The sequence below is a fragment of the Saimiri boliviensis genome, chromosome X (assembly GCF_048565385.1).
Source record: "Saimiri boliviensis isolate mSaiBol1 chromosome X, mSaiBol1.pri, whole genome shotgun sequence".
Lineage (NCBI taxonomy): Eukaryota > Metazoa > Chordata > Mammalia > Primates > Cebidae > Saimiri > Saimiri boliviensis.
In genome coordinates, this window is record NC_133470.1 from 45,133,112 (window position 1) to 45,272,600 (window position 139,489).

At 49.5% G+C, this 139,489-nt stretch overlaps 5 protein-coding genes and 1 pseudogene across 20 annotated transcripts; 2 read left to right on the forward strand and 4 right to left on the reverse strand.

Annotated features, from left to right (window-relative positions):
* The first annotated feature begins 11,290 nt into the window (after positions 1 to 11,290).
* Positions 11,291 to 12,014, forward strand: LOC101030795 (V-type proton ATPase subunit E 1 pseudogene; annotated as a pseudogene).
* A 7,849-nt stretch (positions 12,015 to 19,863) lies between these two features.
* TFE3 (transcription factor binding to IGHM enhancer 3) lies at positions 19,864 to 35,261 on the reverse strand. 3 transcript variants are annotated; one of them, XM_003939559.3, is made up of 10 exons: positions 34,888 to 35,261; positions 32,210 to 32,323; positions 30,867 to 31,170; positions 29,640 to 29,885; positions 29,453 to 29,557; positions 24,663 to 24,780; positions 23,959 to 24,015; positions 23,700 to 23,775; positions 22,215 to 22,362; positions 19,864 to 21,753 (listed from the first exon to the last, which is right to left on the reverse strand). In XM_003939559.3, the coding sequence occupies exons 1-10, from the start codon at positions 35,001 to 35,003 to the stop codon at positions 21,310 to 21,312; spliced, it is 1,728 nt and encodes a 575-aa protein (XP_003939608.1). In that variant the 5' UTR covers positions 35,004 to 35,261; the 3' UTR covers positions 19,864 to 21,309. The 3 variants fall into 3 exon arrangements, with proteins under 3 accessions (XP_003939608.1, XP_010348511.1, XP_074248390.1); XM_010350209.3 differs by having other exon boundaries at positions 30,867 to 31,105; positions 34,888 to 35,260; XM_074392289.1 differs by lacking the exon at positions 34,888 to 35,261 and adding an exon at positions 33,845 to 34,819.
* Positions 35,262 to 47,426: 12,165 nt separating this feature from the next.
* Positions 47,427 to 63,784, forward strand: CCDC120 (coiled-coil domain containing 120). 10 transcript variants are annotated; one of them, XM_074391420.1, is made up of 11 exons: positions 47,427 to 47,820; positions 55,970 to 56,069; positions 56,246 to 56,336; positions 56,479 to 56,612; positions 57,298 to 57,438; positions 57,840 to 58,137; positions 58,499 to 58,561; positions 58,899 to 59,091; positions 59,223 to 59,321; positions 61,028 to 61,942; positions 62,394 to 63,784. In XM_074391420.1, exons 3-11 carry the CDS (start codon positions 56,288 to 56,290, stop codon positions 62,506 to 62,508), a joined length of 2,007 nt encoding a protein of 668 aa, XP_074247521.1. In that variant the 5' UTR covers positions 47,427 to 47,820; positions 55,970 to 56,069; positions 56,246 to 56,287; the 3' UTR covers positions 62,509 to 63,784. The 10 variants fall into 10 exon arrangements, with proteins under 10 accessions (XP_074247521.1, XP_010348519.1, XP_003939609.1 ...); XM_010350217.3 differs by having other exon boundaries at positions 55,970 to 56,012; XM_003939560.4 differs by lacking the exon at positions 47,427 to 47,820 and adding an exon at positions 51,156 to 53,131 and having other exon boundaries at positions 55,970 to 56,115; positions 58,917 to 59,091.
* A 1,644-nt stretch (positions 63,785 to 65,428) lies between these two features.
* Positions 65,429 to 68,663, reverse strand: PRAF2 (PRA1 domain family member 2). Its single transcript, XM_003939563.3, has 3 exons — positions 68,123 to 68,663; positions 66,702 to 66,919; positions 65,429 to 66,274 (listed from the first exon to the last, which is right to left on the reverse strand). The coding sequence occupies exons 1-3, from the start codon at positions 68,299 to 68,301 to the stop codon at positions 66,135 to 66,137; spliced, it is 537 nt and encodes a 178-aa protein (XP_003939612.1). The 5' UTR covers positions 68,302 to 68,663; the 3' UTR covers positions 65,429 to 66,134.
* A 90-nt stretch (positions 68,664 to 68,753) lies between these two features.
* On the reverse strand, positions 68,754 to 74,454 carry WDR45 (WD repeat domain 45). 5 transcript variants are annotated; one of them, XM_010350222.3, is made up of 11 exons: positions 74,269 to 74,454; positions 72,351 to 72,422; positions 72,147 to 72,221; positions 71,953 to 72,057; positions 70,957 to 71,065; positions 70,742 to 70,836; positions 70,174 to 70,253; positions 69,857 to 70,065; positions 69,673 to 69,774; positions 69,445 to 69,590; positions 68,754 to 69,222 (listed from the first exon to the last, which is right to left on the reverse strand). In XM_010350222.3, exons 2-11 carry the CDS (start codon positions 72,403 to 72,405, stop codon positions 69,113 to 69,115), a joined length of 1,086 nt encoding a protein of 361 aa, XP_010348524.1. In that variant the 5' UTR covers positions 72,406 to 72,422; positions 74,269 to 74,454; the 3' UTR covers positions 68,754 to 69,112. The 5 variants fall into 5 exon arrangements, with proteins under 5 accessions (XP_010348524.1, XP_003939611.1, XP_010348526.1 ...); XM_003939562.3 differs by lacking the exon at positions 74,269 to 74,454 and adding an exon at positions 74,080 to 74,236 and having other exon boundaries at positions 70,957 to 71,062; XM_010350224.2 differs by lacking the exon at positions 74,269 to 74,454 and adding an exon at positions 74,080 to 74,236 and having other exon boundaries at positions 69,857 to 69,975.
* Positions 74,455 to 105,068: 30,614 nt separating this feature from the next.
* Positions 105,069 to 115,944, reverse strand: GPKOW (G-patch domain and KOW motifs). Its single transcript, XM_003939564.4, has 11 exons — positions 115,732 to 115,944; positions 114,813 to 114,967; positions 114,589 to 114,713; positions 111,447 to 111,556; positions 108,966 to 109,176; positions 108,399 to 108,531; positions 107,588 to 107,690; positions 107,276 to 107,399; positions 107,111 to 107,180; positions 105,526 to 105,611; positions 105,069 to 105,428 (listed from the first exon to the last, which is right to left on the reverse strand). The coding sequence occupies exons 1-11, from the start codon at positions 115,905 to 115,907 to the stop codon at positions 105,294 to 105,296; spliced, it is 1,428 nt and encodes a 475-aa protein (XP_003939613.2). The 5' UTR covers positions 115,908 to 115,944; the 3' UTR covers positions 105,069 to 105,293.
* Between the last annotated feature and the right edge of the window lie 23,545 nt (positions 115,945 to 139,489).

Genomic DNA, 139,489 nt, shown 5'->3' on the forward strand with positions numbered 1-139,489 from the left:
TTTGTTGTTGTTGTTGTTGTTGTTGTTGTTGTTTTTTAAGGCAGAGTCTCACTCACCCAGGCTGGAATACAGTGGAACCATCTTGGCTCACTGCAGCCTCCGCCTCCTGCATTCAACGGATTCTCCTGCCTCAGCTTCCTGAGTAGCTGGGACCACAGGCACATGCCCCCACATCCAGCTAATTTTTGTGGGGTTTTATTGTTTTGTTTTGAGACAGAGTTTTGCTCTGTCCCCCAGGCTGGAGTGCAATGGTGTGATCTCAGCTCACTGAAGCCTCTGCCTCCAGGGTTCAAGCAATTCTCCTCCCTCAACCTCCTGAGTAGCTGGGATTACAAGCATGTACCACCACATCTGGCTAATTTTTGTATTTTTAGTAGAGATAGGGTTTCACCATGTTGGCCAGGCTGGTCTTGAACTCCTGAGCTCAGGTGATCTGCCTGCCTGTGCCTCCCAAACTGCTAGGATTACAGGTGTGAGTCACCGCTCCTGGGCTTGTTTTTGTTTTTATAGTGGACACGGGGTTTCACTATGTTGGCCAGACTGGTCTCGAACCCCTGACCTCAAGTGATCCACCCGCTTCAGCCTCCAAAAATACTGGGATTACAGGAGTGAGCCACCATGCCTGGCCCATAAATGTTACTTTAAAGTTTCAATTTCCTATGGGTCATTGCTAGTTTATAGAAATACAATTAGCAGGGCACAGTGGCTCGCACCAGTAATCCCAGCTCATTGGGAGGCCAAGGCAGGTGGATCACTTGAGGCCAGGAGTTAGCAACCAGCCTGGGCAACATTATGAAACCTCATCTCTATGAAATATACAAAAATTAGCAAGGCGTGGTTGCTTGCATGTACCTGTAAGTCCCAGGTACTTGGGAGGCTGAGGTGGAAGGAATGCTTGAGCCCAGAAGACAGAAGTTGCAGTGAGCCAAGAGCCAGAACCTGTCTCCAAAAAGGAAAAAGAAAAAAAAACACTAGAACTTGCAGTACAGTGTCGAAGTGACAACAGTGGACATGTTGACCTGTTTGTAATGTTATGTTAGGAGGAAAGGCATTTAGTCTTTCGACATTGAGTTTGATGTTACTGTAGGTTATTTGTAGCTGCTTTTTATCATATAGAGGAGCTATTACCTTCTTTCATTTCTAGTTTTCTGAGAGGTTTTTTTTTTTTTTTAGATGGAGTTTTGCTCTTGTCGCCCAGGCTGGAGTGCAGTAGCACAGTCTCGGCTCACTGCAACCTCCGGCTCCCAGGTTCAAGCCTCAGCCTCCTGAGTAGCTGGAATTATAGGCACGAGCCACCATACCCAGCTAATTTTTTGTATTTTTAGTAGAGATGGGGTTTCATCATGTTGGCCAGGCTTGTTTCGACCTCCTGATCTTGTGATCCTCCCGCCTCGGCCTCCTGAAGTGCTGGGATTACAGGCATGAACCACCTGGCCGAGAGGTTTTTTTTTTTCTTCTTCTTCTTTTTTTTTTTTTTTGAGACGGAGTGGAATCTGACTGTTACCCAGACTGGAGTTCAGTGGCGCAGTCTTGGTTCACTGCAACCTCGGCCTCCCAAGTTCAAGCAATTCTCCTGCCTAAGTCTCCTGAGTAGCTGGGATTACAAGCGTGTGCCACCACACCCAGCTAATTTTTTGTACTTTTAGTAGAGTTGGGGTTTCACCATATTGGTCAGGCTGATCTTGAACTCCTGATCATGTGATCTGCCCGCCTCGGCCTCCCAAAGTGCTGGGATAACAGGCGTGAGACACTGTACCTCGCCGAGAATTTTTTTTTTTTTTTTTTTTTTAAAGACGGGGTTTCACCATGTTGATCAGGCTGGTCTTGAACTTCCGACCTCAGGTGATCCACCCGCCTTGGCCTCCAAAGTGCTTGGATTACAGGCATGAGCCACCGCACCCGGCCCGAGAATTTCTTTTTTTTTTTTTTTTTGGAGACAGAGTTTCGCTCTTGTTACCCAGGCTGGAGTGCAATGGCACGATCTCGGCTCACCGCAACCTCCGCCTCCTGGGTTCAAGCAATTCTCCTGCCTCAGCCTCCTGAGTAGTTGGGATTACAGGCACGCGCCACCATACCCAGCTAATTTTTTGTATTTTTAGTAGAGACGGGGTTTCACTATGTTGACCAGGATGGTCTTGATCTCTTGACCTCGTGATCCACCCGCCTCGGCCTCCCAAAGTGCTGGGATTACAGGCTTGAGCCACCGCGCCCGGCGAATTTTTTTAAAATCAGGAATGGCCGGGCACGGTGGCTCACGCCTGTAATCCTAGCACTTTGGGAGGCCGAGGTGGGTGGATCACCTGAGGTCAGGAGTTCAAGACCGGCCTGTATAAATTTTTTAAAATTTAAAAAATAATTTTAAAAAATCAGGAATAAATGGTGGATTTTGTTAAATGCTTTTCTTTGCATCTCTCGAGATGGTTTTTCTTGCATTCTTGGAATAAATTCAAATTCATCTTGATGTATTTTCTTTTGTTTTTGTTTTTTTTTGAGACGGAGTTTTGCTCTTGTTACCCAGGCTGGAGTGCAATGGTGAGCCACCGCACCCGGCCTGTGTTTTCTTTTGTATATATTGTTGGATTTTATTTACTAAAATGAGCTGGGCAAGGTGGCTCACACCTGTAATCCCAGCACTTTGGGAGGCCGAGGCAGGCAGATCATGAGGTCAATAGATCGAGACCATCCTAGCCAACAAGGTGAAACCCCATCTCTACTAAAAATACAGAAATAAGCTGGTTGTGTTGGTGCAAGCCTGTAGTCCCAGCTACTCGGGAGGCTGAGGCAGGAGAATGGCTTGAACCTGGGAGGCAGAGGTTGCAGTGAGCCAAGATCAAGCCACTGTACTCCAGCCTGGCGATAGAGTGAGACTCCTTCTCAAAAAAAAAAAAAAAAAAAAAAAAAAAAAAAAAAAAAAAAAAAAGCAACAACAAAATTTTTTTCTTTTTTTTCTTCTTTTCTTTGAATGTCCTTGCAACAACAAGATTTACTAAAATGTTAAGAACTTTTGCACCTGTGTTCATGAAGGATCGTTACATATAGTTTTCTTTTTTAAATGACTTTCTCTGGTTTTGTATCAGAGTAATTGCTAGTTTTATAAAAGAAGTTGGAAAGTATCCTCTCCTCTTTTCTGGAATAGTTTGTGCAGAACTGATACTATTTATTTCATATATATATATATATATATATATATATATATATATGTGGTAGAATTCCCCAAGAAAGCTATCTGGGCCTGGAATTTCCTTCATGGGAATATGTTTTACTACAAATTCAATTTATTTAATATATATATAGGGCTATTTAAGTTATCTATTTCTTCCTGAGTGGGCATTGGTATTTGTGTTTTGCAAGGAATTTGTTGAGAGAATTATTGGCATAAATTTGTTGATATTATTATCCTTTATCTTTTATTAAAATTGTGGTAAAATTTGCATTACATAAAATTTATCATTTTTGCGATCTGTAAATGTACAACTCAGGAGCATTAAGTACATTCACAATATTGTATAACAAGCACCACTGTCTATTTCCAGAACTTTTTCATCATCCTAGGCAGAAACTCTGTACCCATTAAGCAATAACTCCCCATTCTACCCGACCCCCAAGACCTGGTAACCTCTATTCCACTTTCTGTCTCTAGCAATTTGCCTATTCTAAATTCCACATATAAGTGGAATCATTCAATATTTGTCCTGTGTCTGGCATATTTCACTTAGTATATTTTCAGGGTTCATCCTGAGTTGGCCCTCTCCATCTCCAGGCAGTAAACTGGGCAACCATCATGCTTACCTTGTTTGTTTCCCATCTCTCAGGGATCACTGTCCTTCATTGTCTGATGTCCAATATCTTTTTTTTTTTTTGAGACAGGGTCTCATTCTCACCCAGGCTGGAGTGCAGTGGTGCAATCATGGATCACTGCAGTCTTGACCTCCTGGGCTCAAGCAATCTTCCCGTCTCAGCCTTCCGTATAATATGCTGAGGCTTCCAAATTTTTTTTTTTTTTTTTTTTTTTTTGAGATGGAGTTTCGCTCTTGTTACCCAGGCTGGAGTGCAATGGCGCGATCTCGGCTCACCGCAACCTCCGCCTCCTGGGTTCAGGCAATTCTCCTGCCTCAGCCTCCTGAGTAGCTGGGATTACAGGCACGCACCACCATGCCCAGCTATTTTTTTTGTATTTTTAGTAGAGACGGGGTTTCACCATGTTGACCAAGATGGTCTCGATCTCTTGACCTTGTGATCCACCCGCCTCAGCCTCCCAAAGTGCTGGGATTACAGGCTTGAGCCACCGCGCCCGGCCGAGGCTTCCAAATTACCCACCACACCTGGCTAACTTGATGTCTACTATCTTGAGATTTGTTGTTCCATTTTATTCGTCTGGATTTTTATTTGTTTGAGGTGGGAGGTTAAATTCCATCTCCATTGTTCCCTCTTGGTTGAAAGTTAGGCTGGGCATGGTGGCTCACACCTGTAATCCCAGCACTTTGGGAGGCCAAGGTGGGCATATCACGAGGTCAGGAGCTCGAGACCAGCCTCGCCAACATGGTGAAACCCCGTCTCTACTAAAAATACCAAAAAAAAAAAAAAAAAAAAAAAAAATTAGCCAGGCATGGTGGCACACACCTGTAATCCCAGCTACTCGGGAGGCTGAGGCTGGAGAATAGTTTGAAGCCATGAGGCAGAGATTGTGGTGAGCGGAGATTGCGCCATTGCACTCCAGCCTGTGTTGACAGAGCAAGACTCTGTCTCCAGAAAAAAAGAAAAAAGAAAGAAAATAAAGTAGAAATCTCCAGAATGCTTTGTTTATCTAGTAGTTCCATCAACTACTGGGCACAGGATGTTAAAATCTCATCATGATTGTGAACTTGTCTATTTCTCCCTATGTTTCTGTTGGAGTTTGTGTCATGTATTGTGAAATCCTGTTATTAGACGTCTTACACATTTATGATGTTATGCCTTCCTGATGAATTCATCTTTTTATTGTTATGACACGTCCCTTTATGTTTGGTAACATCACCATTTTTAAAGTCTATTTTGTCTGAGTATAGCCATTCCAGCTTTTTCTTTTTGAGATAGTATCTTGCTTTGTTGCTCCATTGCCCAGGCTGGAGTGCAGTGGCACAAACGTGGCTCACTAAAGCTTCAACCTCCTGGATTCAGGTGATCCTCCTGCCTCAGCCTCCCGAGTGCTGGGACTACATGTGCACGTGTCATATGTCATACTTTGTCTAAAGTTTTTTTTTTTTTTTTTTTTTTTTTGAGGTGGAGTCTTGCCCTGTCACCCAGGCGGGAGTGCAATGGTGTGATCTCGGCTGATTGCAACCTCTGCCTCCAGATTCAAGCAATTCTTCTGCCTCAGCCTCCCAAGTAGCTAGGATTACAGGCATCCACCACCACGCCCAGCTAATTTTTTGTATCTTTAGTACAGATGGGGTTTCGCCATGTTGGCCAGGCTGGTCTCAAACTCCTGACCTCATGATCCACCAGCCTCAGCCTCCCAAAGTGCTAAGATTACAGGCGTGAGCCACCGCGCCCAGCCCTAAACAGTTTTTTAGTATAAATTTTAAATATTTATTTTTCATTAATACGATATTTAATTACAATAAATAGAAGAGTAGATTCATATGGATTTTGACATGTAACAAGAAAATAGGTGTGCATAACAATTTACACAATAAAAATTTAAAAATCAATAATTACAGGCCAGGGGCAGTGGCTCACACCTGTAATCCCAGCACTTTGGGAGGCAGAGGTGAGTGGATTGCTTGAAGTCAGGAGTTTCAGACCAGGCTGACCAACATGGAGAAATCCCATCTCTGCTAAAAATACAAAAACTAGGCCAGGCAAGGTGGCTCATGCCTGTAATCCCAGCACTTTGGGAGACTGAGACAGGTGGATCATCTGGGGTCAGGAGTTCGAGACCAGCCTGACCAACATGGTAAAACCCATCTCTACAGAAACACAAAAAATTAGCCAGACATGATGGTGAGTGCTTGTAATCCCAGCTATTCGGGAGGCTGAGGCAGAAGAATTGCTTGAACCCAGGAGGTAGAGGTTTCAGTAAGCCAAGATTGCACCATTGCACTCCAGCCTGGGCAAGAGAGTGAGACTCTGTCTCAAAAAAAAAAAAAAAAAAAAAAAAAATCAATAATTATAAACAGTAGACAATTATGTGCCAGGTTTCCAGACAAAGTTAGGGAAAGATAAGTAGTACAAAATAGGGGTTTTTATTGAGACGAAGTTTTGATCTAGTCACCCAGGCTTGAGTGTAATGGCTGGATCTCTGCTCACTGCAACCTCTGGCTCCCAGGTTCAAGCGATTCTCCTGCCTCAGCCTCCCGAGTAGCTGGGATTACAGGCATATGCCACCACTCCCGGCTAATTTTGTATTTTTAGTAGAGACAGGGTTTCTCCATATCGGTCAGGTAAGTCTCCTGACTTCCTGACCCCAGGTGTTCCGCCCTCCTTGGCCTCCCAAAGTGCTGGGATTACAGGTGTGAGCCATGGCTCCTGGCCACAAAATAGTTTTTTTAATAAAAAGAAAGTAGGCCGGGCGTGGTGGCTCACACCTGTAATCCAAGCACTTTGGAGGCCAAGGCAGGTGGATCACCTGAGGTCGGGAGTTCAAGACCAGCCTGACCAACATGGTGAAACACCATCTTAATTTTTTTTTTTAAATTAGAAAATAAAAATAGCCGGGCGCGGTGGCTCAAGCCTGTAATCCCAGTACTTTGAGAGGCCGAGGCGGGTGGATCACGAGGTCGAGAGATCGAGACCATCCTGGTCAACATGGTGAAACCCCGTCTCTACTAAAAATACAAAAAATTAGCTGGGCATGGTGGCACATGCCTGTAATCCCAGTTACTCAGGAGGCTGAGGCAGGAGAATTGCCTGAACCCGGGAGGCGGAGGTTGCAGTGAGCCGAGACCGCGCCATTGCACTCCAGCCTGGGTAACAAGAGCGAAACTCTGTCTCAAAAAACAAAACAAAACAAAACAAAAAAAAAACGAAAAACTAGCTGGGCATGGTGGCGTGTGCCTGTAATCCCAGCTACTCAGGAGGCTGAGGCAGGAGAATTGCCTGAACCTAAGAGGCGGAGGTTGCGGTGAGCCGAGATTGCACCATTGCACTCCAGCCTGGGTAACAAGAGCGAAATTCCGTCTCAAAAAAGAAAAAAAAAGAAAAGAAAAGAAAAAGAAAAATAAAGTAATAACAGTGAACTGTTTATCAGGTATTTTTGTTGTTGTTTGTTTGTTTAGAGACAGAGTTTCACTCTGTCACCCAGGCTGGAATGGAGTGGCACAATCTTGGCTCACCACAACCTCCGCCTCCTGGGTTCAAGTGATTTTCCTGCCTCAGCCTCCCTAGTAGCTGGGACTAACAGCCTGTGCCACCATGGCTGGATAATTTTTGTATTTTTAGTAGAGACAGGGTTTCACTACGTTGGCCAGGCTGGTCTTGAACTTCCGACCTCAGGTAATCTGTCCACCTCGGCTTCCCAAAGTGCTGGGATTACAGGCATAAACTGCTGTGCCCAGCCCATGTTTTTTTAGATCACATAAACACGTATTTGAAATAAAATAAAAATGGCTTGGCCCGTGGCTCATGCCTGTAATCTCAGCACTTTGGGAGGCTGAGGTGGGCAGATTACCTTAAGTTTGGAGTTCGAGACCAGCCTGACCAACATGGAGAAACTGCGTCTCTACTAAAAATACAGAATTAGCCGAGCATGGTGGCCCATGCCTGTAATCCCAGCTACTGTGGAGGCTGAGGCAGGAGAGTCGCTTGAACCTGGGAGGCGTGAGCAAAGATCATGCCATTGTACTCCAGCCTGGGCAACAAGATTAAAACTCTGTCTCAAAAAAAAAAAAAAAAAAAAAAAGAAAAAAAGAAAAAGAAAGAAAGAAAATGAAACTTTCCCTTTTATCCTGCAATACTGTAGGCTGCAGCTATAAACAACTAAACAAGTTTGTCAACTTCCCTCAGTTTGGAATGACAACCATCAGAAGAAATTACAACTGATTTTTTCCACATCACCGAGCTTTCCACTCCCCTCCACTTTTTTTCTTTCTTTTCTTTTCTTTCTTTCTTTTTCTTTTTTCTTTTTTTTTTTTTTTTTTGAGACAGAGTCTCTCTTTGCCGCCAGGCTGGAGGGCAGTGATGTGATCTCGCCTCACTGTAACCTCTACCTCCCGGGTTCAAGCAATTCTCCTGCCTCAGCCTCCGGAGTAGCTGGGACTACAGGCACGTGCCACCTTGCTTGGCTACTCCCCTCCACTTTATTTCTTTCCTTCTTCTTTTTTTTTTTTTAACTTTTTTTTTTAATTGCATTTTAGATTTTGGGGTACATGTGAAGAACGTGCAAGATTGTTGCATAGCTACACACGTGGCAGTGTGATTTGCTGCCTTCCTCCCCCTCACCTGTATCTGGCATTTCTCCCCATGCCATCCCCCCCCAGCTCCCCACCCCCCGCTGTCCCTCCCCTATTTCCCTCCAACAGACCCCAGTGTGTAGTGCTCCCCTCCCTGTGTCCATGTGTTCTCATTGTTCAACACCCGCTTATGAGTGAGAACATGCGGTGTTTGATTTTCTGCTCCTGTGTCAGTTTGCTGAGAATGATGGCTTTTTTTTTTTTTTAAGTGAAAGCAAATTTATTAGGAAAGCAAAGGAATAAAAGAATAATGGCTACTCCATAGACAGAGCAGCCCCTAGGGCTGCTGGTTGCTCATTTTTACGGTTATTTCTTGATGATATGCTAAATAATGGGTGGATTGGTCATGCCTCCGCTTGTTAGACCATATAGCGTAACTTCCTGACGTTGCCATGGCATTTGTAAATTGTCAAGGTGCTGGTGGGAGTGTAGCAGTGTGGACTACCAGAGGTTACTCTCGTGGCCATCTTGGTTTTGGTGGGTTTTAGTCGGCTTCCTTACTGCAACCTGTTTCATCAGCAAGGTTTTTATGACCTGTATCTTGTGCTGGATTCTATCTCATCCTGTGACTTGAATGCCTTAACTGTCTGGAAATGCAGCCCAGTAGGTCTCAGCCTCATTTTACCCAGCCCCTATTTAAGATGGAGTTGCTCTGGTTTACATGCCTCTGACATTTTCCCCCTCCCTTTTTTTTTTTTTTTCAAATTTTATGTATTTATTTATTCTGAGATGGAGTCTCGCTCTGTCGTACAGGCTGGAGTGCAGTGGCAAGATCTCTGCTCACTGCAACCTCCACTTCCTGGGTTAAAACGATTCTCCTGCCTCAGCCTCCCGAACAGGTCAGATTACAGGTGCACACCATCATGCCTGGCTAGTTTTTGTATTTTTAGTAGAGATAAGGTTTCACCATGTTGGCTAGACTGGTCTCAAACTCCTGACCTCAGGTGATCCACCTGCCTTAGCCTCCCAAAGTGCTGGGATTACAGGTCTCAGTCACTATGCCTGGCCTCCCTCTACCTTTTAAAAGAGAACCCTTGGCTGGGCGTGGTGGCTCACGCCTACAATCCCAGCACTTTTGGGGACCAAGGCAGGCAGATCACCTGAGATTAGTTCAAGACCAGCCTGGCCAAAATGGCAAAATGCCTTCTCTACTAAAAATACAAAAATTACGCAGCTGTGGTAGTGGGCTCCTATAATCCCAGCTACTTGGGAGGCTGAGGCATGAGAATCGCTTGAACCCAGGAGGCAGAGGTTGCAGTGAGCCAAGATCATGCCACTGTATTCCAACCAGGCCAACAGATCAAGACTCCATCTCAAAAATGAATAAAATAAAATAAAAGAGATCCCTTAATCCTAAGGATTGCAGAGGGATGACGATCCATCTTCTGTAACTTCTGCAGGCTGAACAGGGGCAATGATATCCCTGCCTAGGTATGGGGGCCTCTCCTATTTGGGATAGGGAGGAGCTCAGTCAGACAGCCCCAGTATCGCAAAGGCCATTCATAATTCTTGAGTTCTGACAAAAGGTGATATCTGCTTATCCTCATTCTTATACAGGAGTAAAACAGCGATGTATTCCACAAGAGTAAAGCAAAATTATCCCAAGTAAAATAAACAGGAAGGCTTTCCACGAACTGGGCAACTGTTGGAACCAAGCTGATATGGAGTCGCTAGCTGATTGCAATGTGCCCAGAATTAGAATACTGATTCAGATTTTTACATTACCCAACACTCTTGTTTCTTCTGAGCAGCAGTCAGAGATCACTGGTTGGTTCACAGCAATAAGCAGGGTTAGCCCAAAGTTGTCCAATTAGTGCTGCAGTCCATTTCCTTTGGGTCCTTTGGGTCACGGAAGTATCCTCCCTCCGTTCACCAGAAATACGTTACAGGACCCCACCACTTACTCAAAAGCAGCCTTTGGGTCAGGGGTTTCCTCATTATAGTCCCTTCTGTGGTCACCAGAAAGATGTTACAGGAACGAGCTTGGGATCCAGACCCCAAGAGAGGGTTCCTGGATCTCACGCAAGAAAGAATTCAGGGTTCAGGCACCATGGCTCACACTTGTAATCCCAACATTTTGGGAGGCCAAGGTAGGTGGATTGCCTGAGATCAGGAGTTCAAGACCAGCCTGGCCAATGTGGTGAAACTCCGTCTTTACTAAAAATTAAAAAAATTAGCTGGGCATGGTTGCACATGCCTGTAATCCCAGCTACTTGTGAGGCTGAGGCAGGAGAATTGCTTGAGCCTGGGAGATGGAGCTTGCAGTGAGCTGAGGTCATGCCACTGCTCTCCAGCCTGGCCCTGGTGGACAGAGTGAGACTATGTCTCAAAAAAAAAAAAAAAAAAAAAAAAATCAGGCCAGGCGAGGTGGCTCATGCCTGTAATCCCAGCGCTTTGGGAGGCCGAGGTGGGCAGATCACGAGGTCAAGAGATCAAGACCATCCTGGCCAACATGGTGAAACCCCGTCTCTACTAAAATACAACAATTAGCTGGGTGTGGTGGCGCATGCCTGTAGTCCCAGTTACTCGGGAGTCTGAGGCAAAAGAATTGCTTGAACCTGCGAGGCGGAGGTTGTAGTGAGCCGAGATTATGCCACTGCACTTTAGCCTGGCGCCTGGTGACAGAGTGAGACTCTGTCTCAAAAAACAAACAAACAAACAAAAAAAAACTTTGCCTTTCGCCTGGGTGTGGTGGCTCATGCCTGTAATCTCAGCACTTTGGGAGGCTGACGTGTGCGGATCACTTGAGCCCAGAAGTTTATGACCAGCCTGGGCAACATAGCAAGAACTCATCTGTCTGTATATAAAGAAAAATTCGAGGGCTGTCTCTGCCATTCCACCCACCTCGCCCTTCAAATCTAAACTCGAGCCTGCTGCTCACCGGCCTAGCATTGCTCTCACCATGGCTCTCAGCGATGCTGACGTGCAAAAGCAGGTTAAGCATGTGATGGCTTTCATTGAACAAGAAGCCAATGAGAAAGCAGAAGGAATAGATGCAAAGGCAGAGGAAGAGTTCAACATAGAGAAAGATCGGCTTGTGCAAACCCAAAGACTAAAGATTATGGAGTATTATGAGAAGAAAGAGAAACAGATTGAGCAGAAGAAAATTTGGATGTCCAATTTGATGAATCAAACAAGGCTCAAAGTCCTCAGAGCAAGAGATGACCTTATCACAGACCTACTAAATGAAGCGAAACAGAGGCTGAGCAAGGTGGTAAATGACACAACCAGGTACCAAGTGCTGCTGGATGGACTGGTTCTCCAGGGTTTGTACCAGTTGCTGGAGCCCTGAATGACTGTTCGATGCAGGAAACAAGATTTCCCTCTGGTAAAGGCTGCAGCGCAAAAGGCAATCCCAATGCACAAAATTGCCACCAAAAACGACGTTGATGTCCAAATTGACCAGGAGTCCTACCTGCCTGAGGACATAGCTCATGGAGTTGAGATCTATAATGGGGATCATAAAATAAAGGTTTCCAACACCCTGGAAAGCTGGCTGGACCTCATAGCCCAGCAGATGATGCCAGAAGTCCGAGGAGCCTTGTTTGGTTCGAATGCCAACAGGAAGTTTTTGGACTAAGCCTCCGGGAGGTAGAGCTCATCCTCGGCTCTCCTGCGGTGACATGGAAGCTTCTGATATTTGAAGAAACACCATGTCTCTGTAGCTTCCTCTTTACTGTCCCAGCGTTGCTCTGTATTGATCAGTGAGGCCCCCCCGTCACTAATGCCTTGCCTAATTGTTCACAATGGCGGAAAGCGTCATGTAATATGAAAAAAAAAAAAAAAGAAAGAAAAAATTTTGCCTGTTAATTGCATCTTTTAACCCATTTAAATTTTATGGAATTATTGATACAGTCAGATTAAGCTCTATCATACTCTTACATGTTTTCTATTTGTTCTTCCTAGTTTTTGAGTCTATATCTCCCTTCCCCACCTTCTTTTCAGTTAACAAAATATATTTTAATATTCAACTTTTATTCTTTTATTGTCTTTTCAGCTGTACCTTTTGTTATTATTTATTATTCTTTAGAGCAGGCGTCCCGAAACTATGGCCCGCAGGCCGAATGCAGCCCCCTGAGGCCATTTATCCGGCCCCCCGCCGCAGTTCAGGAAGGGGCACCTTCTTCATTGGTGGTCAGTGAGAGGAGCACAGTATGTGGTGGCCCTCCAACGGTCTGAGGGACAGTGAACTGGCCCCCTGTGTAAAAAGTTTGGGGGCGCCTGCTTTAGAGATTGCCCTGGTGATTATAAAATGCATTCTTAATTTACTATGGTCAATTTAAAGTTGATATCATGTCATTTCACGAGGTAACGAAACCTTGTAACAGTATGTTTTCATTCACCAAACTCTGTCCTTGTTTGTTTGTTTCGAGATGGAGTTTTGCTCTTGTTGCCCAGGCTGGAGGGCAATGGTGTGATATCGATTCACTGAAACCTCTGCCTCCTGGGTTCAAGCAATTCTCCTGCCTCAGTCTCCCAAGTAGCTGGGACTACAGGGTGCGCCACCATGCCCAGCTAATTTTTCTATTTTTAGTAGAGCTGGGGTTTAGCCATGTTGGCCAGGCTGATCTCGAACTCTTGACTTCAAGTGATCTGCCTTCCATAGCCTCCCAGGTTGGGATTATAGGTGTGAGCCACCATGCTTGGCTTATACTCTTTTTTATTATAAGTCAGTCCCTAAGTCCAGCTCACATTTAAAAGCAGGAGGGGAATTAAGCTCCACCTCCTGAAGGGATGAGAATAAGATATCTAATACATATTTTGGAGGTGATACTTTTTAAAAATAATATATTTTACTGGGCATGGTGGCTCATGCCTGTAATCCCCAGCACTTTGAGAGACTGAGGCAGGCAGATCACCTGAGGTCAGGAGTTCGAGACCAGCCTGACCAATATGGTGAAACCCTGTCTTAAAAAAAAAAAAAAATACGGCCCGGCGAGGTGGCTCAAGCCTGTAATCCCAGCACTTTGGGAGGCTGAGGCGGATGGATCACGAGGTCAAGAGATCGAGACCATCCTGGTCAACATAGTGAAACCCCGTCTCTACTAAAAATACAAAAAATTAGCTGGGCATGGTGGCGCGTGCCTGTAATCCCAGCTACTCAGGAGGCTGAGGCAGGAGAATTGCCTGAACCCAGGAGGCGGAGGTTGCGGTGAGCCGAGATCGCGCCATTGCACTCCAGCCTGGGTAACAAGAGTGAAACTCCATCTCAAAAAAAAAAAAAAAAAAAAAAAATATATATATATATATATATATACACACACACATATATATACACATATATATATACACACATATATGTATATATACACACACATACACACACACACACACATATATATATATATATATATATATATATATATAAAATGACTAGGCATGGTGGCTCATGCATGTAATCCCAGCACTTAAGACTTTTACACTGTTGATGGGAGTGTAAATTAGTTCAACCATTGTGGAAGACAGTGTGGCAATTCCTCAAGGACCTAGAAATAGAAATTCCATTTGACTCAGTAATCCCATGACTGGGTATATATCCAAAGGATTATAAATTGTTCTATTATAAAGACACATGCACACATATGTTCATTCTGGGACTGTTTACAATAGCAAAGACCTGGAACCAACCCAAATGCCCATCCATGATAGACTGGACAAGGAAAATGTGGCACATATACACCATGGAATATTATGCAGCCATAAAACACAATGAGTTTGTGTCCTTTGCAGGGACATAGACAAATCTGGAAACCATAATTGTCAGCAAACTAACACAAGAACAGAAAATCAAACACCACATGTTTTCACTCATAGACAGGTATTGAACAATGAGAACACATAGACATGGGGCGTCGGGGGAGCATCATACACTGGGGTCTGTTGGGGGTGAATGGGGAGGGACAGCGGGGGATAGGGAGGTTAGGGAGGGATAACATGGGGAGAAATGCCAGATGTAGGTGACGGGGAGAGGAAGGCAGCAAACCACATTGCCATGTATGTACCTATGCAATAATCCTGCATGTTTTGCACATGCTGTACCCCAGAACCTGAAGTGCAATAAAAAAATATATATTAAAAAATCAGATACAGTTATTTCTTAAAAAATAAAAATAAAAAATAAGCTATTGGCCGGGCGCGGTGGCTCAAGCCTGTAATCCCAGCACTTTGGGAGGCCGAGGCGGGTGGATCACGAGGTCAAGAGATCGAGACCATCCTGGTCAGCATGGTGAAACCCCGTCTCTACTAAAAATACGAAAAATTAGCTGGGCGTGGTGGCGCGTGCCTGTAATCCCAGCTACTCAAGAGGCTGAGGCAGGAGAATTGCCTGAACCCAGGAGGCGGAGGTTGCAGTGAGCCGAGATCGCGCCATTGCACTCCAGCCTGGGTAACAAGAGTGAAACTCCGTCTCAAAAAAAAAAAAAAAAGAAAAATAAGCTATTTTATGGCTGGGCATGGTGGCTCACGCATGTAATCCTCGCACTTTGGGAGGCTGAAGTGGGTGGATCTCTTGAGGTCAGGAGTTCAAGATAAGCCTGGCCAATATGATGAAACTCCATCTCTACTAAAAATACACAAATTAGCTGGGCATGTTGGCGTGTGTTTGTAATCCTACCTATTCGAGAGGGATTATATAAATTAAAAAAATTATAATAACTTTTTTTTTTTGAGATGGAGTCTTGCTCTTTTCACCCTGGCTGGAGTGCAGTTGGTGCAATATCGGCTCACTGCAACCTCCGACTCCTGGGTTCAAGCGATTCTCCTGCCTCAGCTTCCCGAGTAGCTGGGACTACAGGTGAGCACCACCATGCCCAGCTAATTCTTGTGTTTTCTTTTTTTGGTAGAGACGAGGTTTCACTATGTTGGTTAGGATGGTCTTGATCTCTTGAACTAGTAATCCGCCCGCCTCGGCCTCCCAAAGTGCTGGGATTACAGGCGTGAGCCACCACACCTGGCCTAATAATATTTTTTGAGATGGGGTTTTACTATGTTGCTTAGGGTGGTCCTGAACTCCAGAGCTCAAGCAATCCTCCCACCTCAGCCATTCCTTCTTTATTTTTATTTTTATTTTTATTTAAAATACGGGGTTTCACCATATTGGTCAGACTGGTCTTGAACTCCCGACCTCAGGTGATCCACCCGCCTTGACCTCCAAAGTGCTTGGATTACAGGCGTGAGCCACCGCGCCCAGCCTCTTTTTTTTCTTTTTCTTTTTTTTTTTTAGATGTAATTTTGCTCTTGTTGCTCAGGCTGGAGTACAATGGCTCGATTGCCTCAGGCTCCCGAGTAGCTTGGATTACAGGCATGCGACACCACACCCAGCTAAATTTATGTTTTTAGTAGAGACTGGGTTTCACCACGTTGGTGAGGCTGGGCTCTAACTCCTGACCTCAGGTGATCCGCCCACCTCGACCTCCCAAAGTGCTGGGATTATAGGCAAGCCACCGCACCCGGCTACATTCATGTATTTATTAGAGACAGTGTCTCACTGTGTCATTCAGGCTAGAGTGCAGGGGCTATTCATAGGAGTAATCATGGTGCATTACAGCCTCAAATTGTTGGACTCAAGTCAACCTCCCGCCTCAGCCTCCCAAGTAGCTGGGACTTTAGGCGCACATCACCTCACCTGGCTCTCAGCATTTATGCATTCAATCATATCACTTATATAAATAAATATGGAATCATGGATGTTCATTGTTTGGACTATAACATCCTTTCTGTTATTCTTGCTCAAGTTGTTCCAGCTTTGGCCACTGGGAGGAGCTCTTTCTTTTTTTTTTTTTTTTTTTTTGAGACGGAGTTTAGCTCTTGTTACCCAGGCTGGAGTGCAATGGAGCGATCTCGGTTCACCGCAACCTCCGCCTCCTGGGTTCAGGCAATTCTCCTGCCTCAGCCTCCTGAGTAGCTGGGATTACAGGCACGCGCCACCATGCCCAGCTGATTTTTTGTATTTTTAGAAGAGACGGGGTTTCACCATGTTGGCCAGGATGGTCTTGATCTCTTGACCTCGTGATCTGCCCCTCAGCCTCCCAAAGTGCTGGCATTACAGGCATGAGCCACCGCACCTGGCTGGGAGCTCTTTCAGGTTGGCTTCTGTATTTTATGGCATGCTGCCTTCTCTCTCTCTCTCTTTTTTTTTTTTTTTTTTTTTTGAGACAGAGTTTCGCTCTTGTTACCCAGGCTGGAGTGCAATGGCGCGATCTCGGCTCACTGCAACCTCTGCCTCCTGGGTTCAGGCAATTCTCCTGCCTCAGCCTCCTGAGTAGCTGGGATTACAGGCACGTGCCACCATGCCCAGCTAATTTTTTGTATTTTTAGTAGAGACGGGGTTTCACTATGTTGACCGGGATGGTCTCGATTTCTTGACCTCGTGATCCACCTGCCTCGGCCTCCCAAAGTGCTGGGATTACAGGCTTGAGCCACCGCGCCCGGCCTCTTTTTTTTTTTTTTTTTTTTTTTTAAACGGAGTTTTGCTCTTGTTGCCCAGGCTGGAGTGCAATGGTGCGGTCTCGGCTCACTGCAACCTCCACCTCCAGGGTTCAAGCGATTCTCCTGGCTCAGCCTCCTGAGTAGCTGAGATACAGGCACCCGCCACCATGCCTGGGTAATTTTTGTATTTTTAATAAAGATGGGGTTTCATCATGTTGGCTAGGCTGGTCTCAAACGCCTGATCTCATGATCCACCTGCCTCGGCTTCCCAAAGTGTTAGGATTACAGGCGTGAGCCACTATGCTTGGCCCTAATTTTTTGTATTTTTAATAGAGATAGGGTTTCACCATGTCAGTCAGGCTGGTCTCAAACTCCTGACCCCAGGTGATCCACCCGCCTCGGCTTCCCAAAGTGCTGGGATTACAGGCATGAGCCACTGCGACCACCATCATTGTTTTTAGGCACTTCCTTACTTTCTGTCACTACAGGATGCTCCAGGCTCATCTTGTATTTCTCTCTGCCACAAGCTGAAAATCAGCCATTTTCCCAGGAGCCGTGGTTCCTTTCATTGGAGAATGGCATTTAGAAAGATCTGGCTGCTAGATGTGCTCATTGTTTCTGGAATAGCATGATTTATAGGACTTCTCAGTGGAGAGACTGAGAAACTGTCAGCAAAAAACAAGAAGACAGGACCACTTAGTGCAACATAGTATCTGTGGTTGGTGCCTTCTGAGATGCCCCCAACCAGTGCTCCCTGGCTGCTGTGTTCTTGGTCTTCTCTAATCCCCTCCCCTTCAGTAACTTGTTTCCAGGAGACAGAATGCCTCAACCTTGAGGGGATATCACTTCCATAATTAGATTACAAGAGATGTAACCTTTATTTTGCTAGCCAACTCTTTCTCTCGCTGGCTTGGATGAAACAAACTACCATGCTGTGAGCCACCACATGGGAAGGCACACATGGTGTGGATGGTGGGCACCTCTGGCTGACAGCCAGCAAGGAACTGGGGCCCTGTGTCCAACAGGCTGCAGAGAACCAAATGCTGCTAACAACTATGGGAGCACATAGTAGATCCTTTCCCGGTCGCACGTTCAGAGAAGTTCTCAATCCTGACCAATTCCTTCCTTGATTGTGCCTTAGTGAGAAACGCTGACGCTGAGGACCCAGCTGAACCCAGCCTGGATTCCTGACTCACAAAACCCAAGAGATAATTTATGTGTGTTGTTGGAGCAGCTAAGATTGTGGTCATTTGTTTCACAGGAACAACTATGATGGCATCCTTACTTGGATCCTAGAACAGAAAAGACAATAGCAGAAAAGCCAGTGAAATCCAAATAAAGTCTGAAGATTAGTCAATAGTACTCTACCAATGTTTTCTTAGCACTGATAAACATGCCGTGGTTATGTAGGATGTTAACGTTAGGCGAAGGTGGGTGACAGGTATGGAAGCTCACTAATGGTGATGCAACTCTTCTGTAAATCTAAAATTACTTCAGAAAAACCTTTAAAAAAAACTTCTGGGAGGCCAGGCACAGTGGCCCACGCCTGTAATCCCAGCACTTTTTGGAGGCCGAGGCAGTTGGATCACCTGAGAGTTCGAGATTAGCCTGAACAACATGGAGAAACCCCGTCTCTATCAAAAGTATAAAACTAGCCGGGCATGGTGGCACATGCCTATAGTCCCAGCTAGCTACTCAGGAGGCTATGCCAAGAGAATCGCTTGAACCCAGGAGGTGGAGGTTGTGGTAAGCTGAGATCGTGCCATTGCACTCCAGCCTGGGCAACAAGAGCAAAAACAAACAAACAAACAAAACAAACAAAAAACCCAAAAACCTGTGAAAGACTGGGGCTGGGTGCTGTGGCTCACATCTACTATCCCAGCACTTCGGGAGGCCAACGTGGGTGGATCATTTGAGGTCAGGAGTTCAAGACCATCCTGGCTAACATAGTGAAACCCCATCTCTACTAAAAATACAAAAATTAGTTGGGTGGCGTGGCATGTGCCTGTAATCCCAGCTACTTGGGAGGCTGAGACAGGATAATTACCTGAACCCAGGAGGTGGAGGTTGCAGTGAGTCAAGATAGCACCACTGCACTCCAGCCTGGGCGACAGAAAAAAAAAAAAAAGAAGAAGAAGAGATAGCAAGTATGGTGGTCACAGTCTGGGGGAGTCACAGTGACCAATCCTGGGTCCAGCCCTCAGAGGTCTGGTCGGGGAAATGCAGGGACCAGGCCTGAAGCTTGTCCTGGTTGACAAATTGTGGGAAAAATCCTTTTCCCCAACCTTCAAAAAGATACTTGTGCTCATTTAAATTCTCCCAAAATCTCAACCTCTGTTCTAAAATTCAGTTGGCTGCCTGTTCCTCTGCCTTTCCGATATTTGTCTTTGTCCTCTCCACCATCTTGAATACCTCTGTTGTCTGCCAGGAAATAATCCTCATAGACGTCCTTATCAGTTTCAAAAGTGGATTTGCAAGAAATTCTTCTTTCCCCCTCTGCCCTCAGCCGCATTTTTCAACCCAGAGCCGTCACCCATTTACAGGCTTGCGTATCTTCAGAACAGTTAAATGGTATTCATCAGCTTCTTCAAAGACCAAATGGGAGTAAGAAGCAGCATTTTCTGCCGGGCGCGGTGGCTCATGCCTATAATCCTAGCACTTTGGGGGGCCGAGGTGGGTGGATCACCTGAGGTCAGGAGTTCAAGACCAGCCTGGCCATCATGGTGAAACCCCATCTTTTAATAAAAAAAAAAAAAAAAGCAGCAGCATTTTCTAACATCCCTTTAGAGAAATAAATTAAACACTTGTGTCAGTTAAAATGATGTCTCGTGATTGGTCTTTAAAAGGACTAATGTCTTTTGTTTGCATATTGTCTTCCTCCATGCCCTCTTCCTTTCTAAATTATTTCACCCATTCTTCTGGAATCCGTTTCTCCCAAGGACTTTTATCCCTCTTGGCCTGCATGAGCCATGTTCACTGCACAGTGAAAATCAAGGATAGGAGACACTTTGCCAAAGTTAAAAGCGCATCAAACACGCCTAGCTTTTATTATTTTAATCACAAATCTATAGACCCCTCAGTATACCCTCCCTGGGGCTATGCCCCAGCAATCCAAAGCTGACAACCTTGGGTATAGGTATGAGGGGTGGGAATTGGGGGGGAGTGTCTCTTGATAACTTTGAAATGGGGTGATTCCTCCAAATGAAGAACTGGGTGGGGGACAGAGGTTGAGGTGACCTAGATTCGCAGTATGGGAAACAATAAAAAAATCAGATAAACAAATGAAGAGGTGCAATATGCTTTTAAAACCCTCCTTCAAGCCTCTGCCTTGCTGGGGGAAGGCTTCCAGTTTTTCCTGGGCTGGGGAGCTCCCAGGATAGCCCCTTCCTTCATCCTGTTGTTCTACATGTTGATAAAGAATACCGGGGTACTGGTTCTGGTAACCTGGACTCAGTCCCTCACTAATCCCCATCACCTTCCCAAACTGCTCCTCAAGTAAGAAGGCAGAACTCTGCCCAAGGGTGGGGGCCTAACTCTCACTCCAGATCTAGGTCTGGAAAATTCATCCATGCAATTTCATCATCTGGCCCCTTCCCCAAGAGCAAGGTTAGCTCAGAGCCCTCCTAGGTTAGGTCAGATTGGTCCCCGGTTAAGGCGGGGAAGCTTAAGTGCCACTCCTCCCTGCAGTGTGGAATGCTTAGATGGGATGTTGCTGAGGGACAAGGGTAGGGCTGTGATCTCCAGGAGCAGGAGCAGTGGCCTGGTCCTACTGATAATTCCACACCTGAAGTGCCTGCGCTGGGCTGTTCCTATAGGGAAGGGGTTGGGCCTGGCTCCTCCATTCCTCGAAGGCCAGGAGAGTTCCCAGGGGAAGGGGCCGGGTCTCATCCTCGCTTCTGTTCCTTGCGTGGGCAGGGCAGGGCAGGGTTCATGGGGAAGGGGCAGAACTTAAACCCCCAGGGCTGGGACCTCCATTACTTGACTCCTCCTCTTCTGTGCCAGGATGGACTAGTCTGGTGGTTCCAAGACAAAGGATGGAGCTTCATCCTGACATATCCCTTTCCCAGGAGACCTGGCTAGGACAGTCCCTAGGGGACAGGGGTGAGACCTCATTGTGTCTCCTTCCCTCACCTGGGCAAGGATGAGTCCCACAGGGGCAGGGGTGAGGCTGTGATCCCTGGGGAGGTGGGGGGCAGGCCCTGATCTCATGTCCTTCTCCAGCCTTCTCCTTTTGAAATACCTGCACTGGGCAGTTCCTTTGGGGAAGGTGCAGGGTCTCATCTGACTCCTCCTCCTTGCCTGATTACAGGGATGGGGCCTGATCACATCTCCTCTTCCCCCAGAATACCTGGGCAGGGCGGTCTCATGGGAGGGTGGGGGAAAAGGCGGGGCCTTATCCTGACTCATCCTCCTTTCCTGGGTGGGGAAGTCCCAGGGAAGGGGTGAGGCCTGATCAGGACTCCTCCTCCATGCTGAAGCTGCTGCGGCGGCTGCTGGCCTTGGAGACAGCAGGGGACACTGAAGAGAGCAGGGGATCGGAGGCAGCCCGCAGTGGGGACAGGGCACCCCCCGACAGTCCTCCCACCACCCCCTCCTCCTCCTCCATTAGAATGTCCTCCAGCCCCAGGTGGAAGGGGTCTCCCAGGTCCCCTAGGTGGTCACTGGGAAAGTGCAGGTCCAGAAGGGCATCCGAGGGCGGTGCGGGGGGCTGCTGATGGGAAGCATTCTGGGCAGGTCCCCCCGCTACATGGAACGTTGCCGCGCCTGGCCTGCCCTCCTCCTCAATGTCCAGCTGCTCTGGCTTGAGGCTGTCAGAGGCTGAGGTCGTGGCCAGGGAGAGCAGCCCTGGCGTGGGAGGTACCGGCAGGCCATGGATCTGGGCCTGCAGTTCTAGCTCCTGTGAAAAACAGGGGTTGGGTGCAGGATAAGTAGGGTTCACAGTTCCTCAGAGACGAAGGAACGTAAAGGTTGAAAAGGGCAGGTTCCCCAGGTTGGAATTCAGCTTCTGCTACTCACTAGTTGCAAAACTTTAGTTGACATCTCTGAAGCTTCAGAGTTGCAAACTGTAAAGTGGGTATATAATAATGGCTCCTATCTCATAGAGTTGTGAGGATTGAAGAAGTTAATGGATATAAAGCTCTTGTCACAGTACATAGCACAAGATAAATGCTATGTACATTAGCAATATTATTATCCTTGTTAATATTGATTACTTATCATTATCATCACCGTGTGAGTTGGGAAGCCAGGGGATCCCCCAAGTGTGCCAGGAAGGGAAACCCTGGCCTGCTCTCTCTCTGCCTCCACCTGCAGGAAGCTCTCCCCTGCTTCCCCCACCACTATCTCCTCTTTTCAGACCTGAATTCGGAGCTGCAGGCTGCGGTTGGCCTGCTCCAGGGATCGCTGCCGGCTCTCCAAGTCTTTGGAGCGCTGTTGCTCCTTCTGCAGCTTGCGGATATAATCCACAGAGGCCTTCAGGATGGTGCCCTTGTTCCAGCGCATCTCCCTGTGGGGCCCAAGCAGGAGGCAAATGGGAGATGCCACATGAGGGGTTTCTCAGGAGCTGAGGTGGGAATTGCACCAGGTAGGAGCCCCCCACCACATGCCTAGAACATGAGGCCGGGGTCCATCAAAGGTATGGAGTGCCCAGAGGAAAACTTCCTGCCTGGAATCTTCCAACGGTGTCCCATCGTACTCCAAATCCTGGAAGCCCTCTCTGACCTGACCCCTTAGGATTCCTGTCTTCCCTATGTCCCTCCGATTGATCTCACTACAGCCACGTCGGCCTCTCAGTGCTCCTAGAATATGGAAAACCATTCCCAACTCAGGGCCTCAATCCCAGCTGCGCCCTCTGCCTTGAATACTCTTCCCCGCAGGCACCCATGTGGCTCCCTGCCTTGCCTCCTTAGGCACTTTATTCAAACGTTTCCTTGTCAGTTGGGGCCTGCCCTGTCCTCACCTTCCTTACCCCAAACAGTAACCCTCCCCAATATTCTCCCATTTTCCTTCCAGTCTTTATTTTCATAGCACTCATCATAATGAATCTCATGGATGTTTACCTATTTACTATTCGTCTGCCCCCACTAAAACATCAGTTTCATGACGTCTGTTTTGTTCCCTCTGATATCTTTAGGGCCTATTATGGTACCTGGCACAAATCAGAGGCTCCATAAATAAATATTTTGTGTGTGTGTGTGTGTGAGACGGAGTCTTGCTCCGTCACCAGGCTGGAGTGCAGGGGCATGATCTCGGCTCACTGCAACCTCCGCCTCCTGGGTTCAAGTGATTCTTCCGCCTCAGCCTCCCAAGTAGCTGGGATTACAGGTGCCCACCACCACGCCCAGCTAATTTTAGTTTTAGTAGAGACGGGGTTTCACCATGCTGGCCAGGCTACTCTGAAACTCCTGACCTCAGGTGAGTCACCTGCCTTGGCCTCCCAAAGTGCTGGGATTACAGGCTTGAGCCACTGTGCCCAGCCAATAAATAAATCTTGAAAAAATAAGGGAAGTAATATTGCACCACTGCACTCCAGCCTGGGTGACAGAGCAAGACTCCATCTCAAAAAAAAAAAAAAAAAAAAAAAGGAAGTACTAAGTGAACAGAAGAGTAGGGGCATATATCCTATGGGGACTGGACGGTGTACACAGACCATAACATTATGTGCCTAAAATTTTAGGTGCTGACACAGTGAGTGTCTGCAACCCTGCTCAGGCTGAGAAAGAACCAGACAGAGGAGAAATGCCTGGGCCAAGACTGCCTGGTGAGCCCACCAAGGCACAACTTCAGTAGCATGGGACACCTGCCCCACCTCCCGCTGGCCTGAGGGTCCCAGCCCAGACTCACGGGTCACTGGACTTAGGGATGAGAGTGCCCAGTTCCTTGATCCTGTCGTTAATGTTGAATCGCCTGCGACGCTCAACTTTGGAGCAGGGAGGAGAGGAAGAAAGAGTGAGAAAAGAGTTGTCAATGAGCCAAGAAGGGAAGAGACAGAAAATAGGAGTCAGGAGGCTGTTGCAGGGAAGGGGTTCCCCATGGCGGGCCGGGACACAGGGCGAGGCAGGGCTGCACAGCACCGGGGCAATGCACATGCTCTCTGGCTTACTTAGGTTGTGATTGTCTTTCTTCTGCCGTTCCTTCAAAAGGGCCTTTGCCTCGGTCTCTGGAAAAGAGTGGAGTGGTCAGGGCCTCTGGGCATGGGAAGGAAAGAAACATGCAGATGCTAAAGTAGGGTTTGGTAGCCGAAAGCAAGGGAAATGTTTTTTTTTTTTTTTTTTTTTTTTTTTTTTTTAAAGATGGGGTTTCACCATATTGGTCAGGTTGGTCTCGAACTCCTAACCTCAGGTGATCCGCCCACCTCAGCCTCCCAAAGTGCTGGGATTACAGGCATGAGCCACCGTGCCCAGCTTTTTTTTTTTTTTTTTTTTAAAGAGACGAGGTTTCTCCATGTTGGTCAGGCTGGTCTTGAACTCCCGACCTCAGGTGATCCTCCTGCCTTGGCCTCCCAAAGTGCTGGGATTACAGGCGTGAGCTATCGCGCCCAGCCGGAAATGCCTTTTTTAAAAAGCGCCTCTCTTTTTACTATTTTAAGCTGTGATGATAGGCCAGTTGTTAAATCCAAGATGAGAGGAAGTGAGAGGAAGTGGGGTGAAAACAAGATCACAGGTCATATGGGGAAAGGGGATAAAGAGCCCTATTTCTTTATGTCCAAACAATTCTCCCCAGAATCAGGCCCATCTCTAGGCCTGGTAGGCACAGGGCTCACCTGGGTAAACCGTAGGGCCATGGGACCAAGACCCTATCACCTACCAGAGATCTCCCGTTTGATGTTAGGCAGCTCAGCTGGGCAGGAGTTGCTGACAGTGATGGCTGGCGTGGCCACGCCTTGACTACTGTACACATCGATCAGATTCCCTGACACAGGCAGCTGGGGGCAGAGAGGGCAGAGAACCACCAGTTGGGAACAAACCCCAAACTTGGCTCCTCCTCAGAACCAGGTTCCTAAGCCTCCACATATCCCAAAGACGGGGCACCCTCTAATGCAAGGACTGGCTGACTCAGCACCGGAACTCTTGCTTCCTCCAAGGCAATTTCACATGGTGAGCAAATAGGTAGGACAGAGCAAACCGGACATACCGTGTTTCGCTGGGAGACTGGAGCCTGCCTGGCCTGCTTATCACTTCCTCCAGTCCCTCATATCCCTCATGACCTCTAAAGCCCCTTTCCCAAACCCCGGGGGCTAGCTCTGAGAAGAAATGCTGGAAAACCACCCTTCTCAGGTCTTTGTCAGCCCTGATACGACATTCCAGTCCGTTAGCTCCTCCCAGCACAACATTCCAATCCAGCATTCTTGGAACACTCCAACCCAATCTTCTCCGACCTTGGTAAATTGTCATGACAACATTCTATCCAAAATCTGGCCTTCTGGAGAATTTCAACATAATCTTCAGTCTTTCACTCTGATCAAGTTGTACCATCTTCCACATCAGGGTCTCCTGCTGCTATGGACCAAGCTCCTGACTCCAGTATCTTCCTGCAACCTGTTCTCTCAGGAGATTCTTATCCAGCTATTCAATTAGCACTGCTTTATGTCAGGGCCCCCCGCCCTTTTTTTTTCTTCTCTCCTTCACACTTTCCTGGATATACTCTAGGGCAGCACGCTAATCTGAAGTATACCCAGGGCCAGGCGCGGTGCTCATGCCTGTAATCCCAGCACTTTGGGAGCCTGGGGTGGGCGGATCACTTGAGGTCAGGAGTTTGTGACCAGCCTGGCCAACATGGTGAAACTCCATCTCTACTAAAAATACAAAAAAAAAAAAAAAAAAAAAAAAAATCAGCCGGGCATGGTAGCCCACACCTATAGTCCCAGCTACTTGGGAGGCTGAGACAGGAGAGTTGTTTGAACCCAGGAAGTGGAGGTTGCAATAAGCCAAGATCATGCCACTGCATTCCAGCCTGGGCAACAGAGTGAGACTCCATCTCAAAATAAAAACAAAAACAAAAAACAAAATAAAGTATACCCAAATCTCATCTCTTCATGAGTTTTAATCTCTTGAACCCACTTCCAATCTGCTGGATATAAGGTCCTGATCTCTAGCTGTGTCCAAATCAATAAAAAGTTCTGATAAATTAGTACCATTTTTACACATGCTTCCATCCTCTTGATAAGTTGTTAAAAAGCAAAACTATAGCCACTTGGCATGTTCTTGTTTTTTTTTTTTTTTTTTTTTTTTTTTTTTTTTTTTGAGACGGAGTTTCGCTCTTGTTACCCAGGCTGGAGTGCAATGGTGCGGTCTCGGCTCACCGCAATCTCCGCCTCCTGGGTTCAGGTAATTCTCCTGCCTCAGCCTCCCAAGTAGCTGGGACTACAGGCATGTGCCACCATGCCTAGCTAATTTTTGTATTTTTAGTAGAGATGGGGTTTCACCATGTTGACCAGGATGGTCTCGATCTCTTGACCTCGTGATCCACCCGCCTCGGCCTCCCAAAGTGCTGGGATTATAGACATGAGCCACCGCGCCTGGCCCACTTGGCATGTTCTAAAGCAAGTTATGAGACCAAGTATGGTGGCTCATGCCTGTAATCCCAGCACTTTGGTAGGCCAATGTGGGTGGATCACATGCGCTCAGAAGTTCGAGACCAGCCTGGGTAACATAGTGAGACCCTGTCTCTACTGAAAGTACAAAAAATTAGTTGATGGTGGCACATGCCTGTGGTCCCAGCTACTTGGGAGGCTAAAGTGGGAGGATCACTTGAGCCTGTAAGGTGGAGGCTGCAGTGACCCAACATTGCACCACTGTACTCCAGCCTGCGTGACAGAACAAGAACCTGTCTCAAAAATAAACAAATAGGCCTGGTGCAGTGTCTCAAGCCTGTAATTCCAGCACTTTGGGAGGCTGAGGCGGGTGGATCACCTGAGGTCAGGAGTTTGAGACCAGCCTGACCAACATAGTGAAACCCCATCTCTACTAAAATACAAAAATTAGCCGGGCATGCTGGTGGGCACCTGTAATCTCGGCTACTTGGGAGGCTGAGGCAGGAGAATCACTTGAACCTAGGTAGCGGAGGTTGTAACGAGTCAAGATTGTGCCACTGTACTCCAACGTGGGCAACAAGAGGGAAACTCTGCCTCAAAAATCAATCAGTCAATCAATCAATCAATCAATCAATCAAGTTAGGCCAGGTGCAGTGGCTCATGCTTGTAATCCTAGGACTTTGGGAGGCTGAAGCGTGTGGATCATGAGGTCAGGAGATCGAGACCATCCTAGCTAACATAGTGAAACCCCGTCTCTACTAAAAATACAAAAATTAGCCAGGCGTCGTGGCACACGCCTGTAGTCCCAGCTACTCAGGAGGCTGAAGCAGGAGAATCACTTGAACCTGAGAGGCAGAGGGTGCAATAAGCCGAGATCATGCCATTGCACATTCCAGCCTGGGTGACAGAGCAAGATTCCATCTCAAAAATAAATAAATAAAGCAAGTTACGAGAGTCTTGGAGTGTTTCAGAACCAGAATGTTACAATGGTACATCCCTTGCTCTAGAAAGTTTTATATACTCACCAGAAGGACTCTGCCTCCTGGCACAGTTCACTTGCTATACTCCAATCACTACAAGATCCAACTACCTGTTATAACCCACAGCAAGTCTGAAGACTTTTGACATGCTTCAAGGCCGGGCACAGTGGCTCACACCTGTAATCCCAGCACTTTGGGAGGCTGAAGCAGGTGGATCACTTGAAGTCAGGAATTCAAGACCAGCCTGGCCCACAGGGTGAAACCCAGTCTCTACTAAAAATACAAAAATTAGCCAAACACAGTGGCGCACACCTGTAATCCCAGTTACTTAAGAGGCTGAGGCATGAAAATCACTTGAACCCAGGAGGCAGAGGGTGCAGTGAGCTGAGATTGCACCGCTGCACTCCAGCCTGTGTGACAGGGCAAGACTGGGTCTCAAAAAAAAAAAAAAAAACAAAACTGGCCGGGCGCAGTGACTCACGCCTGTAATCCCAACACTTTGAGAGGCCAAGGTGGGCGGCGGATCACCTGAGGTCGGAATTTCAAGACCAGCCTGGCCAACATGGAGAAATACTGTCTCTACTAAAAATACAAAATGAGGCTGGACATGGTGGCTCATGCCTGTAATCCCAGCACTTTGGGAGGCTGAGGCGAGTGGATCACAAGGTTAAGAGATCGAGACCATCCTGGCCAACATGGTGAAACCCCGTCTCTACTAAAAATATGAAAATGAGCCTTATGTGGTAGAGCACACCTGCAATCCCAGCTACTCGGGAGGCTGAGGCAGCAGAATCGCTTGAACCCAGGAAGCAGAGTTTGCAGTGAGCTGAGAACGCACCATTGCACTCTAGCCTGGGCGACAAGAGTGAAACTCCATCTCAAAAATAACTAGACAGGCCGGGTGCAGTGGCTCGTCTGTAATCCCAGCACTTTGGGAGGTTGAGGCAGGTGGATCACGAGGTCAAGAGACCGAGACCACCCTGGTCAACATGTGAAACCCCGTCTCTACTAAAAATACAAAAAATTAGCTGGGCATGGTGGTGCGTGCCTGTAATCCCAGCTACTCAGGATGCTAGGCAGGAGAATTTCCTGAGCCCAGGAGGCGGAGGTTGTGGTGAGCTGAGATCGCGCCATTGCACTCCAGCCTGGGTAACAAGAGTGAAATTCCGTCTCAAAAACAAACAAACAAACAAAACAAAAAACTAGACAAACAAACAAACAAATTAGCCAGGCATGGTGGTGCACGCGTGTAATCCCAGCTACTCTGAAGGCTGAGGCAGGAGAATCGCTTGAACCCAAGAGGCTGAGGTTGTGGTGAGCCAAGATCACACCATTATACTTCAGCCTCAGCAACAAGAACGAAGCTCCATCTCAAAAAAAAAAAAAAAAAAAAAGTAAAAATAAAGTAAAACCAAATGCCCTAATCACTAATCATTACATGATCAGGTGTACATGTCCCAATGACCTAAATCCCTTGGTACATTCAAGTTGCTATAAGATTCTCATCTCAGTTGGGCGTGGTGGGTCATGGATGCAATCCCAGCACTTTGGGAAGCCAAGGCAGGTGGATCACCTGAGGTCAGTAGTTTGAGACCAGCTTACCCAAAATGGCAAAACCCTGTCTCTACTAATAATACAAAAAATTAGCTGGGCATGGTGGTGGGCACCTGTAATCCCAGTTACTCAGGAGGCTGAGGCAGGAGAATCACCTGAACCCAGGAGGCAGAGGTTGCAGTGTGCCGAGATCATGCCACTGCACTCCAGCCTGGGTAACAAGAGTGAAACTCCATCTCACAAAACAACAAAAAACAAAAAACAAAAAAAAAAAACCCAACAACTCATGTCTTGGTACTTCTCACAGCAAAGCCCCACCTGTATCTCTCACAGTCTACACAGCTCACCTCTCAACACAGTCCAATAAGGTCCAAGGGCATTGACATATCCTGTTTTCATCATAAGACCTCCCTCTCCATCTTAGCGCAATCCAGACAAGGATCTCATATACACGCAGCCAGCCTGGGTAGGGTCTTGGTGATACAGAAATGCCCTAATTTTCAGACCAACCTCACATCTCAGGGCCTCACCGTGCTGGGGAGCTGCAGTCCTGTGGTGCCTCCAGGCAGATAGCTGAGCATTTCATCATTGTAACTGGACTCCAGGCTGATGATCTCATCAATGACATCATCAATCTGGGGGAAGAAGTAAATATTGTACAGGGTTAGAAGAATTTGGGAGGGGAGTGTGGGAGGAGGTTTGGCTGTAGCCTCTTACCTCCTTCTCTGAGCTGGACCCGATGGTGAGCAGCGCCATGGGGCTGTTGGGCGCACTGCCTGTGGGGCCGGTAGTGTGGGCAGCCTCAGGAGCAGGCAGTGGCTGGGCACTTGCAGGCCCTGGTGGTGGGGTGAGGGCCTGGGAAGCCAGCTTGGGCCCGAGCGTGGTGGACAGGTACTGTTTCACCTGCTGCCGGCGTGCCTGCTGCAGGTGGTAGCGCGTCGGGTTCTCTAGGTGGGTTTGTACCTGTGAAAGAAGGTAAACAAGGAAAGAGAGGGGACAAGGCAGAACAGGACTCAAAGGGGTGACTCTGAGCCCCAGCCTGATCCTCCTAACTCATCGGTGCCTAGACTTAGGCAGACAAGCTGGGCCCAGAATCTGAGAACACTCCAAAAATATTGGCGAGTCTCCCACCAGACCCAAACTCTCTTTCTCAGAAATCCTTCACAGCTGCCAAGATCCACCCATGACTGACAGGATCCCTCAGTTTCTGGAAAACCCTGTCACAGTCCCCAAGATTCCCCATCTAGTCTCTGATACCACCTAATAGACCTGGGAACCACTCAATGCTTCCCAAGACCCCCTAATGGCCAAAGAACTAAGGTATCACACACACAGGAAGCTCTTACTACAAAGCCAGAGCCCACTTGGGACACTCATGACCCTCCATGGTCCACCAAGACATACTCATGGCCCCCAAGAACCCCTCGCAATTTTACAAGATCACCTCAAAAACCCAAAACACACACGAGACACAAGCACATATCATTTAAACAGTATCAGGGGGCAGGGCGAGGTGGCTCATGCCTGTAATCCCAGCACTTTGGGAGGCCGAGGCAGGTGGATCACCTGAGGTCAGGAGTTCGAATGGAGCCTGACCAACATGGAGAAACCTGTCTCTACTAAAAATACAAAAAATTAGCTGGGCATGGTGGCTTGCGCCTGTAATCCCAGCTACTTGGGAGGCTGAGAGAGGAGAATTGCTTGAACCCAGGAGGTGGAGGTTGCAGTGAGCCGAGATCATGCCATTGTACTCCAGCCTGGGTAACAAGAGCAAAACATCTGAAAAACAAAAAAACAAAAACAAAAAAACAGTACCAGGGACCTTTCTTAGAGCCCCTAAGATCTTGCCGTCAAATCACCAGAACATTGAGGCCATCCCTAGCTCCTAGGACCACTCCTCAGTCACCAGGAGCCCCCTTCCAGGGCCTCTGGATCTCACCTTACCTTGAGCACCTCCCTGGGCACCTGAGCAGGGGGTGGACGGCTCAATGTGTGGCCCCCAGCAGAGACGCCAACCACAGAGATGGCAGGAGAGGCAGGTGCAGGACTGGGGAAGGGAGCTGCGGCGGCCTGTTCCCGACGCTCACGCCTTTCCTGCTCCTGTGCCTGGGCCCGCATTAGCTGCTGCCGCAGCAAGACCCTCGATGAAGAAGATGACGACATGGCAGGGGTCCTGGAGCCCCCTGCAGAAGACGATGCAGAGAGTGTAGCTGGGGTGGCTGGCGTGGCCTGCAGTGATATTGGGAGGCTGTGGAATGGGAAATATGGGGCCATATTTTAGGTAAGCTAAAAGTCTCATCCCAAGCCTAAAGGGTCATAGTGTGATGGAACAGACACAGGAATCGGGTCTGTTCTCTGCCTTCTGAGACCACAATGTAGAAGTAGAGACACAGGAACCAAGCTTGGTGGTGGCTCTCAGAGGTAACAATCTGATGGGGGACACACTGGAGGTCACTCTGGTGGGGGACTTTTAGCCTTTAGTCCTAATGGTGAAGCCTAGATTTGAGTCTGTTCAGATATTAAGTGGAGATGCCATTGTTCAGCTCTGCGAGAGGGGGTTTGTCCTATTTAAAGGAGCAGAAGAAGCAGAATTGAGGCTGGGGCAGCGGAACGTGGATACACAGGGCTCCTAAGCCCAATGTGAGGCTGGAGAAGCTCTCTGAGCTCCTGTGGGTGGGCGCCAAGCAATAGGAGAAGCCCCTGGTTCCTCTTCCTCCCCTGCTTGGGCCTTTGGTCCCAGGAGCTAGTCAGTTTTGAAAATCTCAGAGATTTCACAATCCTCTCTTCCTGCCCCTCTTCCACGTCCCCTCCCCTCTCTCAGAGCCCAGGCCGATGACTCAGCACATTTAGACTTCCAAGCTTGGGGAAAGAGACCAGCAGGGGCTCCTCAAAGGCTGAGGGTGGGTGAGTGGGTAGTGTGGGAAAGGGCTGAGTTGGGGCTAGAGGTATGGCCCCGCCCACCTGTGGGCGTGAGTTTAAGCAGGCCACGCCCTATCTCTGGGCACTCCTGGCCAGCTGGAACACCTGAGGCTGAAACCCTTGCACATCAATGGGTGTGCAGGTGGGTTGTGGGGAGGCAGGGGAGGTCTTGACAGAGACTGGAATCCTAGCTTGGCAACCTACTTTCCTGTGTGATGATGCTCTTTCTGGCCCCTAATTTTACCATCTGGAAAATGCAGGCTAGTGAAAGATTGGATTGGGCTGGTACTGAGGGCCTCTGCCCATCAAGAGGGGAGAGGAGTGCTGAGGAATTTGCGAGGGGACTCAGATAGACAAGTCATACATACCTTGAGCGAAGGGGTAAGGGTTGGCTTTTGAGCTCGTAGAAGCTGTCAGGATCAAGGATGTTTTCTAATTCTATGTCAGCAACAATCCCGGATTCCGGAAGCAAAGAGTTCAGGCTGAGGGGGAGGTGAGGTGGTCAGTGATTGAATGAAGGATCTTATTCCCCTGCCCTCCCCTGAGACAGAGAAAGAGAGAGAGAGAGAGAGAGAGAGACAGACAGACAGACAGACAGACAGACAGAGAGACAGGGAGAAAGAACAGAAGAACACAAGCCCCTCATATTTGGCCACCTTGCTGGGTACCACACTACCATGAATTCCCACCTCCTTCCCCCTCATTCCCCTTTCCCCTTCCCACTGTGTTACTCATAGTCCCTTAAGAGTCAGAATAATAAGAACGCCTGCATCCCAACCCCAACAGTGTAAGAACCTGGGTTTGAGGGAAACAGAATTTAGGAGTAACAATTCACTTTTTGGAAGAATTCCTGACTTCCTATTCAGAGTTCTCCCAGTCCCTGTACTCCCTATTTTTTTTTTCTCTGTCACCAGGCTGGAGTGCAGTGGTGCCATCTCGGCTCACTGCAACCACCACCTCCTGAGTTTAAGCCATTCTTGTGCCTTAGCCTCCTGAGTAGCTGGGATTACAGGTACATGTCACCACACCTAGCTAATTTTTGTATTTTTAGTAGAGACAGGGTTTTACCTTGTTGGCTAGGATGGTCTCGATCTCCTGACCTCATGATCTGCCTGCCTTGGCCTCCCTGGGATTACAGGCGTGAACCACTGCACCTGGCCAACCCCCTATAATTTTCTTTACAGCTGAATGTGAGCCCAGGTATATGTGTAAACGTAAACACACACACACACACACAGAACAGGTGGAGGTATCCCTCAGCCTAAGAGTCCCTTGTAACACAAACTGAATGCATCACAAAGAGAACTGGGAATAGTTCACTTGATGTAAAGATCTACCATTTCACAAATGAGTTTCTCCCAGCCCCAGCCAGAGTTCACGGGATGCCAACACATGCCCAAATATAAAATAGAAATATCAAAGGTTCCCCTCGCTCCAACAGACTGGATTTACAGGAGGGAGAATTTAGGTGGTTGATCCACTTTATACAAGCATTCTTTTCTTAGCCGGAGGAGCCTGCCCAGCCTTCTCCTGTTTTTTTGGGATAGATCAAAACACACACACACCCCTAACACCAACACCCACTGTCACACAAAATAAGCCGAATTCACCCCTCCCTTTTAACTATGTCCACTACTGCGATGATCTAGGTTGTTACAGAGGAATTAGAAGATGGTGAATCGATACACAGAAAGGCTGTGCTCAGCCCTACAGAGCAAGGAACACTTAACACACATGTGGTAGATGAATATGCATCCTTCCATTTAGCCAAAGATTTAGAATCCTGAGAGATTGCTGGTGACTTCACTTGACAAGAATCCTCACCCCTCCCCAAGGATCTCTCTTCCTTCCTCTCCTCACCCTCAGATGGAGCCCTAAAACCACCCAGGAAGTTGGGAAGAGGAAGCTCGGGGAAGCCACTGAGCTCAGCACAATCCCAGGCACAAAGGAAGCAAAGACCCCCCCCCCTGCCCCCCTGCCCAGCCCCTGACAAGCTCACACACCCATTGCATAGAAGTTGGAAGAGATGGGCGCCTTGGGATGAGCAGGGAGGGCTGGGGCTCCAAAGCCCGTTGATGGAAGTGAGGATGAGAAGAGGCCAGAGGAGACCCACCCAGGCAGGGATGGTGCAATCTGTACTCATTCCAGCTCTATGGACAGATTCAAGATTACCCCCAGGAGGTTGGAGATAGAAAAAAAAACATAAAATAAAAAGAAGAGGGGTGTGGGACTAGGAATTGGGAAGGGCTGAGAGGCTAGAGCAAGTAGCAGCATGAACAAGAGCCTCCTCTGGGTTCCCAAACAAGGTCTGAGGCCTTGTCTGAGCTAAGAGGTAACATCATCACCCTCTGTCTGCCTGGCTGTCTCCCATTCAGGCCCTCATCGGGTGTGGGAAGAGGGCTTTTCCACTATCCCTGGGATCTGCCCCAGCTGGGTGGGTGGGCAGGGGAGAAAAGATTATTCTGGTCAAGTCTTGCTGAATGTTGCTTCTCTTGTTCATTCACACGCACTCACAAGGCTGGTCCCAGACAGCATATCTGAGGTACCTGCAAATCCCTCCAGATTCATGTTATCACCAAACACAGCAACCAGCCACTAAGAGGCACCAAGCTCCCAAGACAGCACTTCTGTCCCACACTGATGGAAGAAGATTCCAGGATTTCCTTAAAATCAGTGCCTCACCTGACAGTGTCCCCTCAAATTCATTCCCTTCATGTCTGACTGAAAACCCCCGAATTCAGCCTCTAATCAGAGTCCCAGTCCGCCAAGTTCAGTTTCTGGATACTCCAGAATCGGCCCCTCTAGACGCAGTCAAGGGTTCCCCAAACCTGACCCAGGCCCTGCTTAATGTACTCCCACGATTCCTTTAAACCACAGTCCAAGCAGGCCATTGCCGGATTCCTTAGGTGCCCCCACAAGACTGGCGCCCCGACGTCCTCCAAGCCTAGGCCGAGGGCCTCCAATCCCAGTCCAGGGCCCCCGCTGCCCCCCAGATCAGGTCCCCGGGAGCCCCAGTCGGCACTCCCGGCCCCTGCCGGCCCCGCACCTGAGCAGCTGAGCCGAGTCGGCCGGCCTGCGCTCCTCCAACAGCACGAACACGGCTCGAGGGCCCTCCGCGCTGGCCTCTACGCCATCCCGAGCTGGCTCGGCCGCATGAGACATGACGCCCGGCCGCGGGCGAGCCCTGCCAGGCCGGTCGGGCCTCGGCCCGGTCCCCCTAACAAAATAAGAGTCCCCCCTCCCCCCAGCTCTCCACCGCCTCCTCCTCCGCTAAGCCACGGAGCTAACACTGCGCGGGCGGGCGGCGTCGGGGAGATGGGATGGGCTGTGAGTCATCCCCCGCCCAGAAAGGACCGACGCCCCCCCTCAACCTAACCCCGGACGACCGCCCTCCTCCCCCTCGTCCTCTTCCCCCTCCTCCCTCCTCCCAGGGATGGGGAAACTCCACAGGAAGTGACCGCAGTGGGGATGGACGGCCCGTCTGGCCACGACCCATTAGTGAGGCAGCCAATCGCTGAACGGCGATTCGACGGCCCGCCCTAAGCGACGCCTCCAACGCGGAGGAAAAACGCGATTCCGCCCGCCCTCATTCCGAAAAGAAGCACCCAGTCCACGCCCTCAAGGGCAGCGACAAATAGGCGAGGGGTAATTTGGTTGAACCACGCCTCCATGTTTGCGTCGCTTTTGGAGCCACGCCCTCTCTTCTCAAATTATCCCTCTGCAAGATAATATATTAAGCCGCTCCTTGGGTCCTCTGCGCCTGCGCCTCGATAGCCTGTCGGCGCGCTGAGGGTTTCCTGGCCAAGCTTTTAGCTGCGGAACCGCGCCCTCTCTCGGCCAATATTCGTAATATCTGCGCCCTAGACCGCGCTGCAACCTCGATCTAGCTGCTCTCTCAGCCAAAGCCATAACTATGAGGCAGAGGCAGCTACAATCCCTGAAGGTCCGGCCCAGAAACCCTATCCTTTCGGCATCCGCAGTCCAGCCTCCCAGCTGGTCTTCCGGGAGTACTCCACCTGTTCCATGCCATCGAGAGCGGTTGGTGTACTATGTTCGTTGCGCTGCGCAATATGTGCTTAATAAATTCTTGATGGGTGATGAATCTGGTCCTTTCGGTGAATGACGACTTCTGGAATCACAAAGATCCAGGTTTGAATACGGAACGTGACCTCCCCTCTCCCAGCTTCAACTTTCCTGGCCTCTTAAATGGAGATGAAAATACCTGTCTGGCAGGCTTGTTCTGAGGATTAAAAGATAACGGATGAAAAGTGCTAGCAGGTTGTTTGGCATACAAGAAGCTTTCCAAAATTAGTTGATATTGGTTCATTTATTCAACATTTACTGAGCGCTCCTGTATGCCAGACGCATGCAAGCCGGCTCACACACGGTGGAGGGTCTCACCCATACCTTCAGGTGCACATAGCTCACTCAGACCCACAGCCTTCCCTTCCTCTTTCCCGACATCCCAAGACCCCGCCCTTTGTTACGCCTATAGGAATTTCACTGGGTTCCCATGGACCTCGGACCTTCTGTATTGGCATCCTTATTTCATGGGACTGTCAGCTGCTTTCGTAAACTCACGCATTCATACTCACACAAACCATTTCGTACCAGGGGTGGGGAGGGGACCTCTACATAATAAAGATGACTTCTGGCCGGGCACGGTGGCTCATGCCTGTAATCCCACCAATTTGGGAGGCCGAGGCGGGTGGATCACTTGAGGTCAGGAGTTCGAGACGAGACTGACCAACGTGGTGAAACTCCATCTCTACTAAAAATAAAAATAAAAAAAAATAGCGGCCGGGCGCGGTGGCTTATGCCTGTAGTCCCAGCACTTTGGGAGGCCGAGGCGAGTGTATCACAAGGTCAAGAGATCGACACCATTCTGGCCAACATGGTTAAACCCCGTCTCTACTACACACACACACACACACACACACACACACACACACACAAAGCCGGGCGCGGTGGCTCAAGCCTGTAATCCCAGCACTTTGGGAGTCCGAGTCGGGTGGATCACAAGGTCAAGAGATCGAGACCATCTTGGTCAACATGGTGAAACCCCGTCTCTACTAAAAATACAAAAAATTAGCTGGGCATGGTGGTGCGTGCCTGTAATCCCAGCTACTCAGGAGGCTGAGACAGGAGAATTGCCTGAACCCAGGAGGCAGACGTTGCAGTGAGCCGAGATCGCGCCATTGCACTCCAGCAAAACTCCGTCTCAAAAAAAAAAAAAAAAAAAAAAAAAAAAATTAGTTGGGCGTGGTCGTGGGTGCCTGTAATCCCTACTACTTGGGAGGCTGAGGCATGAGAATATCTTGAACTTGGGAGGCGGAGTTGCAGTGAGCCGAGATGACATCACCGCTCTCCAGCCTGGGTGACAGAGTGAGAGTCTGTCTCACAAACAAAAGAAACTAATATATTACCAATTACACCAATCAAAATTCTGAAATGGAACTTGTAGATCCGATGCTAAAGTTCCTGTGATGCCTTAAACATAGAAAAATGGGCCAGGCACAGTGGCTCACACTTGTAATCCCAGCACTTTGGGAGGTCAAGATAGGTGAATCGCTTGAGTCCAGGAGTTTGATACCAGCCTGGCCAACATAGCAAAAACCTGTCTCTATAAAAATACAAAAAATAGCTGGGTGTAGTGGCATGCAACTGTAGTCCCAGCTATTTGGGAGGCTGAGGCAGGACAATGGCTTGAACCCAGGAGGCGGAGGTTGCAGTGAGCCAAGATAGCGCCATTGCACTCCAGCCCGGATAACAGAGCAAGACTGTCTCAAAAACAAAAACAATGGTCAGGCACAGTGGCTTGTGCCTGTAATGCCAGCACTTTGAGAGGCCAAGGAGGGTGAATCACTTGAGGTCAGGAGTTGAAGACCAGCCTTGCCAACATGACAAAACCCTGTCTCTACTAAAAATACAAAAAAATTAGCCGAGGGTGGTAGCATGTGCCTGTAATCCCAGCTACTAGGGAGGCTGAGGCACAAGAATCATTTGAACCCAGAGGTGGAGGTTGCACTGAACCAAGATCCTGCCACGGCACTCTGGCCTTGGAAGACAGAGTGAGACTGTGTCTCAAAACAACAACAACAACAACAACAACAAAAAGAAATGGCCAGGCGCCGCGCCTGGCTCATGCCTGTAGTCCCAGCACTTTGGGAGGCCGAGGTGGGCGGATCACGAAGTCAGGAGATTGAGACCATCATGGCCAGCATGGTGAAACCCCATCTCTAATAAAAATGCAAAAAAAATTAGCTGGGCATGGTGTCGTGCACCTGTAGTCCCAGCTACTCGGGAGACTAGGGGCAGGAGAATCACTTGAACCTGAGAGGCGGAGGTTGCAGTGAACTGAGATCGCATCACTGTACTCCAGCTTGGGGGACAGAGGGACACTGCATCTCAAAAAAAAAAAAAAACAAAAAACAAAAAACAAAAAAAAAACTGTAAGACTGGCGAATTTTACAAAAGAAGAAAGAGGAGGGTCTGGGGGGCGGTGGCTCCCACCTGTAATCCTAACACTTTGCGTGGCCTAAGTGGGAGAATTACTTGAACCCAGGAATTTGAGACCAGGCTGGGCAGCATAGGTAGACTCCCGTCTCTACAAATATATATATATATATATTTTTTTTTTTGAGACGGAGTTTCGCTCTTGTTACCCAGGCTGGAGTGCAATGGCGCGATCTCGGCTCACCGCAACCTCCGCCTCCGGGGTTCAGGCAATTCTCCTGCCTCAGCCTCCTCAGTAGCTGGGATTATAGGCACGTGCCACCATGCCCAGCTAATTTTTTGTATTTTTTTTGGTAGAGACGAAGTTTCACCATGTTGACCAGGTTGGTCTCCATCTCTCGACCTTGTGATCCACCCGCCTCGGCCTCCCAAAGTGCTGGGATTACAGGCCTGAGCCACCGCGCCCGGCTTTACAAATATATATTTTTAAAAATTAGGCCTGACGCAGTGGCTGACACCTGTAATCCTAGCACTTTGAGAGGCCAAAGGAGGCCAAGGGAGGCGGATCACGAGGTCAAGAGATTGAGACCATCCTGGCCAGCATGGTGAAACCCCGTCTCTACTCAAAATACAAAAATTAGCTGGGTGTGGTGGCACGTTCCTGTAGCCCGACCTACTAGGGAGGCTGAAGCAGGAGAATCGCTTGAACCGGGAGGTGGAGATTGCAGTGAGCCAAGATCTTGCCACTGCACTTCAGCCTGGCAAGAGAGTGAGACTCTGTCTAAAAAAAAAAAAAATTTGTGGGGCATGGCAGGGCGCACCTGTGGTCCCAGCAACTTGGGAGGCTGAGGCAGGAGGATGGCTTGAGCCTGGAAAGTTTGAAGTTGCAGTGAGCCGTGTTTGCACCCCTACCCTCCAGCCTGGGGGACAGGATGAGACTCTGTATCCATCAATCAGTAAATAAAAATACATACTGTCTGATGAAAGATGCTACAAAGCTAAAAGACTTACAACAGACTGGCAACAAATATTTACAGCAGTAGACTGACGGAGTAATGATCCTGTCACACATCCCAATCCTACAAGCACCAGCTTCACACACGCATCTCAAATGTCTCCGTGATAAGTAATATCCCGTGACATCCTGCATGATATACCTACCTGGCATCTTTCTGGGTTTCTCTCTCTCTCTCTCTCTCTCTCTCTCTCTCTCTTTCAGAGACAGAGTCTGGCTCTGTCGCCCAGGGTGGAGTGCAGTGGTACTATGTTGGCTCACTGCAACCTCTGCCTCCTGGGTTCAAGGGATTCTTCTGCCTCAGCCTCCTGAGTAGCTTGGATGTCAGGTGCCTGCACCTGTACCTAGATAAATTTTTTTGTATTTTTAGTAGAGACAGGGTTTCCCTATGTTGGCCTGGCTGGTTTTGAAGGAACTCGTGATATCAAGTGATCTGCCTGCCTTGGCCTCCCAAAGTGCTAGGATTAAAGACGTGAGCCACCGAGCCCGGCCCTAGTTTCTCTCTCTCTCTTTCCCTCTCTTTTTTGAGACAGAGTCTCGCACTGTCACCAGGCTGTAGTGCAGTGGCTCGATCTCGGCTCACTGCAATCTCTGCCTCCTGAGTTCTAGCAATTCTCCTGCCTCAGCCTCCCAAGTAGCTGGGACTACAGGCATGTGCCACCACGCCCAGCTAATTTTTTTGTATTTTTAGTAGAGACAGGGTTCACCATGTTGGCCAGGATGGTCTCGATCTCCTGACCTCATGATCTGCCTGCCTTGGCCTCCCAAAGTGATGGCCTTACAGGCGTGAGCACCACACCTGCTCTCTCTTTTTTTTTGATACGGAGCCCGCTCTGTCACCCAGGCTGGAGTGCAATGGCGTGATCTTGGCTCACTTCAACTTCCATCTCCCAGGTTAAAGCAATTCTCCTGCCTCAGCCTCCTGAGTAGCTGGGACTACAGGTACACACCACCATGCAATAGTTTCTCTCTGTCTTAATATCTCATTACCGACTTTCTCAATACTTGTACCCCTGCCATATAGTTGGAGTTCCTTTCTCTCTCTCTCTCTCTCTCTCTCTCTCTCTCTCTCTCTTTTTGGAAACAGGGTTTCACTCTGTCATCCAGGCTGGAGTGCAGTGCAGTGGTGCGATCTCAGCTCACTGCAACCTTAGCTGGAGTTTCATTGCAAGAAAACTTCAAGGTGGTGTGAAGGGGACATGTGGAGGTAATGGGAGGGCAGCTGGATGGTGAAGTTGGGAGGTATTTAGGGATAGATTTGAGTGGTGAGCCAGGGTGAGTCGGGGGTGAGTTTGGGGTCTACAATAGGACAGTTTGCAGGCAATCAAAGGATCACTTGAAGGTCTTTGGGAAGAATGAGGATCAAGAAGACAGTTTAAGAGTGCATATCCAGGCGCAGTGGCTCATGCCTATAATTCCAGCACTTTGGGAAGCCAAGGTGGGCAGATCACGAGGTCAGGAGTTCAAGACCACCCTGGCCAACATGATGAAACCTCCTTTCTACTAAAAATACAAAAAAATTAGCTGGGCGTGGTGCTGGGTGCCTGTAATCCCAGCTACTCGGGAGGCTGATGCAAGAGAATCACTTGAACCTGGGAGGCGGTGGTTGCAGTGAGCTGAGACCGTACCATTGCACTCCAGCCTGAGCGACAGAGTGAGACTCTGTCTCAAAAAAAAAAAAAAAAAAGAAAAAAAGAAAAAAAGAGTGCAGGTGGTAGCTATTGAGAGGGTGGATTGGGAATATGGTTGATGGGTGGAAGATGGTTTGGGTAGAGTTGGAGGGAATATAGAAAGATGCGTTTTTAGAGATAGAGTTCGGAGGCTGAGTGCGGTGGCTCACGCCTGTAATCCCAATAATTTGGGAGGCCAAGGCAGGCGGATCATGAGGTCAGGAGATCGAGACCATCCTGGACAACATGGTGAAACCCCGTCTCTACTAAAAAACAAAAAAATTAGCTGGGCGTGGTGGCAGGTGCCTGTAGTCCCAGCTTCTTGGGAGGCTGAGGCAGAAGAATTGCTTGAACCTGGGAGATGGAGGTTGTAGTGAGCCAAGATTGTGCCACTGCACTCCAGCCTGGTGACAGAGCAAGACTCCATCTCAAAAAAAAAAAAAAAAAAAAGAGAGAGAGAGATAGAGTTGGGCCTTCTGTAAGGTGGTTTAAGGAACAGACTGTTAACTGTCATAAGATGGTGTGGTAGAGCTGGATGCGGTGGCTCACGCCTGTCCTCCAAGCACTTTGGGAGGCCAAGGCAGGCAGATCACGAGGTCAGGAGTTCAAGACCAGACTGGCCAGCATAGTGAAACTCCGTTTCTACTAAAAAATACAAAATTTGCTGGGCATGGTGGCTCATGCCTGTAATCCCAGTTACTTGGGAGACTGAGATAGGAGAATTGCTTGAACTGGGACCTGGGAGGTGGAGGTTGCAATGAGCTGAGATCACACCAGTCTTGCTCTGTCACCCAGGCTGGAGTGCAGTAGCATGATCTCGGCTCACTGTAACTTCATCTCCCCGTTTCAAGTGATTCTCTTGCCTCAGCCTACCAAGTAGCTGGGATTACAGGCATGCTGCACCATGCCCCGCGAATTTTTGTATTTTTAGCAGAGATAGAGTTTCACCATGTTGGCCAGGCTAGTCTTGAACTCCTGACCTCAAGCAATCCGTCCACCTCTGCCTCCTAAAGTGCTGAGATTACAGGCATGAGCCACCATGCTCACCCTCCCACACACATTTTTATTTTTTTATTTTTTTATTTTTTAGAGATGGGGTCTCACTATGTTGCCCAGGCTGGAGTGCAGTGGCTATTCACAGGCGTGATCCCACTACTGATCAGCACGGGAGTTTTGACCTGCTCCGTTTCGGACCTGGGCCGGTTCACCCCTCCTTAGGCAACTTGGTGGTCCCCTGCTCCCCCAGCATATTGATGCCGAACTTAGTGCCGACACCGGATCAGCATAGTGCACTACAGCCTAGAACTCCTGGGCTTAAGCGATCTTCCCACCTCAGCCTCCTGAGTAGCTGGGTCTACAGGCACGTGCCACCACACCTGGCTTTTTTTTTTTTTTTTTTTTTTTTTGAGACAGAGTCTAGCTCTGTCGCCAGGTTGGAGTGCAGTGGTGTGACCTTGGCTCACTGCAACCTCCGCCTCCCTGGTTCCAGTGATTCTCCTGCCTCAGCCTCCCAAGTAGCTGGGACTACAGGCACACACCACCACACTCAGCTAATTTTTGTATTTTTTTGAGACAGAGTTTTGTTCTTGTTGCCCAGGCTGGAGTGCAATGGCACGATGTTGGCTCACCACAACCCCTGCCTCCTGGGTTCAAGTGATTCTCCTGCCTCAGCCTCCTGAGTAGCTGGGATCACAGGCATGTGCCACCACACCTGGCTAGTTTTGTATTTTTAGTAGGGATGGGGTTTCTCCATGTTGCTCAGGCTGGTCTTGAGCTCCCAACCTCAGATGATTCGCCCGCCTTGGCCTCCCAAAGTACTGGGATTACAGGTGTGAGCCACCGCGCCCAGCCTAATTTTTGTATTTTTTGTAGAGATGGGGTTTTACCATGTTGGCCAGGATGGTCTCGATCTCTTGACCTCATGATCTGCCTGCCTGGGCCTCCCAAAGTGCTAGGATCACAGGCGTGAGCCACCTTGCCCGGCCTAAAGACAATTTTTCCATGGAGTGTGGTGGGGGGTGGTTTTGGGATGAGACTGTTCCACCTCAGATGATCAGGCATTAGTTGGGTTCTCATAAGGGGAATCTTGTAAGCACGTAACCTGGATCCCTTGCATGCACAGTTCACAATAGGGTTTGCTGTCCTATGAGAATCTAATGCCACTGCTGCTGTGACAGAAGGTGGAGCTCAGGTGGTAATGCTCGCTTGCTTGCTGGTTACCTCCTGTTGTGTGGCCCAGTTCCTAACAGACCACTGACTGGTACTTGTTTGTGGCCCAGGGGCTGGGGACCTCTGCCTTACAGCCTTCAGAGGGAGTACAGCTCTGCTGACACCTTAATTTTATCTCAGTGCAACTGATTTTAGACTTCTGGCCCTTAGAACTGTGAAAGAATACATTTCTGTTTTAGAGAGGTAGCTCTTCCTTTTTTTTTATTTATTTATTTATTTATTTATTTATTTATTTATTTATTTATTTATTTTGAGATGGAGTCTCGCTCTGTCACCCAGGCTGGAGTACAGTGGCATGATCTCAGCTCACCGCAACCTCCACCTCCCAGGTTCAAGCGATTCTCCCACCTCAGCCTCCCAAGTAGCTGAGACTACGCAACGTCCAGCTAATTTTTTTTTTTTTTTTTTTTTTTTTAAGTAGAGACAGTATCTCGCTATGTTGCCCAGGCTGGTCTCAAACTCCTGGCCTCAAGTGATCTGCCTGCCTGGAGACTGAAAGTGCTGGGATTACAGGTGTGAGCTACCGCAAATTTCCGTTTTTGTTTGTTTGTTAAGCCACGAAGTTTGCAGCCATTGGTTATAGCAGCCACATGAAAGAACTACAGATGGCTTTGGGGAAGAGTTGGGGGTCACTGGAAGGACTTAGGGCTATGTTGGGGGTTATCAAGGGCAGTTTGAGAGCATAATTAGAGGCTGTTAGAAAGCACTTGGGTGCAGTCGGAGCCATGAAAGGGAAAATTTAGGTGGGCTTTGGAGAGTCATTGGAGGGTGGATGGGAGGTATAGTTGGGAGACTGGGAAGGTAAATGGGAAATGTTTACAGGTAGCATTGGGTGCTATTAGAGGGCAGTTTAGGCTGTAGTTGGGATTTCTTGGAGGGTGGGTTGGGTGATATGGTTGGGAAAAATCAAAAGATGTTTTGTAGGTGTAGTTGCTTGTAATTTAGGACAAGGTTGGGGCCAGGCGCAGTGGCTCACACCTGTAATCCCAGCACTTTGGGACCAGCCTGACCAACATGGAGAAACCCCTCATTTCTACTAAAAATACAAAATTAGCCGGGTGTGGTGGTGTATGCCTGTAATCCCAGCTGTTCAGGAGGCTGAGGCAGGAGAATCACTTGAACCTGGGAGGTGGATGTTTCAGTGAGCTGAGATGGTGCCATTACACTCCACCTGGGTAACAAAAGCGAAAGTCTGTCTCAAAACAAAAGAAAAAAAGAAAGAAAAAGACAAGGTTGGGCATGGCGGTCAGTGAAGAGGGGTTTGGGGTTACAGTCTGGGTCTGCAGTTCTGGGACCAAGGAAGGTAGTTAGCGGGTAGAGGCATGGTTGGGGCTGTTGGAAGGGGAATTTTAGGGGTGGGGTTTGTAATTGTTGTACAGTAGAGTTAGGTTTGGGTATTATTGAAAAGGCACTTTGGGGATATTCTTGGGAGTTGATAAAGGGCAGTTTGAGGAGGTACAGCGAACTCTGTTGGAAGGTGGTGTAGGGGTAAAGGTGAGGTTCGGGAGGGTAGTTTAGTGATGATATTTGGGGATTATAGAGTGGTCTGTGGTAGTTTCTGGGTATTGTCCAGGGTGCAGTTTGGGGGTCTGTTTTGAAGTCTGGATGTCAGAGAGGTGTTTTGAGTTGTGATTGAGGAGCTATTGGTGGGTAATTTGGAGAGAAGTTAAAGATCAATGGATAGATTACTGTTCAGCAATAAAAGGAACAAACCACTGTTACATGCTACCACATGGATGAACCTCAAAAACATCAAGCTAAGTGAAAGAAGCCAGACACAAAAAATCCACATATTGTATTTTAATGAAATGTCCAAGGAAAGCAAATTTATAAAGACAGAAAGTAGATTAGTGATTGCCTATGGTTGGGAAAAAGAATGGGGATTAACTGCATTCAGTCATGAGGGATTTTTGGGGGGTACAAGTAATTGGAAATGCTCTAAAACTGGGCTATAGCAATTGTTACACACTTTGGCAAATTTATTTATTTATTTATTTATTTAAGACGGAGTAGCCGGGCGCGGTGGCTCATGCCTGTAATCCTAGCACTTTGGGAGGCCGAGGTGGGTGGATCACCTGAGGTCAGGAGTTCAAGACCAGCCTGGCTAACATGGTGAAACCCCATCTTAAAAAAAAAAAAAAAAAAAAGCTGGGCGCAGTGGCTCACGCCTGTAATCCCAGCAGTTTGGGAGGCCGAGGCGGGTGGATCACGAGGTCAAGAGATCGAGACCATCCTGATCAACATGGTGAAACCCCGTCTCTACTAAAAATACAAAAAAAATTAGCTGGGCATGGTGGTGCATGCCTGTAATCCCAGCTACTCAAGATGCTGAAGCAGGAGAATTGCCTGAACCCAGGAGGCGGAGGTTGCGGTGAGCCAAGATCACGCCATTGCACTACAGCCTGGGTAACAAGAGCAAAACTCCGTCTCAAAAAAAAAAAAAAAAAAAAAAAAAGACGGAGTCTCACTGTGTCTCTGAGGCTGGAGTGCAGTGGCACAATCTTGGCTGACTGCAACCTCCACCTCCCAGGTTCAAGCGATTCTCCCGACTCAGCCTCCGTGGTAGCTGGGATTACAGGCACTCTCCATCACACCCAGCTAATTTTTGTATTTTGAGTAGAGACAGGGTTTCACCATGTTGGCCAGGCTGGTCCCAAACTCCTGACCTCAGGTGATCTGCCCACCTCGGCCTCCCAAAGTGCTGGGATTATAGGCGTGAGCCACCATACTCTACCTGACTTTGGTAAATTTACTAAAATTGTTGAATTGCACACTTAATTGTGGATGACTTTTATGGTTCATGGTACCATAATTTTTGTTACATAATTTTATGGTACATAATTATCATTATTAATAATTATTATCATTATTATTTTTTGAGATGGAGTCTTGCTCTGTTGCCCGGGCTGGAGTGCAGTGGCACTATCTTGGCTCACTGCAACCTCCACATCCTGAATTCAAGCAATTCTCCTGCCTCAGCCTCCTGAGTAGCTGGGATTACAGGTATGTGCCATCATGCTCAGCTCCTTTTTTGTATTTTTAGTAGAGATGGGGTTTCAGCATGTTGGCCAGGCTGGTCTTGAACTCCTGGCCTCAAGTGATCCACTCCCCTCAGCCTCCCAAAGTGCTGGGATTACAAATGTGAGCCACTGTCCCCAGCCTGGTACATAAATGATACCCCAATTAAGTTGTTTTAAGAAAAAAATCACTGAGAGTGCTTTGTAATTTAGGTCACTTAAGTATGATTTGGGGTGCACATAAGTTTTTAGAGGGCTTGGGGGACACATTTGCGGCCACAGGAGTATGATTTGGGGCCCAATCGGGTAACTACAGCAGGATGGTTGGTGGCTATTTGGAGGTACAGTTGAGGAGTGTTGGAGAGTGGTTTGAGGTGCAGTTTGGGTAGGTGGAGTGTGGTTTAGAGGTGTAGAGGGTTCCGGAGGGTAGCTTGAAATGCAGTTGAAAGACCACAGAAAGTGTAGTTGGATTATACGGCACAGTGATAGGGCTGTTGGAAGGTACTTTAGTGGGGACACAAGGGGAGGTCAACGAAAGGTGGGTGTGTGGGAGGGGCCCATGGAACAGGGTTTGGAGGTAGTGTGGGTGACTGTTGGAATTACTTTGCGGTGCAGGTGAAGCTCACATTAAGGGTGGTTAGGAATGTTTGGGGTGATGTTGGGCGCTCCTGGAGAGCCATTTTGGGTAAATGGAGTATGGTTCAGAGGGTACATGGAGAGGGATTTGGGGTCAATGGAGGGTGTTACGGGTGCACATTGGAAGTAGGTAGCAGGTGATTTGGAGATGGTGTTTGAAGGGTAATGGTTTCAGGGCTGATTGCGGATGATTTGGGGAGACAACTTGGGGGTAGGTAGTGTAAGGTTGTTTACTGCTACAGCTTGGGTGTCCTTAGAGGGTGGACTGGAGGTGCTGCTTGGAATCAACATACGGTAGTTTGGGGATATAATTTGGAGGATGATGGAGGGTGGTTTGGAGTGCATTTGAGGGACAACAGGGAGAGTGGCTGGAGGAGTTTACAGATGTGGGGACAGCTTACAGAGAGCAATTTGGGGTATTGCTTGAGGGTCCCTGGGGGATGACTTGGGGTGAGGGGCGCCCGTAGGCTCCCTGAGGGGGCGTGGCCTCGGCGGGGGAGGGCTCCACCGCCCTCGAGAAAGCGTGTGCGCACGCGCTCCCAGCTTGTTCGCTCCTGGCGCTCCCAGGGCAAGAAAATCGAAGACCCGAGCCGGCGCCTGCGCACTTAGTATCCGCCGCTGCTGTGGTCTCGCGCCCCGCCCCCCGGTACCCCCACCCACTAGGCTCGGCTGAGCGGCGGAGGTGGCCGTGCCGCTGGAAGCGGACAGACCCGAGTTAGAGGTGGGGGCGGAGGTCCACCGCCCGCGGCCGGGCCGGCGCTCCCCTCCCACCCTCCCCGCGACCCCCGTCTAGCCCCAACGGCTAACGGTCGCGCAGCCGAACGCGGCCCACGGGCAGGGGGCGGAAGGGGAGCAGGCGCGATCCCGGGGACGAGAAGGGCGCAGCGAGGGAGGGGCGCGCCCACTACCCCGGCCGGCCGACACCGACCCCGCCTACCGCGGCGCGGGGACCCTCGGTGAGTAACCAGCCCCGCCTGCGGAGTAAGGGAGGGGACAGGGTGGGGTGAGGGCCAGGAGACGCCGACGGGGCGCACCTGCGCGCGCACTCGGGACATCTGACCCCGTGGCCTCAGTCCTGACCCCTTCCGACCTGACTACATCTTTTTTAAACCTCAGCCTCTACTGGCCTTGGCCTCAGGACCTTCCGTCCGAGCCCTGACCTAATCATATTCTGGCCTGGTGAGATCCTCAACCCCTGTTTTGTCACCCTAAATCCAGTCCTGACCCCAAACCCCATCCAGTTCTGTCCTGGGGACTTTGACCTGACCCCGATCCTTGCCTGACCCTGTCTCATCTCTGAAGCATCTTGCCCTATCCTGATGCCCAACACTCACCCCAGTTTCTGTCCTGACGCATGACCTGTCTGTTCTCTAAACTCTTACCCAGTCTCTGAACCTCTTCCAGTCATGTCCTGTCCCCCTAATCCCAATCTGGTCTAGTTCTGTTCAGAACTAGACTTCTGTCTTTCTCTGACTTCTGTCCTTTCTCTGCACCCTATATGATATCCTCTCCTATATACTCCTGATCCACATCCTGGCTCACCACCTTTAAATACCCTCCCTGTCTCCTGCCTTGTCCCTGCCCCTGACTCTGGTCCTGTTTTTCCCTCTTTTCTTGTCCCATCACCATCCTCATTCCTATTCTCATTGTGTCCTGGTCTTTTCCTGTTCTTGACCTCCATCCTGAACCTGCCGTTTTCCCTGTCCCCTCCTTTGACCACTGGCTTAGCCTGTCCTAGTCAGGTCTTCTGCCTGCTGTTCAATGTTAACCCTGGCCCCTGCCCTGCTGTTTTGTCTCATTCTTGTACTTTTTCTCTGACCCTTGTCTTGAACCTCACCTCATCCCATCCCCTGGCCAGCGTCGTGGCTCATTCCCCATCCTGCCCCTTGACCTCCATCCTGCGATAACTCTGGTTCTGTCTTGTCCCCTACGCTCGTTCCTGTTCTGTCCCTTCCCATCCCCCCATCCCAGCCCTAGGCTGTTCTCCCCCTTACCATGCCCTTCCACCCTGTTCAGATCTTCTTCCTTCCTAATATCCTCTTGCCATCCCTTCTGAGCCCAGGACAGGAGTCCCATTATATCATGCCCCAAACTTGAAGGTTCTGCTGTTCCCAGGACCTCAGAAGTACATCCCAAATGCTTCTCTTAGCAAGAGCAAGCAGCCCTATGCGCCATGTGTGGCTGATGGGATTTTTGTGTGTGATCTCCCCTACCCTCACCCTAGTGATCGCACATAAAGCTTACATTTCTCCTTCTGCCCCAGGAGGGCATGCAACTGTTCCTACGCCCCTGTTCTCTGCAAGCGTGAAAGAATACCCTAAATTATTCAGTGATTCTCTGGGAGTCTGAGAGGTCTGGGTCATGTTTCCAGCCTTGCTTGGAGACTGCCTTATGTTGGGGGGAAGGGTTGAGAAAATATGAAGGGATGGGAGACCCAGGGGTATGTATGAATCTTCTAGGCCGTGTTACCTCTATTCCTTGGTCTTGATTCTGGGTGCATGATCCCTGCTTTCCCGGCCTGAAAAAGAAAAGGTCTATTCTAGGCCAAGGCTTCAGGACTTGGTATAGAGGAGGGATGGGGTCAAGGATTCATCCTCCTTCTCTCAGCAGTCAGCAATAAAAATCTTGGTGCTAAGTCCACCCCACCTCTGTGGGGCTTCTCTGTGGGGAAGAAGGCCAGGCAGTCACTAGATGTAAGAATCAGGCCTGTCCAGAAGTTAACAGTGACAACAGTAATGCAGGGTTCCCTCATTGTCCGAATCTCCTTGATTCTGAGGATGATGGGGAGAACTTGAATGGCTAGAGGGCAGAGTGTTACTCAATTAGGTTTAGTTCCTGCATTTCTCATAGAGAGTAGTGAGTTTGAATAACAAGATGCCAGACCGATCTTATTTATCCTGAACATGTATCCAAACCTGTTGATAATGACACAAGTATTTCTCACTGTCCCAATCTATTTGGTACCTGAATTCTGAGAGGGAGAGTTCCCAAAGTTCACACAGTGAAACCTACCAAGTTGTCTGAAGGTATTTTCTTTCACATCTTACATAGTGAGTAGGGAAAATCAAGATAATGAGGAATAATGACTCTAACTCAAAAATATATCCAAATCTATGAACTTTCCTGAGCTCCAGGGACAAGAGTTGGGATAGTGAGGGCAGCCTGTTATATAAATATCTTTGGTTCCTGCATTTTGCCTGGAGAGTAAGGAAAGTACAAGAACGAGGGATACCAATCGTATCTCTAAAATGTTTCCCAGTCCATTCAGTTCTTGCATTTGGATGGTGAGAGTTCAGACAATTTCTCTGAATGCATTTGGTGCCTGCATTTTTGATGTTGAGAAAGGAGAGGTTGGATCATGAGGGAAAACAGCTCTGTTTCAAATATGGCTCATTTGGTGAGCAGGGAGCTTCCCTGTCTGGATAGCAAGTAGAATTTGGAAGCTGAGGGATACCAGTTCTGTCTCAAAAATGTATCTGAATATACTTAGTCTCTGATTTTGGATAGCAAGAGTTCAGACAAGTTGTCTGAGGAAAAACAATGTTTCAAATTTATCAAATGAGACTGGAAGGACACCAGCTCTGTCTGGAAAAAATGTATCTGAATGTATCTACTTGATTTCTGACTTTGTATGGGGAAGAAAGCTTGTAACTGTGATAGCCAACATATACAGAGCTCTTACCAGGCACTGTCCTGCACAAGCTTTAAATGTATTAACTGATTTAATGCTCACAATAGCCCCGTGAGGTACATACTGTTATTATCGGCCCCAATTGACAGAGAGGCACAGAGAGGTTAAGTGTCTTGTTCAAGCAGTCAGTCACACAGACAGTAAGTGGCAGAGCTGGGTTGAATGCCAGACTCACCATTTACTAGTGATGGCAGGGTCACGTGAGCCCCAGGACCCAGCTAGGATGGGGCTTAAATGTTGGGTCATCTTCGAGGCTGTTAAAAGTCATGGACCAGGGCAATGATGTGCGCTGGTGACTCTGCCCCATTTGTCTGCCTGGCCCAGGAAGTCCAGGAAGTCCCGTTACTTGCTCTCCCCCAGTTACCCCTGCAACAGCCCACCTCTGCATGAGTGTATTAATTGTTGTTAGTAACAGTCATTAATGACATGGTGTGTTTCCCTGCACTTTGAAATGCTTTTCAAAGTTACTTGGCCTCCATTGTCTCTGTAACCACCTTTTACCCATCTTACAGGTAAGACCTAAGCTTTAAGACTCAATCCACATTGCCAGCCAGATTCTCATCCCCCTTGGCTCTGATTTTTTTTTTTTTTTTTTTTTTGAGATGGAGTCTTGCTTTGTCGCCCAGGCTGGAGTGCAGTGGTGCAATCTTGGCTCACTGCAACCTCTGCCTCCCAGGGTCAAGTGATTCTCCTGCCTCAGCCTCCCAAGTAGCCAGGATTATAGGCATGCACCACCGTGCCCAGCTAATTTTGTATTTTTAGTAATTTTGTATTTTTAGCGGAGGTTTCTTCATGTTGGTCAGGCTGGTCTTGAAATCCCGACCTCAGGTGATCTGCCCGCCTTGGCCTCCCAAAGTGCTGGCATTACAGGCGTAAGCCACCACACCCAGGTGGCTCTGATTTTATTATTGTCCTTCTTCCCAACATCCTTGGTGGCCCACAAGAGGTGGGAGAGGCTGTGGCCAAGAGGACACTCCCCACTAACACCCAGTGCCCATCTTACTGCTGCCCACCTCTACCAGCCCCAGGCAGCGAAGGGGGGAGGGCGGTGAAAGGGGCCTTTGTGTTCCACGCTGGAAATCTCACACCCAGGAAGAAAGGTGGGCAGGGATGGCAGGAGGCCTTAATAGTGTGAATCTAGGGCACTGCTGATTCCGAGTGAGCTCCTGTCCAGCCTCAGCTCACCTGCAGCTTGGGTCCTGGGCCCTGGGTCCTGAAGTCACAGAGCAGATGGTCCTGAGTGGAGCACAGGATGTGTGCTGTGTGCTGGGACAGGCCCGGAGCCCAGGTGGTGGTGGTGGAGTAGGGGGACTGTACATTGTACGGACTCAAGGCTCTCATTTCCTTCTCTGGCATGAAGCCCGACTCTCCGAAGGGGAGAGACCCAGCATGGATGTGAAGAAGCATGAGCCCCCTTCCCTACTTCTCCCCGATTGCAGGAATAGCCTCTGTCTGCCTCCCAGCCAGGACCCAGCCCCCAGAAATTCTGATTCCACCTGTTCTTCTGCCACTGTGATCTGAATCAGGCGTCTTCACTTCTCTAAGCCTCAGCTTCTACATCTATAAAATGGCTGTGAGTTTGGGTGAGGTCTTCCGAAAAAAAGAAAAGAAAAATAATAAAAATAAAAATAAAATAAAATGCCTGTGAGGAGGCTGGGTCTGTGCTATCCTCCTACATTTGTAGGGACCAAGAGGGGTCAAAACCCATGCGTGTTTTGTAGGGCGTAAGTTGTGCTTGGTTTATTGAAATTATTTCTTCTGGAGCCACAGAAGGTGGTGGGATCTTGAGACCTGGCTTCTCCTTAGACAGGTCGACTTCCTCTGTCCCCAACTTAGGAAACTATTCCCCAGTGAGGGTGGTAATTGCCCCAAGACCTTCTACCACTGCCTTGCCCTGGCAGGAAAGGGTAGGGGCCTCAGAATGTGATGCTTATTGCCAAGAGACAGAAACCCAGTATCCACCCAAAGCCTCCCGTGTACTTTACAGCTCCCCACACCTCTATGGCCCAGATCCAAGGTGTCCCTTGAGTGGGCGGGGTCTAATTCTCTGGGAATTTGGGCAGTAGGAGAGGCAGCTGCTACTGCCACCACTCTCAGCCCTTCTTCCCAGTTTTCTGCTAAGTGTATGGGGTGAGGAGGCACATGCCTCCATGCCTGGCCAATGTTTTAATAATTTTTTTCATAGAGATGGGGGGGTCTCACTGTGTTGCACAGGCTAGCCTTGAATTCTTAGCTTCAAGCGATCCTCCCATCTCGGCCTCTCAAAGTGCTGAGATTACAGGCATGAGCCACCCTGCCTAGCACAGGGTGTTTTCTTAGACATGCTGGGTACCCTGAGCAGACCTGGCCCTGAGACTACCCCCAGGGGTGGCTCTAGTCCTGGTGACAGACAGGCAAGGGTTAAAAGGTATGGGACGGCCCAGTTCCTGGCCAGGTAGGCTGGGCCATTACCTAGTGGGAGGTGGCCAAGGCATCTGCCACTGCTGCTCACTGCCACTACCAGCCGGAGCCAGGGCCTGGTCAAGACAACTATTTTTGAGGTATCTGAGGCTACCCCACAGCACTCTCTGGCATTGGTGAGCACCTGGGAGCAGTGGGCCCAGGGCGTGAGGGGGACGAGGGCACTGGGGAGCTGGGGCAGGGTGTATTGAAGTTCCCTTCATTAAGAGAGCCAGGTCTGTGGGAGAGGCACACCAACAATGCAGGGCAGGGCAGGAGGGGGGCATTGAGAACGGAGGGCCTGAGGAGAGGGGCAAAGCCCAAAAAACTCCAATTTCCTTTCCTGGCACCAAGCCGATTCCCTGCCGGAAATGGACGAGGAGGGATCAGGGAAAAGAGAAGTATGAGTCCCCCCCTTCTCCACCTTATCCCTACTTCCTTTCTTCCCTGCCAGGAGTAGCCTGTGCCCTCCCTCAGCAGCTCCCCCCAAGAAAGACCTGACTGAGTCACTGAGAAACCATTATTCAGGCACCTGTCTGCCTATGCCCGATTTGTTCACTACAGTGGAAGAAGGGGGGGCTCCCAGACACTGAGAGTTTGTATTTGCTCTGATAGTAACAGGATGTGGAAATGCGCCCCCCAAGTGTTGGGGTGCCACCCAGGTGAGGTATCTTGGTTGTAAACAGTCATTACAGCCAGGAATTTCTCGGCTGTGGTGTCAGAATGGCAGACCTGAAAAACCTGCCAGGCCCGCCTCTGGGTGTGGGGGTGCCCTCTGCCGCTCTCCCGCTGCAGCTGGTTCCTGGGACGGGATAGGGGCCATGGGGTCATTGGTCGGGGGAGACCTGGGGTTGGAGTGGGGTTGTGCTTTCTCTCCATCTGGGTGGGGATGAGGCAGCCCCAGGCCCCTTGGCAAGTGTGCAGACGGCAGGTGAGTGGAGGCAGAGGCTTGGGAACTGGGTGTGGGGGTGTGGGGCGTTGACCCTGTGTGTAGCCTGCCAAGTGACCCCATGACTCATGCTCTAGCTATGTCCCCCGAGGTCTGGCTGACAGGGAGGAGTTGGGGTTCCTGTGTGGACCCTGTCTTGACTTCCAGGATGTTCTGAGCTCCTAGAGAAGAAAGGATTGGCTGGGTGCAGTATCTCACACCTGTAATGCCAGCACTTTGGGGAGGCCGAGGCGGTTGGATCACCTGAGGTCAGGGCTTTGAGACCAGCCTGGCCAACATGGTGAAACCCTGTCTCTACTAAAAATGCAAAAATTAGCCAGGCATGGTGGCGCACCCTTGTAATCCCAGCTACTCTGGAGGCTGAAGTAGGAGAATTGCTTGAACCTGGGAAGTGGAGGCTGCAGTGAACTGAGATTGCACCACTGCACTCTAGCCTGAGGGACGGAGCCAGACTCTGTCTCCAAAATAATAATAATAAAAAAAAAGGATTGAAGCAGCCCAGCATGGGATTGGGACCAATGCTGGCAAAGGGGACCATGGATGGAGTTGGGTTCCTATGGGGGTGGAGCAAGGTTCCAGGGAGCCCTGTGAGAGTTCCTCAGGCCTGAAAGGGGCCTGGGAAAGTTGGAGCCCCAGTGAGCAGGGGTGTGGAGAAACTCCTGCCATGCTGGGAAATGTCAGACCTTAGATGAGTGGGGATGTGAATGCCTCTGCTGGGCCCTGGGTTTGTCAAAAGGCTTTAGGGACTGATTCCCACCCCTGCTGTTGAAGGCAGGGCACCACTGCTTCAAGAGAGGGGTACAGGCCCTATGAGGCAGGTAGGAGGACTGCAGAGAAAACTGACACCTTATAGGCAGCTTGGCCTCACCCCATGCTATACAGATGGGGAAGGGGCTTGAACCCATGCCTCCTTGGTTGGCTGGGTCTTCCTCACACCAAGGTAACAGTGTCATGACAAGCTGCCGATTTCAAGGTAGGTGATGATGGGAACTCTGTGGCCCCATAAAACCCTCCCAGTCACCTGCCATTGAGGTTAGGCCAGGTGGTGGGAGGTGATGTCACTTGGCTGCCCAGCTGGGGACTGAGCAGGATGTGGAAGGGAGGGAGCAAACTCCAAAGGAGGGGACAAGGGCAGGGCTGGTGGCCAGCCAAGGCAGCCTCCATGGTCAGCAGAGGCACTGGGGGCGGAGAAGGAGGCAGGAGGCAGGTGGTTTGTTATTTTCAGCTGTGGGCTTTACTTCTTACAAATTCCAGCAGGGGGACTTCCCTAACTAGGCTCAAGACAGGCTGGCATGGGGAGAGGGGCTGGAGGGACCCTGGGTCAAGTGAACACAGTGAACACTCTCCTTGCTGCACTAGAGCTACAGAATGGAGTTGGGACAAGCACAGACCCACAGATCTGGGCTTGAACCCTGGCTCCACTGCCCCCTCATTCGTTTACTCCGTCTTTTATTCATTCATCTGGCACCCATTCATTGAGCACTTGCTTGTATACCGTGTTCAGGGTGCTGGCGATGCTAATGAAAATGGGACAGATAATGTTTTCTGTCCTGGTGGATGTTCCAGGAGGCATAATCTCTTGTTGGACAACCGTTTGTGAGAGGATATAACACAGGGGCCCCCTGTGGAAGTGATATTTAAGCTCTAGAATGATAAGTGACACGAAGGGGCTGGGGTGGTGACAGGTTGAAGAAAGCATTTCAGGCAGCAGCCACAGCCTGGGCAAAGACCCTGAGGCCTGAGGGACCAGGGAGCTTATGAGGAATTTGGTGGAGTCGGAGCGGTTCTTGTGAGCAAAAGTGTAGGTCCAGGGCGTGCGCCTGGGTTATGTCTGTGGCTATGGGCCAGTTATTCCACCTCTGTGCCTTCCTCTCTTCATCTGTAAAATGGGAGTATGAATCTTCCCAGGTGGCTGTGAAGATTCAATGTGGCATTGTAGGTAACTGTTGCAGGCAACCAGGTGCTGACTGCGTGCCTGTTGTTCTTATAGTTGGTTGAATCTGTCCCATTAATTCTCCCTCCCCAGGCAAGACTCCTGGCTGTGACCCATGGGCCTCTGAGGAGGCGTTGTAAGTCCGCCCAGCTCCCCACTTGCTGTGCTCCCACTCAATGCGAAGGGAACCAAGGTACCAGGGCCAAGTGGGTCCAGACATCCACACGGATTCTGAAAGGGCAGGTCAAGCAGGCACGTGGGGCCCAGGTTACCCCTTATTCCCTGCTGTGGCATGGGAAGTTGGGAAGGGCTGGGGGTTGGGGTATCATGGGACGTGCTTCCTTAACGGCTCCTGTGTGTCACTGCCAGACTTTGTCCAGCCATCAGCCACGGCCTCTCAACAGTACCAAGATGGAAGTCAAAGGTCAGCTGATCAGCTCTCCTACCTTCAATGCCCCAGGTCGGTGGCTGCTTCCCCTCCTGCTGCCTCCTCCCCCGCTCTGAATCACCACCTGCTTGCTTGGGAAGAGTTGGTCCCTGGCCCCACAGCTGCTCCAGGATGCCCTGGCTGTCCCACTGATCTTTGCTCCCTCTGTGTCCAGCTGCCCTGTTCGGAGAGGCTGCCCCCCAGGTGAAGTCAGAGCGTCTGCGGGGGCTGCTTGACCGGCAGCGGACCCTGCAGGAGGCCCTGAGCCTGAAACTTCAGGAGCTCCGCAAAGTGTGTCTCCAGGAGGCGGTAAGGGCCTGGCCCTAGGGGTGTCAGGCGGGGAGGTGGTGGGGGAGGTGAGGAGCTGGGGCCCCTAGATAGACAGACTTGGGTGGCAGTTGTTCAACCACTAGTCCTGGCTGTGTCACCCACTTTTCTCTGTCACCCACTTTCTCCTCAAAGCTCAGCTTAGCTGTGTCAGAATGAATGAAATACGGTAATACAGGCACACAATCCCCTGTCGACAATTTCAAATCTAACAAACCTCAGAAAACAGGTTCTGTTCAAAATTTGGCAGCACAGTCGGACCTGAACTGGCACAGGGTGATGTGTAGTTTCAGTTTCCCCCTCTTACTGTGAATGCCCACAGTGTGCCAGAAATAATACTATAGCTCAGACCACGCAGCCCCAGCCCCCGAAGGGAGTTATATAATACTTGGGATCTCGACGGTGTCACCTTTATAAAAATGAAACAATTTTGGATCCCAAAGCAGGTCTCCCTGCCTCTCATGCCCACCACAGGGGTTTGGGCCATTGAGGTTTGGGCACGCCTGCCTGGTGGACATAATGTGGGGAGGAGGAAGGGAAGCATCGTGTGTGGGTGCTGAGCAGGGCCAGGCTCCTGGTAGGACTTCTGTAGCTTCTGGGATCATTAACGTGTTACCCCATCCTTCCAGCTAACCCTTGGTAGTCTCTGACTTCTGCCCCCCACCAGGAGCTGACTGGCCAGCTGCCCCCTGAGTGCCCGTTGGAGCCTGGTGAACGGCCCCAGTTGGTCCGCCGGCGGCCCCCCACAGCCCGCGCCTACCCTCCACCACACCCCAACCCAGCACACCACTCCTTGTGCCCTGCTGAGGTGAGCAGATGGGTGTGGAGAGCAAGAGGGTGGGGAGAGGGGACAGGTACAGAGGAGTAGCCAGGAGGAAGGTATGGGGAGGGGGCTTGTGGCCAGGTGAGGGAGAGGGTAAGATGAGAAGGCAAAGGAGTTCTGGAGGTAGGTTCCTGCGATGAGGGAGGATGCTGGTCCCTAACTGTCAGGACAGGCCTCCCATGCTCTGGAAGATGAACAAACCCAGCCCTTCACCAAGAGAGGTCCTGCCGTGCCATGCCCTGCCCCCTCCCCGGGGGAAATAAGCTCCCCATCTGCAGGTGAAGAGGCCTGAATAGGCCGCTGGAAGTGCAGGACAGCCTCTAGTGGGTTTGGCCCCACCGGGTCCCTGTGCCGGGCCATTTCCAGCATTTGGGTGGGCCCGACAGGAGCTGGCTCTTGAGGCCCTGGAACGCGAGGTGTCAGTGCAGCAGCAGATTGCAGCAGCTGCCCGCCGCCTGGCCCTGGCCCCTGATCTGAGCACCGAGCAGCGACGGCGCCGGCGCCAGGTCCAAGCAGACGCACTGCGGAGGCTGCACGAGCTGGAGGAGCAGCTCGGGGACGTCCGGGCCCGCCTTGGCCTCCCAGCGCTCCCACCACCACCCCAGCCACTGCCGCTGTCTACTGGGCCAGTGATCACCGCCCAGGGAGTCTGCCTGGGTATGCGCCTCACTCAGCTCAGCCAAGGTGAGCATCCCCTGGTGAGGGTGAGAGAGTGGACACTGTTGAATGGACGTGGCAGGGCTGGGATGGGTGAGTGGCCGGGAGGTAGGCACAACTCAAGTAGCCCAACCCGTGTAAGGAGTTGTGACAAACTGGCTCATTGGAAAGGGCAAACTGTGGGGAACTGATGAATATCTGCCAGGACAGTCAGGAACCAAACCAGTGTGGTTTTGGGCTCTGGTAAAAGCAGATTCTTGGGAAGGCAACAGGGTGAGGAAGAAACTGGCCAGAAGGTGGGCCAAGTGGAGGTACTCACCCAGTGGTGTAAGGGGGTGACACCGAGGCCTGGGAGTGAGAGGCCCGCTTCTCCCCCTCTGACCTGTAGAGGACGTAGTTCTGCACTCGGAGAGCAGCTCCCTCTCAGAGTCTGGGGCCAGCCATGACAACGGTGAGGACTCCTATCCCCCAAACCTGCCCAGAGCCCTGCATCCCCTCAGCCTATCCCCTTTTTTCCTTCCAACCACATCCTGCATGATCAGCCCATCCTTTGATGCCCAGCCCCTCCCGTGCTTCTTCAGCTTCTCCTTAGCCATGCCCCATCTTCCTGTGGGTCCCCCATCTTTTAAGCCTCACCCCACCCCAGCCCTGCAGCCCCAGAACCTACTTGTCAGCCTTAGCTCCTCCTTAGCCTGCTTAACCTGTCCCAGCACTTTGCCCCTCCCCATGGCCTTGTCCCCCAGCCTGTCCTGCCCCCACTGAGCCTGGCTCATTGAATTCTACACCAGTTGCTCTCTTCCACCCAGAGGAGCCCCATGGCTGCTTCTCTCTGGCTGAGCGCCCCTCACCACCCAAGGCTTGGGACCAGCTGCGGGCAGTATCTGGGGGGAGCCCTGAGCGGCGAACCCCATGGAAACCACCCCCATCAGATCTTTACGGGGATCTGAAGAGCCGGCGGAACTCTGTGGCCAGCCCCACCAGGTGAGAATGAGCTCCTCTTTCCTTCTGCAGGAGCTGGCAATGGGATAGCAAGCCTGGGCTGGTGGAGGGTCTGCTGGTGGGGTACAGTCTCTAACCTGGGCCCCCACCTGGGCCTGCCCATCTCTGTCTAGCCCCACACGCTCGCTGCCCAGGAGTGCCTCCAGTTTTGAGGGCCGAAGTGTGCCTGCCACCCCTGTCCTCACCCGGGGCGCTGGCCCCCAGCTCTGCAAGTAAGGGGAATCTGAGGGTGGGCTGGAGGATCAGAGGGGAGGGAACCATTAGTTCTCACTGGAGGCTTGAGGACAGCATTATCAAAAGGTGTGGGATGGCTGGGCACCGTGGCTCACGCCTGTAATCCCAGCACTTTGGGAAGCCGAGGCGGGCTGATCACTTGAAGTCAGGGGTTCAAGACCAGCCTGACCAACATGGTGAAACCCCCGTCTCTACTAAAAATACAAAAATTAGCCGGGCATGGTGAGGCATGCCTGTAATCCCAGCTACTTGGGAGACTGAGGCAGGAGAATTGATTTAACCTGGGAGGTGGAGGTTGCAGTGAGCCGAGATTGAGATTGCGTCATTGCACTCCAGCCTGGGCAGTAAGAGTGGAACTCCATCTCAAAACAAACAAACAAAAAAAGGTGTGGGACATGGGAGGCTGGGCGCTAAAGGTGAACAGGCATCATCTTGGTGGAGAATGGGGTGAGGATTTGGGGCAGAAGCACCAAAGTTTGAGTACAGGCTTTTCTGTGCATTTTGGACAGAAGCCATTCCCTTTCTCTGGATCATTGTCTCCTCATTTGTGAAATGGGAATAATAATATCTGCCTTTGAAAGACATGGACATAAGTTCTTGTTAACATATTCCGAATGCCTGCCACCTGCTAGGAATTAGCGTTTTACCTGGTATCAACTCATTTAATCATCATGAGATCCCTATGAAGTGGGTGCTATTGTTATTCCCATTTTATAGATGAGGCCAGTGAGGCACAGAAAGGTTAAGTAACTTGTTAGGAAACTGAAGTCCTGGAGTTTGAACCCAGGCAAGTTTGACTCTAGAGTCCACGCTTTTAACCACTTTCCTCTTCTTAAAGAGTGCCTACTTTCCCCAGGCTCCGAACAAAACCAAGTCCCCATCCTTGTGGGGCTTGCATTCTGTGAATGGTGGCTGCTGGGATAGTAGCTTTGGGTGGTTCATACAGACAGTTGGATATAGAATTCAGGCAGAGTTTTACATGTGGGCCCTAAGGTCTGGGACTCAATCCTAGAGGCCATGTGAGCCATGAGAAGGGCCTTAGCAGCAGGAGGGGTCAGCTGGATTAGGAAGAGCCTCCTGCCTGGCCCCTCCTCTGCTAGCTATGAGTCCCTACCCATATTTATACCTCCCTTGGAACTAACAGCGCCAGGCCTCCCCCATACATTTCTACTCCCAACCCCCTAGCCTGAGACAGAACCTTAGCTGCCCCTTTACATGTCACTACCTGCCACCTTTATACACACAGCTTCCAACCCTGGGCCCATTTGGAGATGTGAAAGTGAAGGCGCAGCTGGGCGTGGTGGCTCACGCCTGTAATCCCAGCACTTTGGGAGGCTGAGGTGGGTGGATCACAAGGTCAGGAGTTTGAGACTACCCTGACCAACATGGTGAAACCCCATCTCTACTAAAATAAATATAAAAATTAGCCAGGCGTGGTGGTGCACACCTGTAGTCCCAGCTACTCGGGAGGCTGAGGCAGGTGAATCACTTGGACCCGGGAGGTGGAGGTTGCAGTGAGCTGAGATCATGCCACTGCACTCCAGCCTGGGTGACAGAGTGAGACTCCGTCTAGGGAAAAAAAGAAAAAAAAGTGAAGGTGCAGAAAGGGGTGGGGTAGGGAGGGCACTGCAGGCCTGCCTGATTTTTCTGAACCTATTCCCATGACCCTTGCCTCTTGCTCCAGACCTGAAGGCCTTCATTCTCGCCAGTGGTCCGGCAGCCAGGACTCCCAGATGGGCTTCCCCCGGGCAGACCCTGCCTCCGATCGCGCCTCCCTCTTCGTAGCTCGCACCCGCCGCAGCAACAGCTCTGAGGCCCTGCTGGTGGACCGGGCAGCTGGTGGGGGAGCCGGCTCCCCGCCAGCCCCTCTGGCTTCCTCTGCCTCTGGCCCCCCAGTCTGCAAGAGCAGTGAGGTGTTGTATGAGCGCCCCCAACCAACCCCTGCCTTCTCCTCCCGCACAGCTGGCCCTCCAGACCCTCCCCGGGCCGCCCGGCCTAGCTCAGCTGCCCCTGCTTCCCGAGGTGCCCCCCGGCTCCCACCTGTGTGTGGGGACTTCCTCTTGGACTATTCCCTGGACCGCGGCCTGCCCCGCAGTGGCGGTGGAGCAGGCTGGGGGGAGCTGTTGCCTGCAGCTGAGGTCCCAGGACCCCTCTCCCGTCGGGACGGGCTCCTCACCATGCTCCCTGGCCCACCACCTGTGTATGCAGCTGACAGCAACAGCCCCCTCCTCCGCACCAAGGACCCCCACACCCGTGCCACGCGTACCAAGCCCTGTGGCCTGACCCCAGAGGCTGCCGAGGGCCCTGAGGTGCATCCAAACCCTCTGCTGTGGATGCCCCCACCCACCCGTATCCCCTCAGCTGGTGAACGCAGTGGCCACAAGAACCTGGCCCTGGAGGGGCTGCGGGACTGGTACATCCGGAACTCGGGACTGGCTGCGGGGCCCCAGCGCCGGCCTGTGCTCCCCTCTGCGGGCCCGTCACACCCAACCTTCCTCCATGCCCGCTGCTATGAGGTGGGCCAGGCGCTGTACGGGGCCCCCAGCCAGGCGCCACTCCCACACTCGAGGAGTTTCACGGCGCCCCCTGTCTCTGGCAGGTATGGGGGGTGCTTTTACTGATGGGTAGGGGTCTCTTAAGGCAGATGGTGAATATATCCAGGCCAGGGAATGGCTAGTTATGATTGCTAATGAATTGGACTATGAGGAAACTAGCTGCCGTGATGGCATAGGGTCACTCTACTGCACATGATCTGCGTTAGTCCATGGGGTCCTGGTGGAGGGGATCTTGGGCACTGGTAGCAGCAGTTCTTTATCAAGTTATAGGCTCAAGATGAGCTTTGACGCAGGGTGCTGGGAGGAAGGGACATCTCCTGCCCCTTGCCGTTCTCCTCCTTTTCTCTCCTTGCCCTGGGGCCTGAAGGTGCTGTCCTATGCCTGCCTCCACCTGTTTAACGAGCCTCTTCCTTTCTCTTTCTTTGTCTTGTCTGCCTTTTCCTCTCTTCTTGTCTTCTCCGCCCTGTCCTCCGGATTCCTGCTACCCTTCTAAAGATACTACGCGGACTTCCTGTATCCCCCGGAGCTGAGCGCTCGTTTAAGTGACCTGACGCTAGAGGGGGAGCAGTCCTCCAGTTCTGACACCCAGACCCCAGGGACGCTGGTCTGACCCCTTCTGATATGCCCCTTGTTGGCCTGGGCATGATTCCAGTCTGGGGAGCACACAGCTGACCTCGCTGGGCCCTGGAGTGTGGTTGCTCTCAGTCCTGAGCAGAGTGTGCCAACCTTATCTTCCAAGGCCTCTGGCTTCCTTTAGGCCCAGGAAGGTGTCTGACACCCTGCTTCTCTCACACTGTGCTGGGGACTGGGGGCCTTCAGCCAGCTTAAAAGAGAGGGGATGATGTCATGGGGACCCCAAGCCCCTTCCTCCATTTCTGTTTACAGTTGTAACTTAGGTATTCACTGTCTTCCTCCAACACTAGGCGTTTTATAAAAGGGAAACTGTGATCTCATCTGGTTGGGTTCATTCCTGTTCCCATGCCCAACCGGGTTCCATTCAGGAACCCCCTCCATAAAATGGACCATATCGGGTCTCAGGGCCATTTAGGGCAGCCAGGAGACTCTGGTGTGAAGAGAAGTCCCTGCCACCCATCGCCAGGGCGTTTGTCGGGGCAGTGAGCTCTCTGCCCACACTTGGAAGGACTGCAGTCTGGGTGGGATGCCTGAAGAAGCCCAGTTCCATCTGTGCCCACAGCCTCTATCCTGACCACCCCTAGTCAGGAGACCCCACAGGAGGGGCAAAGGGCTATGTGTGTGCTGTGTCCTGGGATGCCGTGGGGTTGAACCTGGCATCTACCAGACCCGGAATCCAGTAGATGCCAGTAAAATCCTCAGGTGAGGTCTGGCCACAGGCCACTGGCCACCCATACCTTCCTTGGCTTTCCTTCCATCCACCACTTTCTGTTTTTTTGTGGGGTGGAGTCTTGCTCTGTCACCCAGACTGGAGTTTAGTGGTGCAGTCTTGGCTGACTGCAACCTCGGCCTCCTGGGTTCGAGCAGTTCTCTTGCCTCAGCCGCCTGAGTAGCTGGGATTACAGGCACATGCCACCACTCTCAGCTGATTTTTGTATTCTTAGTAGAGATGGGGTTTCACCATGTTGGCCAGGCTGGTCTTGAACCCTTGACCTCGTGATCTGCCCACCTTAGCCTCCCAAAGTGCTGGGATTACAGGAGTGAGCCACTGTGCCCGGCCCCCATCTACCACTTTTTAAGCAAACCCACACAAGTTGTGTTTTCTGATACCTGTCTGTGACTTTCTGGAGCTGGGGTTTCCCCTGCCCCCTTTTCCTGGTGTTAAACTTTTCTTTTTGTACCAGTGGATCTGGGCCCAAGACATTACCCACACTGGAAGGGTATTTCTATAATAAATGTGTAAACTGAACCCATGTGTTGCTGCTCTGTCTGCCTTGCCTTGAGGGCCCACACCTTTAGTCAAGACCAGATAATATATTTTTACAGGAAAAAACATACCTTGGCAATAGCCTGTGATAGTGTCATCTGTTTTGACTTTACTTGCTTTGTGATGTGGGGCAACTTCTTTGCCTGTCTGCACTCAGATTTCTAGCCAACCTCAAACAATAACTCTTGGTAATATAATATAAATGATAATAAAGATTCTCTGTTCTTAACCTCCCTATACTTTTAAAATTTTTCTTTCTTTCTTTTTCTTTCCTTTCTTTCTTTCTCTCTCTCTCTCTCTCTCTCTCCCCCTCCCTCCCTTCCTTCCTTCCTTTTCTCTCTCTCTTTCTTGACTCTCGCTCTGTTGCCAGGCTGGAGTGCGGTGGCAAAATCTCAGCTCACTGCAACTCTTGACTCCCTGGTTCAAGCAAATTCACCTGCCTCAGCCTCCCAGCTAGCTGGGACTACCGTCACATGCCACCACACTTGGCTAATTTTTGTATTTTTAGTAGGTGGTGTTTCACCACGTTGGCAAGGATGGTGTCGATCTCCTGACCTTGTGATCCACCCACCTTGGCCTCCCAAAGTGCTGGGATTACAGGCGTGAGCCACTGTGCCCAGCCTAATTTTTATTTTTTTGAGACAATGTCTCATTCTGCTGCCCAGGCTGAAATGTAGTGGTGTTGATAACGGCTCACTGCAGCCTTGACCTCCCAGACACAATCTTCCCATCTCAGCCTCCTGAATAGTTGGAACTACAGTTGTGCACCACTATACCCGCTAATTAAAAAGAAAATTGTAAGCTGGGCGTGGTAGCTCACGCCTGTAATCCCAGCACTTTGGGAGGCTGAGGCGAGCAGATCACGAGGTCAGGAGATCAAGATCATCCTGCCTAACATGGTGAAACCCTGTCACTACTAAAAATACGAAAAATTAGGCATGGTGGCATGCACCTGTAGTCCCAGCTACTCAGGAGGCTAAGGATGCAGTGCGCTGAGACTGTCCCACTGCACTCCTGCACTCTAACCTGGGTGACAGAGCGAGACTCCATCTCAAAATAATAATGTAGAGATGAGGTCTCATTATATTGCCCAGGTTAGTCTTGGACTCCTGGGCTTGAGCAGTCGTCCTGCCTCAGCCTCCCAAAATGCTGGGATTACAGGCATTAGTTACCATGCCCAGCTTTTTGAGACAGGTTCTTGCTGTTGCCCAGGTTGGAGTGCAATGGCACAATCACAGCTTACTGCAGCCTCTACCTCTTGGACTCTAGCCATCCTCCTGCCACACCCTCCCAAGTAGCTGGAACTACAAAAGCACACCACCATGTCCAGCTAAGTTTTAATTTTTTTTAAGAGATAGATAGAGCCTTGCTATATTGCCCAGGATGGTCTCAAACTCCTAGCCTCAAGTGATCCTCCCACCTCAGCCTCCCAAAGTGTTGGAATTACAGGCATGAGCCACCGCACCTGCCCTCCCCTGTGCTTTAATGCTGATCCAGAGGTAACAGGTTCAAGGAAGGACCTCAGAGATCACCTCTTCAGCCCACATATTCAGGAAGAGTCTAGCAGAATTGAAAAGTAGAAGGCCACTTCTGTCCTTTGAAATGTGCAAGTTTATCCAGGAGGCTCCAATTGGCTTGAGAATGCAACAGCCTTTATTGTTGCAGCAACACTAACATATATGCCCCATTCCCTGTCGAGGCCTGTCCCCATCCCACCCCTTGGTTGTCAATGGTGTAGAACATTGGGATGAGGGGAAAAATCCCTAAGCAGAGCTGGAGGGAGGCAAATGGGACTGGTGAGGGTTGGGATCACCTGGGACCAGGGGTCCAACAGTCAGGATACCTGACTCCACACAGGGGCCTGGAACACTTGGGTTTTGAGTTCAAGATTTGGCAATGTCTTGACCTGGGTTGGAAGGTAGGATGGGGTCTGGAAAAACTTCGGTCCAGGGTTCAAGATTTGAGAGTGCCTTGCCCTAGGCCCCAGTTTGGGGCTGAGCACGGAGAAGGGTGGATGGGAGTGTCTCTGGGTTCACAATTTGAAATTGATCATGGATGCTCTGGCCTCAAGCCCCAGTTTTGGGGCTGGATATAGGTGGCTCTGGGTCCCAGGTCCAGGGCTGGGGAAGATTCTTGTCCTTAGGTAACGGGGCCTAGGTGGGAGGGATATCCTGCTTTGGGGCTGGCATGGGGGTAGGGCAGTCACATATGTCCTGTTTGGTTTGGGCAGGGTGCTCTAGGCTCCTGTTTTACGTTCTGGGAAAGGGCTCTGGGTCCCAATTATGGGCTGGGGGTGGGGTGGTATTCTCCAGGTCCTGGGTACAGATCACAGGGGCCTAGGATCCAGCCTCCTGCTCTTGTCCCAGCGCCTCTAGTAGCAGGCCCATTGGCGTCCGCTTGAGACCAATGCTCTCGATCTTGTTCTCAATCTTGTTCTTAAGGTTGCGCAGGCGCAACGAGGCGTGCACCAGGATCACTGTGGGCGGCACCAAGAGGAGGGGTCAGTGGAATAGACCTCAGCCTGCAGCCAACTGGGGCCCACCGAAGGGAATTGGCGCGCAGGCAGGCCAATGGAGTGGTGAGCGGCCAGGATGCCTCAGATCCTGAAAGCGTGGCCGACTAATTGGCTTGGCAACGTAGGCATGGCCAGGGAGGGATCCCGGTAACCCGGACGTGGCCAGTGGAAGGCATTTAACACCAGGAGTGAGATCGGAAAGGCGGTAATAAAAGGGGCGTTCCCAGAAGGCGGAATGATGTCCGGGAAGGCGCTTTTAACGGGGGCGTGGCCAGGCCCTCCGGGTTTCCCAGCCCCCTCTCAACCCAGGGACCGGAGCAGGGCTGGCCTGGTGCCTTAAGCGTGCTCTGGCCGCTTTCTCAGCTATCTCAGGGTAGTAGAGACTCACGAAGCACCGGCCCGGCGATGCTGAGCAGGAAGGTGCAAGCGCCGCCCACGACCCAGAGAACCAGGAGGCCGACGGCAAGCACTGCGGCCAGGCAGGCGGCGGGGTGGCTGCGGCGGCAGCGGCGCACAGCTGCGCGGGTCTCAGCTGCCCACACCAGCATGCCGAGGGCCACCGCCACTACCAGCGCGCTCAGAAGCGTGTGCAGCGGACGCACGTACCTGCGGATACAAGGGAACTAAGCTAGCCCGCCGGGCAGAGGGAAGGCCGCCCGGTTTCCCGGACCGAAACCCACCCTGGGCCCCAAGAGCCAGAGTCTCCCGTCTCCGGACACTCGAGCCCGGCACATCCTCCCACCAGCCCTGTCTCCAGCAGGCCCATCCGCCAAGGCTCCCGACTCACAGATCCCTGTGGACCCCTCCTTTCCTCCTTATCAATTCCACTGTCCTGTCTTCCTTAGGTCCCCACTTCAAGCCCTCCCATCCCGCTAGATGCTCCCCCCACCCCGGGCTCCCAACACTCCCCTGGACTTTACTGTTGTTGACTCTACCCCCATAGGGCCCCTCACCAGCGTGCCCTTTGACCCCAGCCCCTGCAGATCCTTCTTCCACGCCTTCTGTCTCCACACACTTCCCTCTCCCCAGGCCTATGGTCCTTATAGGATCCCCCTCCTGGCTTCCTCCCCTCCCAGTGCCCCCTCCAGGCTGCTGTTTCCCTATAGATTCCTCCCTCCATCATTGCTAGAACCTCTTCCAGGTCGTCAGCCCTACTCTGAACTTCCAGCCCTGCTCAAGTCCCTCCTCCAGATTCTCCCTTCCTCTCTGATCTCAGGCTTTCCAACCATGGATCCTCCTCCTGGGCCCAAGTTCCCCAACAGGTACCTGCCCCTGGCACCTTCCAATCATAGCCAGGCTCCCCTGCAAGACCAAATCCTCAATAAGTACATCTTCCACACCCTCCAACTTTACCGTCCATTTCCCTGTCTCTGCCCTAAGTACTCCAGGGTCGGCCTCAATCTGGCCCCATCATTCACATTACAACCCCCCGACACACGCCCATAAAGTACTCTCGTATCCCCCTTTCAGGTCCTCCTTTTCTTCAGGTTCACTTACTAGCCCACTTTCCCCTTCAGTCCCGCACTTTTCTCCATCCTCCCCAGGTCTTCCTTTCAGACCCCCATCCCCAGCAGGCAGGCTCTCCTCATCAGCCAGGCTCCATCTCCCTGAGGCCCTCCTTATAACCATGCTCCACCTCCCTCAAGGCCTCCCTTCCAAGCCCCTCAGGCCGTCCATCTCTATTGAATTCGTCCTTCCCGGCCTTGCATCCCCCTCAGGTTCCCCGTCCTGGTCCTCAAAGATCCGTGGGTTTATCCCCCACGCCTTGCAGACGTCCCCAGCCAACCGGCGCCTCCTTCCCTCCCTCACCCGGCGAGAGCGAGGCCGATGCCGAAGCAGAGAAGGTAGTTGGTTTGGTAGTAGAGGAGGTTGTTGATGACGCGGTGGCACCATCGCTGCGGGTCGCATGGATCCGGAGCCGCCAGGCGCGCCGACCCCAGAACAAAGTCGTCCAGGGCGCGTAACGGTGGCAGCCGCACCTCCGACATCCTGCCGGTTAATGTGGCTGGACCAGCCAGGAGGGGGCCGGACTACAACAACCGTTACGCCCCTCGCCACCGCGGGGCACACCGGGAAATAGAGTCTGAGTCGGGCAGCTACTTTACTAACCTAGGTGGATTGCGCAGGGGCGGCGACGCATGTGACCGGAAAAGCAACTAACACGCCGCTCCGGAAAGCAGCAAAGGCTGCCGGGAAATCAAGCCTCTGCCAAGGAGCGAGACGTTCCCAACCTTTAAAGCTGCTATCCACCCCCGCGCGAGGCGCCGCAGGGGCTGCTCCGGGCGGTGCCTGCAGCTCAAGCACAAAGTAGCCAGCCAGATAAGAAAGGAGGGACTGTCACGAGGATCCGAGTTGGATTCCACCTTCTTCCTGTCAGCGTCCAAGACGGTCACATTTCTCCTGGAAACTCCATGCCCCGCCCCTAAGGTCAAGTCATAAATGCCATTAAGGGCCTTTTATTCGTATTCATCACATCAGAGATCATCTCTTCCTGGGAAGCTTATAAAAAATCCCCAGTTTGGATTAGGCCACTCCCTCTGGGTCCCTGACAGTTTCTTCCAGGTTAGGGATCCCAAGGGGTCTCTGCCTTCCTGGGTGCCTGGCTTGGCCCTTGGGGCACACAGTCATCAGTAAGTGCTGGGGGAAGTGAGCTCTTTATTTAGACATAGCTCTGCTGAGTGGAAAGTGGGCACTGGCCCCATTAATGCTTGCTGGCTGGTAGCGTCCAAGCATGCCCCACTGCCAAGGCTCAGCTCTGCAGTCTGCCACTGTAGGTCCCTAGCACAGCCCCCAGAGTCCTTAAAAGTCATCATCATCACAGATGTCAAGGTACACGTCGAAAGCCTCTCTGTTGCAGTTTCCATCAGGAGTGAAGACATATTTGTGGAAGGTCCCATCTACGCAGATGGCTGGGGGAGGGGGGTGGTAAAAGGTCAGAGGCTGCCACACTCACAGGCTCCAATCCTCTCAGGCATCTCAGGACCTAGGATCTGCCTCCAAGCCTTTGCCTAGTGCTGTCCCCCTTACCGATAATTAATCTGAGCCTCACATGGCCCTAAAATTCTTTCAGGTCCAACCGGCAGACCTTTGCCCCATGCAGTACCCCCAACCAAGGGGCTATTCCCACTCACCAATGACAGAGTTGACGTTCTTGGAAGTATTGCGACCGAAGGCGCAGATGCAGGCTGACTCAGCAGGCACAGTGAAGCTCGCCAGGCTCCACTGAGAGTCCACGTACTGCCCAATCATGGGCCCCACCTTGCCCACGCGAGCCAGCCTGCAGGTAGCACTGACTAAGCCAAGGTACGGTAAACGGGCAGGGGGACAGGGACACAGTAGGGTAGGGAGGGGGTACTCACGCGGAGCGGCGGTTGAGGCGGGTATCCTTGAGAGCAAAGATATGGACGGTGCCCTTATCACTGGAAGCGCAGAGAAAGGAGGAGTCGTGGCTGAAGTTAATGCTAGAAGACAGATCAGCAGTGATGCCCCCATGTCATGTGGTGGTGTGGGTTCACCAGCCCACCATACATACCCTGTGCTCACCAGTAGAGGGTAGCCGGGTCAGTGCCTCGGCGGAGCTCCACCAGTTTCTCCTTGGATTGTGTGTCAAAGAGGCGAATAAGAGTACCCTTCTGGGAGGCTGAGGCCACTACTGTGCCTGGCTGGTTCAGAGATACACAGGCTATGTCACTCTGATGTGCATTGATGGTAAAGGGAGCAGATGAGGTGCCAGGCTTCGTGCTCGACAGGTCCTGGAGTAGGAGGGAGTCTGGGGTTGAGGTGGTATGGAGGGAAGGGGCTGATTCTACTAGGAAAGCCAGTCCACCCACCTACCCACCCTTGTCGACTGGATGGCTCACCACAAGTTGCAGACTCCCGCACTTGTGTCCCGGGAAGACTAACAGTTGCTTCTCCAGGCTGGGGCAGAGGTCACAGAGCCCTAGGGTGTGAAGATAAAGAAGGATGGGTGGCTGGAGAGGAGGCAGCATCTCAGAATGGACAGAGCTGGATGAAGACCAGATTTCAACCCTCCATGATAAGCTGAACCCAAAGAATCCTCAGGGGGCTCAGCTCAGCTGCACACCTCGCCAGCTAGGTAGATTCCCTTCCTTGCTCTGCAGCTGTGGAATCTAGTAGGCTGTTATGACAGCCCCAGGAGGCTCACGGATCCCTGACACACCCACCCATGTCCTCACAAATTGTTTCTGCTCTGCCACTGGGGCACCCAGAGGTGGGGCAGGGCTGGAGGTGGGGAGAAATGGCTGTGAGCTGAAAAGATGGAGATGAGTGTGAGCATCTCCCTGCCTCTTTCCCCGATTCTCTGTGTGTGTGTGTGTGTGTGTGCCCCTTCCTTTCTTTCCTCATCTCTGCCCCTCTGCCCCATCCACTGTTTCATGCCCTTACACCTGTGTATCTGAGCCCTCTCACCCTTGGGGTTGTCCCGAGTATCAAACTCAAACAGCTTTCGGGGATTGTCGGGGAAGGAGTACACATAGATGCGGTTCCTCAGCACGATCACGATCCTGTGGATATCACACAACACAGGATGGCTGTGAGGGGGCGGCGGGATGCCTAGGGAGGACTAACCCTCTCACCTGCTGTGGGGACCTCCTACCTCCCACCCCGGTCCTCCTCAGGCTCACTTGTCATGGCGCATGCGCACAGAAAGCACTGGCTTGGTGAAGGTGAACTCCAGCACCAGCTTCTCCTTGGAGTCCTTGCCCTCCCGGGCATCGTCCCAGATCAGCACTGCTGGGCAGGTGGGTGGGTTGTCGGGGCCAAGGTTTAGGGTAAGGGCAGCCCTGGTGACACGGGATCCACCTCTGCTTCCCAGCGACCTCAACCTACTTGCTTAGCCTTTTACTAAACACCCAGTAAGATACTTGCACACCATGAGCACTTGTGGACATGATCCCTGAGAGAAGCATTCTAGACTGTTACATTCATCTACAGATGAGGAAACTGAGGTTCAAAGTGGTTGAGTGTCTGGCCAAGGACCTCACAGCCCATCAGCAACCAAACAGGGACTCACACTCAGGCCTATAACTTCCCCTCAGTAACTATTTCTGTCTCCAGAGTCCTAGTCCAGGCACCCTGGAGATTTCCATGAGGAATCCTAGGGCTCCATGACTCACCTAGGGCAACTCCTGCCCTGTCCAGGTGGTATCAGCAAGAAAAACCCTTAAAGCAAGGTAGCACATGAGGCTCAAGCCAAGGGGGTATTGGGAAGATGGCTCCAAGATTTGATAACCTATTGCTTGTGTGACCTTGGATGAGTCACTTAACTGCACTGGGCCTCAGTTTCCTCACTGGTAAAAAGGGGGATAATGATCCTTCTTATCCCATAGAGTTACTGTGAGGATTAAATGAGTTAATATATGTAAGTGCTTAGGGCAGTCTCATGCTCACAGTAACAGCTCTAGGTCATGGCACACAGGAGGCACTCAATCAGGGTTCTTAAAATGAAAACAAAGCACCAAGCTTCTCAAGCTATAAGATCCATGACTTCCAAGCTGTAGGCCTCCTCACTGTGTGACTCTGAAGTACTCTGATGTCTTCATCTGCCAGTGCCTTGGGGTGCCTGTGGGAGGCCAGGAATCCGAGAAATCTGGGCCAAAGGGCAGGATGAGGGCACTTACCTGAGATCTCTGAGAACTTGGGGCTACTACCACCGCCCACCAAGGCCAGAAGGTTGGAGCGGTGCAGCATCTCCACCAAGCCCATGCTGCCCACCTGCTCGTGGTCTGGACAGGGACCAGGGTGTCAGTGGAGGTGGGAGCCAATGCCCAGGCCAGCTCTTCTGCCCATTGCCCCTCCCCTGCCAACAGCTCACCCAGATGCCCCTTCTCCATCAAGGGCTCCACGTTGTAGATGCGCACACCTGTCTCCATGGCGCAGCAAAAACAGCCTGGGAGATGGAAGGAATCCGGACTGCCTTAAAGAATGCCCAGGTAGGAAGCTGGGGGCCCATGGCCCACTTCTGACCCCTCTTTCCCTCGCTCCCTCCCGCAAGGGTCCAGGCCCAAGCCTCTCTCACTTTGGTCTTGGTTGAAACGCAGGCTGGTCACTCCTCGAAGTGGCTGTTGAGTCATGGTCCAAGATTGTTCCCCTGGACACAAATGGGATAAAGATGAGAACAGTCCTGGAGTCTCACCTCCAAGTTCTGCCCCAACTGAAATCCTCCTCCTCTCACTCTGCTAACTGCTGACTGGAGGGACGGCAAAAAAGATAAAAATAAAAAACGAACAAACAAACGAACAAAAAAACAGGCTGGGCGTGGTGGCTCCCGCCTATAATCCCAGCACTTTGGAAGGGCGAGGCGGGTGGATCACCTGAGCTCAGGAGTTTGAGACCCGCCTGGCCTACGTGGTCTCTACTAAAAATACAGAAATTAGCTGGGTGTGGTGGTGCATGCCTGTAATCCCAGATACTTGGGAGGCTGAGGCTGGAGAATCGCTTGAACCCAGAAGGCGGAGGTTACAGTGAGCTGAGATCGAGCCATCGCTCATTGCCTGGGTGACAGAGTGAGACTCCCTCTTGGAGGAAAAAAAAAAAAAAAAAAAAGAGAGAGTCCCAGGATTTCTGCTCTAAGCTCCCAAGATCCCAGACAGCAAGGCCAGGAACCCTCCCTCTTTCAGATTTGGCCAGCTCCAGGACTACTACACTGACGTGGACCCCACACCTACTCATTACATGCTGGCCCTCACTGACTGGTCAAGAAGTAATGTGATAGGGGGTAACCCTGAGGTATCTCCTCCCCACCCCCAGCCAATCTTGACCCCAATGCCAGACATGGCCTGGAACCACTCCAAACCCATTTCTCATCTTCACACCTGACCTAGCACCGGACTCTAGCTATCAATAAATAGACGAAAGTGGGCTAGGGCATCCACTTCTTGTACCTCCCTGACCTGGCCCTGAGACTTCTATGCTTGGTTTGCCATCCCCAGGAACTCCTCTCATATCTTTCTAGCTCTACCCCAACCTATTCCACCACCCGCGTCCTCTCACACCTTTTCCCCTTACTGGCTTCCCCAAACCTCTTCAGGATCCCATGCCTACTTGGGATGACCCCTTCTCATGCCTCAGTAACTACCATCAGGGCCAGCCTAGACATTCCCCTAGGTCTGCTTATGCCCTGGGGACTCTACCCTAGGATTCCCCTAGCACTCTCAATTTTCCACCCTGGGACATCTTCCTTGTGTTCTGCTGTCCTTGACTTCATCATAACCTGGCCTGGACCCAACCCCAGCAACCTCACCCATCCCCCTAAGATTCCCCTTCTAGAAATAGACCCCTATCCAAGACCCTGCTCCAGGGCACCCTTACCCTTTCAAGACCCTTGCCCAAAACAAGGCACCCAAAACTCCTGCCTAGGAGAACCTCAACCCCTAAGATGCCTGCCCAGTCCCCACCTTCCCTTCAAACCCTCAACTCCCAAGGCCTCTGCCCAGACACACTCTGTCCCCATCCTCCAATAGCCCAAATCTCCTCCCTTTCTTTTGGTTACACTCTCCACTGGCCTGCCTCATGCACATTCTTTGGACAGCTCTGCCTTGGAGCTATTCTCTGGAGAGCTACACCTTTCAAGACTCCTCTTTTGCATCTCCATTCCAAACCCCCGAGCCACCCCAAACCCTGTCCGGGATGCCTCACCCCTCTCCCAAGACCAGCAGCATGCTCGTCCCAAAGCCAGCACCCACTTAAGACCTCTGCCTTAGACCTCTACTCGAAAGACTCCCAGCCTCCCCCAGACCTCAACCAACCCTGGGATCGTGCTCCAGCTTCCTGCCGTCTTCACCGTCCTGACCTCCGTGTGTCCCTGACCCGGGCCTCAGCTGTCGGTGCCGCCCGCGGCCCGGTTTTCTGACCTCCCGGGCCTTGGCGGCCGACTTGGGTGTTTACATCAGGGCCCCACTTCCGGGGGAGGGAGCCTGCTGCAGGAAATGACTCACCCCAGCTGGAAAAAGGTTGCCACCGCCTTCCTCGCCCAGATCCCGGGTCTTCGGAGCATCGCCGGTGACAGTGGGGTCCTCCCGGGAGGGCGCGGGGAGCGGCGGAAGGTCGGCTGGGGGACCGGAGGCGAAGGGGGCTCCCCGAAGCCGAGACTGTCTGAGGGAACCGGGAAGGGTGGGGAGAGCGAGCGTGCCTTGCCCCCACGCTGAGCGAAACCAGCCGAGCCCTCAGCGCCGCGGTCACTCGCGATAGGGGAGTAAACCTCCCTGGCGAACAGGACGCGGACCTCCGCGGCGGCCGAGAGTAGCCGCCCCCGTTCCCAACACAGAGTCCTTCCAGGCTTCCAGAGGGGCTATGCTGGGGGCTCCAGGCGGGGGCGGACCTGGAGACCTTGGAAGTGGAGAAACCTCCCTGGCTCTGGGAAGCCAAGAAACGGATTTCGTTTTCTTTCTCCCCACCCTGCCCCCAACCCAGCCAGCTCGGGGGTTTTTTGTTTTGTTCTGTTTTGTTTTCTGAGACAGAGCCTTGCCCTGTCGCCCAGGCTGGAGTGCAGTGGTGCGATCTTGGCTCGCTGCAACCTCCGCCTCCCAGGTTCAAGCAATTCTCTGCCTCAGCCTCCCAAGTAGCTGGGATTGGAGGCGCCCGCTACCACGTCCAACTAATTTTTGTGTTTTCAATAGAGGGGTTTCACCATGTTGGTCAGACTGGTCTCGAACTCCTGACCTCAGGTGATTCACCCGCCTCAGCCTCCCAGAGTGCTGGGATTAAAGGCTTGAGCCACCATGCCTGGCCTCTGTTTTTATTTTTACAAAATACAAAATAGCATTTGATGGCAAAAGGTATGAATGCTTTGGGTTTAAGAAAAAAAAAAAAAAAAAGACGTCCTACTATGATAAAGTTTAAAATAATAATAATAAAAAAAGGCTAGGCTCAGTGGCTCACGCCTGTAATCCCAGCATCCAAAGGAGGCTGAGGCGGGTGGATCACTTGAGATAAGGAGTTCGAAACCAGCCTGTCCAACATGGCAAAACCCTGTCTTTAATTAAAAAAAAAAAAAAAAAAGCCCAAAATTATGTGCATACTGGAAGGATTTTTTTTTTTTTTTTGAGCCACGACTCGGATTGGAAGGATTTTTAATTAAACTTTAAGAAATAATACACAGGATTGCTTGAGGCCAGGAGTTTGAGACCAGCCTGAGCAAGACCCTGTCTCTACAAGAAAAAAAAAAAAAAAAAAAAGATGTCATGCACTCTCAGTCAAGGTGGAATAACGGCCCAAATTTGTCCTCTCACAGGAAACAACCAACTTTGCACCCGACAAAAAAAAAGAAAAATGCATGAAACAATGATTTTTTTTTTTTTTTTTTTTTTTTTTTTTTTTTTTGAGATGAGTTCTCACTCTGCGACCCAGGCTGGAGTGCAATGGAATGATCCCGGCTCGATGCAACCTCTGCCCCCCAGGTTCAAGGCGATTCTCCTGCCTCAGCCTCCTGAGTAGCTGGAACTACAGGTGCCCACCACCACACCCAGTTAATTTTTGTACTTTTAGTAGAGACGAGTTTCACCATGTTGCCCAGGCTGGTCTTGAATTCCTGGCCTCAGGTAATCCGCCTGCCTCAGCCTCCCAAAGTGCTGAGATTACGGGCGTGAGCCACTGTGCCTGGTCGAAACAATGATTCTTTTTTTTTTTGAGACGGAGTTTCGCTCTTGTTACCCAGGCTGGAGTGCAATGGCGCGATCTTGGCTCACCGCAACCTCCGCCTCCTGGGTTCAAGCAATTCTCCTGCCTCAGCCTCCTGAGTAGCTGGGATTACAGGCACGCGCCACCATGCCCAGCTAATGTTTTGTATTTTTAGTAGAGACAGGGTTTCACCTTGTTGACCAGGATGGTCTCGATCTCTCGACCTCGTGATCCACCCGCCTCGGCCTCCCAAAGTGCTGGGATTACAGGCTTGAGCCACCGCGCCTGGCCCAAACAATGATTCTTAAGACATTAGACATCAGGCACCAAAGGACATTGATCCCTGAAAGATGGGAAACAAGGTGAGCACTACAACTCTCCCAGCACACTGCCTGAGAGCTTCCATGCTATGGCACTGGAAGGGGAAACTGAGGCAGCACCTGGTGGACTCCCTAAGTTGAGGCAGTCCAGAGAGACAAGGGCACCTAGAGTTTAAAGGACAGAATGTCAGGGGAGAGGAGCACAGAGATCTGCAGAGGGTCCCCTTTCAGTATTTAGCAGAGTCCTTATCAACACATGCATATGAGCCAACTACTAAAGGCCAGGAAAAGAATCATCCAAGTGGATTGGAGGAGCAGGTCCTGACATTCACATGGAGCTTTTGAAAATAGTGCCTGCTCCCACCACCCAGACTGGAAACTCCTAATTCACAAGGCATAGAGTACACAGGAAGGTCTTGTCACGGTTGTGGGAAATAACTAGCCCTAGACTTAGTATTGTTCCAGGCTCACTTTACAAATAATAAAAGAAGACCCTAAAAGATCTGTAGAAATTGCCAGGCACGGTGGCTCATGCCTGTAATCCCAGCACTTTGGGAGGCTGAGGCAGGCGGATCACAAGGTTAGGAGTTCAAGACCAGCCTGGCCAATATTGTGAAACCCTGTCTCTACTAAAAATATGAAAATTAACCGGGCATGGTGGCGACACCTGTAATCCCAGCTACTCAGGAGGCTGAGGCAGGAGAATCACTTGAACCCGGGAGGCGGAGGTTGTGGTGAGCCAAAATGGCACCACTGCACTCCAGCCTGGTGACAGCAAAAGACTATGTCACACACACACACACAAATCTACAAGAATAACAAAGATTGATAGGAATAGAAAAAGACCCAGCTCCGAAAAAGGTAAAATTGACAATCTCTGTTACCCAAACAAAGATTACCAGGCATAAAAAGAACCAGGACGCTGGGTGCAGTGGTTCACGCCTGTAATCCCAGCATTTTGGGAGGCCGAGGACAAGTAGATTGCTGGAGCCCAGGAGTTGGAGAACAGCCTGGGAAACATGGTGAAACCCTGCCTCTACAAATAATTTGAGAAGTTCTACTATTACATTGGATATAAAACAAACAAAAAAGTTGGCTGGGCATGGTAGCACATGCCTGTAGTCCCAGCTACTCAGGAGGCTGAGGTGGGAGGACTGCTTGGGCCCGGGAGGTGGAGGCTGCAGTGAGCCATCATGGGGCCATTGCACTTCAGCCTGGGTAACAGAGTGAGACCCTGTCTCTAACAATAAATAAATAAATAAAATGAAAAGGACAGTATTCCAATGACCTAGTAACCTGTGGAAACTTGGATGAAAGTTTAGGCATTCCAGACTTGTACAAATTAATTGTATCTATGTCTCAGAGAAAATCTTCCTCAAAACATGAATTTTTTTAAACTGGGGAGATAGCTTCTAATTTAAACTGAAAATGCACACCCAAAACACAAATCTCTGAGATAAAAATTACTCTGCTCAGACCCAGTTGAGCCAGCTTTAATATAGTTCCTTTCCTTTGTTACTGGAAAGGGGTCCCAATACAGACCTCAAGAGAGTGTTCTTGGATCTCACGCAAGAAAGAATTTGGGGTAAGTCCATAGAGTAAAGTGAAAGCAAGATTATTATTATTTCAGAAGGAGTTTTGTGCTTGTTGCCCAGGCTGGAGTGCAATGGCATGATCTCGGCTCACTGCAACCTCTGCCTCCCCAGTTCAGGCGATTCTCCTGCCTCAGCCTGCGGAGTAGCTGTGATTACAGTCGGCCACCACCACACCTAGCTGGCTAATATTTTTAGTAGAGATGGGGTTTCACTATGTTGGCCAGACTGGTCTCAAACTCCTGACCTCAGGCAATCCACCCACCTCCTGAAGTGCTGGGATTACAGGCATGAGCCGCCATGCCTGGCCATGGGTATAGAGCAGCCCACAAGGCTGGTGGTTGTGATTTTTATGGTTATTTCTTTTTCTCTCTTTTTTGAGATGGAGTCTTGCTTGTTGCTCAAGCTGGAGTGCAGTGACATGATCTTGTGTCACTCCAACCTCCACCTCCCAGGTTCAAGCAATTATCAGACTTCCACCACCATGTCCGGCTAATTTTTGTATTTTTAGTAGAGATAGGGTTTCACCATGTTAGCCAGGCTGGTCTCGAACTCCTGACCCCAAGAGATCTGCCCGCCTTGGCCTCCTGTAAGTGCTGGGATTACAAGCATGAGCCACCTTACCTGGCCATATTTCTTGATGATATGCTAAACACGGGGTGGTGGATTATTCATGCCTTCTTTTTTTAGACGATATGCAGTAACTTCCTGATGTTGCCATGGCATTTGTGAACTGTCTGGTGCTGCAGGTAGGAGTGTCTTTTACCATGCTAATGCGTTACAATTAGTATATAATGAGCCATGAGGATGACCAGAGGTCACTTTCATCACCATCTTGGTTTTGGTGGGTTTTGGCCGGCTTCTCTACTACAACCTGTTTTATCAGCAAGGTCTTTATGAACTGTATCTTGTGGATGAGATAGGAGGTCTCATCCTCCTATCTGATCCTGTGATTTGGAATGCCTAACCTTCTGGGAATACAACCCAGTAGTTCTCAGCCTTATCTTACCCGGCCTTTACTCAAGATAGATTTGCTCTGGTTCCAATGCCTCTGACACCTTGGAACAATTGGCCTTTTTGGTGTGAGTCACTAAATACATCTTTCTCTAATGCATTCCAGAAAATGGATTCAGTTTGTGGATTTAAGAAGTAAGTTTTACTCTGATGTTTTAAAAAGCGCAGGAGTTGGAGACCTGCCTGGGCAATATATCGAGACCCCGTTCTCCACAAAAAGGAAAAAAAAACCAAAAAGCAGCATCCTGACTTCCGTGTGCTTTCATTTCATAACTAAAAAATGTTTTAGCTCACTGTTGTAAAGTGAAATAATAACTCTTCATTGAACATTCATGTATAGAAAAAGTATTTATTGAGTGCCTACGACATACCAGGCACATCATACTAGAAGATGCTGGGAACAGAACAGGAAGCAGAACAATATTCTTGTCCTTGATAGAAAAAGATGAAAACACACACACACACACACACACACACACACACACACACACACACACACCATGGAGTGGAAAAGAAATAGGAGGTAAGAAGGGCTGGAGTCGAGATTACTATATTTGGGGTAGTCAGAGAAGCTTCTTGAATAAGGTGACATTTGAGCAGAAAAGGGAGTGAGGGAGTGAGCCTTGTGGATATGAGGGGAAGGAGCATTCCCAGTAGAAGGAACAGCAGGCTAGAGCACAGAGGCGGGAGGATCTCTTTAGCTCAGGAGTTCAAGACCAGCCTGAGCAACATAGCAAGACCAGTTCTATATATAAAAAAAGACAAACAAATTAGCCAAGGGTGGTGGTGCACACCTATAGTCCTATCTACTCGGGAGGCTGAGGCTGGGGGATCGCTTGAGCCCTGGAGGTTGAGGTTGCAGTGAGCTATTATTTTGCCACTGCCCACTCCAGCCTGGGTGACAGAGCAAGACCCTGTCTAAAAAAAAAAATTTTAAATAAAATTTTAAAAGGCCAGGAACTGTGTCTCTCACCTGTAATCCCAGCACTTTGGAACCCAAGGCAGGAGGAGCACTTGAGGTCAGGAGTTCAAGACCAGCCTGGCCAAACCCAGTCTCTACTAAAAATACAAAAAAATTAGCTGGGCATGGTATCATACACCTGCAGTCCCAGCTACTCAGGAGGCTGAGGCAGGGGAATCACTTGAACCTGGGGGGTGCAGGTTGCAGTGAGCTGAGATCACGCAGTTGCAATCCAGCCTGGGTGACAGAGTGAGACTCCATCTCAAAATAAATAAATAAAAAGAATATAAGCTACTGATTGTCTATACATTGTTCTTTGTATCACAAATTTCAGAAATTTTGAAGATAATGGGTGAGGCAGCTATTCAGTAACAACGTATCTTTTTTTGTTTTCAGACAGAGTCTCTGTTGCCCAGGCTGGAGTGCAGTGGTGCAATCTCTGCTCACTATAACCTCCACCTCCCAAGTTCAAGCAATTCTCCTGCCTCAGCCTCCTGAGCAGCTGGGACTACAGGCTTGAGCCACCATGCTCAGCTAATTTTGTATTTTTATTTATTTATTTATTTTTCTTTCTTTCTTTTTTTAAAGACGGGGTTTCACCATGTTGGTCAGGCTGGTCTTGAACTCCCGACCTCAGGTTATCCACCCGCCTTGGCCTCCAAAGTGCTTGGATTACAGGTGTGAGCCACCACGCCCGGCCCAATTTTGTATTTTTAGAAAAGGACGGGGTTTCTTTCACCATGTTGGCCAGGCAGGTCTCGAACTCCTGACCTCAAGTGATCCATCCACCTCTTCCAACCAAAATGCTGGGATTACAGGTGTGAGCCACTGCACCCAGCTCCTATGTAACAAGATCTCTTTAAACAATTGCTCCGGGGCTGGGTGGGTGGGTAAAAGATGCGACTGAGCTGAGATGCTCCTTTCTCTCTGGGATTGAGAAATTTTGCAAACTTTACATAGCTCAGACTGCTCTTGGGCTATTTTTTTTTTTTTTTTTTTTTTTTTTTTTTTTTGAGACGGAGTTTCACTCTTGTTGCCCAGGCTGGAGTGCAATGGCGCGATCTCAGCTCACCGCAACCTCCGCCTCCTGGGTTCAAGCAATTCTCCTGCCTCAGCCTCCTGAGTAGCTGGGATTACAGGCACGTGCCACCATGCCCAGCTAATTTTTTGTATTTTTAGTAGAGACGGGGTTTCACCATGTTGACCAGGATGGTCTCGATCTCTTGACCTCGTGATCCACCCGCCTCAGCCTCTCAAAGTGCTGGGATTACAGGCTTGAGCCACCGCGCCCGGCCTGGGCTATTTTTCTTTTTCTCTTTTCCTTCCCCCCGCCCAGGTGGAGTCTCACTCTGTCGCTCAGGCTATAGTGCAGTAGTGCAATCTCTGTTCACTGTAGCCTCCATCTCCTGGGTTCAAGCAATTCTTCTGCCTCAGCCTCCCGAGTAGCAGGGATTACAGGTGTGCACCACCATGCCCGGCTAGTTTTTATATTTTTAGTAGAGATGGGGTTTCACCGTTTTGGCCAGGCTGGTCTCGAACTCTTGATCTCAAATGATCTGGCCGCCTCAGGCTCCCAAAATGCTGGGATTACAGGCATGAGCCACTGTGCCCCACCTCCTTTTTTTCTTTTTTAGAGATAGGGTCTTTATATTCCTGTCTCTGTCTCCCAAAATGCTGGGATTATAGGCATAAACCATGGTGCCCAGCCTAGTTTTATTTTCTCAGTGCAAATTTAGGAGCCATCAGTATACTGCTTTTATTTAAAAGATAAAGAAGGGGCCGGGTGGGATGGCTCACACCTGTAATCCCAGCACTTTTCCAGGCAGTGGTGGGCGGATCACCTGAGGTCAGCAGTTCGAGACCAGCCTGGCCAACATAGTAAAACCCCATCTCTACTAAAAGCACAAAAATTAATTGGGCATGGGGGGTACACCCCTGTAATCTCAGTGACTCGGGAGGCTGATGCAAGAGAATCACTTGAACCTGGGAGGCGGAGGTTGCAGTGAGCTGAGATCGCACCACTGGACTCTGGCCTGGGCAACAGAGTGAAACTCAGCCTCAAAAAAAAAAAAAAAAAAAAAAAAAAAAAGACAAAGAGCGGCCCGGCACAGTGCCTCTCGCTTGTAATCCCAGCACTTAAGGAGGCCGAGACAGGTGGATCACTTGAGGTTAGGCGTTAGAGACCAGCCTGGCTAACATTGTGAAACCCTGTGTCTACTGAAAATACAACAATTAGCTGGGCATGGTGGCACATGCCTATAATCTCAGCTACTTGGGAGGCTGAGGCAGGAAAATCGCTTGAACCCAAGAGGCAGAGGTTGCAGTAAGTCGAGATTGCACCACTGCACTCCAGCTTGGACGACAGAGCGAGACTCTGTGTCAAATAAATAAATAAAAATGAAAATATAAAAGAGATCACCTAGCAAGTGAATGTAAATAAAGAAGAGGTTAGAGGACTAAGCCTTGGGACATTGCTAAGATACAGGGCTCTGGGGAACCAGAAGGAACTAGCAAGACTGAGTAGGAGAAGCCAGCAAGGCAGGAGCAGAACCAAGAGAGGATTTCAGAAAGTCAAAGGAAAAATCCTTTCAAGGACGGGTGTGGTGGCTCATGCCTGTAATCCTAGCACTTCGGGAGGCAAAGGTGGAAAAATTGCTTGAGCGATTGCTGAGATGGCTTTAGCCAGGTGTGGTGGTGCATGCCTGTAGTCCCAGCTACTTCAGAAGCTGAGGTAGGAGGATCGCTTGAGCCTAGGAGGTGGAGGCTTCAGTGAGCCATGATTGTGCCACTGCACTCCAGCGTGGGCAACAGAGCAAGACCCAGTCTCAAAATTAAAAAAAAAAAACAAACAAAAAACAAAAAATCAGTGGCAGTTGTTTAACATCATAGCTGCTTGAGATGGTGATAAGAGCTGGAGTAAACAAGCAGCTGACCAAAAAGCTTGAAAGGAAACGTTGGGGAATAAGATGTCCATGAAAACTTCTGACACATTGCTGGAAATCTGGAAGGCGATATGCACGTGCATGCACAGGGCTGTGAGCATGCCCAAGAAAGAACCAAGAAAAGGCGGGGCATGGTGGCTCACGCCTGTAATCCCAACACTTTGGGAGGCTGAGGTGGGTGGATCACCTGAGGTCAGGAGTTCGAGACCAGTCTGGCCAACATGGTAAAATCCTGTCTCTACTAAAAATACAAAAATATTAGCCGGGTGTGGTGGCAGGCACCTGTAATACCAGCTACTTGGGAGGCTGAGGCAGGAGAATCGCTTTAACCTGGGAATCGGAGGTTGCAGTGAGCTGAGATCATGCCACTGCACTCCCGCCTGGGCAACAGTGCAAAACTCTGACTCAACAACAGCAACAACAACAAGAACCAAGAAGGCATTAAGCTCTTACTTGTAGGGGACCTTCAGGCTTTGGGCAAGGAAAAGTGATTGCAACCTCAGCCTCCTGGATTCAAGCAATTCTCATGCTTCAGCCTCCCAAGTAGCTGTAATTACAGATGAATGAATGCACTCTCAAACCTGGTTCAGTGATACACTTGTATCAGTGGACTAGGGATGGCCATTGGCTGCTTTCAGAGGGCGAAATGCAACCAATGGACCAAGACTTTCTATCCATCCACACATTTATTCTGTCAAGATTTTACAACAGAGGTTCTAAGTTAACACACTTGTGGATAATTAACACGGTTATGAGAATGGTTTTGGCCAGGCAGGGTGGCTCACGCCTATAATCCCAGCACTTTGGGAGGCCGAGGTGGGTGGATCACGAGGTCAAGAGATAGAGACCATCCTGGTCAACATGGTGAAACCCCATCTCTACTAAAAATACAAAAGTTAGCCGGGTTTGGTGGTTCACACCTGTGATCCCAGCTACTCAGGAGGCTGAGGCAGGAGAATCGCTTGAACCCGGGAGGCAGAGGTTGCGGTGAGCCGAGATCGCACCACTGCACTCCAGCCTGGGCTACAGAGCAAGACTCCATCTCAAAAACAAAACAAAACAAAAAAATACCCAGCACAAAATTAACATGAGTAAACAGAGTGGAGACAAAGGGATGTGGGGTAAGGCCTTTGATCGTCTCTATTTCTTTTTTTTTTTTTTTGAGACGGAGTTTCGCTCTTGTTGCCCAGGCTGGATGGAGTGCAATGGCGCGATCTCGGCTCACCGCAACCTCCGCCTCCTGGATTCAGGCAATTCTCCTGCCTCAGCCTCCTGAGTAGCTGGAATTACAGGCACACGCCACCATGCCCAGCTAATTTTCAGTATTTTTAGTAGAGGCGGGGTTTCACCATGTTGACCAGGATGGTCTCGATCTCTTGACCTTGTGATCCACCCGCCTCGGCCTCCCAAAGTGCTGGGATTACAGGCTTGAGCCACCGCGCCCAGCCATGATTGTCTCTATTTCTTTCCTATGCAAATGTTAATGAGGAGGCTGCCTTCAGTATGCCTCGATAAAACCTTTTGGCCTTCGAAAAGGTTTGAGATTACAATCTATAACTTTTCATAATAATTAATATCTTGCCAGTCACCCCAAGTGAACATCAACATTTCCCCCCTTGTTTTCAACAATATCAGGCTTTGTTGTCTGCCGGCCACTGATTTGTTCAGCTATGGGTCTGTCAGGCGAGGCAGTCATTGCTTTTACTCTGGCTTTGCATCCTAGGATTAATAAATAAGACAATTATGAGTACAATTACCAACAGTCTTTTCCAGCAAAAGATCGACTCCCAGGAATGGGGTCTAACCAGAAAAGATGATCTTGTACACCTTTCCATCATTTTTGGCCAGATTATCTATAAAAGCAGCTGTTCGTATTGCCTAAGTAATAGATGCCACTGCAATGCTAGCTGTAGCCAGGATGAATATGGCTGATACTATAAAAGCTAGAAGTGTAACTATGAATCTTTTGTATTTGACCTGTAATGTTACTTGGCATTTCAGTTTAAAAGCTAGAAGTGTAACTATGAATCTTTTGTATTTGACCTGTAATGTTACTTGGCATTTCAGTTTACCTTATGTCATTACTGAGGAACTTCACTGGGAGTAAGTTAATTTCTTTTAGTTAAGCAGTTGCATTGTTAGAAGCTGTGAAGTGGAAGTGGTTGTTAGTGTAAGTTACCAGGGCAGAAACGTGGATTAGAAAATGAGCTTGAGCCGGGCACGGTGGCTCAGGCCTGTAATCCCAGCACTTTGGGAGGCCGAGGTGGGCGGATCATGAGGTCAAGAGATCGAGACCATCCTGGCCAACATGGTTAAACCCCGTCTCTACTAAAAATACAAAAATTAGCTGGGCATGGTGGCGCGCGCCTGTAGTCCTAGCTACTCGAGAGGCTGAGACAGGAGAATTACTTGAACTCGGAGGCAGAGGTTGCAGTGAGCCAAGATTGTGCCACTGTACTCCAGCCTGGAGCCTGGCAACGGAGTGAGACTCTGTGTCAAAAAAAAAGAAGATGAGCTTGATAGAATGTGTCAAGTACACGTTGCAGGCAGAGTAAAAGAATAAAAAATAAATCCTAAGTAAGATTCGCTTAGCCTCCTGTGTTTCCCTTTTCAGCATTCTCCAGGTGACATCTGGAGCTTGTGTGTGGTCTGAGGAAACTGCATCGTCCTGCAGGGGCTCTCTCAGACTAGCTTGAGTTTTTTCTCCTTTCCATCCCTTGATGAGGACACAGTCTTTTAGCTGGTGCTGATGTACTGGAAATTCTAGTGATTGTGTCTGTGCTAAGAGACTTCTAATAATCTTTGCAAAAGAACAGGTTAGTGCTTGAAGAAAAACCTTTGGCAGTTTACAGAAAAACTGGGTATTTTTAACTTTCAACCAATATGTTTACACACAGAATTTCTTTCACAATTAATGTTTTAAAACTTGCTTCAACTTTCAAAACAAAATTTATACAATCTGTTTGCATAAGTTCCCTTCTATAACATATTCCACAACTTTCACTGACAAACTTGGACACGCTTTAACCTTCTTTTGTTTTATAACCTTACTTACTAAGGGTACATTTTTTTTTTTTTTTGAGATGGAGTTTCGCTCTTGTTACCCAGGCTGGAGTGCAATGGCGCGATCTTGGCTCACCGCAACCTCCGCCTCCTGGGTTCACGCAATTCTCCTGCCTCAGCCTCCTGAGTAGCTGGGATTACAGGCACGTGCCACCATGCCCAGCTAATTTTTTGTATCTTTAGTAGAGACGGGGTTTCACCATGTTGACCAGGATGGTCTCGATCTCTCGACCTCGTGATCCACCCGCCTCGGCCTCCCAAAGTGCTGGGATTACAGGCTTGAGCCACCGCGCCCGGCTGGGTACATTCTTATATCTATAACTTTTTAAATATTTCTTTCCTTACTTTCTCTCTCTCTAATCTCTATCTCTCCTAATCTTTCTCTCTCTCTTTGCCTTCCTTACCTCTTTCTCTCTCTTACTGATTCTTTCTTTCTATTTCTCTAATCTTTCTTTTTCTTTTTCTTTTTTTTTTTTTTTTTGAGACGGAATTTCGCTCTTGTTACCCGGGCTGGAGTGCAATGGCTCGATCTCGGCTCACTGCAACCTCCGCCTCCTGGATTCAGGCAATTCTCCTGCCTCAGCCTCCTGAGTAGCTGGGATTACAGGCACGCGCCACCATGCCCAGCTAATTTTTTTGTATTTTTTTTTTTTTTTTTTTTGAGACGGAGTTTCACTCTTGTTTCCCAGGCTGGAGTGTAATGGCTCGATCTCGGCTCATCGCAACCTCCACCTCCTGGGTTCAGGCAATTCTCCTGCCTCAGCCTCCTGAGTAGCTGGGATTACAGGCACGCGCCACCATGCCCAGCTAATGTTTTGTATTTTTAGTAGAGACAGGGTTTCACCTTGTTGACCAGGATGGTCTTGATCTTTTGACCTTGTGATCCACCCGCCTCGGCCTCCCAAAGTGCTGGGATTACAGGCGTGAGCCACCGCGCCTGGCACTTTTTTTCTTTTTTAATCTTTTTTTTCTTTTTTCTTTTTTTTAATCAATCCTTTTGGCTCATGACACAATGGCTGGCTTTTAATTGCTCCTTACGAATTCATGGGCTAACTGTAATTTCTCTCCCTTCAGAGGTTATTGTTTTACTTAGACTGGATTCTAAAAAAGCCATGTTAAGATTAGAGTTGGCGTAACAACAGTGGCTAATATTAGAAAAAGGTTTTACACATACTTAAATTTAACTTAAATCTTAGGAGAGAATTACAATTTGGGATGTTGTTTATATACAAGAACACACGAAATTTCACCATGGGACACCTTCGGAGAGCAGCGCACAGGTCTTTGGATGGCAACAGTGCTGGCCCTGCCCAGGGGCTGCTCACTGCTTTTCACTTGTGCTGCTGGCTTCCCACCACTGCCCTGGGGCGCAGCTGCTGGCCTTAGGTGGAGCTTTTCTGCCAGAGCCTTTTTACTTTCTTATTTCTTCCTTTTGCTCAGCCGAGCTGCTCTGGCCTGCAATGCCTTTTTTCTTATCTTTTTAAATAAACATACACCTGATTGCCTTGCTGATTATTAATTACTGGGCAGGTTAGGAGTTCTTTCTGTAATGCTTCTTGCTTAAAACAAATTCCTAGAGTTGTAGCGTTTCCTCTGTCTTTTTTCCTTTTTTTTTTTTTTTATTTTCATTTTTTTTAAAGACGGGGTTTCACCATGTTGGTCAGGCTGGTCTTGAACTCCAGACCTCAGGTGATCTGCCCGCCTTGGCCTCCAAAGTGCTTGGATTATCGGTGTGAGCCACCACGCCCAGCCTCTTTTTTTCTTATTTATTAGATGTCTTTGTGCATGATTTCTCCCCATTTGTTCCCAAAGCTTTATGTCCAGCGTTCTCTTTGCCTGGAGCCATGGGCCTTTGGAAACAGCAGCTTGAATTATGTTCCGTACTTTTATCTGTTGAGCTGATTATTGCAGTCCCATGATGAATCCCTTGCCTGAAATAACGCCTCCTCGAGCTTGGCAATCCCCAGTGGGTACCAATGACTTACTGACTTCTTGACCTGACCGCATGGTCCTCTTTACTCTATGGCCTCGGGAGGTCTGCCCTTCCTTCCTCACAGCAATGATCACGTCGGTTTCCTCCAAGTTCAAGTGCCTGCTGTGACGGGTATCATGTCGGGGTCACCACCTGAGACATCAACCACCACCTGCGGAAGCCTGTCCTGCAGCCCCTGCCTCAACGACGGATGAGTGAATGTACTCTCACACCTGCTTCAGTGATCCTAGTGGACTAGGGATGGCCATTGGCTGCTTTCAGAGGGCGAAATGAAACCAATGGACCAAGACCCTCTGTCCATCCATACAGTTATTCTGTCAAGATATCACAACAGAGATTCTAAGTTAACACACTTGTGGATAATTAACACAGTTAAGAGAATAGTTATAGGACTGATAAAAGCTTTAGGTAAATACTATTAACAGGTAATTCCCCTTTGATCTTCCAGAGAGCACAAAATTAACAGAGTAAACACAGTGGAGACAAATGGGAGTGGGGTAAGTCCTTTAATCTACTCTATCTCTTTCCTATGCGAATATTAATGAGGAGGCTGCCTTCAGCATGCCTGGATAAAACCTTTTGGCCTTCCAAAAGGTTTGAGATTACAATCTATAACTTTTCCTAATAGTTAATTGCCAGCCACTCTGAGTGAATATCAACAATGTGTGTTAAGAGAGACAGGAGGGGTCAGGTGCAGTGGCTCAGGTCTGTAATCCCAGCACTTTGGGAGGCCAAGGCAGGCAGATCACTTGAGGCCAGAAGTTCAAGACCAGCCTAAAACTGCAAAAATTAACCAAGCATGGTGGTGTACGCCTGTAATCCCAGTGATTTAGGAGGCTGAGGCTTGAGAATTGCTTGAACACGGGAATTTCAGGTTTCAGTGAGCTGAGATCACCTCACTGCACTCCAGCCTGTGTGAAGGAATAAGACTGTCTCAAAATTTTTTTTTTTTTTTTTTTTTTGTAGAGACAGGGTTTCCCCAGGTTGCCAAGGCTGTAAATGTACTTTAAAAGACAATACTGTAGAGATGTCATTAGAGTTAGGTGGATTATTAACTTAATTGACCCTAAATTCACTATTTTGCAGGTAAGCAACCAGTAACGGCCTGGTAATAGATATATCCACCTGCTCCCTGGATGGAGATTCTGCAAAGGCAGTTGCTTGTCCATGTTGTTTACTGCAGGGCTGAACACTGATCTTGGGATACAGTTGGCACTCAAAATTAAATGTTGAATGAGAGAATTTTGATTAGGAGGACCTAATGCATTTGAAATCATTCATAGGGCTGGGTATGGTGGCTCAAGCCTGTAATCCCAACACTTTGGGAGGCTGAGGCTGAAGGATTGCTTAAGCCCAGGAGTTCGAGACCAGCTGGGCAACCTGATGAGAGCCCCAATCTCTACAAAATTCTTAAAAAAATTGCTGGGCATGTTGGCTCACACCTATAATCGTAGCACTTTGGGAGGCTGAGGCAGATGGATACCTGAGGCCAGGAGTTTGAGACCAGCCTGGACAACATGGCAAAACCAAGCCCAGCTAATTTTTTGTATTTTTAGTAGAGACAGGGTTTCACCATGTTGGTCAGGCTGGTCTCTAACTCCTGACCTCAGGTGATCCACCTACCGCGGCCTCCCAAAGTGCTGGGATTACAGGCATGAACCATCATGCTGGCCTAATTTTTGTATTTTTAATAGAGACAGGCTTTCACCATGTTGATCAGACTGGTCTCAATCTCCTGATCTCAGGTGATCTGCACGCCGTCTCAGCCTCCCAAAGTGCTGGGATTACAGGCATGAGCCACTGTGCCCGTCCTATTCATTTATTTTTTGAGATGAGGTTTTACTCTGTTGCCCAGGCTGGAGTGCAGTGGTGCAATCATGGCTCACTGCAGCCTTAAATCCCCAGGCTTAAGTGATCCTTCCACATTAGCCTCCTGAGTAGCAGGCTTGCACCACCAAACTGGGCTAATATATTTTTTAATTTTTGTAGACATGGTCTCATGTTTCCCAGACTGGTCTTGAACTCCTGGTCTCAAGTAATAGTAATTTCTCTTTAGAAAAGATAATACTGCCGGGCACAGAGGCTCATGCCTGTAATCCCAGCACTTTGGAAGGCTGACGTGAGCGGATCACTTGCGGTCAGGAGTTTGAGACTAGCCTGGCCAGCATGGCAAAACCCAGTCTCTACTAAAAATACAAAAATTAGCCAGGAGTGGTGGCCAGTGCCTGTAAATCCTATCTACTTGGGAGGCTAAGGTGGGAGAATTGCTTGAACATGGGAGGCGGAGATGCAGTGAGCCAAGATCATTCCACTATACTCTAGCCTGGGCAACAGAATGATAATCTGTCTAAAAAAAAAAAAAAAAAAAAAAAAAAGGTAATACAGGCTCGGCACAGTGGCACTTTGGGAGTCTGAGGCAGGAGGATTGCCTGAGCACAGAAATTTGATACCAACAGGGCAACATTGTGAGAACTCATCTCTACAAAATGTAAAAAATTAGCCAGGTTTTGTGTGACACACCTGTATTCCAAGCTACTTGGGAAGCTGAGGTGGGAGGATGGCTTAAGCATAGGATGTCCAGACTGCAGTGAGCCATGACTTCACGATTGTACTCCAGCCTGGGTGACAAAGTAATATTTTGGGCACCCAGTTAAAAGATCAGTAGTACCCCTTCCCTTCAGCATGTGACTCACCCCAGGGCAATGAACTTTGACTTTGTATCTGCAGGAGTAGGACAGGCACAGGGGGTGTCTGTCTTCGCACCAAAAATCTCAGACCGAGGACCCCTGTGGTCTCTGGATACAGTGTATCAAAGTTAGATTAATTGTACTCCTTCTCACAAGCAGGTCCAAGGTTCGCAGCAGGTCCCCACTGCTCCATCTACATCCCTATAAATTCTGCATTTATACATATTGGTATATACTTTTATAATGCTCGTAATATATATTTTTTCTTTTTCTTTTTGTTCTTTTTCTGACACGGAATCTCACTCTGTTGCCCAGGCTGAAGTGCAGTGGCCCCATCTTGGCTCACTGCAACCTCCAGCTCCCGGGTTCAAGCGATTCTCCTGCCCCAGCCTCCCGAGCAGCTGCAGCTGAGACTATAGGCACCCACCATCACGCCTGGCTTTTTTTTTTTTTTTTTTTTTTTTTTTTTTTTTTTTTTTTTTTAGTAGAGACGGGGTTTCAACATATTGGCCAGGCTGGTCTCGAACTCCTGACCTTGTGATCTGCCCGCCTCTGCCTCCCAAAGTGCTGGAATTACAGGCATGAGCCACGGCGCCCGGCCTGTAATATATACGTGTATTTCAACTTACATATATATAAAATGTAAACATTTAAACCTTTAAAGAGGTAAGTGATCACTCACCTATGATGTGGATTAAATAAGACGCGTCAACGCAGCCATCCCGCCCCATCCGACCAGACCTTAATGCTCCAAAACCATCAGTTTGCGCCTGGAAAACTGGGGAAAGTGCTTATTCCCTTACGCTTCGCCAAAAGCTCTGGCACTTAGGGCTTTTTCACTGCTGTGAACGTTGGGCCCGTGAGAAGTACAATTCATGTAACTTTGATACACCGTATCCAGAGACCACTGGGGGCTCGCCCTGCAGTTTATGGTGCGAGGAGGACCAGACACCCCTGTGTTCGTCCTACTCCCGCAGATACAAAGTCAAAGCCACACTTTCCGGAGTGAGAAACTGGACAGTAAAGGAACGCAGGAACCACGGTGCGCAGGCAGAGAACCCCGCTGGGTTTGCTACGAAGGTTTCGGTGGAAGCGCACACCGCACCAGGCGCCACGGCCGGGTATGTGATCTAAGTTCCACTAGCGCGCACCCTGTCCTGCCCCTTCACGGGCGAGCAACCCCACACGAGGCAGCTGTGTGGGAACCAGCACCCGGAACCGCCAAAACGCAGCTTTCCGGGAGCCGGGAACCGGACTGGCATCCATTTCGCATGCCCCAGTGCGGCGACTAATGGGAACCCGGCGCTCAGGGCTGGGGGCCAACGTGGTGGGCGGGAGAGAGGCCGAGGGCCGCCAGGGTCGGGGGTGGGGCGCCAGGAGGACCGGACCCACATGAGCAGGTCGGGCCCCGTACGGGGAGGAGGCTCCTTCCTGCCACCACACAAAAAGGTGTGTCCGGGTTGGCCGCCCCTGCCCAGTGGTACGACTCCAGGTGGACGTTTCCGTGCGCTCGTCCCTGCCCCCCGCGTGGCGGGCCATTCCCGGCTGAGGGCTGCGGGCTTCGAGGGTCGGACACGCTGGGGAGTGGCACCCCTAGAGTCACACAGACAGGGCTTTGGACACCCACAGGGGCACACACATTGGGAAATGGGCACTCCTGGGTTCACACAGACCGAGGTGCAGGGAGGTAGGTCGTGCCCGCCCAGGGTGAGTTGGTGGTGGCTGAGGGTGAGGGCAAGGTAGGGACTGGGAGGAGACTTCTGGATCCCTGGCTTGGCTGGGGTTTTCCTGTGCTGGTTCGAGGGAGTAGGGCGGGGCCTCTGGTTGGCGCGGAGGGCTCCAGGAGCCTGTCCTAGCTCTGCAGGGATCTAGCTGAGCGCCACAAAAAGAATCTCTGAGATGGGCTTTGCAGCAGGGGAAAGGAAAGGGAGGCCAGTCGCCTATTCTCAGTTCTTGACCATCCACCAGTGGTGGTGGAACTTGGAAGTCTGAGGGAAGAGGGTGGGGAGGCGCTTGAGGGTCGGGGGGAATCAAGGTATCAGGGATGATAGTTCATTAACCCAAGTTACTCAGTAATGGATACTTTTAACATGTGCCAACTTTAGACGAATCATTTCACTGCATCTTCACAACAACCTTAACTACCGTTATTACCGCCTTCGCGTTCTGGATGAGAGATCTGAGGCCCTGTAGGGGTTGCCAGAAGACACACAGCTGAGAAGTTCCAGGGCCAGGGCCAGGGTCAGGCTGTACAGCTCTGGACTTTGTGTTCCGATCACTGCATCATTGACTCTACAGATGTCTCTGCTTCCTGTGCTCACCCTGTTCTCATTCTGTCCCCCGCAGGACTGAGGGTCCCTGAAGCATCCATTTGCCCACGGCATCAATGAACTGTGTAGAACTCTCTGTGCACCCTGAGTTGTTTTTCTTCCCCGGTTCCCCAGGCGGGGCAGTGAACAAAAGACAGGGAAGCCTTGTTGGAAGAGGGCGGTAAATCACAGCATAGCTATCCAGCCTGTGCAATTATCTATTTACTGCATGCAGGGTCTTGTGCTAGGCGGTGGGGATGCCGCAGGGAACCAGACAGACAAGGGTCCTGTTCCTGTTCCTGCCCTTGTGTTGTGTTTTGGGAATTTCTCCACGAGGGTGCTTTGGCATTGAATGGGCAGAGGTCTGGTGCTGAGGGGGAAGCCCCACACCACCAAGACTTGTAATGTACATGAATGTGAATGCCATTTCAGGATGGTAAAAGGAGGCCTCCCGAAATGTTTCTTATTAAAAGGGAGCATTGGGTCTGAGGGCTGGGAAATGAAATTCCTTAGGTCAGGCCTGTCCCAGGAAGCACCCGAGTCAGGGGTACGGAGGCCCATGAGGATAGTAGGGTGAGGGGAGGAGGAGGATATAGCAACATAAATTTTGCCATCTTGGCCTCAGTTTTTGTTTGTTTTTTGTTTTTTGTTTTTAAGATGGGGTTTCACCATGTTGGTCAGGCTGGTCTTCAACTCCTGACCTCAGGTGATCCGCCCACCTTGGCCTCCAAAGTGCTTGGATTACAGGCGTGAACCATCGCGCCCGGCCCCTCAGTTTGGTTTTAAAGGACAGCAGCTGGACCCTCCTTCTGTGTAGGACTTAATTAGTGAGGCCAGGGTATGGAAGACACCCTTGTGTCTTATTACCTACTCAGGGCCTGAGGTGTGGCAATCAGGATCTTGTAGGGAATACTTTCCCGAAAAGCAGCAAAATACACAAGATATAAGCAGGAAGCCAGGTGTAGTGGCTCACACATGGAATGCAAACACTTCGGGAGGCCGAGTTGGGAGGATCCCTTGCACTCAGGAGTTTGAGACCCACCTAAGCAACATAGTGAGACCCTGTCTGTATACATTTTTTTTTTTTTTTAATTAGAAGGGCATGGTGGTGTGTGCCTGTAGTCCCAGCTACTTGAGGTGCTGAGGAGGAAGGATTGCTTGAGCCTGGGAGTTCAAGACTGCAGTGCTCTGTGATCATGCCACTGCACTCCAGTGTGAATGATATAGCAAGACCCTGTCTCAAAAAAAAAGAAAAAACAGATATAAACAGGAGGTGATTCATCTGGTGCCCCTGGAGGTTGGAGACAAAGGTGATGGGGTCTATCCCAGTTCTTGGGGGTTCCTGGTGTTTGCTGTATTACTGTAGAGTAAATTAACACTTCTGCTTTCCAGCTGTGTGGACAAGCATACAGAAAACCTGGATTAAAGTTCCTGTTTTTGTCTTGAAGTCTATTTGAAGGCCCAGGAGAGCAAATTATCTTTGAGGTATTACCTCACCAAGTACTGGCATCCAGTGCAGAAAAGCAAGAGTTGATGGAGACATATAAAAAACAAACTAACTTGGCCAGGCATGGTGGCTCACATGGGCAGATAACAAGGTCAGGAATTCGAGACCAGCCTGACCAATGTGGTGAAACGCTGTCTCTACTAAAAATTAAAAAAATTAGCTGGGTGTGGTGGTGGGCGCCTGTAATCCCAGCTACTCAGGAGGCTGAGGCAGGAGAATCACTTAAACCTGGAGGCAGAGGCTGCAGTGAACCAAGATCTCGCCACTGCACTAGAGTGGGCAGTGGGCAACAGAGCAACATTCCATCTCAAAATAACAAAACAAACAAAAAAACTCACAAAAAGAAACTAGCTCTGGCTGAACGTGGTGGCTCATGCCTGTAATCCCAGCACTTTGGGAGGTGGGTGGATCATTTGAAACCAGGAGTTTGAGACCAGCCTGGCCAACATGGTGAAACCCTGTCTCTACTAAAAATACAAAAAATTAGCCAGGTGTGGTGGTGTGTGCCCGTGTTCCCAGCTACTGGGGAGGCTGAGGTGAGAGGATCACTTGTGCCTGGGAGGTGGAAGTTGCAGTGAGCTGAGATCATGCCACTGCACTCCAACTTGGGTGACAGAGTAAGACTGTGTCATAATAAAAAAAAAAAAAAAAAAAAAAAAAAAAGACGGCCAGGCGTGGTGGCTCATGCCTGTAATCCAAGCACTTTGGAGGCCAAGGCGGGCGGATCACCTAAGGTCGGGAGTTCAAGACCAGCCTGACCAACATGGTAAAACCCCGTCTTTAAAAAAAAAAAAAAAAGACAAATATGAATACAACTACACAAATTACTTGGGTGTAGTGGCATGGGCCTGTAATCCCAAGCTGTTCGGGAGGCTGAGGCGACAGAACTGCTTGAACCCAGGATGCGGGCTCATGCCTGTAATCCCAGCACTTTGGGAGGTCCAGGCAGGTGGATTACTTGAGATAAGGGGTTCGAGACCAGCCTGGCTAACGTGGTAAAACCCTGTCTCTACTAAGAATACAAAAATTAGCTGGGTGTGGTGGCCCACACCTGCAATCTCAGCTACTTGGGTGGCTAAGGCACAAGAATCATTTGAAACCCAGGAGGCAGAAGTTGCAATGAGCCGAGATTGCACCACTGCACTCCAGTCTGGGCAACAGAGTGAGACTCTGTCTCAAAAAAATAAAAATTGGCCAGGCGTGGTGGCTCACGCCTATAAACCCAGCACTTTGGGAGGCCGAGGTGGGTGGATCACGAGGTCAAGAGATTGAGACCATCCTGGTCAACATGGTGAAACCCCGTCTCTACTAAAAATACAAAAATTAGCTGGGCATGGTGGTGCACACCTGTAGTCTCAGCTACTTGGGAGGCTGAGGCAGGAGAATTGCTTGAACCCAGGAGGTGGAGGTTGTGGTGAGCCAAGATCACGCCATTGCACTCCAGCTTGGGTAACAAGAGTGAAACTCCATCTCAAAAAATAGTAATAATAAAATAAAAAATTAAAATTAAAAAATAAACTACCTCCAAGTTACTGATGCCAATCAAGAGAGTAATAAAAAGTATTAATGAGTCGGGCACAGTGGCTCACATCTGTAATCCCAGCACTTTGGGAGGCCGAGGTGGGCAGATCACCTGAGGTCAGGAATTCGAGACCAGCCGGGCCAGCATGGTGAAACCCTGTTTCTACTAAAAATACAAAAAATTAGCCAGGTATGGTGGCAGGCACCTGTAATCCCAGCTACTCGGGAGGCTGAAGCAGGAGAATCGCTTGAACCCAGGAGGTGGAGGTTGTGGTGAGCCAAGATTGTGCCATTGCACTCCAGCTTGGGTGACAAGAGTGAAACTCCATCTCAAAAAAAAAACTCTTATGTATATATATATATATATATATATGAAACGTGATATTAAAATGATTAGTAAATTACTATAGTCCATAATGGGAAAACTCATTCCATTATGTACTAAAATAACAAAAATCCGGCCTGGCACAGTGGCTCACACCTGTAATCCCAACACTTTGGGAGGCTGAGGTGGGCAGATCCCTTGAACTCAGAGGTTCAAGACCAGCCTGGGCAACAAAGCAAAATTCCACCTCTACAAAAAATATAAAAATTAGCCAGGCATGGTGGAACATGCTTGTGGTCCCAGCTACTCAGAAGGCTGAGGTGGGAGGAAGAGGATGGCTTGAACCTGGGAGCCAGAGGCTGTAGTGGGCTGAGATCGCATGCACTGCACTCCAGCTTGGGCAACAGAGCCAGACCTTGCTTAAAAAAATAAAAAATAAAAAACATCGGCCAGGCACGGTGGCTTACACCTATAATCTCAGCACTTTGGGAGGCTGAGACAGGCAAACAGCCTGAGGTCAGGAGTTCGAAACCAGCCTTGCCAACGTGGTGAAACCCTGTCTCTACTAAAAAATGCAAAAATTAAAGCCGGGCGCGGTGGCTCAAGCCTGTAATCCCAGCACTTTGGGAGGCCGAGGCGGGTGGATCACGAGGTCGAGAGATCGAGACCATCCTGGTCAACATGGTGAAACCCCGTCTCTACTAAAAATACAAAAAATTAGCTGGGCATGGTGGCACGTGCCTGTAATCCCAGCTACTCAGGAGGCTGAGGCAGGAGAATTGCCTGAACCCAGGAGGCGGAGGTTGCGGTGAGCCGAGATCGCGCCATTGCACTCCAGCCTGGGTAACAAGAGCGAAACTCCGCCTCAAAAAAAAAAAAAAAAAAAATGCAAAAATTAGCTGGGCATGGTGGCAGGCGCCTGTAATCCCAACTACTCGGGAGGCTGAGGTAGAAGAATTGTTTGAACCCAGGAGACGAAGGTTACAGTGAGCCGAGATCACGTCACTGCACTCCAGCCTGGGCAACAGAGACTCCGTCTCAAAAAAAAAAAAAAAAAAAAAAAAAAAAATCATTCGCATACCTTGATAAGGAAATATGCAACTTTTAAATGTTAATTTAGAAAATAATCAGCAAATGTAGCAGATGTTTAGTGTCCCCTGAATTAGTGTTCAAGGGGATAGATCTAGAGACAGAGAAGTAGAAAGATGGAGAACATTCTGAAGCCACTTCAAGTAAAAAAAAAGAAAAAAAAAAAAAGAAAGATGGAGAACAGGCCAGGCACAGTGATTTATGCCTGTAATCTCAGGGCTTTGTGAGGTTGAGGCAGCAGGACTGCTTTAGCCCAGGAGTTCAAGACCAGCATGGGCAAGATGGCAAAGCCCAATCTCTACAGAAAATAAAAATTTTTAAAAATTAGCCCACCATAGTGGCAGTGGCCTGTAACCTCAGCTACTCAGGAGGCTGAGATGGGAGGATCCCTTGAGCACAGGAGTTGGAGGTAGCAGTGAGCCATGATTGCGCCACTATACTGCAACCTGAATGATGGTGAGACCCTATCTCTAAAAAGAAAAAGGAGAAGAATTTTATCTTGGCCCCCATGTGGCACCTCACAGCTTGGGAACAACTATTTCTCTCATAATTTTCCTCAGCTCCACCACTCACAAGCTGTGTGACCTCAGGTAAGGGACCCAGGCTCCTCTGGGCCTCAGCTTCCCCGTCAGTACAATGGGGATAACAATAGCCCTTACTTTGTGGGGTCATCTGTGAATGTGAAATGAGTTAATAAATGGAAGGCCCTTAGAAAAACCTCTGAAACCACTGAATCGAATTGGATATCATTATTGATCCCTCATTCAATCCCTCAACACCCATTTAGTGCCGTCTGTCCAGATGCTGGAGATATTCCTGGCACACCATGACTGCTCAGCGAGCAGTGCCACAATGAACACGTGCAATGGCCTTGAAGGCCACATGGGGGCTTGCCCTGATCAGCAGGTTGGAAGTGCTCTAGGCCTGAAGCTTAGCTGTGAGTGGGGACATGGGAGGGAGGTTGGAACTGCCACTGCAGAAGGGACTCTCAGCCTAGGTTCAGGAGAGAGGCTTTGAACCTGCATGTGTGGGGAGCCATGGAAGTTTCCAGGAAGGACTGCAGGTCCCATCTGGAGATGTGCCGTTCCTCCTTCAGGTACCTAGGAATGTCAGTCACACCCCAGACCTGCTCAGCTCCCCCAAACTGCTGTTCCTGTATCTGAGAGCTTGAAGTCTCCAAATGGCCTACCTCATACATAGGGAAACTGAGGCCTAGGGAGGCCTGGGGACTGAGCTAGCATTCACTTGGAGAAATAGTCTGGAATCACCTGGAGAAGTTAGAGACATGCAAACCCTATAACCCTCAGATTCCCCTCTGAGAGTCTGCATGCCTATGTGGACCAGGAGATGTGTGCGGGAGCGAGCACCGCAGCATGGCTCCCAACGACAAAAACCAGAAACAGCCCAAAGGCCTGTTACAGCAGAATATGGACACAGAGACTGCATATGCACACCACAGAATGCTGCATGATAGCAGAAATAAATGAACAGCTACACCCACAGGCAAACAGGAATCATAGGAACAGCTGGGAGCGAAGGCATGAAGCGGAGGGATGGGAACATACACTCAGGCCTGGCCTGCCTGGCTTACAATCCTGGTTCTCTGCTTGCCAGCTAGAACTATTGTGTAAATCATTTAGCCACTCCTGTGCCTCAGTTCCCTCATCTCTAAAGTGGACATGGTAACTGTGTATCCCACAGGCCATTAATGAGAAGTTTATTTAATTTTTAATTTTTTTTTTTTTTTTTTTGAGACAGAGTTTCGCTCTTGTTACCCAGGCTGGAGTGCAATGGCGTGATCTCGGCTCACCGCAACCTCTGCCTCCTGGGTTCAGGCAATTCTCCTGCCTCAGCCTCCCGGAGAAGTTAAATGATTTAAAGGATTGTGAGCTGGGAGCAGTGGGTCACACCTGTAATTCCAGCATTTTGGGAGGCTGAAGTGGGTGGATCACCTGGGGTCAGGAGTTTGAGACCAGCCTGGCCAATATGGTAAAACCCCATCTCTACTAAAAGTATATAAAAAAAAATTAGCTGAGTGTGGTGGCAGGGGCCTGTAATCCCAGCTACATGGGAGGTTAAGGCAGGAGAATCACTTGAATCTGGGAGGCAGAGATTGCAGTGAGCTGAGATTGTGCCACTGCACTCCAGTCTGGGCAACAGAGTGAAACTTGGTCCCTAAATAAATAAATAAATGATTGCGAATGTAAAGGGGACAAAACAGTGCCTGACACACACATCAACCGCTACATGAGTGTAAAGATAAAACTAGCCAGGTGCAGTGAGTCATGTCTGTAATCCCAGCACTTTGGGAGGCTGAAGTGGGTGGATCACCTGAGGTCAGGAGTTCGAGACCAGCCTGGCCAACATGGAGAAACCTCGTCTCTACTAAAAAATCGGAAAATTAGCCAGACATGGTGGTGGGCACCTGTAATCCCAGCTACTCAGGAGGCTGAGGCAGGAGAATCACTTGAACCCAGGAGGCGGAGGTTCCAGTGAGCCAAGATTGTGCCACTGCATTCCAGCCTGGGTGACAGAACAAGACTCTGTCTTTTTAAAAAAAGGCCAGGTTCGATGGCTTACGGTTGTAATCATAGCACTTTGGGAGGCTGAGGCAAGCGGATCATGAGGTCAGGAGCTCTAAAGCAGCCGGTCCAGTATGGTGAAACTCCATTTCTACTAAAAAATACCAAAATTAGCCAGGTGTGGTGGTGCACACCTGTAGTCCCAGCTACTTGGGAGACTGAGGCAGGAGAATCGCTTGAACCTGGTAGGCAGAGGTTGCAGTGAGCCGAGATTGTGCCACTGCCCCCAAGCCTGGGCACAGAATGAGACTTTGTCTCAAAAAAAAAAAAAAAAAAAAAAAAAGAAAAAGAAAAATGGAATCCCAGCACTTTGAGAGGCCAAGGCAGGAGGATTGTTTGAGGCCAAGAGTTCAAGACCAGCCTGGGCAACATAGCAAGACCCCGTCTCAACTAAAAATTAAAAAAATTAGCCAGGTGTGGTGGGGCGTACCTGTAGTCCTAACTACTCAAGAGGCAGAGGGATGAGGAATACCTGAGCCTGGGAGTTTGAGGCGGCAGTGACCTATGATTGGAACACTGCACTCCAGCCTGGGCAACAGAACAAGACCCTGTCTCAAAAAAAAAAAAAAAAAAAAAAAAAAAAAAAAGAGAAATCTAGAATGTCTACTGGGGAAAAAGCCAGTTTCCAAAGATTACATACTGTTATGGTTTGATGACTTGTCTCTCTCAAACCCAGCACTTTGGGAGGCTGGTCTCGAATTCCTGACCTCGTGATCTACCTGCTTCGGCCTCTGAAAGTATTGGGATTGCAGGTGTGAGCCACCACGCTCAGTCATGATTTCAACATATGAGCTTGACGGGTGGCCACATTCAGTCCATTGCAGATATAGTGCTTCTCCCTTCTTTAGCTTCTGGTGTCTGGTGATCTTCAGGCACTGATAACTCTTCCAGAGGCAAGGTAAAACACCAGGGGTGTGTGGAAGTCAAGTGCAGAGGATCCCAAAGGCTTGGAAAGGAAGCTGCCTCTCAAACAGTGGAGTACTGTTTGAGACAAGTACTCCACTGATAGTAATGAAAGGGCACACCCCACAGGAAGAGGCCTTGCTGCTAAGAGAGGTGGATCACACCTGTAATCCCAGCATTTGGGAGGCCGAGGCAGTAGGATTGCTTGAACCCAGGAGTTTGAGACCAGCCTGAGCAACACTGTGAGACCTTGTCCCTATAAAAAAAAATTGTTTTGTTTGTTTGAGATGGAGTCTCTGTTGCCAGGCTGGAGTGCAGTGGCATGATCTTGGCTCACTGCAACCTCTGCCTCCCGGGTTCAAGCAATTCTCTTGCCTCAGCCTCCTAAGTAACTGTGACTACAGGTGCGTGCCACCACGCCCGGCTAATTTTTTGTATCTTTAGTAGAAATTTAGTCTCACCGTGTTAGTCAGGCTGGTCTCAAACTCCTGACCTCAGGTAATCTGCCTGCCTCTGCCTCCCAAAGTGCTGGGATTACAGGCATGAGCCACTGCACCTGGCCTTGTATTTTCAGTAGAGATGGGGTTTCTCTTGACCTAGTGATCCGCCCACCCTCAGCCTCCCAAACTGCTGGGATTACAGGCATGAGCCACCACACTCAGCCATTTTTTTAAAAATTGAGATGGAGTCTTGCTCTGTCACCCAGGCTGGAGTGCAGTGGCGCGATCTCAGCTAACTGCAACCTTGGCCTTCTGGGTTCAAGCAATTTTCCTGCCTCAGCCTCCCAAGTAGCTGGGATTACAGGTGTGTGCCACCATGCCCAGCTAATTTTTCTATTTTTAGTAGACATGGGGTTTCACCACATTGTCCAGGCTGGTTTCAAACTCCTGACCTCAGGTAATCTGCCCACCTTGGCCTCCCAAAGAGCTGGGATTACAGGTGTGAGCCAGTGCTCCTGACCTCTAGTAACAAATTTTTCAAAATTAGCTGGGCGTGGTGGCACACACCGGTAATTTCAGCTACTTGGGAGGTGGGAAGATTGCTTGAGCCCAGGAGATCAAGGCTGCAGTAAGCCATGATAGGGCCCCTGCACAATCAGCCTGGGAAACAGAGTGAGACCCTGACTCAAAAAAAAAAAAAAAAAAAAGGGAAGCATTCATTGCTGGGCAGGAAAATGATGTGTTCCCAACAGTGGAAATCAGCTAGATTGACCAAAGCACTGAGGGACAAATGTATTTAGTTAGTGTAGTTCTGTGTGCACATGGTGGGGAGTGTACGGCAAGCAGGGAGTTATTGACTGGCAGTCTTTGGCAGTGGCTACACGGAGGTTTCTCATGATTTCCACTTCAGTCACAACAAAAGCCACAGTAGTTCCAGTGGACTGACCTTATGCACTACGGGATCTCCCAGACCTGACCTCCTATCTTCTCCCTCTCTTACTCCCCTGCAGCCACACCGGCCTCCTGGCCGTTCCTCACACACAACAGCAACAGCACTACCACAGGGCCTTTGCACTTCGTTTTCCTGCCTAGACCACTTTCCCCAGAGAGCTGCATGACCATCCCTTATTTCCTTATTACCTTTGCTTAATATCACCTCCCTAAGGCTTTCCGTGACCATCCTATTAATACTGCCCCTTTCCCCCATGGTTCTTATCTTCTTGTAACGTCCTCCATCACTTACTTCTGCTTATTACTCACTGTCTCAGCCCCAGTGGAGCATCAGCCCCATAAGGGCAAGGATCTTTGTTTGTTTTGCTCATAGCTCCATACTCAGTACCCATGATGCTGCCTGGCATATAGTAGGGTCTTGTTATTAAGTGATTTACTCCATACTGTTCCCCTAGCATGCAGGATAATACTTGGCATTCAGTTAGGGACTCAAGAGATGTTTGTTGAATGAATTGGGGTGATAGGGGACTTGGTGGGAACCCATCCCCACTTAGATAGCTTTATAAGCTGTTAGATATTTTATCCCTCTTCATGGTGCTGCAGACATGGAGATGAAGAGGTGACCTCAGTGTGGGAGTGGAGGGGAGTATTCCCTTGAATGAGGAAGGAATGTTAAAAAAAGAGAGCTGAGGCCAGGTGCAGTGGCTCACGGCTGTAATCCCAGCACTTTGGGAGGCCGAGGCGGGCGAATCACAAGGTCAGCAGTTTGAGATCAGCCTGACCAACATGGAGAAACCCCGTCTCTACTGAAAATACAAAAATTAGCCAGGTGTGGTGGCGTGGGCCTGTAATCCCAGCTACTCGGAAAGCTGAGGCAGGAGAATCGCTTGAACCTGGGAGGCGGACGTTGAAATGAGCCAAGATTGCGCCATTGTACCAGCCTAGGCAACAAGAGTGAAACTCCATCTCAAAAAAAAAAAAAAAAAAAAAAAAAAAAAAAAAAAAGAGAGAGAGAGAGCTGAGAGGCTCAAAAAAAAAAAGCTGAGAGGCTGGACGTAGTGGCCCATGCCTGTAATCCCAGCACTTTGGAATGCTGAGATGGGAAGATCACCCGAGCCCAGGAGTTTAAGACCAGCCTGAGCAATATAGTGAGACCCTGTCTCTATTACATTCAAAAAAGTTAAGAAAAAAAAAAAAAAGGGCTGACCTGTCCATATCTGCCACCAAGCACAGTCCCAGCAGCAGCCTCCATCACCCCAATAATTGACTTCTGAAAAGCAAAGAAGCTGCTTCCTGAGTCTGCTGCTAAAAATTCAAGGCTAAGTCTGGACAATTTTTAACAGAAGCAGCCTCCTGCTGAGGAAACTTCTGGAGGCTCAGCAGAAGAGGCAGATGCCTTTTAATCTACATCTTGCTCAATCACCGTGATGTGAAAAAAGCCAGTCTGGACAAATTGTACAGGTCACAGTCCCCAGCTTGTGAGGGGCCTGTAGAGAATTCTTGGGCTCACAGAAGCCGTTGCTGCAGTAACCACTGCCACAAGAGCAACTTTGGCAGCAGGCAGATGCCAGGCAGCAAGCTGAGAGAACACTGCACAGATTCAAAGGATCTTCAGATACAAGGCTTTGTTTGTGCACAGTGAACAAGGGGCAGATTGGGAAAGCCTCCTTATATTGTCCACACTTCCCTGAATGTAAGGAACCCTGTCCTCAAAATGGGGATCAGCAGGGCTCCTTTCAAGGCAAAGCACAAAAAGTCCCAGTGGCCTGTCAGGAGAGACCAGGCGCTCTGCCTGGAAGTAGGTGTCCTGGACAAAGGGCCATATTCAAGAACTCAGGGCCCCATTTTCAAGCTTAGGCTTAGGAGAAAGATGAATTCCAGGAAATCTGAAGCTGATTATCTACTTTAGCATTGTGGCAGAGGGAGAAGATGGAGGGTGTGTGAAATGGCTGGGTTATGTCATGTTACAGGGCAGAGACAGAGCCCAGTGCCATTTCCTGGCAAGCTTTAGCTCTTCCTGAAGGTGCTACCCAAGGCTGGTTTATTATGACTGGAGAAAGGAGGAGGCCTTGACAGGGTGAAGCACATAAAGCATAGGAAACTGACTACTGGATGTGAGAAATTGGGAACATCCTCCCTAAGATTAAAAAGATATAAGCCAGAGGCCAGCCATGGTGGCTCATGCCTATAATCCCAGCACTTTGGGAGGCTGAGGCGGGAAGATAGCTTGAGCCCAGGTCAATGCTGCTGTGAGCTATGATTGTACCACTGCACTCTAGTCTGCGTAATAGCGTAATAGAGGAAGACCCCAGGCTCAGCATATTCTCTGGGGTCTTGCTCTAACCTGAGAGTGAAAGCAGACTCTGCTACTAGTTGCTAGAATTCTTGCTCAGGAAGTTGTTCAGAGATGTAGTATTTCAGATTCCACAGCATCTAGTCAAGAGTCAGATTTTTTTTTATTTTTGAGACAGAGTCTAACTCTGTCCCCTGGGCTGGAATGCAGTGGCATGATCTGGACTCACTGCAACTCCTATCTCCCGGGTTCAAGCAATTCTCTTGCCTCAGCTTCCTGAGTAGCTGTGATTATAGGCATATACAACCACACTTGGCTAATTTTTTTTATTTTTTTACTTTTAGTAGAGACAGGGTTTCACCTTGTTGGCCAGGCTGGTCTTGAACCCCTGGCCTCAAGTGATCCACCCACCTCAGCCTCCCAAAGTGCTGGGATTACAGGCATGTGCCCCTGTGCCTAAGCTCATAGTTTTTATATTCCAAGAGTGAGCTCATAATCAAATGAGTCCTTTAACTTGTCCTGTACCCTGAGCAGGAAAGCAAGGCTGAAAAATGAAATGGTTCCCACCTCAGTCAACTCAGTTCCCACCTTAACTCGCAGCTCATCACACCACTTATAATTACATCGTTCTATTAAGTATCTGAAATGGTTTTTATTATACCCTAAATTCTGGTAAATATTGGGTTTGTTTCTAGCTTCCCTACTAGTTCATCCATCCAAGTCCCTTGTCCTTGTCCCAGGACTACACCAGAAGTAGAGGATGGAACAATGATCTTCCCACCTTCTTGAAGGCAACTTCCTTATACTGTACAGAACTGCTAACAGCCTAGGGGATGGGAGGAGTCCTATGGGTCAGTCTTCATCTGTGTCACTAGGGCCCATGTACTGGCAGATGGCATCGTAGTGAAGCTCCACCACCTCATTCTCTCTTGGCAGTTGCACTAAAGCCCGGCTCCGTGCTCTGTCCCGGCTCAGCAAATGTCCCACCTGGAACAGAGGTGAAGTGAAATCAGCAAGGCCAGCCTAGACCCTGGGACAGGCCGTGAATGACCCACAAACCTCCACTGCCAGGTTTGAGACTCACCCTTCCAGCCTGTGGGCCCAGCACCACCATCACACGGTCGCCCTCTGCCTTGGGAACCAGTGTCTCCAGCATGTCTTCCCTCAGGCCTACAGGTATGGGAGAGGGGAGTGAGGCCCACAGCAAGGACCAGCCCAGTCAGGGTCCTGTCAGAAGGGTCCTTCCTGGCCAGGTTGTGGTGGCTCACACCTCTAGACCCAGCACTTTGGGAGGCTGAGGTGGGAGGATCTCTTGAGCCCAGGAGTTTGAGACCAACCTGGGCAAGATGGTCAGACCTTGTCTCTACAAAAAAAAAAAAAAAAAATTTTTTTGAGATGGAGTTTTACTCTTGTTGCCCAGGCTGGAGTACAATGGCGCAATCTCGGCTCACTGCAACCTCCGCCTCCTGGGTTCAAATGATTCTCCTGCCTCAGCCTCCCAAGTAGCTGGGATTACAGGTGCCCACTACCACACCCAGCTAATTTTGCATTTTTAGTAGAGACGGGGTTTTAAGCTGCTAGTCAGGCTGGTCTCAAACTCGTGACTTCAGGTGATCCACCCACTTCGGCCTCCCAGGGTGGTGGGATTACAGGCATGAGCCACTGCACCCAGCCTACAAAAAATTTTAAAATTAGCCAGGCATGGTAGTGTATGCCTGCAGTCCCAAATACTCAGGAGGCTGAGGTGGGAGGATGGCTTGAAACCAGGAATTCGAGGTGGCAGTGATCCATGATCGTGCCGCTGCACTCCAGCCTAGGTGATAAAACAAAACCCCATTTCAAAAAAAAAAAAAAAAAAAAAAAAAAAAAGAAGGGCCTTTCCTGTATTCTCTGGAGCCACTCTATGCCCTGTTGACAGATAGAGTCCTACCATATCCATTTCACAGGTGAGGAAGCCTAAGGAGTAGTTTACAAAAATCACTGTAATAAAGGGAGCATGTCCATATGGTGGTAGTGATAAGAACAGGCACCGTTTATTGTTGGCATGTTTTAAGCCCTGCCCTGCACTGAGAGCTCAATACACATCCCTTCACCAAGGCACCAATCACAAGAGGAATAAAGTAATTTCCATGCTAATTTGACAGACCAGAGGCCAGGCGCGGTGGCTCATGCTTATAATCCCAGCACTTTGGAGGCCAAGGCAGGAGGATCACTTGACGTCAGGAGTTCAAGACCATCCTGGTCAACATGGTGAAACCCCGTCTCTACTAAAAATACAAAAATTAGCCAGGCGTGGTGGCGCTTGCCTGTAGCCCCAGCTACTCGGGAGGCTGAAGCAGGATTATCGCTTGAAACCAGGAGGCAGAGGTTGCAGTGAGTCAAGATTGAGCCACTGCACTCCAGCCTGGGCAACAGAGCAAGACTCTGCTCTGCTTCAAAAAAAAAAAAGAAAGAAACAAAAAGAAAACTTGTCAGACCAGGAGAGTGGGGCTCAAGATAACTACCATCATGGAAGTGTCCAATGTTGTGTAAGAGGATGCTAGGCCTTGCAAAATACCTGAACTCTGCCCAACCTCCCAGCTTTGCCTGGGCCAGACTCTGGGCCTAAGACACTCTTCTTGATCAACCTCCAGGATGATCACGCTCCAGCTGCAATCGCTCAAACTCACCTTCCAGGACTCGGCCTTCATCTGTCTGACATACACAGGTATCTGGGCTTAGGACATCTTCAATTGTCATCTGGGGATACAGGTCAGGGAAATGTGAGATTTTTAGAGAGATAAGGGGGCCCAGTCCCTGGGGGAGGGAGGGGACCCAGGCTGCAGGGTTCCCACCTTGGTGTTATAATACTGGCCGCCTTTGTACATCTTGTCCACAAACCGCACGCGCAGGTCCCTGTGCAACCAGTGCTGACTCCTGGGGGCTGCTTTCTCAGTCTTGGCTGCAGGCCCATTCTGTCTGTGGAGAAGGTGGCAGCACCAGGCTTAGCTCTTCATCAGATGCACTTTCCAGTCGTCCTCCCTTTGCCTATGCTATGAAACCCAGTTCCTTCTATGAGCCTGCCCTGCCTTGAAAGCCTTTCCTGGCTGCTCAAGCCTACCCACAGCCCTGCCCTCTTGCCCCCTCCCACATGCTCAGAGCCCCACCGGTGTGGAAGGCGTTTCCGTTTCCTCTCTGAGTTGTCCTGCTGGATGTGGAGTTCTTGATTTTGGAGGGTCTTCCGTAATGAGGCACTTCCGTTCTGTTGCCCTGGGGAAGGAAATTTTCTTTACCTGGTCTGTTCAAGGGGTTAGGAGGAGAACCAGGACAAAGCCTCAGTGTCTCACTGCCCTTTCCTTCCAAGGCCATGTCTCAGCCTAGGGCCACCTCCCACCTGCCAAAGTGCCCCTCTCTCCCCTCATGCATTTGCTAGTAGAATGCCTCTCCCTGACCTCTCAACCATTTCAGCTTCCTTCAGGAACCCTCCCACAGCCGCCCTAGCCCACGGCAACAATGCCCACCTAACGTGGACTAGAGATTCCTGGAGAGCTCTGTCTGTACCCATCTGCCAAACTGCCCCATCCTACCGAAACGCCTTCACCTGTGCTATTCTGTCTGCCTAGAATTCCTTTCTTCTCGGTCATACACTAATCCTAGCAGTTCTCACTCCCTAGTAAAAGAGAGGTTCATCACCCCAAATGGACAAAGATCCTGAGAGTAGGAACTGATTTCTGTACCTGTTTCTTTCCACTCAGAGACAGGATACAGACCCAGGGATATGACATCCACCTTTCTCCAATCAAATGGAGTAAGTCACTTATGTCCATTCTCACTTCCTGACCTCTGACTGGAAGTCACACCTGTCAGGCAGACTGCTGCCCCTCCCTGCTGCAGATCTAAAACCATTCCATAAGGCAGGCCCTGCCATCCCCAGGAATGCTTTCCCAATTCCCCTAGCTCTACAAGAGGCTCACTCACTGAGATCCAAGGCATTCTTGTCAAATTCCTGCTGGGAGACAGGCCGTAGGCAGTACTCACTAACAGTCACCATCCGGCTCCCCACAGCCAGACGAACCATGGCCCGAACATTGTCAGGATCGAGGCCTTCCACCTAAAGTGTTGAGGGGAAGAAGTTAGGTAGGGGTTGTGGACTCCACCCACATTCCTAGGACCAAGTTGTCCACCTCTCACCTCTAAGAGGCCTGCTTCCTGTATCTCCCCGACCAGACTCTGACCCCTAAGAAGTGGGACCAGGTCTGGTTCCTGTGTCTCCCTCAGCTGACTGTGGGGCTTCCTTGGATCCTTTAAGCATTTAATCCTCAGGGACTTGTGGCATATGACATTCTCTTCCTTTTAGCTGGGAACTAAGGCTCACAAAGGCTAGCAAGTGGTCCTGGGTTACTGCGTGCAGCAGTGGGCCAAGCAGGCCTAAAAGACGAGGACTCCCAGCCTTTCTACCTCAAACCCAAGCCTTCCTCCCTCTGACCCTCAGTTCAACATTCCCTGCTGCCTGTTTTGGGCTCCTGGGCTATCTTGGTTCCTTACCTTCCCATAGAGGCCTCGGTGAGGGCCAGAAAGAACCATTACAGCTCCTCCAGGCACCAGCCCTTGAGGCTGATCTTCCGTATCCTTTCCTTGCTCATCTGGCCTTGGCATGCGGGAGGGGCCGGTAGGGGTCAAGGCCTGGGCCTCGGTCAGGTTGGCACCCAGCCCTAATCCCTTGGGCCTCAGTGAGTTGACACGGGGCTTCACTACTCTGCAGGGAGAAATGTGGGTTTGCTGGAGAGAATGCGACAGTCTTCAACATCGTATTTACTTCCTCTCCCTGCCCAAACTCCACCCCATCGACATTTTCTTTTCTTTTCTTTTTTTTTTTCTTTTGAGACAGAGTTTCACTCCTGTCTCCCAGACTGGAGTGTAATGGCTCGATCTCGGCTCACTGCAACCTCCACCTTCCAGATTCAAGTGATTCTCCTGCCTCAGCCTCCTGAGTAGCTGGAGTTACAAGTACATGCCACCATGCCCAGCTAATGTTTGTATTTTTAGTAGAGACAGGGTTTTTTTTTTTTTTTTTTGAGACGGAGTTTCGCTCTTGTTACCCAGGCTGGAGTGCAATGGCGCGATCTCGGCTCACCCCAACCTCCGCCTCCCGGGCTCAGGCAATTCTCCTGCCTCAGCCTCCTGAGTAGCTGGGATTATAGGCACGCGCCACCATGCCCAGCTAATTTTTTGTATTTTTAGTAGAGACGAGGTTTCACCATGTTGACCAGGTTGGTCTCGATCTCTCGACCTTGTGATCCACCCGCCTCGGCCTCCCAAAGTGCTGGGATTACAGGCTTGAGCCACCGCGCCCAGCCTAGAGACAGGGTTTTACCATGTTGGGCAGGCTGATCTCGAACTCCTGACCTCAAGTATTCCACCCTCCTTGGTCTCCCAAAGTGCTGGGATTACAGGCATGAGCCACCATGTCCGGCCCCCATCAACATTTTCAAGGATGCCCTTTCCAATCTCATATTAGGACTGTTTTTGACCCACAGAAACAGCAATTTCATTTGATTCAACCTAATAACATGCTGCATATGCTATCTATTACATACTATCTACAGTGAGATCAGAGGCAGATCGCTGTAACCAAATATACTATGTCTACAGGGAAATCATATGAATATTCACATCAAGCAGGAGAAACAGACTATAAATACTCAACATGGTTGGGCATGGTGGCTCATGCCTGTAATCCCAGCACTTTGGGAGACCGAGGTGGGCAGATCACCTGAGGTCAGGAGTTCAAGACCAGCCTGGCCAACATAGGGAAACCCCATCTCTACTAAAAATACAAAAATTAGCCAGGCATGGTGGCACATGCCTGTAATCCCAGCCACTCAGGAGGCTGAGGTAGGAGAACCACTTGAACTCAGGAGGTCAAGGTTGTAGTGAGCCAAGATTGTGCCAACTGCATTCCAGCCTGGGCGACAAAGAGACTCCATGTCAGAAAAAAAGAAATACTCAATGCCAATTCAGATCATGTTTGGCTGCCAATGGCTTATGAAAAAATGTTTGTTTTTCAGAATTCTTCAGAGTTTGCAATTGCAAAGAAGGGGTGGTAAGTCTGTATGACAATAGTAAATGTTTAGTCTATGTTTTCTTGGGGACTTACTGCATGTGCTTTATGTATATAATTTCTTTTCTTAAAATTAATTAATCTTTTGTAGAGATGGAGCCTCCCTATGTTGCCCAGGCTTGTCTCAAACTGCCAAGGTTAAGTGATCCTCCTGCCTCAGTCTCCCAACGTGCTGGGATTACAGGCATGAGCCACTACCTGGCCTATATGTATAATTTCATTTAACTCTCACAACAGACCTGTGAAGTCAGTATTATTATCCCCATTTTTCAGATGAGGAAATCGATGTCCCGAGAGGCAAACTTTATATGAACAGGATTCTATTACGGCGTTCCAAAGGCCAAATGGGAGTTTAAAACAGAAGTGGAGGCCGGGCGTGGTGGCTCACGCCTGCAATCCCAGCACTTTGGGAGGCCAAGGCGAGTGGATAACCTGAGGTCAGGAGTTCAAGACCAGCCTGGCCAACATGGCGAAACCCCATCTATACTAAAAACAAAAAATTAGCTGGGTGTGGTAGCACACGCCTGTAGTCCCAGCTACTCGGGAGGCTGAGGGAGGAGAATCACTTGAACCTAGGAGGCAGAGGTTGCAGTGAGGTGAGATCGCGCCACTGCACTTCAGCCTGGGCGACAGTGAGACTCCATCTCAAAAAAGAAAACAAAACAAAACATTCCTCTCCCTTTGTGGCTAAAAGAAAAAAAGAATAAATAAATAAATAAATAAATAAAATTAAAAAGGAAACAAAACAAAACAAACAAAACACAGTAATGGAAGGAGCTGCTGAATTAGTTAGGGCAATAATGTATCCTCCCTCCCTGCCTGGATGGTTCCAGTTTGGCAGTGATCAGGGGGATCTTGATCACAGCCTGATCTGTCTGTCCCCTCACGCCTATCCCAGAACTCACTGATTGAAGGTGCGACCGATGCCCTCGCCAGGTTTCCAGCCCATGCCCCGCAGCATGGCCAGCCCATAGGCCTCCACAGGGACCACCTCATAATTGGCCTCCTCTGGCACCTACAGGTTCAGGCAGAGGAAGGAGGGTCAGTTTTGCTTATACTGGGTCCTCTATTTGAAGTGCACTTGTTGCCACCCACTGTGGGACCTGCTATGTGTCTTTTCCAATCAGCTTAAGGGTGACTTGATTTCCTCTTTCCATCCCTCACTGTACTCCTCCATGTTCAGTCCTTCAACAAATATAAAGCACCTAATCTATGGCAGGTACTGTTCTAGGTACTTGGGATGAAGCAGTGAACCAAACAGACAAAAACCCCTACCCTTGGAGAACTTCTGGTCTAGTACTGGAGACACACTATAAGTAAAACACAGAGAACATAATATGTCAGGTGGTGATGGAAAGAACAAGAAAGCAGGGTGAGAGGATACAGAGGGATGGAGAGGGAGTGCCACTGGGTTGAGATAACAGCAGAAGGAGCCATGAGGATATGAGAAGAAAGTGTCCCAAGCTGAAAGCACTGTAATAGCAAAGGCCCTGAGGCCGGACAAGGCTTGGTAGGTGTGAGGAGTATCACGAAAGTCACCATGATGGTGAGAGTAGAGAGCAGAGAAGGGTGGCGAAGAGACTAAATTAGGAGAGCTGGGCAGAATTCAGAGGACCCTGAGCCAGGTGGGAGCCACAAGAGGGACCAGTGAAGAAATTACTATAGTAGTCAGGATGAGAGATGCTGGTGGCTCAGCCCTTTGTGGTGGTATTGGTGGTGGTGAGAAGTGGTCAGTTCTGGGTGTCATTTTGAAAAAAAGATGATAGAACCGTGCTGGCAGATTGTATGGGGCATGAAATAAAGAGGGGAATTGAGGATGACTCCAAAGATTTTGTTGTTGTTGTTTTTGGTTTTTGAGACGGAGTCTTGCTCTGTTGCCCAGGCTGGAGTGTACTTGTGCAATCTCTGCTCACTGCAACCTCCGCCTTCTGGGTTCAAGGGATTCTCCTGTCTCAGCCTCCTGAGTAGCTGCAATTACAGGCGTGCACCACCATGCCCGGCTAATATGTGTATTTTTTGGTAGAGACGGGGTTTCACCATGTTGGCCAGGCTGGTCTCAAACTCCCGACCTCAGATGATCCGCCTGCCTCAGCCTGCCAAAGTGCTGGAATTACAGTTGTGAGCCACCGTGCCCAGCTGTCTCCAAGGTTTTTAAGCTGAGTGAGAGGAAGGATGGATGGAATTTTTGTCAATTGAGATGTGGAAATCTGCAGGAGGAGGTTTATAGACAGAAAAATTAGAGGAATGAGGCCAAAGCTGGAACAGGATGAAAGGATGAAGAGTGAAGTGGGATCTTTTTTTTTATTTTAAGATAAAGGAGCTGGGCACAGTGGCTCACAGCTGTAGTCCCCGCACTCTGGGAGACCAAGGTGGGTGGATCACTTGAGGTCAGGAGTTCAAGACTAGCCTGACCAACATGGCGAAACCTTGTCTCTACTGAAAATACAAAAATTAGCCAGGTATGATGGCACACACCTGTAACTGCAGCTACTCGGGAGACTGAGGCAGGAGAACTGCTTGAACCTGGGAGGCGTAGGTTGCAGTGAGCCAAGATTGCACCACTTCACTCCAGCCTGGGTGACAGAGCAAGACTGTGTGGAAAAAGAAAAAAAAAAAAAAAAGATGAAGGAAATCAGGGCACATCTGAAGGCTGAAGAGAACAGTTCAGTCGAAAGAGAGAGTGGTCTGCAGGTGTAGGAGAACTAGACTCCAAAGAAGCAGTGCAAGAAATGTATGAAAGAAAAGGTGAAAAGTCAGGTCTGTGGGTATGAAAGACAGACTTGGGGCCGGGCCCGGTGGCTCAAGCCTGTAATCCCAGCACTTTGGGAGGCCGAGGCGGGTGGATCACAAGGTCAAGAGATCGAGACCATCTTGGTCAACATGGTGAAACCCCGTCTCTACTAAAAATACAAAAAAAATAGCTGGGCATGGTGGTGCGTGCCTGTAATCCCAGCTACTCAGGAGGCTGAGGCAGGAGAATTGCCTGAACCCAGGAGGCGGAGGTTGCGGTGAGCCGAGATCGCGCCATTGCACTCCAGCCTGGGTAACAAGAGCGAAACTCCGTCTCAAAAAAAAAAAGAAAGACAGACTTGGTTACTTCTGCAGAAACACCTCTAACCTCTCCTCTTGTCACCTCCCGTCATCATTCCTTCACATTCACTCCAGATACACAAGTTGCCACACCGATTTTCTGCTACTATGTCATTGCTTAGGCCAGGCATCCCCAAACTTTTTACACAGGGGGCCAGTTCACTGTCCCTCAGACCGTTGGAGGGCCGCCACATACTGTGCTCCTCTCACTGACCACCAATGAAGAAGGTGCCCCTTCCTGAACTGCGGCGGGGGGCCGGATAAATGGCCTCAGGGGGCCGCATGCGGCCTGCGGGCCGTAGTTTGGGGACGCCTGGCTTAGGCTGTTGCTACCAACAGGAGTACTCACTCTGTTCTTCCCTCTCTTACTAAATCTTGCTTATCCTTCCAGACCACTCTGGTCTATGTCCACAGCATCTCTAGCCTGGACTAAGCCCCTTGCTTCCACCTTCACTAATGATTCTGTTCACAGCAGCCAGAGGGATGCTGTCAAATTATAAATCATATTTCATCTCTGCTCAGGGCTTGTCCATGCTCGCACCCCACTCAGAGTAAAAGCCAAAGTCCTCACAATAGCCTACAAGGCCCTGCCTGGTCTAGCACCCTGTCTCCTTTCTGACTTCATCTACTACCCCTTCCCCTCACTCATTTCACTTCAGTCACACTGGTCTCTTTGATGTCAGCAAACACTCTAGGCAGTGTCTACCTTGAGGGCCTTTACATTTCCTGTTCCCTTTGCTGCACATTTCATTCAGATAATCCTAGGATTCAAGTACTTTTTTTAGCAATCAGGTATCCAGATTCATTTGGTAATGCTTCCAAAAAGGATGGCAAGAGAAGGGGCAGGTGGCGGGCCTCTAACACACACACAGACTTTCCCTGCTATGTGCAGGGACACAGCCTGGCAGACAGGGCAAAGAAAGGCTGGGGCAGGAGGGGGACAAGGGGCCAGCTCACTGTCTCAGCCCGGGGTTCGCTGTCTGCCCCTTCCCCGCTGGGAGTGCATCCTTTCTGGATCATGGGGATAGCAAGCGTGGGGTCGACACGCGCATTCTCTCTCTCCTCCAGAGACTTCTTGGATTCTAAGGGAAGAATAGGAGGGAGCAATGAGGTCCCACCCTATCCTTCCACCTTCTTCCTCTTCTTCCGTCACTGGGGAAGGATAAAGGGGCATCACTCACCCTCGATGAGCTCCTTCACAGCCTGGGACAGCACCCCATCCACCAAGGCCCCAGAATCTGTGGATGGCCCAGGGGATTGGGCTGGTGGCTGCCTGCGATAGCCATTCTGGATCAAAGGGATGATGAGTTCCTTGGGGGCTTCCTGGGGCTTCACACTGATGTGGACACAGAGGTGTGAGGTTGGGAGAATGGCAGGGTCAGTGGGTTCTGAGTCACACTCCTTCATTCAGAGAAAACATAACAGCCAAACTCACCCCCAGACCCACAGACCATGCCTTCCCTACTCCATGTCTGGATCTCCTGTACCTCTCTGATCGTCCATTCTTTGGATTCTCTCCCCCAGTGTGCCCAACTCATAAATGTCAGTGCCTTCGACAAATAATTACTGGACTCTCTGTTAAATCCAAGACCGGCTTCCACAATGACTCAAAAATCACTATCTTCAGCCCAGACTCTCCCCAGCTCCACGTTCCCAAACAGCTTCCTAGATGCCTGATTCCCTCCCTCAGACCCCTCAGACTCTCCTCTCCTCATTAGGCTGATGGTGGCCTCCATTAACCTGAATATGCTTCTCCATCCCGTTCCCCACATCGGAGAATCCCCACCACTTCAGTTTAGACACTAGAGATCCTGTCATTCTCCCATTCTTTCCTTCTCCCAGAACGCACACACCTCAATGTCTTCAAGTTCTAAAGACACTTCTTCTTAGGAATACATGCTCTCTTCACAATTCCCACGGCTATCAGGTCCAATTTCCCCACCCCTCCTAAAAACTCCCGCCTTCTGGCCTCCACGAATTTACTCAGGCTGTGCTTCAGGCTTAACAGGCCACTGTCACCGAGACAAACAACTGAGATTCCTCCCTCCCGCTTGCGCCCACCGCAGCGATTTCCAAGGTGTGAAAGACCCGGCGCGTCACCTCTGCAGCTCCCTTCCTTCCACGGATTTCAAGAAATCCTTCTCCTCCGGGGATGGCCCCGCGCCGTCTCCCGAGTCGCCCAGCCGCCTTCGGGCAGACGTGCGAGTGAAGCCGAATGAAATTGGTGCAGGGGAAGCAGCAGTCAGCGGCAAAACAACCTCTTCAAAGTCCGCCATCTTGCCCTTTTTCCCAGGCCGGCGCGCTGCTTGCTGGGAAATTTAGTTTGGGTTCAGGTCGCTAGAGGCCAGCCTACGCGCGTAAGAACTACCTTCCCATCAATCACTGTGGCGCCGGCGGTAGGGGGCGGAAAGGGGCCGTGGGAAGTAATTGTCGCTCGTTCTCGTGGGAGCTCGTCGCGCCAAGCTTACAGGGAAATGTAGTTTTTAGCGAGGTAGGCATGGTGGAAGGTCATTCTTACCAGGAATTAATTCCTTCGTGTAGGCTTTTGACAGGTATTTATGGAAAGCCTACTGTGTGCCCTACTCATGTGGGAAGAGTGGATGAAGTAAATCATTTAGAAATAATCAGTCAGATGTGGTGGAGCCCACCTGTAGTTCCACTGACTCCGCAGGCTGAGGCAATAGGATCGCCTGAGGCCCAGGAGTTCGAGGCTGCACTTAGCTCTTAGCACACCCGTGCATTCCAGCCTGAGTGACAGTGAGACCCCGTCTCTAAAAAAGAAAGAAAGAAAAAAAAACAGTGAGTGTCGATGTGTATAATAATGAATAATAGACATGAAAAAGTGCCTACTGGCTGGGCATGGTGGCTCACGCCTGTAATCTCAGCACTACGGGAGGCTGAGGTGGGTAGATCACCTGAGATCAGGAGTTCGAGACCAGCCTGACCCATATAGTGAAACCCCATCTCTACTAAATATACAAAAATTAGCAGGGGATGGTGACAGGTGCCTGTAGTCCCAGCTACTTGGGAGGCCGAGACAGGAGAATTGCTTGAATCCGGGAGGTGGAGGTTGTAATGAGCTGAGATCGCGCCACTGCACTCCATCCTGGGAGACAGAGCAAGACTCGGTCTTAAAAAAAACCAGAAAACAAAAAACTAGTGCCTACTGGCCAAGCAGGATGGTTCACACCTGTAATCCCAGCACTTTCGGAGGCTGGGGCAGGTGGATCACTTGAGATCAGGAATTCGAGACCAGCCTGACCAACATGGTGAAACCCCGTCTCTACCAAAAATACAAAAATTAGCTGGGTATGGTGGCTCGTGCCTGTAATCCCAGCTACTTGGGAGGCTGAGGCATGAGAATCACTTAAATATGGGAGGCGGAGGTTACAGAGAGCCGAGATCTCAACACTACACTCCAGCCTGGGGTACAGAGCGAGACTCTGTCTCAAAAAAAAAAAAAAAAAAAAAAAAAAAAAAAAAAAAAAGCCGGGCGCGGTGGCTCAAGCCTGTAATCCCAGCACTTTGGGAGGCCGAGGCGGGTGGATCACGAGGTCGAGAGATCGAGACCATCCTGGTCAACATGGTGAAACCCCGTCTCTACTAAAAATACAAAAAATTAGCTGGGCATGGTGGCACATGCCTGTAATCCCAGCTACTCAGGAGGCTGAGGCAGGAGAATTGCCTGAACCCAGGAGGCAGAGGTTGCGGTGAGCCGAGATTGCGCCATTGCACTCCAGCCTGGGTAACAAGAGCGAAACTCCGTCTCAAAAAAAAAAAAAAAAAAAGAAAGAAATAATGCCTACAGATGTCAGATTTTAATACTCAACAAGGCACTGGATTCAAATAATAATAAAATATCCAGGCTTGTTGGCTCATACCTGTAATCCCAGCAGTTTGGGAGGCCAAAGCAGGCAGATGACCTGAGGTCAGGGGTTTGAGACCAGCCTGGCCAACATGGCAAAATCCAGTCTCTACTAAAAATACAAAAATTAGCCGGGTGTGGTGGTGCATGCCTGTAATCCCAGCTACTTGGGAGGCTGAGGCAGGAGAATTGCTTGAACCTGGTAGGTGGAGGTTGCAGTGATCCAAGATCTTGCCACTGCACTCCAGCCTGGGCAACAGAGTGAGACTCCATCTCAAAAAGAAGAAAAGGCAAGAAAAAAAAAAAAAAGAAAAGAAACTTGTAGTGTAGGCCAGTCGTGGTGGCTCATGCCTGTAATCCTAGCACTTTGGGAGGCCGAGGTGGGTGGATCACCTGAGGTCAGGAGTTCAAAACCAGCCTGACCATCATGGTGAAACCCCATCTTTATTTTATTTTATTTTATTTTATTTTAAAAGAAACTTGTAGTGTAGTAGGGAATAGACATTTAAATACCTTTTAAAAAAATACAGCAACATGTGCCGAGCTTAGTGGCACACGCCTGTAATTCCAGCACTTTGAGAGGCCTAGGCAGGAGGATCGTTCGAGCCCAAGAGTTTGAGATAAGCCTGGGCAATGTAGTGACATCCTCTCTCTACAAAAAAATTTAAAAATTAGCAGGCTGTTGTGGTGTGAATCTGTGGACCCAGCTACTCAGAAAGTTGAGGGGGGAGGATGGCTTGAGCCCAGAAGGTTGAGGATGCACCTGAGTGGTGATCAGGCCACAGCGCTGCAGCCTGGGCAACAGGGTATTACCTTGTCTCTAAATAAATAAGTAAGTAGGCCAGGTGCGGTGGCTCATGCTTGTAATCCCAGCACTTTGGGTGGCCAAGATGGGTGGATCATGAGATCAGGAGATTGAGACCATCCTGGCTAACACGGTGAAACCCCGTCTCTACTAAAAATACAAAACATTGGCTGGGTGAGGTGGCTCACACCTGTAATCCCAGCGCTTTGGGAGGACAAGGTGGGCAGATCACAAGGTCAGGGGTTCAAGATCAGCCTGGCCAATATGGTGAAACTCTCTACTAAAAATGCAAAAATGAGCTGGGCATGGTGGCTTGCACCTGTAGTCTCAGCTACTCAGGAGGCTAAGGCAGAAGAATTGCTTGAACCAGCCTGGGCGACAGAGCAAAATACTGCACTCTAGCCTGGGCAACAGAGCAAGACTATGTCTGTCTGTCTCTCTCTCTCTCTCTCTCTCTCTCTCTCTCTCTCTCTCTCTCCATATATATATCTCTCTCTCCATATATATATATATATATATATATATATATATGGAGATATATATATATATACACACACAGCAACATTAAACATTAACAGGAATATATATATATATATATATATATATATATATATATATACACACATATACATACAGCAACATTAAACATTGTGAGAACCAGGTCCTAAGGCTTCAAAGATTACTGAAATGAATGAAAAATGAAGCAGGTAGAAATTTTTAAAAACAGAAAAAAATTATGGAGACAGATTTCTCTTGTGTAGGACCTCAAGAGTTTATACAGGCTGGCTGCAGTGGCTCATGCCTATAATCCCAGCACTTTGAGAAGCTGAGGCAGATGGATCACTTGAGGCCAAGAGTTCAAGACCAACCTGGCAAACATGGCAAAACCCTGTCTATACTGAATATACAAAAATTAGCCAGTTGTGGGGGCACACACCTGTGGTTCCAGCTACTCAGGAGGCTGAGACACGAGAATCATTTGAACCTGGGAGGTGGAGGTTGCAGTGAGCCGAGATCACACCATTGCACTCCAGCTTGGTGACAGACGAAACTCTGTCTTAGAAAGTAAAAAAAAAATTAAATTAAAAAAGAGTTTATTCGTAGTGGCTTATACAGAGTTGCTGGGTGTGGTGGCTCACGCCTGTACTTTCAGCACTGTGAGAGGCTGAGGCAAGAGAATTACTTGAGGCCAGGAGTTGGAGGTTGCAGTGAGCTATGATTGTGACACCGCACTACAGCTTGTGTGACAGAGCAAGACCCTGTCTCTAAAAAAGTAAATCAATAAAATAAAAATAAAAGAGTTTGTGCAGTAGATGACAGATAAACAAATATTCTCTTATTTTTTTTTGTCTTTTTTAATGCTACTTTCAAACAAATATTCTCAAGAAAGAGTAATATAATTCTGCTACAAGTTAGGCTCAAGGAAATCATTGAAGAAGTGTAAAATAATTTTATGTGAGATTTATTGTTGTATTATTGTGGCAAAAGCTTCAAGATCACTTAAATGATCAACAGAAGGGGATGCAGTAAATGAATTACAGCACACACCTTGGATGGAAGAAATATGCCTTTAAATTTGAAGCCATAAATAGAATTGTTTTTTTTTGAGACAGGATCTCATTCTGTTGCCCAGGCTGGAGTGGCATGATTTTGGCTCACTGCAACCTCCATCTCCCAGGTTCAAGCGATTCTGGTGCCTCAGCCTCCTGAGTAGCTGGGATTAGAGGTGTCTGCCACTATGCCCAACTAATTTTTGTATTTTTAGTAGAGATGGGTTTTCACCATGTTGGCCAGGCTGGTCTCAAACTATTGACCTCAGGTGATCTGCCCGCCTTGGCTTCCCAAAGTGCTAAGATTATAGGTGTGAGCCATTGCATGGCCAGCTGCTATAAATATTAAATAGGCTGGGCACGATGGCTCACACCTGTAATCCCAGCACTTTGGGAGTCCAAGGCAGGCAGATCACTTGAGGTCGAGAGTTCAAGACCAGCCTGGCCAGCATGGTCTATCTCTACTAAAAATGCAAAAATTAGCAGGGTGTGATAGTGGGTACCTGTAATCCCAGTTACTCAGGAGGCTGAGGCAGGAGAATTGCTTGAACCCGGGAGGCAGGGGTGGTGGTGAGCCAAGATTCAGCCACTGCACTCCAGCCTGGGTGTCAGAGTGAAAACTCCCTCTAAAAAAAAAAAAAAAAAAAGAAGAAGAAAGAAAGAAAAAGAAAAAATATATAAAATTAAACGAAATGGGGACATATTCATGTTTTGTAAGGTAGATTACTGTGGTGGTTTGGAGAATGGTCCTAAAAACAGGCAGCCTATTATTCAATCTCATGGCCATGTTTCCAGGCCTAGAAGCTCTGGGCATCCTGGGATGGGTCCTGGAATCTCAAGGGTAAAACCACTTTGCTTTTCAAGCTACATCAAAATTCTTTAAAATGCATTTAAGGCCGGGCACGGTGGCTCAAGCCTGTAATCCCAGCACTTTGGGAGGCTGAGGTGGGTGGATCACGAGGTCAAGAGATCAAGACCATCCTGGTCAACAAGGCGAAACCCCGTCTCTACTAAAAATACAAAAAATTAGCTGGGCATGGTGGCGCATGCCTGTAATCCCAGCTACTCAGGAGGCTGAGGCAGGAGAATTGCCTGAACCCAGGAGGCGGAGGTTGCGGTGAGCTGAGATTGCGCCATTGCACTCCAGCCTGGGTAGCAAGATGAAACTCTGTCTCAAAAAAAAAAAAAAAAAAAAAAAATGTATTTAAAGGCAAGGCACAGTGGCTCATGCCTGTAGTCCCAGCACTTTGAGAGACCAAGAGGCAGGAGGATCGCTTGAGCCCAGGAGTTAGAGGCTGCAGTGAGCTGTGATTGCACCACCGCACTCCAGCCTGGGCAACAAAGCTAGTGAGACTCTTTTTTTGTTTTGTTTTGTTTTTTTGAGACAGAGTCTCCCTCTGTCGCCCAGGCTGGAATGCAGTGACGTGATCTCAGCTCACTGCAACCTCTGCCTCCCAGGTTCAAGCGAGTCTCCTGCCTCAGCCTCCTGAGTAACTGGTGATTACAGGTGTGTGCCACCACGCCCAGCTTAATTTTTTTTTCTTTTTTGAGATGGAATCTTGCTCTGTCACCAGGCTGGAGTGCAGTAGCGCAGTCTTGGCTCACTGCAACCTCCACCTCCCGGGTTCAAGCCATTCTTTCGCCTCAGCCTCCCAAGTAGCTGGGACTACAGGTTCGTGCCAAACACCTGGCTTTTTTTTTTTTTTTTTTTTTTGTATTTTAAGTAGAAACCAGGTTTCACCATGTTGGCCAGGATGGTCTCAATCTCTTGACCTCGTAATCCACCCGCCTCAGCCTCCCAAAGTGCTGGGATTACAGGTGTGAGCCACCGCGCCTGGCAATTTTTTGTAATTTTAGTAGAGACGGGGTTTCACAGTGTTAGCTAGGATGGTCTCCATCTCCTTATCTCATGATCTGCCCACCTCGGCCTCCCAAAGTGCTGGGATTACAGGCATGAGCCACCACAACCAGTTAACTCTGTTTCTTTTTCATCTTTTTTTTTTTTTTTTTTTTTTTTTTTTTTTGAGACAGAGTCTTGCTCTTGCTCTGACACCCAGGCTGCGTGCAATGGTGCAGTCTCTGCTCACTGCATCACTGCAACCTCTGCCTCCCAGGTTCAAGCGATTCTCCTGCCTCAGCCTCCTGAGTAGCTGGGAATACAGGCGCATGCCACCACTCTGGCTAACTTTGTATTTTTAGTAGAGGTGGGGTTTCACCATGTTGGCTAGGCTGGTCTTGAACTCCTGACCTCACGTGATCTGCCTGATTTACCTCCCAAAGTGCTGGGATTACAGGCATGAGCTACCACACCAGTTCCTTTTTAATTTTTTTGTTTTGTTTTGTTTTTTGAGACAGACATTCACTCTTCTTGTCCAGGTTGGAGTGCAATGGTGCAATCTTGGCTCACTGCAACCTCTGCTCTCAGGTTCAAGCTATTCTCATGCCTCAGCCTCCCGAGTAACTGGGATTAGAGGCATACACCACCATGCCCAGCTAATTTTTTGTTTTAGTAGAGATGGGGTTTCTCCATGTTGGTCAGGCTGGTCTTGAACTCCAGACCTCAGGTGATCTGTCTGCCTCAGCCTCCCAAAGTGTTGGGATTACAGGCATAAACCACCGCGCCCAGCCTAAAATTATTTTAACTTTTTTTTTTTTTTTTTTTTTTTTTAAGACAAGGTCGGGCTCGGTGGCTCACACCTGTAATCCCAGCACTTTGGGAGGCAGAAGCAGGTGGATCGTGAGGTCAGGAGTTTGAGACCAGCCTGACTAATATGGTGAAACCCTGTCTCTACTAAAAATATAAAAGATTAGCCCAGCATGGTTGTGCAAACTGTAATCCCAGCTACTCGGGAGGCTGAGGCAGGAGAATCGCTTGAACCCAGGAGGCAGAGGTTGCAGTGAGCCAAGATTGCGCCATTGCACTCCAGCCTGGGTGACAGATCGAGACTCCATCTCAAAAAAAGAAAAAAATAGACAAGGTAATGCTTGGCCAACTCTGTCTCTTTTTTTTTTTTTTTGAAACGGAGTTTCGCTCTTGTTACCCAGGCTGGAGTGCAATGGCGTGATCTCGGCTCACCGCAACCTCCGCCTCCTGGGTTCAAGCAATTCTCCTGCCTCAGCCTCCCAAGTAGCTGGGACTACAGGTGTGCAACACCGTGCCCAGCTAATTTTTGTATTTTTAGTAGAGACAGGGTTTCACCATGTTGACCAGGATGGTCTCCATCTCTCTTTTAAAAAAAAAAGGACTTCTAGGGAGGCTGAAACAGGAGAATTGCTTCAACCCGGGAGGCGGAGGCCGCAGTGAGCCGAGATTGCACTACTGCACTCCAGGTTGGGCAATAGTGAGACTCCGTCTCAAAAAAAAAAAAAAAAAAAAAAAAAAAGACTTCTGGCTGGGTGTGGTAGCTCATGCCTGTAATTCCAGTATTTTGGGAGGCTGAGGCAGGCAGATCTCCTGAGGTCAGGAGTTTGAGATCAGCCTGGTCAACATGGTGAAAACCTGTCTCTACTAAAAATACAAAAATTAGCCAGGCATGGTGGCACATGCCTGTAATCCCAGCTACTCAGGAGGTTGAAGCAGAAGAGTTGCTTGAACTTGGGAGGTGGAGGTTGTAGTGAGCGGAGATGGAATCACTGCCCTCCAGTAGCCTGGGTGACAGATCAAGACTCCATCTCAGTGGGGGAGGGAGGAATACAAATTGCAACTGAGCACATGTAAAGATTCTCAACCTCACTAATAAAGCAATGCAAAAATGAATAATGAAATGTTGTTCTTCATTTAACACACTGGTAATGACCAAAAGTAAAAACAGCAAACACTTATATGGCAAGTTCTCTTGCCAATTTAAGCATATATTTAGTCTTTGAAAGGATTCTGTGAGGCCAGGAGCGGTGGCTCATGTCTGTAATCCTAGCACTTGGAGGCAGAGGCGGGTGGATCGCTCAAGCTTGGGAGTTCAAGAGCAGCCTGGGCAACATGGGGAAACTCCACCTCTACTAAAAATACAAAATTAGCTGGGCATGGTGGTGGGCGCCTGTGGTCCCCGCTACTGGAGAGTCTGAGGTGGGAGATCACTTGAGCCTGGGAGGTAGAGGTTGCAGTGAGCTGAGATCATGCCACTGCACTCCAGCCTGGGTGACAGAGTGAGACCCCATCTAAAAAAAGACTGTGAGATTGGAACGATTTTAAATCCATTTAACAGATGAGGGAGCCGTGGCCCACAGAGACTGTCAGTTGGTCAAGGTCTCAAATATTACGTACTAAAGATAAAGTTCAGAGTTGCTAATGACGGAAAAATGTGGGCATTTTCATATACTGTTGGTAGGGGCACAAATTGATTCAGCTGTATTTATCAGGGGTGGTATAATAATATGAATACCTTTGAGGCAGGAGAATAGGGTCTGGAGGCAGGGAACCTAAGACCATTTCACGCTGACTTCCTAGAACTAAATTGAAAGGAAAATGCTGGCCGGGAGCGGTGGCTCATGCCTGTAATCCCAGCACTTTGGGAGGCTGAGGCAGGTGGATTATCAGAGGTCGGGAGTTCAAGACCAGCCTGGCCAACATGGTGAAACCCTGTTTCTACTAAAAGTACAAAAATTAGCTGGGTATGGTGGCATGCGCCCAAAATTTTGCTATATCCCACCTACTCTGGAGGCTGGGGCAGGAGAATCGCTTGAACCTGGGAGTGGGAGGTTGCAGTGAGCCGAGATTAGGCCATTGCACTCCAGCCTGGTGAAAAGAGCAAAACTCTGTCTAAAAAAAAAAAAAAAAAGAAAGAAAGAAAGAAAAGAAAGAAAACCGTAACTTTTCATGCCTACGTAACTACTAAAGGACCAGAGGCTATTCCCTTTGCAACCCCCCCACCTTTTCTGCCAGGCAGGTGGGAAATGGAAAGTACCTCTGCATTGGTGTCTTTTTGCAGCCAATCAGACGTTAGCATAATAGTGTAACTTGTAACTTCACTTCAACCTCTCATTGGTTGTTGTCCACAACCAATCAGACTATTTGCGGTCCACCACTTCATTTACATGGGGTGAGCACCAAGTGGCCAATGGGAAACATCTGGGGGTATTTGGATTCTGTATCCCAGCTCTTGAGTGGATGCTTGGCCGGCTCCCACCCTGTAGAGTGTACTTTCCGTTTTCAATAAAGCTCTGCTTTCATTGCTTCATTCTTTCCTTGCTTTGTTTGTGAGTTTTGTCCAATTATTTGTTCAAAACACCAAGAACCTGGACACCCTCCTCCTCCGGTAACACCTTTTCTGACCCAATGATTTCTTTCTTTTCTTTTCTTTTTTTTTTTTTTTTTGAGACGGAGTCCTGCGCTGTTGCCCAGGCTGGAGTACAGTGGCATGCAATCTTGGCTCACTGCAACCTCTGCCTCCTGGGTTTAAGCAATTCTCCTGTCTCAGCCTCCTGAGTTCCTGGGACTACAGGTGCATGCCACCACACCCCGCTAATGTTTTTGTGTATTTAGTAGAGACGGGGTTGCACCGTATTGGTCAAGCTGGTCTCGAACTCCAGACCTCAGGTAATCCATCAGCCTCGGCCTCCCAAAGTGCTGGCACTATGGTTGTGAGCCAACAGTGTTTCATCATTCTGACCTGGCTGGTCTCAAACTTTTGACCTCAAGCAATCTGCCTGCCTCGGCCTCCCAAAGTGCTGGGATTACAGGCATGGGTCACCATGTCTGGCCCCCATTTTTTTTTTTTTTTTTTTTTTTTGAGACAGAGTTTTGCTCTTGTTGCCCGGGCTGGAGAGCATTGGTGTGATTTCAGCTCACTGCAACCTCTGCCTCCTGTGTTCAAGCCATTCTCCTATCTCAGCCTACCAAGTAGCTTGGATTACAGGTGCGTGCCAGGACGCCCAGCTAAATTTGTGTTTTTAGTTGAGATGGGGTTTTACCATGTTGGTCAGGCTGGTCTGGAACTCCTGACCTCAAATTATCCACCTGACTTGGCCTCCCAAAGTGTTGGGATTACAGGCCATTGTGCCCGGTTTTTTTTTTTTTCCCCCAAAAGGAAATGGTCTCACTTTGTTACCCAGGCTAGAGCATAGTGGCTTGATCATATCTCACTGTAACCTCAAGCTCCTGTGCTCAAGGGATTCTCCCCACTCAGACTCACAAATAGCTGGGACTACAGACACATGTCGCTGTGCTTGGGTAATTTTCTAAAATTTTTGTAGCCACAGCATCTCTCCTTGTTGCCCAGCTGGTTTTGAAATCCTGGGCTCAAGCAATCATCTCACCTTGGCCTCCCAAAGTATTGGTATTATAGGTGTGAGCCACCATGCCCAGCCTCAATGATTCCATTTCTAAGAACAAATCTGGAGAAAAAAAATGGAAATCTTGGGCAGGATTTTTTTTTTTTCAGGAATGTTCAGTCTAGGGTTTTTTCAATTTAAGAAATAGTATACTTTGGGAGGCCGAGGCAGGAGGATCACTTGAGGCTGGGAGTTCAGAATCAGCCTGGGCAACTTAGCAAGAACCCCTATCTCTCAAAAAAATTTTAAAAATTAGCCTGCATGGTGGTCCCTGCCTGTAGTCCAAATTACTGGGGAGACTGAGATTGGAGGGTTGCTTGAGCCCAGGAATTGGAGGCTGCAGCGAGCTATGATGCCACTTACTTTATTGATAAAGTAAGTGTCTTAGACTGTTCATGTTGCTATAAAGGAATAACTGAGGCTGAGTTATTTATTTATTTATTTACTTTTGAGACAGAGTCTTGCTTTGTCACCCAGACTGGAGTGCAGTGGCAGGATCTCAGGTCACTGCAACCTCCTCCTCCTGGGTACAAGCAGTTCTCATGCCTCACCCTCCTGAGCTGTTGGCACAGCATGCATGTGCCACCAGACCCAGCTAATTTTTGTACTTTTAGTAGAGAGGGAGGTTTCACCACATTCGTCAGGCTGTTCTTGAACCCCTGACCTCGGTGATCTGCCCACCTTGGCCTCCCAAAGTGCTGGGATTACAGGCCTGAGCCACTGTGCCTGGCAGGTTATTTATTTATTTTGAAATGCAGTTTCACTCTTGTTGCCTAGGCTGGAGTGTAATGGCACAATCTTGGGTCACCAAAACCTCCGCCTCCCAGGTCCAAGCGATTCTCCTGCCTCAGCCTTCCGAGTAGCTGGGATTACAGGCATGCACCACCATGCCCAGCTAATTTTGTATTTTTAGTAGATATGGAGTTTATCCATATTGGTCAGGCTGGTCTTGAATTCCTGACTTCAGGTGATCTGCCCGCCTTGGCCTCTTAAAGTTCTGGGATTACAGGCATGGGACACCAGATACGGTCAGGTAATTTATTTTTATTTATTTATTTTTGAGACAAGGTCTCACAGTGTTTGCCCAGGCTGGAGTGCAGTGGCTCAATCATAACTCACTGCAATCTTGAATTCCTGGGCTCAAGCACTCTTCCCACCTCAGTCTCCCAAGTAACTCCCGACTAATTTTTTCTTTTTTAGTAGAGAGTAAGTCGCACTATGTTGCCCAGCCTCGTCTTGAACTCCTGGGCTCAAGTGATATTCTTGTGGCTGGGTAATTTGTTTATTTTTATTTATGTATGTTTTATATTTATATAATTAGGTCTCACTATATTGCCCAGGCTGGTCTCCAACTCCTGAGCTCAAGCAACCCTCCTGTCTTGGCCTCCTAAAGTGTTAGGACTACAGGTGTGAGCCACTGTGCCTGGCGTTTAAGTTTTTTTTTTTTTTTTTTTTGAGACAGAGTTTCACTCTGTTGCCCAGGCTGGAGTGCAATGGCATGATCTCGGTTCACCGCAACCTCCACCTCCTGAGTCCAAGACATTCTCCTGCCTCAGCCTCCCAAGTAGCTGGGATTACAGGCGTTTGCCACCACACCTGGCTAATTTTTGTTATTTTTGATAGAGATGGGGTTTCACCATGTTGGCCAGGCTGGTCTTGAACTCCTGACCTCAGGTGATGCGCCTGCCTCAGCCTCCCAAAGTGCTGGGATTATAGGCATGAGCTAACATGCCTGACCTAAAAAATGTTTAAACCATTTTTATTTATTAGTTATTTAAGGCTGTGTAATTCATAAAGTGAAGAGGTTTATGTGGCTCTCAGTTCTGCAGACATGACACCAGCATCTGTTTGGCTTCTGCTGAGGGCCTCTTGCTGCTTTCATTCATGGCCTAAGTCCAAAGGGAGCCACCATGCAGAGATCACATGGGGAGAGTCATGCAAGAGAGAGGGGAAGTGCCAGGCTTTTTTCAACAACCAGTTCTCTAGGGAACTAAGAGTGAGAACTCACTCCTGTCCTGAGAGATCCACGTACAAGATCCAAACTCCTCTAATTAGGCCCCTCCTCCAACACTGAGGATAAGATTTTAATATGAGGGTTGGCAGAGCCAAACCATATCTAAACCATAGCAGTAAGCTTTTATGTGTTATTTGTGACAATTCACCAATCTGTATGCTTATAAATGAGTGTGTGCTATACTGTGATTAAAAAGGTTTAAAAATTATTCATAGATTGACAGGGAACAACAGCTAGAATATTTTGCTATGTGGAAAAAGCAATTTCATAAGTGTGCAGGCGACTTCTGGGGAATAGTCACAGTCTCTCTCTCTCTCTCTTTTTTTTTTTTTTTTAAGACTGTGTTTCACCATGTTGGTGAGGCTGGTTTTGAACTCCCGACCTCAGGTGATCTGCCCACCTTGGCCTCCAAAGTGCTTGGATTACAGGCGTGAGCCACCACGCCTGGCCCACAGTCTCTTTTTTAACCTGGCAGGGGTTACACAGATACTAATTTTATAATTCATTAAACTGTTTATGTACATTGTGTGCATGTTCTTCTCTATTAGCTATATATCACCACTTTAAAAACTAGAGAGAGAAGCACTTCCAGAATGGTGGCATGAGGAGCTTGGTGGACCTTCTCTCCCCAACAAAGCAACCATAACTGGTGAAAATCATCAAAAACAAACAAACAAACAAAAAAAACAAAACAAAACCCTAGGAATTGTCAAAGGTCATACAGCAAATGGAGATATGTTTATTCAAGAAAACAGCCTGGCACAGTGGCTTACACTTGTAATCCCAGCACTTTGGGACACCGAGGTGCATGGATCACTTGAGGTCAGGAGTTCGAGATCTGCCTGACCAACATGGTGAAATCCTGTCTCTACTAAAAATACAAAAATTAGCCAGGCATAGTGTTGCATGCCTGTAATCCCAGCTACTTGGGAGGCTGAGGCAGGAGCATTGCTTGAACTTGGGAGATGGAGGCTGCAGTGAGTCGAGATGGTGCCACTGCACTCCAGCTTGGGTGACAGAGCTAGACTCTGTCTCAAATAAACAAAACAAAACAACACACACACACACACACACACCCCCCAAAACAATAACAACAACAACAAAACCTTAAGGGAAGAAGAAGGTATGATGACAATATTTCATTGACTAGAGAAGATTAATCAAGAAGTAAAAATTACAAAATACTCACAAATCTTGAAGTTGAATAGTACTGTATAGTAACCCAAATAAGAAGAGAAAAAAGAGATCACAAGGGATCACCTGAGGTCAGGAGTTCAAGACCAGCCTGACCAACAGGGTGAAACCCCATCTTTAAAAAAAAAATGAAAAATAAAAAATAAAGGCCAGGCACGGTGGCTCAAGCCTGTAATCCCAGCACTTTGGGAGGCTGAGGCGGGTGGATCACGAGGTCAAGAGATCGAGACCATCCTGGTTAACATGGTGAAACCCCATCTCTACTAAAAATACAAAAAAGTAGCTGGGCATGGTGGCGTGTGCCTGTAATCCCAGCTACTCAGGAGGCTGAGGCAAGAGAATTGCCTGAACCCAGGAGGCAGAGGTTGCGGTGAGCCGAGATCGCGCCATTGCACTCCAGCCTGGGTGACAAGAGCGAAACTCCTTCTCAAAAAAAAAAAAAAAAAAAAAAAAAAAAAGTAATAGTAATAATAATAATAATAATAATAAAATAAAAGTGGCCAGGCGTGGTGGCTCACGCCTGTAATCCAAGAGCTTTGGAGGCTAAGGCGGGTGGATCAGCTGAGGTTGGGAGTTCAAGACCAGCCTGACTAACATGATGAAATCCCATCTTAAAAAAAAATTCAGTAGAGTAGATAACAGAGCTGGCAGGTGAAAGAACCAGGGAGCTAGAAGAGAGAGCAATATGGATTATGCAAACTGACGATTAGACAGCAGAAAGAATCAAGAAAAATGCACCAACATAAAAGTAACAGCAATACTAGCAGAAGTGAGACGTGCAAGATGAAAGGGGAACGTTAAACATGAATAAATAAATAGAAGCAGAGACTGGAAGTATCGGGAGTGCAACTAGCTGGAGCCCATGTTAAAACTGGTAAAGGAATTTACCAAGACAGTCATAGGTAAAGAAAAGCAGATTTAGGCTAGGCATGGTGGCTCACACCTATAATCCCAGCACTTTGGGAGGCCGAGGTGGGTGGATCATCTGAGGTTGAGAGTTCGAGACCAGTGTGACCAACACTGAGAAACCCCATCTCTACTAAAAATACAAAATTAGCCAGGCGTGGTGGCGTGTGCCTGTAATCCCATCTACTTGGAGGCTGAGGCAGGAGAATCTCTTGAACCTAGGAGACGAAGGTGGTGGTGAGCCCAGATGACGCCATTACACTCCAGCCTGGGCAACAAGAGCGAAACTTTGTCTCAAACAAAAAACAAAAAACAGGCCGGGCGCGGTGGCTCAAACCTGTAATCCCAGCACTTTGGGAGGCCAAGGCGGATGGATCACAAGGTCAAGAGATCGAGACCATCCTGGTCAACATGGTGAAACCCTGTCTCTACTAAAAATACAAAAACATTAGCTGGGCATGGTGGCACGTGCCTGTAATCCCAGCTACTCAGGAGGCTGAGGCAGGAGAATTGCCTGAACCCAGGAGGCGGAGGTTGCAGTGAGCCGAGATCGCGCCATTGCACTCCAACCTGGGTAATAAGAGCAAAACTCCATCTCAAAAAAAACCAAAAAACAAAAAACAAAAAAACTCCTGATTATTTATTAGGAAAATGCAAATCAGCCACAATGAGATGCAACCTCACGTTCACTAGGATGTTACATTCAAAAACATAGACAAGGGGCCGGGCAAGGTGACTCGCACCTGTAATCCCAGAGCTTTGGGAGGCTGAGGCAGGTGATCACTTGAGGTCAGGAGTTTGAGACCAGCCTGGCCAAAATGGTGAAATCCTGTCTCTACTAAAAATAAAAATTAGCTGGGTATGGTGGCACATACATGTAGTCCCAGCTACTTGGGAGGCTGATGTGGGAGAATCACTTGAACCTGGGAGGCAGAGGTTGCATTGAGGTGAGTTTGCGCCATTACACTCCAGCCTGGGCCAGAGCAAGACTCCAGGCCGAATAAACAAATTTATTAAATACAGATAAGGCAGAGAGTGGTGGCTCTGCCTGTAATTCCAGCACTTTGGGAGGCCAAGGTGGGTAGATCATTTGAGGCCAGGAGATCTAGACCAGCCTGACCTGTAGGGGGAAACCCCGCAAGAGCTACGGCAAGGGTCTGAAGCCTCAGCATATTCTCATATAAATATAGAATTAGAAAAGAATTAGGCTGGTCTGAAGGTAGTGAGTTATCTCAATTGGTTGTTCACAGTCAGTTACAGATCAAATTCCTTGTTCTACTCTTTCCCCGATTCTCACTACTGCACTTGACTAGTCTTTAAGAAATAAAAAAAATAGCCGGGCGCAGTGGCTCAAGCCTGTAATCCCAGCACTTTGGGAGGCCGAGGCGGGTGGATCACGAGGTCAAGAGATCGAGACCATCCTGGTCAACATGGTGAAACCCCGTCTCTACTAAAAATACAAAAAATCAGCTGGGCATGGTGGCGCGTGCCTGTAATCCCAGCTACTCAGGAGGCTGAGGCAGGAGAATTGCCTGAACCCAGGAGGCGGAGGTTGCGGTGAGCCGAAATCGCACCATGGCACTCCAGCCTGGGTAACAAGAGCGAAACTCCGTCTCAAAAAAAATTAAAATAAAAAAAATAAAAAAATAAAATAAAACAGAATTAGAGATATAGTTAGTTATTCCTATATATAATGATAAATAATCACATAATCATAACTATATACATCTGTATAATCATATAATCTTTAATCTCACTAATAAGTCTCAGGTCAAGAAGTATGGGACTGAAGTGGCATTGGAAAAGAGGTGACCCTAAGGCAAGATGCTCTAAGTCCTCTGTCATGCCCGCAGAAGGGCTGCAGGAGGATGCCTTGGCTGTGCGACAGTGTCGCTGTGGAAACGCCCGCTGTTTAGCCAGCTAGGGAAGGAGACACCCAAGGCGGTTGAGATGTCTCCTTCCTCAGGGGGTAGTGAGGAGAAAACTCTGCTCTCCCAAGCTCTTGCGATAAGCCTGACAGCTGTCAGGGAGGCCCACAGACATCCGGGGACTTAATTGTCTCTATGTGGTGCTGTGCTTCAGCGGTCACGTTCCATGGCTGCTTTGAAGTTCTGCTTCTGCACCTGGTTCCTCTTTTTCTTAGAAGATAAGAATTAGTAATAGTAACATAAATCTTAGTGACCTTGTTATTTCTTGACAAGTATGAAAAAAGTGCTGACGCCTTAGGTTTTCTCCTTGCCTCAGCTTCTTCAAAGTCTTGGGCCCTTATCTCCAAGACACGTGATTTCCCTGACCCTATCACTGACCACCATTACCTCATCCTACCTGCCCTGTCCCCTGCTTTGTACTCAGTAAAAGTCAGAGCGTCCAGGTACTCAAGGCCACTGCTGAACTCCACACTTTGGCTGGCAGTGGACCCCTGGGCCCAAACTCTGTTTTCTCTTTCTTGGTGTTTTGTGACTTTTATTTCCACAGTTTCTTGTCTCCACACCTGCAGAGAGGGACTCATAGGACCCTGTAGGGCTGGACCCTACACTGACCAATGTGGCAAAACCCCATCTCTACTAAAGATACAATTTAAAAAGTAGTTAGCTAGGTGTAGTGGTGCGTACCTGTAATGCCAGCTACTGAGGAGGCTGAGGCGCAAGAATTCCTTGAACCCGAGAGGTAGAGGTTGCAGTGAGCTGAGACAGTGTCACTTCACTGAAGCCTGAGTGACAGATCAAGACCCTGTCTCAAAAACATACATAGACAATAACAAGTGTTAGAAATTGGAGAAATTGGGAACCTCATACATTGCTGGTAGGATTGTAAAATGTTGCAATGACTTTGGAATACACTTTAATAGCTCCTCAGAATATTAAACTTAGAGTTACCATGTAACCCAATAATTCTACCCCTAGGTATATACTTAAGATAAATGAAAACATATGTCCACTCAAAAATTTCATACACAAATGTCCAGGGCAGCATATTTATAATAGTCAAAAAGTGGAAACAATCCAAATGTTCATTTACTAACGAATGTATAAATAAAACGTGGTATAGCCATACAATAAATATTAATTTGCAATATAAAGGAGTGAGGTACTGGCACAGGCTACAACACAGAACCTCAAAAACATTGTGCTTTGTGAAGGAAATCATAAAAGACCATATGTGGTATGATTCAATTTTTAGGAAATGAGAATAAGCATATCCATAGAAATAGTGTGTTGATGGTTGCCAAGGGCTGGAGGAGTAGAGCTAAAAGGTTTGGAGCAGGTGCTGTGGCCAGGCCTGCAGTCCCAGCTACTCGGCAGTCTGAGGCAGGAGGATTGCTTGAGTCCAGGAGTTGTGGGCTGTAGTGTGCTATGCAGATTGGGTGTAAACACTAACTTTGGCATCAGTATGGTGACGTTCAGAGCCAGGGACCACCAGATTGCCTAAGGAGGGGGTGAATCTACCCAGGTTGGAAACACAGCAGGTCAAAACTCCTGTGCTGATCAGTAGTGGGATCACAACTGTGAAAAGCCACTGCACTCCAGCCTGGGCAACATAGCAAGATTCCATCTCTCTAAAAAAAGGCTATAGGGATTTATTTGTTTACTAATTTGCTCATTCTCTTTTATTTTATTGTATTTTTGAGACAGAGTCTCACTCTGTTGCCCAGGCTGCAGTGCGGTGGTGTGATCTTGCCTCACTGCAACCCTGCCTCCCGGGTTCAAGTGATTCTCCTGCCTCAGCCTCCCGAGTAGCTGGGACTATAGGCACCTGCCTCCATGCCTGACTAAGTTTTGTATTTTTAGTAGAGACGGGGCTTTCACTATTTTGGCCAGGCTGGTCTCGAACTCCTGACCTCATGATCTGCCTGCCTCGGCCTCCCAAAGTGCTGGGATTACAGACATGAGCCTTCATTCCCTGCACATTCACTCACTTATTGAGATAAGGTCTTGCTCTGTCGCCTAGTCTGGAATGAATTGTCGAGATCAGAGCTCACTGTAACATCCACCGCTCCTGTTCAAGTGATCCTTCTGCCTCAACCCCTGAAGTAGCTAGACTACAGGTGTTGGCCATCATGTCAAGCTACTTTTTAATTTTATTTTTAGGAGAGACAGGTTCTCACTATGTTGCCCAGGCTGGTTTGGAACTCCTGGGTCAAGTGATCCTCCTGCTTCAGTCTCCCAAAGTGTTAGGATTACAGGCGTGCGCCACTGCAACTGGCATGAGGTGTCTTTTATGGGGACGAAAATGTTCTGAATTTATGGCCAGGGGTGGTGGCTCACACCTGTAATCCCAGCACTTTGGGAAGCTGAGGTGGGTGGATCACGAGGTCAGGAGTTTGAGACCAGCCTGACCAACCTGATGAAACACCGTCTCTACTAAAAATACAAATATTAGCCTGGTGTGGTGGCAGGTGCCTGTAGTTCCAGCTACTCAGGAGGCCGAGGCAGGAGAATCACTTGAACCTGGGAGGCGAAGGTTGCAGTGAACGGAAATTGCACCACTGCACTCCAGCCTGGGTGACAGAGCAAGACTCGTCTCATAAAGAAAAAAAAAGTTCAGGGGTATATGTGCAGTTTTGTTATATAGATAAACGTGTGTGATGGGGGTTTGTTGTACAGATTATTTCATCCCCCAGGTATTAAGTCTGGTAACCGTTATTTTTCCTGATCCTCTCCCTTCTCCCACCCTCCAACCTCCAATAGGCCCCAGTGTGTATTGTTCTCCTCATGTGTTCATGTGTTCTCATCATTTAGCTCCCACTTATACTGAGAACATGCGGTATTTGGTTTTCTGTTCCTGCATCAGTTTGCAAAAGATAATGATCTCCAGCTTTACCTATGTCTCTGCAAAGGACATGATCTCATTGTTTTGTGTGGCTGCAGCTAAGGTTTTCACAAAGAACTTAACATACTGAAGGTGAGGAAGGTGGTAGTAACAGTCAGACTTGAACCCAGGCTGCCTAGCGCCAGAGTTTGGAGTCTTACCCAATTCTCCATATTGGCTCAGGGCTTGCGCTGTGTTTTCAGCCTAGCTCTGTCCACTGCTCTTCTTCACCTTCCATTCTTCCCCATATCCTTGCAAGCGTCCTGCCCCCAAGGTTCATTAAGGCAGTCTCCAGAGCCACTTACTGTTCACGGTTTCCGAAAAGTACCAAAGATTTTTCACGCCTGGCTATATTTGCCATGATAGAACCTCCGCATGGAAGGCAAGGAGCTCTGTGGGACAGGCGACTATTCATGAAATTATTGTCCTTACAGCCCAGAAAGATAAAGGCTAAGGGATGGAAGAGGTGGAGAAAGTGGTTAGGGACTCAATAGAAACTGTCTCAGCCCCGCCCCTTACGTTCACTCTCTAGCCGCAACTCCTGGAACTTGGAGCCACGCCCAAACTGTCTCCGCACCCTCATCTCAAGTAATCCCCAAAGCTCCGTCTCCTTAAATAATCCTGGGCCCGGCCATTTCAAAACCTCCAGACCTTACCTTCCTATCTCCGTCTAATAATGCGCAGAAAATATTTCTCAAATAACAGCTTTAGGATTATCTCCAAATATGGTCACACACACAAGCAAACTCCATTCGGCCCTCCCTGGAGGGTGCTACTCCAAAATTTGACTCCTGAACCCTCCAGAGCACACCATTTAATTAGCCTCTAACACTCATTCCATTCTTGACACCGCAAGCCCCGCCCCCATGGGCCTGTAGGCTCCACCCCCGTGACTAACATTTCAGGCCTGCCCCTTCGCTGCAAGCCCGCCCCCGGCACTCTCCAGGCCCCGCATCCTCGGAAAGGAATTCTCGAAGCCCCGCCGGCCAGAATAGGGATCCAGCTAGGCACTCTCAACTAATCTGGTCCCCGCCTACTGCGATAACCCTCAAGGAATATTCTAGGATAACCCCAAGGCTCCACCCACTCGAAGCACCCTCCGAGCCTTGCCCTCCTGGCCCCACCCAAGGCAGGGCAGTAGCTGCGGATGCCACCGGCCTACCCTTCTGAACCCAGCTCCTCTCCGAACCCGTCCCAAGGGAGGTCCTGCCCTGCCCCTGTCACGTTCCCTCCTTGGGGCGCAGGCGCAATGTAGCGCCCTGCCCTGCGTAGCACCGCCGCCCGTGCCAAGAGCTGCCCGGCGCTGTGGCCCGCGGCCTGCGCAGGAGAGGGGAGTAGGTCAAAGCCGACCCTCGGCCTCGGCCAAGCCCCACACTTCCGGACGCCCGAAGACCTAGAAATGCCCCTCAGGACACTGGGCGACCCCTGGCCACTCCCTCGATAGTTCCGGAGTCGCCGCTGTCCCTCCCCTCACCCGATCCCCAACCAACGCGGATAGCCGGTGCACTCCCGCCTGCCCTCACGGTGTCCCTGGAGATCGCTGTTTGACTGTAATAGTCTTGGACACCGCCGAACATCCCGTGAGGTCCTCGACTGCCCCCTAATCACCCTGGACGCCCAACTCTTCGGCCATGACATCTCCGGGGAACGTTTCCCCCAGATATCCTGGGAGAACCTGGCCTGACCCCGTAGCCCTGGGTCCCCCAATTTCCACTCTAGGTATCCTAGGCAACCTCTGCTATCCCCCTGAATTCCCTCAGGAGGCCCGTTCCCCCCATGACCCATATACCTCCAGATTCCCCCTCCACAGGTCCCCAGGGACCCCAGCTCCCCTACTCCCAGTTCACTACAGACCCTGAGTGCCCAGGTGTCCCCAGTGACCACGGACAGACCCCTCCCTGCACATCTGCACATCTCCCTGGAGACTCCTGAGATCCCCTCCCCTGCTCTGGTGTGGATGTGGGGGTGTATAGGGGACCTCAAGCCCAGCCTCCATCACTGGGCCCCTGCCCCCTGCCACCGCCACTTGGGCGCCAGAGCAGCTCTGTTTACCACCTGTCAGAAGGAAAAAACGTGGAGCAGACAGGCCGGAAGAGGGTGGCAGCAACTCGACCTGTCCTTCCCCAACACCCCCAATCCCTGTACCTCCTCTGCTCCCTCTAGGGCCCGTGGGCACCCTGTGCAGCCCCATGGCCAGTAGTGGGCCGGGTGGACGCAGGGTAGCCAGCAAGGAATTTTGAGTGCTGGGGAGTGTTCACCTGGCAACCCGCTTAGACCCTGGAAACTGAGGCTGGCAGGTCCTGTCCCTGGTTCCTGGATCTGCAGGGTGGCCGAAAGGAGGTCAGCAAGGAAGCCTGGCTCCATTAGCTGAGAACACTGGGCTGGTTCCTTTTTCCACCCCAGGATGTTGTTATTCCAGCATAGATAGGAAGGGGAAGCCGAAGTCCAGAGAAATTAGGGTACTGTCTGACCTCTGACAACTAAAAACAGACATGCAGAACTCGAAATCTCCACCAGAGCTTTGCACATAGTAGGCACTCAGTTTATTTGCAGGGAAAGTTTACCTTGACTGTCCCAATTGGGAAACTGGAAATGTGTGGTGGGACTAAGTATCCTTGGAGCTTTTGGAACCAAAGAATGGTTTGGTGCTCTGAGTATTATGAGATTGTGGGACTCAAAAACTGGGGAGGACCGGCAGGGCACAGTGGCTCACGCCTGTAGTCCCAGCACTTTGGGAGTCCAAGGCAAGTGGATCACTTGAGGCCAGGAGTTTGGGACCAGCCTGGCCAACATGGCGAAACCCCATCTCGACTAAGTTTATAAAAATGGCCAGGCTCTGTGGCTCACAGCTGTAATCCCAGCACTTTAGGAGGTCGAGGCGGGTAGATCAACTGAGGTTGGGAGTTTGAGACCAGCCTGACCAACATGGAGAAACCCCATCTCTACTAAAAATACAAAATTAGCCTGGCATGGTGGCGCATGCTTGTAATCCCAGCTACTCGGGAGGTTGAGCCAGGAGAATCACTTGAACCAGGAGGGAAGGTTTCGGTGAGCCGAGATCGCGCCATTGCACTCCAGCCTGGGCAACAAGAGCAAAACTCCGTTAGCCAGGCATGGTAGTTGGTGCCCATAATCCTAGCCACTCGGGAGGCTGAGGCAGGAGAATCACTTGAACCTGGGAGGCGGATGTTGAAGTGAGCTGAGATCGGGCCACTGCACTCCAGCCTGGGTGACAGAGCAAGACTCCCTCGAAAAAACAAACAAACAAACAAACAAACAAACAAAGACAAAAAATTGGAGAGGGCAGATCCCTTGGAGAGTGGATGGGAAATGGGGCCCAGAATTTGAGGAGGCTCTGAATGCATTGGAGTTGGATGGGACACTAGCCGATGTCAGTGGAGGAACCAGGCCCCTTCTGTTTGAAAAGGGGAGTGTCTGGCCGGGCGTGGTGGCTCAGGCCTGTAACCTCAGCACTTTGGGAGGCCAAGGTGGGCAGATCACTAGGTCAAGAAATCAAGACCATCCTGGCCAACATGGTGAAACCCTGTCTCCACTGAAAGTACAAAAATTAGCTGGGCATGGTGGTGCGTGCCTGTAGTCCCAGCTAGTTAGGAGCCTGAGGCAGGAGAATCACTTGAACCTGGGACACGGAGGTTGCAGTGAGCTGAGGTCGTGCCACTGCACTCCAGCCTGGTGACAGAGCAAGATTCTGTCTCAAAAAAATAAAAAAATGAATAAAATTTTTAAAAGAAAAAGAAAAGGGAAGTGTCTGGAAACGTCAGACAATGCAGTGGCTGGAGTTCCTCCCTCATGTCTGCATCCTCTCTACACCCCCAGCCCTGCCAGCAGCCTCAATGACAAAAGCACTACTCTCTCAACCCCAGTCCTTGCTCCTGCCCCGGGAATTTTGGCTCTGCTGATGTCAGCTCTTTCAGTGAACACCTATCCAGCATCCTGAGGCCCCGCCCCCACCCCTCCTAAGCAGGGAGCATTCTGACACAGTGTGACTGTAGTGGGAGGAGGAATGGGATTGCTATGAGAGAGGGCCTTTACTTTGCCAAAGAAGAAACTGAGGGTCTGAGAGGCTCAGTAACCTGCCCAGGTTCCTGCAGCAAGCCAACGACGCCAGTTTCAGGCAGCTTACCTACAACACTCACTTGGTTGGTGACTGTTTCACTACGGGATGTGGACACACTGTGTCCTAATGTCCATTCTGGCTGGTTGTGCAGCCTCTCTGGTTCACCTTTCAGAGGCCCGGTGTTCTCATAGGTGAAAGGGGCTGAACAGTTCCTGCTTTCATTTCACCTGCAATCCCCTGCTTCTTCCACATCTGACCTGACCTTGTCTGAGAGAGGATACCCAGGACCTCCTTCGCTGCTTCTCCCAGTTCTTGTTGAGACTTCCAGCACCTAAATCTGGAGAGGGCAGCTTCCAATCTGGGGCTCCAG

Excerpts from the sequence above, each read along its gene's own strand:
- TFE3 (XM_074392289.1), bottom strand. The coding sequence starts at position 33,984 with ATGAGTACAGATTGCACCATCCCTGCCTGGGTGGGTCTCCTCTGGCCT. Across the intron at positions 29,886-30,866 it reads TGCCCAGGGAGGTGCTCAAG|GTACAAACCCACCTAGAGAA; the intron begins GTAAGGTGAGAT and ends CTTCTTTCACAG. Across the intron at positions 21,754-22,214 it reads GCCTGCAGCTCCGAATTCAG|GAGCTAGAACTGCAGGCCCA; the intron begins GTCTGAAAAGAG and ends TGTTTTTCACAG.
- CCDC120 (XM_003939560.4), top strand. The coding sequence starts at position 56,053 with ATGCGAAGGGAACCAAGGTACCAGGGCCAAGTGGGTCCAGACATCCAC. Across the intron at positions 56,116-56,245 it reads TCCACACGGATTCTGAAAGG|ACTTTGTCCAGCCATCAGCC; the intron begins GCAGGTCAAGCA and ends TGTCACTGCCAG. Across the intron at positions 58,562-58,916 it reads TGGGGCCAGCCATGACAACG|AGGAGCCCCATGGCTGCTTC; the intron begins GTGAGGACTCCT and ends TCTTCCACCCAG.
- PRAF2 (XM_003939563.3), bottom strand. The coding sequence starts at position 68,301 with ATGTCGGAGGTGCGGCTGCCACCGTTACGCGCCCTGGACGACTTTGTT. Across the intron at positions 66,920-68,122 it reads ATCGGCCTCGCTCTCGCCGG|GTACGTGCGTCCGCTGCACA; the intron begins GTGAGGGAGGGA and ends TTGTATCCGCAG. Across the intron at positions 66,275-66,701 it reads CATCGCCGGGCCGGTGCTTC|TGATCCTGGTGCACGCCTCG; the intron begins GTGAGTCTCTAC and ends TGCCGCCCACAG.
- WDR45 (XM_010350222.3), bottom strand. The coding sequence starts at position 72,405 with ATGACTCAACAGCCACTTCGAGGAGTGACCAGCCTGCGTTTCAACCAA. Across the intron at positions 70,066-70,173 it reads GCGGGAGTCTGCAACTTGTG|GACCTGTCGAGCACGAAGCC; the intron begins GTGAGCCATCCA and ends CTCCTACTCCAG. Across the intron at positions 69,223-69,444 it reads GAACGTCAACTCTGTCATTG|CCATCTGCGTAGATGGGACC; the intron begins GTGAGTGGGAAT and ends CCCCTCCCCCAG.
- GPKOW (XM_003939564.4), bottom strand. The coding sequence starts at position 115,907 with ATGGCGGACTTTGAAGAGGTTGTTTTGCCGCTGACTGCTGCTTCCCCT. Across the intron at positions 107,400-107,587 it reads CGGAAACGCCTTCCACACCG|ACAGAATGGGCCTGCAGCCA; the intron begins GTGGGGCTCTGA and ends CCTTCTCCACAG. Across the intron at positions 105,429-105,525 it reads TGGGCCCACAGGCTGGAAGG|GTGGGACATTTGCTGAGCCG; the intron begins GTGAGTCTCAAA and ends CCTCTGTTCCAG.